The 129,837-nt window shown below is 38.0% G+C and overlaps 1 protein-coding gene and 1 long non-coding RNA gene across 5 annotated transcripts; one reads left to right on the forward strand and one right to left on the reverse strand.

Annotated features, from left to right (window-relative positions):
• Positions 1–61,280: 61,280 nt before the first annotated feature.
• LOC149919649 (uncharacterized) lies at positions 61,281–74,388 on the reverse strand. 4 transcript variants are annotated; one of them, XR_016468509.1, is made up of 5 exons: positions 73,009–74,388; positions 71,446–71,876; positions 70,135–70,411; positions 69,585–69,796; positions 61,281–61,890 (listed from the first exon to the last, which is right to left on the reverse strand). It is a non-coding gene; the product is annotated as an uncharacterized LOC149919649 (long non-coding RNA). The 4 variants fall into 4 exon arrangements; XR_016468511.1 differs by having other exon boundaries at positions 69,585–70,411; positions 71,446–71,815; XR_016468508.1 differs by having other exon boundaries at positions 69,585–70,411.
• On the forward strand, positions 74,125–116,222 carry PKP2 (plakophilin 2). The gene is made up of 13 exons (XM_031589816.2): positions 74,125–74,788; positions 81,946–82,058; positions 84,188–84,882; positions 88,951–89,089; positions 91,668–91,875; positions 97,502–97,679; positions 105,390–105,507; positions 107,082–107,243; positions 108,776–108,949; positions 109,539–109,692; positions 111,873–112,062; positions 113,005–113,092; positions 115,543–116,222. Exons 1-13 carry the CDS (start codon positions 74,125–74,127, stop codon positions 115,609–115,611), a joined length of 2,952 nt encoding a protein of 983 aa, XP_031445676.2. The 3' UTR covers positions 115,612–116,222.
• Positions 116,223–129,837: the final 13,615 nt, after the last annotated feature.

A 129,837-nucleotide genomic window follows, 5' to 3' on the forward strand; every position in this document is an offset into this window, starting at 1 on the left:
AGTTAAACAAAGTGAAAGTATTATAAAGGCTAAGAGAGAGTTGAAATGTATGTGATGCTTGTAGACAGATGAAAGAAGGGCAGAAGAAAAATAGAAAGTTAATCTGTAAGTAGGTAAACAAAGTTACATACATAGAAAAGAATTTGGAAAGTATTAGGTAGTGGGTTATACAAAATCTTATGGATGCATCAAGCTGTTTCTAGGAGAAAGTATTTTAAAATCATATCTGTACTGCTTCATGTGTACATGCACATTTTTAAAAATCTCATTTATCTAGCAAAAGAAGGGAGAAAAACTTTTTGGATGTAAATGGCTCCAACTGTAACAAAAATTAAAGTGGAAGTTTGAAAATTTTAAGTCTTGATACATTTAGATACACTGCAATTATTTAATTCATGCTAGATTCTTTTATGTTTTCAAACTCAAGTTAAGTGCAAGCATTTTCACCAGAATTCTTTCTGTGTTAAATGGAAGGAGAATTGGACTTTTGTTTTTTATTGTAATTAATGAATGTCAAATTGATGTGAGTTTTTCTTACTGTTTTATTCCTATACAACAGTCTGAAATAAACTGAAAGCATAAGATTTTGGAAAGTGAGGTATTCTCTGTTAAGATGACTAATTTTTTTTCCAAAAGTTTTTTTTCTCTTTACTCTTGTCAAAGAGGGAGGTGTTCCATCTGCTTTTTAAATAGCACTAGTCATATTCTATCCGATTTTCCCTTCAGCATTAGTACCTGTTACATGATATCTAATTTTATATTTCAGGCACATCCATCATGCCAAATTCTCCTGTAAAAAAATCCGGTACTATTATTTCAATGACGACTGGCAATCAGTCTGAAGATTGGTTTTAAAGTTTTTGCTCAAGTATTAACTGTAAAGGGATTCTTCATGTCACTTTAAAATAGGAAAGGAAATAGTCTGAACAAAAATTATACCAAAAGTTTCAGAGCTGCTCAGTGCGCCATTTCTGATAGGAAGATATGGACTGTCACTAATGTAAGGCAAATATAAAACAATCTCTAAATGGCCTTTGAGATGTCCTGATGCATGTAAATAATCTGTTAGAAATTACCTTAAGAAGAAGAAATACCTTGTATGTAACAAAGCATTTTTCCTTGACAGTATGGCTTCGTCTTAGCCCATGAGTGAGGGTTTCATCTTTCCTTTAGAGTCCTTTCTAGAACAGCTGGATACATCTCCAAGGAAGACTGGATCCATTTGGAGGTTTGAGTAATACAGAAAAAGCTGCACATGGGCTCCAAAATCCAAATATAAATGGACTCTGCACTAGTCCAAATTCTTAAAGATATTGTTTGAAATGATTTAATAGCCTTTAGCAAAAGGAATTCAGATCTGTAACTACTTCCTAAAACTTGTTTTGTGCACAGTCAACAGCAAATTCTTGCTAGAAATAGCTACTTAGGTAATGCTTAATTCTGCAAAATAGTGATACACAGGCTGCATTTTAATGGCTAGACTTAGTGAACGCAACAGAATCAAAGCAGATAAACAGTTCTCTCAGCCCTTGGCATAATCAGCCTGATCTTAAATTCTGAAATGAGGCAAAAGCAATAGAAAGGCTTAACATCTTGCTAGTAAATTCCAAACTGCTAGTGATATGTAATAAGGCAGCATGCCAAGACATGTTCAGCTGTTTAAAAAGTTCCTTATTTTGAAGTTAAACAAATCAAATATATGGATGATATTATACGGCTGTAGCGCTGTATTGATTTTAGTGTGTCTTTTGCTGTTTCTTTAGTAGATGAGGTTATAAAATTGCTTGAGGGAAATCTTACACATCAGATAGGTTTTAAATTTTGAATGATACTCGGCAATCTCAGGTAACTTTTCACGTCTAACAGACAGTGCCTCAAAGCTGGTTTAATGCAACTGCATGGCTCACCTGAAACCTTTCGATTACAGATCACGCAAGAACGGCATTGGAGGCCCATCATGAAAACTTACTTACCAGTTCATCTAAGACTTCTTCATCAAACAGGGTGAATATTTACATTCAGACCAATGTATCCCATATGTATGAATCTGCCATATTACAATCAGGAAAAAAAAAAAAACATGAGTTATATAAAGCTATATATAATGAATTCAGTCTTCTTAAATATTTGTACAAGTGTATTTAACCTGGTTGTTTGACATACTCTTCAAATCAGTCCTTAAATAAACATACACTTTGTCAAAATGACACCAGTAGTGGCCTTAACAGAGAATGGTCCTGAAAATTTTCTCACAGAAATGCAAATGGAGTTCTACAAACTGCTCTTTCTTCTTGAGGAGAGTCTTTAATAAGTGTGATTCAAGATTCTTATCATGAGTGTGGCCACACACAGATCACAGACCAAGTGATACAGCTAAGCTCACTGACTTATTCTTACTTGATTCTGAGAGAAAGAGAATATAGTCCTGGCAAGCTCTCAGCAAACACAGGAAACCTGAAGGCACTTCTATAGCACTGAGGATACTGCAGCCCTCTTGTCCCTTTGCTGTGAGTTACTTTCTATTTTCCTCACTTCCACTCTAGCATGTTGAAACTCTAGAAAAAAACAGTATGTGCAGAAATTGTTCCTATTATATGTTTTTATTATGGATGTACAAAGCAAAGTTGAGAAAGAAGGAAAAAAAGGAAAAGGCTTAAGTTCAACACAAAAATGAAAAAGAGGAAAATGCTGAAGAAGCACTCTTAAAGAGTTCGGCTAATCTGCTGCATGGTCACTTGTTCTTAGCAAGCTGAAGACAATTTTTCAAATCTAGCAATCAAAAGTTCCTATTTACTTTAGCAGAGGAACATATTTTCAGCTTGTGAGGTTTTTTTTTCACAGTTTCTGCAATGAGATTGTTTATATTAGCTTCTCTTGACCATATTTTTTATACAGAGTAATGTCCCATTTACAGAGAAACTATAAATAAAATTGATGCTTAAAGAGTTTGTGCTACATATTTTTGTGAAAACAGCAAATCTGAAAATTTTTTGTTTCTCTTTGTATTTTGTAGATTTCCAAATAAAAATAATAATAATAAAATATCCCTTCTCTATGTATACAATATCCATAAAGATGCAAACTCTAAAGGAGTCATTCATGACATATTTAATTCAATAAACAGATGTTCAATTAGATCATCTAATTTATTTAGTAAATAGATAAAGCCAGTTTAGAATGTTCATTTGAATATTTTTTCAGCAAATATAGGTCAAATGAGGCATGCCCTTTATCAACACATCATTTGCATTTTGCTATCAATCGTCATATATTTTGAAATTAACTTGCATTCATTTATCAGAATCATAAATGTTACAGTGAAGGTGACTTCAGATTTTTACAAATATGTATGTCTTCTGCATACAAAGCTGTCAGTCCTTGCACACATAAAGTATGTTTTTAATATTCCCCTAGAGTAAGACTAGCCAAAGATGAATGACTTTAATGGAAGAGTATCAGAGGGCACAGCAAAGTCCATTCTTTTGGCTGATGAGGGTAGTGTTTTTCATTCAACTGTCTGGCATCTCTTCGTGCCATGATAAATGTTGAATGTTGCAATTGAACCATCCTGAAATTTCAAAGTGATTTCAAGACATCAGCAGGCATATTTTTGTGATATTTTTGTGACAGTTGCAAACATTAAAGAGATAAATTGGAATGCAACACAGGGCAAAAGCAACTAGTTTTACTCTCCTTTCTATTTTTTGACCAATATAGAGTATCACAAACTTCTAGAATAAAACAAAACTACTGTTCATGCAGTTTGACATTACAGACATTCCAAATAACTTCATAAGTCCAGGGTCAGTAGTCAATGGTATGAAAAAAAGAAATTAAAATAGTTCTACATTCTGTGCTTATGGTATAGTAAATGTGCTACAGTTTCAACATCTGCTAATGACAAGTTCTCCACATAAATTCATGCTCATCTTAACTTATGCCACATTACTGATTATTTTATCACTTTTAGAAAGAATGTATCTATAAAATTAATACTGGATCATGCAAATGTTTAGCTTACATGCTAAGGTGCAGGCAGACCTCACATTAAAAAGTTAGCATCATTCTCCTCAAGTGCAGCTTGACTTCTGAATCTCATCGATATCTTCATAATAATCAAAGGCTCAATTTTTACAGTCTCTGAATTTCTAGGCAAGTGAGCAGCAAGTATTTTAGAAGAAAGTTGCTATGCTATAGATAGAGAGATGGACAGATAGGTAGGTAGATAAGTAGATAGATAAATGGTATGTTGGGTTACCTATCCGGGACAGCGAAGTCATTTGTCCTCCTTACCATTAATAGAAGAGCTACAAAAGATACGAGGCACAATGGCGTACAACAGTGATGTCTCTAAAGAGACCACTGTCATTCCACTGGAGAGGAGTCTTGTACAGGATAGAAATATCCCATCCCAGAATATACCTGGTACAGCATATGTATCATCCCTCAGCTGAGACAATCTAATTCAAAGGAGATGGACAGAGCAGCCAGTGGGATGAACAAAGAGCAGTGTGGATGCTTAAAACCCAGAAATCAGGTGATGGTGTACTGTATATCTGCATGGATATCTGTGTGGTCTATCATTTACTTATGCTTTGGATTCCATAGTGGATCACTTAGCATGGGACTATCCATGCCTGACCAATATGGAACAGAGATATGTGGTTGGATATCTGGAACAAATTTATGCATAGAATATATATATCTGGACAGCAGCCCATGCAGTCACTGGGGAATGATGAAGCTGACACTAGCTCATATAAGGTGACTGGAAGATTTTCCAACAGATAACATTGCCCAACGGCTACATAAGAAGTTGCAATATGCTGGACTGAAAACAATGTGAGCAGCAGTAAAAGTATGAGGGCTGCCTATTTTAATGTAAGATATCGTCCAGGAATATCAAGATTTCAAATGCATGCCAGGATGTGACCAAGACCTTTGTCAGAAATAACAGCACATCTTGCCATCTCTTGCTGAGATGGCAGATTGACTACATAGGCCCTCTCTCTTGATCTGAAGGGGTCAGGTGTGCCTTGACCTGTATCAACACAGCAAGTGGATTAATGGAGGCTTATCTAGTACCAAAAGCAAATCAAGTCTCTACCATTTAGACATTAACTAAATTAATGGCAGCATATGGACTCTCCAAGTCATCAAAACTGACCAGGGTACACATTTCACAGGAACAATGGTACAAAAGTGTGCTGAGGAAAATAGCATCAATTGGCAGTTCCATCTGCCATGTAATCGGATGGGAGAGGGCCTGATGGGGCAGTATAATGGCTTTCTAAAGGCCACTCTGAAGACTGATTCCCAGTCCTTGCAGGGGTGGACTAAAAGACTACACAGAATGCTGAAAGACCTGAATGAAAGACCCAGAGATGGCAGACACAGTGCTCAGCATATGTTAGAAATATCTTGGGCCTCCCCGCTTAGAATCCTAATCAAGGGAAGTGATATACGATTGAAATCCCAAGTTGGAACAATAAATAATCTTCTATTCTCCACCCCTGAGAATTTAGAATATGGAACCCGCAAGGGAAGATGGCCTCTGGAAGTGCAAGTGGGGCCAAAATGGTGTGGACCATTCACATCCTGAGGAAGATCATTAGAAGGGGAAGGGATGGTAAGACCACAAGTAATTGACACATGGCCATGACAAATTATAATACTTACCCAAATTTTCATTGTGAAGGGGACCCTAAATATATTTATATGGCAGATCAGAACCTCCCACTTTGTTACCTGGTATTATTATTCAACAGTCAATATCAGTCCAAAGGGTGTGGTATAGAAGGACCAGACATGCCCCTGTCCAAGCAGAAATTTTGACACAGGATAGGAATACCACACTTATTTTACCATGGAGGGCAGATCTGCCTCTCTTAGTGCCAATTAAACATCTATTGAGATCCAGGCCCACCAGGGTGACCAACAGAGGCAGAAGCAGCAATGTTCCAGTTTCACTGAAGAATTACCACAAGAATGGAGACATTTTCTTGTTACACTCTGAAACCAGAAGATTCGGTCTCAGACTGAAGGAGGTGATCATTATTGGAATCTAGTTTAAGACATCGTGGTAAATTTAAAAATTTTAATAATTTTTTCACATATGTAATATTGCTCTTGAAATTATACGACGCTAAATATCACAACAACCTGGCAAAACAACTCACAAATGGGCTATAAACTAGGAAATATTCTAGAACCTTTCTAAAGGGAGATTAGTGTTTTTAAATTGTGAGAGAAGTTCCATATAATTAACCAAACACAAACATTTCTGGCTCTCTGCTTGGTAATAAGTGAATATTATGGCTACTTAAATGTCAGCAGCTATGTGTTGTATTATTAACCGACAAAATTGTCAGATGTTAAATGCCCATTTCAGCAGTATAAATGAAGCACTAAACATTTGAGAACCAAATAGATATTGAGGGGAGATTTAGACTGGACATAAGAAAGAAGTTTTTTACAATGAGAGTGGTGAGACACTGGAGGAGGCTGTCCAGAGAGGTGGTGAATGCTCTGTCCCTGCAGACGCACAAGGTCAGGCTGGATGGGGCTCTGAGCAACCTGATCTACCTGCGGTGTCCCTGTTCAGTGCAGGGTGGTTGGACCAGATGGCCCTCAAGGGTCCCTTCCACCTCAAATGATGCTGTGATTCTATGATTTTAATATACAAGCAGAATTTTACTTATCTACTAGCAAGAAGTCTTTGTCACTGTCAGTTCAGCAACGTGCTTCACATAACATACTAAGTGTTCTCCAAATAGTATTTAGCAGACATATTAATCCAGTAAACTCTAGAAGACTTTCAACATACTCAAATTTTTTTCAGCAAAATAGAGGTTGATAGGTATTGTCTACATAGAAGGGACACTATTCAGTTTGGATTAAGTAATTATTATAACTTCATTATTTTACTGTCTATATAGACCAGTTATATCCCACCAAAATCCAGGTTATTGTTTTGCACCACGATGTCTTTCTTCTTAAGTCAAGTGTCCACCACTTTTGAGGATAATCCCACAAGTCCTGTTACCTAACCTTGAGCCTAATGGTCTGTGTGCTTTTCTGTTGTGCATGACAGAATGGGCATTGTCAGCCTATCAGATAAACCTCAGATTCTTGGAAATAATATGAATTCACAAATTCCCCTCACTCCTCTCTTCCTGTCCATGATGCTTCTCCATCTGACATTTTCTACATCACTCCCAGCCATTACACTACTCCATAGCTGTTGGATGTGAGCTGTAAACACAGCTTGCGATGAAGACCTAGTCCTGAGAGCTTCTGCTTTGCCAGCACTTTGCCAGTGCTGCACACAGTGGAAAGAAAAGCTGAACAAGGCAACAGTGTCATGACCCCTGATCAATTGGTCTGCAATCTGCTCCGTATCTGATACACTGTTTTGCAGCACTTTTTGTCTCACAAAAAGGGTACAAGCTGATATATCACACCCAAGACCTGAAATAACTTACTACAGCTATAAGAGCTTTCAATGCAAAAAATGTCCTTTAGACACTCTGTACAGACACCACCACATAGCTCAAATGAGGTGCAGAGACAGCATGCTATTTAAAGATTATTTAAATTAATAATATAACTTAATTTAAAGTTTATTTTTCATTAATCAAAAGCAGGTTACCACAATAAATTTATCATACACAGTTGTTACTGGTAAATAGCTAGCCAGCTTCAATGTGAACAGTCTGGGGATGCTGTAAAGACTAGACAGAAAGTTATCATCGATGTGGAGAGGAGTTTGTAGGTGTAGATTTATACACATCATTTTCTTGCGTTACTAAGGGAACTTATGAACTTAAAAGCCTTTTTTATTGCTATTTCTTCCAAGGCTCCAAGTACATATGTTGGTGGTGTGTAGTCTGACTGGGCTGTTTATCTTGAAGGATTCAAGGATCAGAACTAGTGAGCTTCATGACTGCTAATTATTGCAAAGAGATAGCCCTCTTCCTCAGCCATTACAGCAGACTTAAGCAGGCTTTAGCATCATATATATTCCTGCATGTCTGCAAATTTTGGATTTATCTTCTTTCCTTTCTTAACCAAGTCTTCCAAAGTACATCTGCAAGTTCATGCTGTACAATATTATGTTCAGAAAAGTATAATTTTCAGTGAAACACTAAAATTTTATCAGCTAAAGATGCCTCAGCAAAATGTTATGGAATGTATTTTACATAATACTATAATAAAATGTTGCAAAATACTTTACAGGGTCATGAAATCTCTAATTGCAGATTATATGACATTGATCAAACTTTGAAGAACACTGATTTTGACTCACCTGAGTTTTCTCATTACTCAGAGAACACAGCTACACCAAAATGTTTTCACTGGGGGAACTGTCAGTGCTGAAAGACAATGCAAAGAAAGAGCATGAGAAATGAGATTATAAGAATATGCTTGAAAAAAGAAGGGACTGGTCATGGAAGATGCATGTCACGAATATCTTATTTTTCGTTTTACATGTTCCCATAGTAAAGAGCCAGTGATATCAAAAGCCCCTTTACTTGAGCTTGCTATATCACTCAGAGAGTTTGGCATAAAATTCCTAACTTTTATTTCTAAATTGAATTTATATTCTTAATTTACATTTGTTTTCAGAGGAGAATTAACTAACCATCAAGCTATATTTCCTGAATAGTTACGCATTTCTAGTCTTTATCCCATGTCATCACTTCCGTTTTCAATTGTGTCCACATTTTTATGCATTGCTGAGATTCTCTTAGTTATTTTCTTACAATGCAGAGAGTTAGGAAGTCACTTGTGTTTACAGTCACCAATTGTCCACAAGATTATATTCAACTTTGACAGTACTTTTGTATTTTAGTCCATCAGTTTTACTGCATCAGTCTATTTTGTTGAGAATCTTGTCCATTTCTCTTCTGGTCTTTCCTCTTCAATAGCTGATATAAAATTTCTTGCTGACAAATCTGCCACCTTAAACTACAGACACATGCTAAATGATCTCATAATGCAGATGATGAATTGCTCAAGTTCACTTCAAAAATTTTCCCTAATTAACTTAAATAGGATTAACTTCTAAATCTCTCCAGTAGGAACAAGGTTTTCCATTGTACTGTGAACTTGGATTGTTTACAGTTGGGTCTCCAGAGAAATATTCTCATTATTCAAGTCAGAATAATACTGGGAAAAAAAACTGACATTTAAATTAATCTTCTTTTTAATCAAGGCTATAAAATGTTAATTTCACAAATTTATTTGTGCAAACTCTCACTGTGACCTTCATCTTCTGTACTATTGCTAAAACTGAAATTACAAGCTCAGCAATTATATTGAAATAATCAGATCATTAGAATATACTTCTCAACTTAATCATTGTTGACTTAGATATTGTCACAGAAATGATGTACTGGTTTACATGACTTGTGTGATCAACAAACAGCAAGAAATCAGATAGAGAGAGAATCATAGCAGACTAAGAATATAGATTTGCTTCATTCTTTTTACTGATTTCCTTTTTCCTTTATTAGAAAATAGAACAAAACAAAAACTCACCAAAATAAATAAATAAATAAAACTCATGTAAACTCCTAAGGGAAAAATAAAATTCATATACGTTCTTCAAAAATAGAAACAAGAGGTTTACAAGATGCTGCCAAAATCAGAAGCTGGTTCTTTACTAGGAACTGTCAAAAAGTGTGCTTGTAAAGACTACAGAAAAGAATCCAGAAATATAATTTTGAAAGTTTGACCCTGTGGAAATAAACTCACAAAAAAATAATCTCTCTGTTTTGCAGTAGATTTTCTTATTTTCTGCATTTTAGTTAGTCTGCTTTTCTTCTTTAAAAAAAAAAAATCTTAAACATGGCATGAACTTTTCAATGAAATTGTTTCTAACCTATGGAAAGAGATATGAATGTATTTATATTGCTATCCAAAGACAACTGTGTGTTTAGAAGTGCTATCTTTTTTTTTTTTCCTATTGCAAGAAAATCAAGCAAAAAAAGATGTATTCTTTAAACCTTGTACCTATTTGTTTCAATATACTATTGCTGAAGTTTGCACTTTCTGTTAGAAGAGTTGTATCCTAAAATTACTGAAATGAACATCCTAAATAAATTTTTGAACCAAAAAATGTATGAAATATTTAAATTAATTTTATTCTCATGTCAGTCATTAGAAAAAATATATTTGCCATGGCATTTGACTATACTTGCAATGGCATTTAGAAGCTATATGTCCAGTATGGATAAACCCTGGACAAAGGTCTAGACTGTAATTTATATTCACAGACCTAAGGGGATGTGGGGAAGAGGTGTGTAATTACCAGTAATTATTCCAAGACCAATAATTATCTACCAATAATTTTTCCTGCTTACGCCAAAACTAGAGACAGGAATTTTCATGGGAAAAAAAAATCTTTATAATGGATCAGAGTTTTCATCATTCCATGTCTAGCCAGATAAAACTACCCATGAATTATCCATGAAACCTATAAGCAAGGTCTATCTCAGGACACAATGCCTGCAGTCTAGTCCTGAAACTAGTGAAAAACTAGCTTTATTTTAGAAGATCTTTCCCAATTTAATCCAAGTTTTAGCTGTGTACAGCTGGATTAACTAAAACAAATCTGTGTGATTCTGAGCAAGACTTAAAATAGCTTGAAGAGAGAATAGACCCAGTCATTATAAATCAAAATTATGAAATGAACACAGAAATTTAATCATTCTTCTCACTGTTAGATTCTTGAGTCTGAGTTCCTTGGCTTTTTTCAGTAGTAAGTCCAACAGAAATAACCTTTGCTGAAGGCAGATGCTGGTCAACTACTCCAGCTGAAGTAAATTCAGTTTCATTCAGGGAATCTAAAAGATGTAAAACTAAAAGGAATTTTATATTCTTTTTCAGTATTATTAATGCTTCCTGTCTTCTTCTCCATTATGTTTGGAGCTTGAGACTCAGAATTTACAGGTGTCTTTGCTCTAATGAATGTATTCTTCATACCAGTATCCAATTTAAATGACAACCATGTCATTTACAAGTTTACAACCATAGATGTAGCCAGTAAAAGCTCTATAAACCATATATTAGGCCAAACTCAATGAAGGGACAATATTCTCTGATGCACTAACCAAGTCAGAGAACTATGATGATTCAGTCACAATACTAAGTACTCTCTCAAAATAAAACAAATGATAGAGAGACTAAGAATATTCAGTGTCAGTCAAAAACAGTCCATTTTCATCAAATAAAAGGTATTTAGGCCTAGCTGCAGAATTCTTTGGATCATAATTAATATTGTAAAGAATAATTTTGTCTCTCAAGCATTATTTTGAATTTTGACATCTGTCAATGATTTCCTCTGGTATTTGCTGGAATTTGGACTTCCCTCTTCTAAATCAGGATGCAGTCATAGTTCATACGTGGAATCAACAGTAACGTTAGAGTCTTCACGTACTAAGTTCGTGTGAAAAGGACTGATTTCTTTTGGCATTTCTTCCACTGCATAGGCTCTATCTCCTGTGCAGCCCTACATCTCAGGTAGTTCTAGGGCTTGTTCATTAGTGCTAAGAGCTCTTGAAGCCAAGGCTGAGTCTTGGCCAGTGTCAACTCTTCCCTTATTCAGTGATAAAGGAATGTGATGTGAGGCCACCTGAGACATCCCCTTTCTCACTGAGTTGGTATTGCAGAGGTCTCTATCATATCAGTGAGGTAGGCATGAATCATAGTATGTAACCAGTTCCATGGATCCTAAAGAGTATCCTAAAAGCAAAGAAATATCCAAATTACCTTTTCCTTTTTGTGTCTGCCCTTATTTTGTTCATTAACACAACTACCCAAAAGGAAGCAACTCTTCTAATGCTCTTAAAACTGAGCTGCTCTGTTAATCTCCTCATTGTCCAAACTGAACTACATGAAACATGGATGCATTTTCTAAAGCCATACCTAGTAATTATTGTCAACCATCTCTGTAACCTTTCCTCTAGCATTATTTCTCCCTTTGCTAACAATAACGTCAAATGGTTTTATGTTCCTTCCATTCAGCTGGCATGATTTCTTTCCCATGTATGTGGTACATTGTTCTTCAGGCTGAAACTAATAGTAAGACCTGAGACATTAAAGTATAAAATATTCAAAACTAGAAACAGGAAGAGCTAGGCAGATGTTCCAGCTTGCTAAAACGAACAGTAAAACATGGAATTTTTATTTGGGTTTCAAGTGAGATCTTCTCAGTTTCTTGGAACAAGTCATGTGGAAACAAACTGTATCAACAACTTTCACAAGTTCTACAAATGAAATTTCTCTTTCTGTAGCTAAAGAAAGAATGCAACCTTTTTTTTCTAATATTAATAATACCAATCATGTCTGTGCCATCAGCGAGAACAGTATGACAACAAAGATAATACTAATATTATTTTAATACATCTAATGAAGAATCTCAAGGACAATAGAGAGCAGGAAATACTCTGACATTCTCCGGAAAATTTTACATTTAGTCTGTGATAGATATCTTCTCCATAGCTATTTTATTTGAAAAAGCAGCCTAAAAATCCAAAGATCATGGCTTTTCAGATAACATGATAGCACTGAGCATTTTTAAAAATTTTATTACAATATTATTATCCATACTAGACAAATTGATTTAAATAAGTCTTTCATTATTTGAAAACACATCAGGGTGCTTGGATACAATCTGTTTTATGCCAAAAATACAAATATCAGACAAATAATTACAATGCAGAACTGATTCACTTTCCTGACATTCCCAATATCTCAGGTACCATAGGTGCATAGACATTTTCTTCATCTTCTGCCTTTGATTCTCATGTCAGTAGTGTCATCTAGAAATAATCAGTGCCAAGAAAACATCTGGAAATAGGTCTGGTTTTAACAGAAATGGATTTGAATCTCTGTTCTGTCCGTCATGAAGAACAAAACAGAAAGTGTTTGGATGCTGGGTTGTAATCTGTGTATTTCTGTGCTCCTCGTCCATTCTAAAGCAAAGGAAAAGGAAAATCTTCACACAAAGGACATTCACAGGAGGATTTTAGAAGAAGTAGAATGTATTTGCATCTAAAGATATATGAGGTAAATATTTATTTTGAAACATTTTCAGTTCCTTGCTGTTTGTGAAGAAAAAAAAGTAAAGGAAAAATTAACTTATAATGCAGCTAATAAACCCTTTGCCTCTTTATACCACAAATCCAGCTCTAGCAAAGCAAAATTTCATGTTTGATAATTATTTAACAACATGCATGAAGTGAGTTGAGCTGAGCTCAGATCCACAATGAATGTGATATTCACCTTACTTTAAAACAACACTTCATAAGTCTCATGAGTGAAAAAGAAAATAAGACAAACTTTGAAGAAATTAATTTGATGGATGATTTTCACTTCGATGAATAAACTCCCTTTTCACTGTTCTGGGGACCATTAATATTTCAACTGTATAAAGCACAGGCCTCAGCTTACTCTGGTTTTGGTTTGGGCACAACTTAGCTAACTAGGCATTGATAAGCACGCTTCCTGGATCAAGCACCTACAGGGAGAACAGCTCTGTTATGTGCCTGGATGGCACAGCTATGAGCTCTAGGGAGAGGGCTGCTGGTGTACTGAGGTATTTTAGGGAATAAGCACAAGTTGAACTGCATGTGCACGGAGAATTTTAACACAGTGTGTTGGTCACATCCAAGTTACAACTCATGTTTGAATTTTGAAATGCATTTCACAAAACAATTACTTGGTAACTCAATCAGAATTTCTTTATGTGCTGGATATGTTTTGAGTGCATTACTGTTTGCATTACTGTTTGCATTATTTCCTGTTTGAGGAAATATCTGAGTGGTTTGGAAATGAGAAATAAGGTCCTGGAAGTGAGAAATATGGGGAAAGAGCTAAAAACAAATATTTTCTCTGAGATTGGCAAATACAACAGGTGGCTTTAATGAGAAGTAAAATGAATTTGCCTCAAACTCCTTTTTCCTTTCTTCAGATGCCTTCATATTCAGAAAGAAAACTCCATATATTTTAGCCAGCATTTATTCATTTTGTGATTCATTATCATATTAGGACAGAACAGGTGATTTATTTCCATTCACTGAGATAAAAGTTGATAACAATTCTAAATGGCCTATTTAAAGTGATTTGCTGCTTTTCCCCAAGCCATATTGTCACTGTTCCATGATCTCTTCAGACTCCCAGCAGATGGGTTGTCTTTCCTCTACCCTAATTTTTAAGGCCAATCTCTCCAAACACTTGTGTTCTCATTTCCTGAGCTGTGCTGAGGATCATTGGAAGATACCTCTGAGTCTTTAGATATTTTTTAGAGAAACATGCTATGTGTATAGACACTGAAAATCTGTTCCAGAACGCTAGTTTAAAACTGGGATGCTGTACAGATGAAGATCTGTTTTTTTAACATAGTCAAAGCAGAAGAAAAAAGAAGATAAAATCAAATAACAATGTGTTGTTGGCATATTTTTAAAGAATTAAAATGGATAACATAGGTCCAAATATTTATATAGCCAAATGATAAGATCTTTAATCAGCCGACAAGCTATTTAGAGCATGTGGATTGAGCAACCCAATCTGTGTGCATATACTGCATCTTCAAATTTAATTCAAGGCTGTAAACTTCAGTATGAAAAGCAGACTTGCTTATGTACCCTATTTCCTGCCCAGAATTTCCCCAGTGTGTAATTGCCAACTGATCATTAGCCCATTGTAAAAGGCTCTTTTCTTCCTAGACAGACAATCTGACAGGCAGTCCACATTCAGACTATCACAAAATATATAACTTGACAATCAAAGATTATTCAATCACATAAATTGGATTACTTTAAGTTCATTACTACCTTTTGTTTGTGACCAGGCAAAATGGTAGCTGATGTTTTAGGGTTCTAATACAGCATAAATGTCCTTCCTTTTCTCCATCGCCTGGCCCTCCTGAACCTGAAATCTTACCTCTAGAAATAACAGAATCACAGAATCATATTCTGGAGATCATCTAGTCCAACACCCCTGCTAGAGAAGGTTACACAGGAAAATGCTCAGTAAGGTTTTGAATACTTTCAGAGAAGGAAACAGCAAGACCTCTCCGAAAGTTTGTTCGAGTGTTCTGTCACTCTCAAAGTAAAGAAATTTTTCCTTATCTTCATATGGAACGTCTGTTGTTCCAGTTTGTTCCCATTGCCCCTTGCTCTATCATGGGGCACCGAAAAAAAGCCTGGCCCTGTCTAACTGACTCCCAGTCCTTTGATATTTATAAGCATTGATAAGATCCCCCTCTCATTCTTCTTCTCTCTTGTCCAGTTCCAGATCTCTCAGATTTTCCTGATAAGGGAGACACTCTAAGCCCCTAATCAGGTAGCATATTAGGAAAAATGTTCTCAGAAAGACTAGTGAAGCTGCCCTGGGAAGCGGTAGAATCACCATCCCTAGAGTTCTTCAACAAAAGTGTAGATGTGGCACTGGGAGACATGGCTTAGTAGGCACAGTAGTTGATGATGGGACTAGATGATCATAGAGGATTTTTCCAACCATCATGATTCACTGATTCTATTCTGTTTTCCTCATTGTGATCCTTTTCTTTCTTGAACTGAGGAGCCCAGAACTGGGCACATTAGTCCAGATGAGGCCTCAGCAGGGCAGAGTAGAGGTGGAGGATAACCTCCCTCAACATGCTGACAATGCTTTTTTCAAAGAAAACCCAGGATACCGTTGACCTTTTTGGGACACAAGGGCACTCTGCTGGCTCATGGCGAATCTGTCGTCCACCAGGACACCCAGGTCCTTCTCTTCAGAGCTCCTCTCCAGCATATCAGCCCCTCACCTATACCCATGCACATTCTTCCAACTTCCAGAAAATTCAGACATCAGAATCTAGAGTTTGATACAGTTATAGAAGACTAAAATGGAAGGACATATGAGCTTGTTGATGAAGTATTTCAAATATTTTTGCCTAAAAAAGGACAGTTGTGTAACAGTTTTTACAGATTACAAGATTTAGGTGACAGGAAGTGGCAAGAACCAATAAGAATTTCTGAATGCTGCCATGTTCATATTAAAAATGTTGCTCTCCTACAAAAAGTGATGCTAGCCCACACTTCCAAATCTTATAACTTTACCCCCAGAGTGATTTTTTTTGCCTCTCCTCCACCATCAATTTCATCAAATAAATAACAATGAATCCTCACTGACTTCTTTATTTCTGACATTACGTAGTTGTTAGAAATAGATATACTCAAAGACTCCTCCAGAAATCATCTTATCTAACTTCCCCTACTAAAATAAGATCACGCAGACCTTGGCCATCCCTGATAGATCTGACTGTAGCCTTCTCTAAAAAATTTCTGGTGAAAGTGATTTCTCAGTCTTTCCATGTTATCCAATCTTCTACTCTGATATTCTACCCATATTACCTTCAAGACTTTTCACCCAAAAATTTTCTATGCAAAAAAACAGATTTATTTATTCTCTCCTTGGAAAAAATTATATAGTCACCAATATTCTAACTACCTTTAATCATGTCAACCTCAACCAACTCTCAGCAAGCCCAGTTCCTTCAAAGGTTATGTTTCCCAAGTTCGTCATCATTTATACTGTTGGATTCTCTCTCCTTTGAATTCATCTAAAAATACAGTATCAAAAAATGCCTCATTTGACTCCTTCCAAAAAAGGAGTGGACTTCTGGAGTTAAATGAGGAATGTAAATACACTTTTTCATGTAAAATGTTCTGTTTGATGAATCCAAAACAAGAGTGATTTGTTCATTGGCTTGGTTTTGGTAGACCATACAGGGTTTTGTCTGCTTTACTTTATTTTTCATGGTTAACTATCAATTATTTTCAATTATATGCATGCTATGTTTCTTCAACTTATGAGATTGTGATCTTGGAAAAATATCTACAACTTATGAAAGTCACTGTACTTCCAAATCTACTGATTTTCCTTTCTAAATTAGACTTCCACCCTTCTCAAATAAGATAATCAAATAAGTTTCATTCGATCTGTTCTTGACAATTGCTTATTGCCTGTTTTTACAACCTTTTTGTAGTTACATCCAATCACTTCAATAACCTGTTCTGGTTTGTTTCCAGGAACTGGAACGAGATTGTTTGATATATAACTCCTCTGTTCCTCTTAAAAAATAAATAAAATAAAATAAAATGTTTCTCTCTCGCTTGTCTTCTAGGATTTCTCCTATTGCAGTATCCCAAAGATACTACTTATTCAGAGATTACTTTGCTTATTTTCTTAGGGTGAATTTAATCAGGCTATGAGAACTTGAATGTACTGATTTTACATAAATATTCCCTGAACTGATCTCTTCTCTTCTCCAATCCAGTCTGCATACCAAACACCTTGTTAAAATTCATTTTTTAAAGTATCTAACACAATCTACCTTTTCCATGAAGATGAAAGCTAACAACTCCACTTTCTCTATAGAACCTCTTGTTCAATCTTTTTTCTCATTTTCCCTCTTGCTTCTAATGTATTCACTGGAAGTTCTGTGGTTTTTCATGTCCGTTGCTACTTGCAACTCATTTACTCTTTTTCTTATTTTATCTCGATACGCTTGTGTAATTTCTTTGTATTTGCCCTTATTTATGTATCAGACTGGTTTTATCAGTTTAACTAGCAGGCATTTCCTTGCCCAGTCTATTCACAGAGAAGCAGGCTCATAATGCTTATTTGAATGGCTCCCAGGACAAGGCTATGATTTCTGATGAAGAGGCAACAGAAAGCGGCTGGTAAAAAGTCAGTGTGTGAACTCTTACCTTAAGCAGCTATTTGCAGAAATCCAGGTTTGTTCATGTCCAGAGAGCCTCATGGAGCAGGGCAAGATGCAGGGGATGCTGACAGTATGATGGAAGTGGAAACTGAGGTCTCAGTGCATAGGTTTTATTTGTTTTCACATTTTAAGCTATTTACTTGGTCTCCACAAAGGTTTTCCCATGGCAGTGGCATTTTGGCTATAGCTGGAATGATCTAGTCCAGTGACCACAAAAATCAATGTGAGCATGTTCGTGATGACCTCATGAGCACTGCCTTATTCCTTTATTGAAAAGGGCAAAGGTCCTTGGGACAGCAGGGAAAGCAAGGCATGTTCCGCATACATGTCAGACACTATTATTCTTGCCATCTAGTTTTATTCCAGAATAGCAATAGCAGGATCTATAAAATGTAGAAATGCTGAGGTTAATTCAGATAAATAGCTTAAGGTTTGCTTTTTGGCGGGAGAAATTCACTCTCCTCTTTTTTTTTTTAGAGTATAATTCTTAAAATGAGCCTGCTTTCTCCATTTACTATAGCTGTAGGTATCTAATTTCACTTAGATATAAATACACAGAATGGATTTATACTGGAACACTTTTCCTCCAAACCACTTCTAAAAGTTATGAAAAGATTCACTTCAGACACTTGAAGTTTCCGGTGAAAGATGGCAGCAATCATTCAGAATGTATCATGTACACTCTGTCTTAACAGAGAAGAGAAATTTACTATTATACTCCGCATTTTTTAAAAGTAATATTGGCTCTTTAACTGATGTCTGTATAACCTTTTGCTAAAGACATATCTTGTTTTTTACTTTTCCTTCAACTTCTCTAATTAACTCACAAAGCAGCTGTAAAGATTGAAATTTTTTAAAAATGTATTTTAACTTTTAGAGTTGGGAAAAAATAAAATTTCTCTGTCAAAAATGCTCCTCGGGTGCTAAAGGTAAAATCAAGAAACGGTTTTCTTTTCAGTATTACATTTTGTTTGCCTTTTGCTTCAGGGTAGATTCCTACTGACAACACATCAAAAGTAAATTAGCTATAATTACCTATGCACAGTGAGTCTTATGGAGATGATAGTTAAAGTATTCCACTATGATGAAGGAAGTTGAGATCCAACTTTTATCTCTGCTAAAGGTCTGTTTTGCAAAGTTTATTAGAAATCACTTTCCCATTTTAACTTATAGTTTTTCCTTATAGTTAAAGGAGGGTGTGTGGGGAGGATGCTATCTGTGAACATGCATAGCAAGACCATCTATGATAATAGGATCCTGAAACCACCTGGAGCCTGCATGCATTTCTGCAGTATCACACAAGAAATAATCCGTGATAAATTTAACTTGCCCTCTCCAAAACCTTTGCTGAGACAGATTTCGTTATGTATTATAAATGCATTGCAGACTTCATCATTGCCTCTATCAGTAGTCCTTTTTTTATTCTTCTGGGCTTTGAATGTTATATTGAGCTGCCTAGATTCACTAGCATTGCTTTGTACAGCTGTTAGCTGAAAATACAGTTTCCTGGAGCTGGCTTAATCTAATCTGCCTTGATTATGTTCCAAAACAAGAGAGGGGAAATCATAACAAATGGTGGTCATATACTCATTCAAACCACTTAAGAAAACAGAGAATGATTTATATGGTCATATACATTCATCCCATCAAGGAGGAGCATTTTCACATCAATTTGATGGCCATCTAGCCAAGGAGAACAGGTTGTTCTCAATGCAGTGCTAATTCTGGCAAAAGCAATAAATTTTAAGAAGCATTTGTGGAAAAACAGTCTCATCAATAAAATGTATGCTCTAAGAAAGAAAGAAACAAACCTTTAAGTCCTGCAAAAATAAGTTTTAAAAGCTAAGAAAGGGGAAATATTTGTTTTCATAGTTATCATGGTTGTATATTACTTTTTTTTTAATTAGTATAAGAGAAATACATTCAAAGGAAAGGTTTCAGATGCACATATATACATGCCATAGTATTTAAAAAGAGAGAGAGAGAGAAGGAAAACAGGGAAAATGAAGAGTTAGAGAGCTTAAGGCACTACAAAAGCACAGTCCTATATCATGGGTTCTTCTTCGTAGGACAGACTCCTCTCTTGGACAACTATTCAGAAGGCATTTGTCCACTGAGGGAACTAAGAGGAGTGGTCCTGGTAGTTTTCTTCCTTCTTGTGGCTTTTACCTTGGAGATTAGGCAGACTAAGTGACATCAAAGTTATTCTGTTAAATGGAAGTGGATGAATTTGTATCTTGGTTCAAACTCATTCCAAGTATTCTGATCTCATTTATGGGGTATAAACTGGAAGAAACTTAATGATATAAATCATTCATGTTCTCTACTAGGGTAAAAGGGCATCTAGTCCAATGAGTTTGGCCTGTGCTCCTTTTCTTCCTTTTATCATTTTTGACATTAAGAGCTCTCACTTTTATACATGGTTACATTTATTCCCTTTTATATCTTATGGGGAATTGATTAAATACTTTTTTTCCAGGCAGCACTTGAAAAATGTAAATTGCTTTTCTTCTTCAGGAGTATTTAATGGGGACCTACAAAAGCTCTATCCCCTAGCAACAGCTCTCTGCAAGCTCCGCTTATAAATCAGTGCCAGATAGATGTAGCAATAGATATTAAATATGTTTTATTGGTCAAGTCTAATTTTTGTCCATGCAAAGTCCAACTTGATTTAATTCAGAAAAACAAAACAAAACAATTCCCATCCTCCTTTTTCTCTAATACTTACTGGTTGTCTACCAGTAACGTCAGAAGTTATGAACACTTTAGTAATAATGAAATGCTATACAATAAAATATTAGATGTTTATTTTGAAGACTTGGTGAGATCTGAGTGTTTCATTAACAACAATAATAGTGATAGATAATTGCAATAACAGATAATATTTATCATAAGAATTGATGTCTATATTATTTTCAGAAACTAATACTTTCCTGTCTAACTCATATATATTCTTAGTATCTGGAAGTATTTGAGCAAATAATGTTTCAACATGAATCCAAATGTAAGAATAGGTACACATATTCTGAAAATTCTTATTTAATTTAGATGTCACAGATTCAAATGTTATATTTGGGATGTGAGAATAATACACTTTTTCTGTGTCTTCCATAAAATCCTTTCTTAAGGGTAAAAGTTATTGTCATAAGGAAAAACAGGCACCATAAAAGGGAAATCTATTTTGTCTGTGTTCAAATGAAAAAATTAAAAGATTATACAAAAGGCTAAGCAAGGTCAAGCAATACATACAATGTGGCAATGTTATACCTCTGCAAATTTTTATTATCAACAACTTTGGGTGGATCTGCTTAGTGAGAATGAAAGATGCTGCTTAGCATGACCCTGTTAAATTTTACATTTCTGACCTTAACACTTGAAGCACCACTGCTGTTCAAAATAATTGGGGAAAAGCAACCTATTTTTTTCTACTCATTCTTCAAAGCAAACAAGTATTTTTTGATCGAACTCTCCAGAAAATCTCAAAGAAACAAGCCAAGAACAGAATGTTTCAACCTCAAGTGGTTAGAAAAAAAACTGATATAAATTCAAAGGTGACAGAAAGCATTGGGTAGTATGCCTCAGTGTAGCACTGGATGTAATTTAACTCAGAATTTATTTGGCCTCCCATAAGTCATTTACACTTTGGAAATGTGAAAGAACACAAAGATGGAAGAAGTCTGCCGTGAGAGAAGGCAAAGTCTTGTTTCAAAAAGTGGCAGAAAATTTTCTAGCACCATAAAGGGTCCCATTAACATCTTGGTAATTTGATCTTATACCCAATGCTGGCAGAAAGCTGATTACCCATTCTGCACTCCCTTCAGCTGTAAATATTTCAAACCTGACTGTTTTATGTCTCTTTCCCATAACAAAGTTACAATCTCTAAAATGTTTGTAACCTGTAGAGCTTGTTGTAAATGCTTAATATCCTTGGCCTGAGAAAGGAATTGAACTCAAGAAACCAGCTTTGTTCCATTTGGACAGATTAAATTCCAGAGAAATACAGTATTAGTATCTAAGCAATGCAGTCTCTCAAAAATAAAAGGAAGGTAAGAACTATTAGGGCTGGAGTAACAGATAATAAAAGCCAAGGGATCAACTGGAAAGTAGCAGTGTTTAATATGAGCAATTTAGAAGTGTATTTCTGAGCTAGGAAAAGCAAGTTTGAGATAGCCTTCATATTCAGGCAAAGTCAAATGGTCAATCTGATGCCCAATCTTATTCCAGGCAGCAGGTACAGAGTGTTTTGTTGTTGTTTTTTTTTTTGTTTGTTTGTTTGTTTTTCTCTGAGGTAAAGTAGAGCAACTTTCTCAAGTGTGTAAAGTAGAGCATTATCAAGTGTGGAAGTTCTGAGTAGCCCCAACATTACATCTCTGACAATTACAGATCTTCTAGCATTTTCACTGGCAACTTGTGCAAAGACACTAAGTACACAAAACATTCAGCTCCACACACAATTCCCTGGTTGCAATGTGTAATTATTCGCACAGATGAGGTGATTGAGACACTTCATTTTGTGGTGTGATAGCTGTGCATGGCCATCTGGAACAAGGCTTGTCTTTCACATCACTGTCACCATTGCTGAAATATACCATTCACTACCTCAGTGTGCCAACATCCACAATTTGATCTCCATAATTGTTCAACAAGAATTGAGGAATGTCAATGAGTGGTTTTTTTTCCTCACAGAGGAATTCACTGATACACCTCTGCTTCATATACTCTCATATACTCTTCTATGTCAGATGCCTGTTTGTCAGACAGCCCCTCTGCTACAACCTGCCACACGGCAACAAAATACATGAAATACTGTTGGGAAGGTTCAACCTTTTCTGCCACATCAAAAACATTCACCTCTGACATCATGGGTCAATAAAATAAAATAGGAGGCATTACATTCAGAACAGCCCTCACAGTTACAGCCTGTAAAATGATAGTCATTCCATTTGGAAAACATCTCAGGAGATCTTCAGCCCAGACTATTGATCAGAACACAGCCAACACTGAAATCTAACCGGAGGTTAGATTGCTCAGATGTTTCCTGAAAAACACCAAGGACAGAGATCTCACACTCCTTTAGCAACATTTTCCTGTGGCTAACTACCCTTATAGTGAAAAAAAGAACATACCTTACAACTAGATGGAATGTCCTTTGCTTTGTTTTAGGACTCTTGTCCTTATTTTCCCACCGTGCCCTGCTACAAAAGCTGGCTCTGTGTTGTAACACCTCATAGATACAAGGGAGTTGCTGAATCACATTTTGAAAGATTTCTCTTTGTGTTTGCTTTGTATTCAACTGGAGAACTGCTGAACTACTATGACAGTTCAGAGATAAGGCACTTTTCATTATACTTCCAAAGAAATTAATGGAATGTTATTTTATTGTCTGTGTTTATGGTAAGTGCCTACAGCCCTTTTCAGGCCTCCTAGGGTTATTAACGTAATACGTCAAAGCTGATTCTTGTCCTTTAAAGCCCAAAGTCTAAGAAGAAGAGGTGAAAAAAAATGGGACAGCAAACTGCTAAAGAAGCACAAAATTAACAGTGATCAGTTCAAACCACTGTGAAGGTCTCTTGTCCATTCTTATTTTGTCCATGGAATCATGGAATCATAGAGTCATAGAATCATAGAATCATAGAATCATAGAATCACAGAATCACAGAATTGCTCAGGTTGGAAAAGACCTTAAAGATCATCGAGTCCAACCACAGCCTAGCCAAACTACCCTACCTCTAACAACCCTCCACTAAATTGTGTTCCTGAGCACCACATCCAACCGGTTTTAAACACGTTCAGGGATGGTGACTCAACCATCTCCCTGGGGAGCCTATTCCAGAGGTTAACAACCCTTTCTCTAAAGAAGTTTTTCCTGATATCCAACCTAAACTTACCCTGGTGCAACTTAAGGCCATTTCCCCTCATCCTGTTACCTGTCACAATTGAGTATAAATATTCTACTACTGCTGGAGAAACAGTGCAGTTCCTTCTCATTTTTACTTCTCCAACAAGAAGTAAAAGTTGGAATTTCTGGTCAGTGGTTTTCCACATCCTTTTAGACACAGTTGTGACAAAAAACAATATAGACTCCTACATTTTCTAAAGCCATGTGCCTCAGTCCTTCCTTTTAAGTTATTTTTAACTATAAGGAAAGTGATCAGTTTCAAAAGCCAACCAGTCCCCGCCTTCTGTACAAAGAAAAAAGATCAATTTCATTTTATACTATTTTAAATGATATTCCCATGTTGTCTTATAGCCTGCAGTGAGATTTAAAGCATGGTACATCAATTTAGAGATGAAAGTTCAAATAAATCTCCACATGCAGAAATTTACCTTGGTCATTTACATTTGCCCGTAACTTTCTTGAAATGCTGACCTTAAGCAAATGGGCAGTATTTGACTCCAAGAGAAACTAACCAACTAGAGATTTTCTCCTCACCAGCCAACCTGACCTCAGGCAAGGTGCAGTCCTTTCTTGACAGTATGAGTTACAGCTGTTACTCAAGTAAAGATATCTACCACTCATTAATGCCACCAAGAATTACTATACACTTTGGGAAAACAACAGGCCACTAGGAATCCATCAGTGTGGCAAGAGCTGAGGGACATAACATGTAATTGAGGTACAGGTATGGCACTCCAGCCTGCCTTCTTGTAGTTGTAATTGCAGTGTAGCTGTGCGTGTTAGGTCACTTAGTTCCCTCAGTTGTCTAGGAAATCTCACATAGTAGAACACCTATACAGGATGCCTGATTGGTTTGAGGCAATGAACTACCTTAAATGTAGATGACTGACTGAACTCCTAATTACTTTCATTATTAAGTATTTGTTAGTTTGTTTGGTTGGTGTGCTTCTTGCCAGAGCCCTCTTGGTGGAATTTTCAGCAGTTCCAGTTATTCCTCCAGGCAGGTCCTGCTGTACAAGTTCAACATTATGCTTTCACAAATAATGAAGCTGAGAAGGAGCTTATAAACAAGGTGAAGATTGACTTTCATACAGTATGATTGTATGTAGGGGGAATTACTTAAAACTAAAAGAAGGGAGATTCACATTAGATACTAGGAAGAGGTTCTTTACCCAAAAGAACCTCTTAGTTCTTTTATTCTGTCCATGACACGTTGATCATGGAACATGTTGTTCAGAAAAGCTGTGAATGCCTCATCTCTGGATGCATTCAAGGCCAGGTTGAATGGAGCCTGGGCAGCCTGAGCTGGTGGGCGGCAGTCCTGCCCATGGCAAGGTGCTGGAATGGCTTTAAGGTCACTTTCAACCCAAAATTCTACGATTCTATGGTTCGGTGGTTGATTCTATGATAAAATTTTCAGCCAAGATAGTTTTCATAAAAAGAAGAAAGCATCAATACTTTCTGGAGCAAGAGGACAAGTGACTTTGCCCAGAGCACAGATGCTAGCAATAAGACAATACTATATACAGAAAAATGTTTTTAGCTCCTGTGAATTTTCAAACATTAGATCACAAATGGAGCATCTCATAAAATTGTTAAAATTTCTGCTAGGAAAAGAAGTAAACCTTAAGACTTCTATTTGCTAGCAACTGTCAAAACAAGAAGAATACATTAGCTCTGCAAAAGTAAAAATAGTATATTATCCTTCATACAGGACACTTTGACAGTGAATTAAATAGATCTATTTTCTGAAATTCACCTTCAGTTGAGATGATATATTTCAGTAAGACAAAACCTTTGTGCTTTTCTGATAATACACTAGCACCTGTTACAATCAAAAACAACAATAAAAAATCTTGCGTAAGAAGAGCCTTTCTTGTGTCTTCTGATGCTTCAAAGCATGAAAATTTCCAAATGTTATTCAAAATGTTCAAGATAAATTTTTTTAACTATATAGTTGAAAGTAAAAAATCCATTTTCTGCTTGATTACTTGTAATATGGGAGTTAATCTGCATCAAGGCTACCTGAAAATGAAAGAAGTACAGACGGTTGTAAAACCAACAAGCTGGCATCATTTGCAGTTCATAAGATAACTGCTAACTTTTAAAAGCACCCATTTGATTTAAAGCAAAAGGAAAATTAGTATTTTCTTCCCGTTGCAAATCTGATATGCCACATAAGGCAAAGTGAACTGTAGCTGAATTTACACTCTCTCTTGAAGTCTGTGTTTAAAAGTTTGCAATCATTTTTCATCATTTGACATCATAAGTTCAGAACTAGCAAAACTACTGTTTCCTGTCATATAGGGGCACATCCTGACCACAGTGCCTCCTTTTCTCTCTTCCCTGAAACTATAAATATTTTAAAGTGGTCTAGTTGCTAGCAGTTACTTATAGACTTAGGATGATGAATGCCTAACTACAATTTTTAGATTCTTTAAAAGATGGTTATGAAGAAGAAAAAAAAGACTATTTCAGTAACTGCTTTTCCACATGCTGATGTTTTTTGGATTTTCATCTTGTCTTTGTCTATATCATTGCAAACAACAGAGAATCCTGTTGTTCTACATAGTGTTTTTGCAGGACTCTGGTTTGCCTTTGTTGGGAATTAGTATAGGGCTTTCTTATAGCCTAAGTGACTTTGGGTTTACTGTCAGTTCAGTCAGCTCATTCAAATATTTTCTGCCTCAGATCAATCAGAAATTCTTTTTTGACTCCGCTTTCTTTTCTTTACTCTCTGTACATTACTTTGTAGTATACAATCCACAATTCCTTGAATACATGTATTAAAAACTGTTTACTGACCCAAGCTGACCGAAAGTCATTCATTAACGTGTTACCAGAAATAAAATTTCTTTCTGGTACCTAAAGCCTATAGATTGTTTGTCACATTTCTGGAGACTTTTACTTCCCCTCAAAAGCAAATTTGTTCCCACTGTGCTCTCAGGACCCTGCCTCAGTTTCTTTTTAGTTTTCTACCATGACATGTATAAGCTGAGATCACAGTGCATGAGTGCCTCATTAACCTCAGTGGTGCTTATTGGTCCCTCTTTGCACCAGCAAATAACAGTGACATCAGTTTCAACCTGAAGTGTCTTTCCCTTGGAAAACAGGTTCAGGAAATTACCTGAGCCACATAGAATGCCCACAAACTTAGGAATACTGTAACTGAGATTCCTCTCCAGAAATCATTTGTTGATTTTGTATGGAGATAGCGGTTTAATTCTGTACTCCTGCCTTTCCTAGACATATACACCCTTCCGCCAAGAGAGATTATATATATTCATAATATTTTCCTAAAGCAGATGAAAATTAGCTAACACTAGCAGCTTCATGTAGAGAATTCTGCTACTGCACCACCACCAGAGGAGTTCCCCTGGAGCCATTACTGTGCTTGCCCAGTATTGCCCAAATGGTTCAAAGGAGACCAAGCCCTCCTTGGGGTGAGCACCAATGACCCAGCTTCACCAGACACACTCTGTAAGACAGTATCATGGAAGGTGCACCTCAGCCCCTTATATCACCATCTAACAGCGCTGTATATGGTAAGCCCTTTTGGTATCTTGTCAGCAGAGCGCATCCAGCCTTCGAGTACTTGAAGGGAGCTTATAAACAGGAGTGGGAACAACAGTTTGCATGGGTTGATAGTGATGAGGTTTTAAACTAAGACAGCAGAGATTTGGGTTGGATATTGGGAGGAAGTTGCTCACTCAGAGAGTGATGACACACTGGAACAGGTTTCCCAGAGAGGCTGTAGGTGCCCCATCCCTAGGGGCATTCAAGGCCAGGCTGGATGTGGCTCTGGGCAGCCTGGTCTAATTGCTGGTGACTCTGCCCACAGCACAAGGGTTGAAACTAGGTGATCTTTGAGATCCTTTTCAACCCAGGCTATTCTATGATTCATTCTACGATTCTAGCATTCTAGGTTCTTGTCAAGCTGCCAGTAACTACCTATATCAAACAATATTATTGTGCTCTTTGTGTCTATTGTAGTTTCTATGAAAATTAACAGGAAGCATTACTTTTGGAGTGACCTATGTATATGATGATAAGCAAGAAGTTGCCTGAGCATCCTCTGCAACAAAGGATCTCCCCAGGTAGGAAGTTCCTCAGCATAGTGTCCTACCCATCAGGAACCATCAACCAAGCAGCAGGACTGCTGAGCAACTGGTGTCCTCAAAGCAGAATGCTCACAGTGCACTATGTGCCTTGACCGCCATGCAGTGAGCCCCTTCATGATCTCCAACAACCTGCGTGGGGCAGTCACCAGAAAAGGTTACAGTGACAGTATCAAACTTATATCTTGATTCAGAGCCATGACAAAGAGCAGATTCCCAGTTAACAAATTGCCAGCGTCTGGACAAGTGGCAGTAATGCTTTGCTGGCAGAGCCCTGATGGGTGGTCACTGCTGGAGGTCCCCAGGTGTGTGTTTGGGCTGTGGTTACAGCATGTTCAGCTGCATCCTGAAGTCTGACAAGGTGCTTCACCAGAGATGGAGCCTCATCTGCTCTGCCCATGCCACTATGCCGTGGCTGTTTCTGTCTAAACAATATTTCCCACCTGCTTCTCTTCCTACAGCAGAGAAACCTCACAGGAAAAGGTCAGAAAGAGAACTATGAAATAGACCCACAGGTTTATGACTATAGAAGAGATATATACCTGAGGTAGAACAGACTTTCAGAGGTAATAAAAGATGAAAAATTCAGCAATGCAGTAGAGAGATAAAGGACCTTGTGAAGATCATTTGCAGCAGCGACTCAGGAAGGTGCAGTTCGGATTGCAGAGTACTTGGTCTTTTCCAGAAGTACGGCAAATGCCACTTCTAATAGGAGCATGTTTGATGGATGGCTGGTTTAGGGTTTTTTGTTAGTTTTTTTGAAGTAATAATAAACAAACCAAATTAAATTCAGTCCTTAATTAAACTTGGATCCCATTAGCCTACCTACAGTAATAATGCTAAATTATTGATAAGACCTTTGAATCTCACACAGGCATAAATAAATGCTCGAGCTGCAGCTTCTGGAAGAAAGAGAAAGAATTATTTTTCTCTTTACCTTAAATAAACCCATCCCTTCACTTTCCTCAGCTGTAGATAGCAAAGAAGCGATTCCTGCGTTCAATAGTGCCCTCTGCTGTGAGGAAAGTCCAGGCACTTCGCAGCTCCTGATCCTGCAAGCGTCGGACAGAGCTCGGTTCCAAGCTAGGACTCATCCCAAGCTGCAGAACAGGCTCAGGGCTTATCTCTGTTCCCTGCTACATTTCAGGCACGGGCGTCAAGTCCAGAATGATACTGACACAAATCATAATAGGGAATTTTTTTGCTTTCTTGGTAGCTACATTTCATCCCATATCTAAATTATTAGAAAGACCTTTAAGATTATGAAGTCCAACCATCCACCTACCACTAATATTGCCCAATAATATGTCCCTCCATGCCACATCCTCATGTTTTTCTTGGACACCTCCAGGGATAATGACTCCACCACCTCCCTGGGCAGCCTGTTTCAATGCATCACCACTCCTTCTCAGAAGAAATTGTCACTAATATCCAACCACAACCTCTCCATAACACAAAGCCATTCCTTCTTGTTCTATTACTGTTACCTGGGAGAAGCAGTAAGATCTCCCCCGAGTTCCTCTTCTTGAGACTTAACAATACCAGTCCCCCTTAAGACCTGTGCTCCAGATCCTTCATAGCTTTGTTGCCCTTCTCTGGACACACTCCAGGGCCTCAATGTCTTTCATGTTGTGAGGCACCCAAAACTGAAAGCAGTACTCAAGGTGCAGCCCCACCAGTGCCCAGTACACAGGGCCCATCACCCCCCCACTCCTGCTGGCTGCGCTATTTCTGATACAAGTAAAACAAATGTCCTGTTTGGTTCAGTGTGTTTTGCAATCAGCTCCAGCTGGAACTAAAAGGGCTGCAAGCTTAGAATGGGCAAGACACGTACACAACTGTTGCAGGTTTTGCACTTTTAATTGTTCTTTTCCTCCTATGCTGGTAACTTCCATTGAAGCAGATTTACAGTTGATACATAATATAAATAATGAGATCTTGAAATGTCACAGAAACCTAGCGTAGGTTTCATTAAATGTGGCACAAGCTATAGAAGATATGTACTAGATATCACTGACTTCGTCTTTTGATCTGCTTTGTGCTTCATTTTTGGTGGTGTCATGGGAACTCAAGTATATATTACCCAGCATACTTCAGAAGTAGCTCCAGTCTGGAAGAGCTGGTGCTCCTCACACAAGCACAGAGGGACCTTCCTCTCATTCCACCTACAGGTGAATTGTTTGCAAGAAACTTTTCTCAGATTTTGAACAGTTTTCTCTAAATGGATAACAAAAAGCAAATGTTTCTGCTATCCTTTTTTATCTGGAGCCAGTATTACACTGACCTGAATGGCCAAAGAGCTGAAAAGTCACTGAAATTCAAAAGAGGAAAATGCATTAAAAATAAACATTTTCCATTTTGGCTTTTCTTATACTTTCTTAATTGCAACATACCATGTTAAAATAATTACTAAAGTAACTGTATTTTATTTCCATGATATTTCATCTGGAAAATATTGGAAGACTTCTTGAAGTTATCATGACTATTTTTCTCCAAAATGAAACAGATAAAGCTATAGAATTTCATGAAATGTTTAAATTTAGACTGAGCAAACTGTTCTATGTACTTTGTCTGCTAAGAATGTGGTTTCTAAGGATATTCTTTTTCAGATAATTCTAATGTTCATCACATCTCAAGGAATTGTAAGATTTTTTTTGAGGGGCCAATCTTAATTCTTCACTTAAATAAAGTAAGAAATTCAGACCTCCTTAGTAACATGCAACACTTTTGTACATCTTTGTGCAATGACATTATTCCCACTGAGACTGTACTGAAATAGTATATCCCAAGTGAGCAGATATAATGGAATCTGCTCAAAGGGAATGTTTCTTTTCAAAACCTGAACCAGAATAATGAAGTGATTAAAACACAAAGAAAGACTTTTTATAGGTATATTAACATCTTTCATTACCTTAACATGTGGTAACTTAATCAAAATCTTCATGTAGTGTTACTTCTATTCAACTAGTGTTCTGTGAGCAGCCTATAACCCAAGGTTATCACAGCTCAAGGGCTGCAGCAAAGCAGCTTTGATAGCAGAAATTAAAAAAAAAAAAAAAAAAAAAAAAAAGTTTAATCTATGGGATAGTAATCTCAAAATTGCAGGTGATTTGGGCAGAGTCAAATGCTTTTATAGAGCATGTAATTTTCATAAGATACAAATTAGACTAGTAGCATTTTACACAGAGGGGAACCAAGAAAAAGGCAGAGAAACAAAACAACGCACAGAAGCTCACCTAGCTGACCAACAGCAGAGGTGGATTATTTCTGAACAGAATAAAACCCTGATAGGCTGAATTCTACTTAGGTACTCCTTCTGTTTTGCCACAAGAGAACTTTTTTATCCTCAGAAATAAAACAGAAAATTTAAAACACGATCTGCTAGTACAATCCCTGCAGGTAGAACCCAGTGCCTCAGCAGAGACCCCCTTACAGCAATAAGTAAACTTGCTTGTGCATAGAGGAGGCCTGACTAAAAGAGCTCCAGTGTGCAATAAGCCCTGCAGTATTAGGGCTCAAATCAGAAGTCATAGTCCTAGACCAAGACATCTTAGCAACTTCATAATCTTGCTAATAGGTATAGGAAGAGGACATGCAATTTCCTCATCCACCAGGACAAGATAGCAAACTTCAAAATTCTTGAGATTTGCTTCTTTTGTAACTTCTTTTTTATCTTTTGTAACTACCACCACCAGCAGAGCACAATCTTCAGCTCAGTTGCCTGTCCCAGTTCAGTACTGCTAAATTTAGTCCAACTCTCAGAAGCGCAGTTCTCCAAGCTTGAGCAATGCGTAGTAATAAGGAGAAGACACATTCAGCTTAATTTTCACTGTTCCAGTATTTCCTTTGAGGATTCACAGCTCATTACAGAACATCGGAAGCATCTTAACTGCTTATTTCCTCAGTGCAAACATTTGTGGGCGAGGAAGAGTTTATAAATTATTTGCTCGAGGTATGTTGTTCTAATGAGAGGAATCTGTTCCAAATCAACCAAAAGCCACAGTGTAGAGGAAGAAAGGTTCATTAGGGTGAACAGTGCACTGAATGAAATGAAGAGTCTGACAAATACAGGACTTGTATTCCTTAATGCTCTAGTTATCGTTTCATGGTATGCTCATTCAGAATATCTTTTTCTTTTCTTGAAAGAACCTGACAGAAATATTCCTTGCGCTTGTGGATTTCTTCTGCCCACATTCCACCTGAGAATTTAAGCAAGGTAAATTCTGCCACCTTTGAGAAATTTTCCTGCAATTTCAGCTGTGCTTCTTTTGTGCGTGTTCTTCCTGACCTCCCACGTGATAAGACACACCTTTGCCTTAAGTTAAGACCAGGTCAGATTACTCTTCTGTTTAAATTTAGAGTGTGTGTGGGCAGGAAAAATAAAGTTGTTCTTATTTATCATCTATCTTTGGATCTACTACAGGAGAAGCAGAAGATACTGAGCTCTTAGGAAGGCCTGGAAAAGTAAAAGATCCTGTAACTTCCTGTACACACAGAGTTCAGGCCCAAAACTTCCACCCACCTATCTCTTCAGCAAATGGCAACAAAAGAGTAGATACTGCTGATGGATATCAACATCAATACAACCTTTCAGGCAAAGCTAGTTGAGTATCTTTTTACATTTAGTAATTTGTAATTTCTTTAAAAAAAAAAAATCATTTTAATTTTAAAATGGAGGATGTCTAAACATTTGTTATTGGTAAATATGGTGTGTCTGAAGCCACACTGATGCCACGTACTCTGAAACAGTCCTGGATCACCAAATTCTTGAATACCTTCTGCCTCCGCTTTCTCTGAGTTTAGCTTAAAAGGAACATGATGTGCCTACAGCACACTGCCTTCAAGAGGGTGAAGATGTTCAACTGTTTTCTGAGGATAAAATATTATCCACTAAGTTTCTGCTCCAAAGAACACTGTTTGTCCTGGTCACTTCCTTAAACATTTATCATTGTAAAACCTATTTGTTTTTGCTCTGTAATCTTTCTTTTCTCTGCTGTGTAGAAGGAAGAAAATTTTGTGTAATATTGTGAATGTAAACACATCAGTTGCCATGGGAGCAGATGCTGGAGCGATGATTACTGCCTGCAGCTGCCACTTTTGCTAGGTGCCCAATTACCTTACCTGGTTACTCTAATTGAAGGGAGAATGAACACAATGCACACTATTTAAGCAAAAGCTTCTTCACTGGCAAATGTATGACAAGTGGTCCAAAGGGTTTATGATCTATTGTTCACATATTTTTCATTATGGTATGTGTTACATAAGGAGCATTTCATTAACAGAGATAAGAGCAAAAGAAAAAATAAAACAAAGATGAAGAAATACGTTTATATAATATTTTATGGCATTACAGCTTCAAATAAACAACACAGAGAATGAGAAGTCATAAATGTAACAGTTAATCTTACTTCTGAGCTTTTTAGAAAGAAAGAAGGAAGGAGGGAAATGAAAAAGAGAGGAGAAAAGAAAGAAAGAAGGGAGGAAAGAGTTCTTTTTCCAGATTCAAGTATCTTTAGAGGTAGTTCAAAACATAGGACAAACAAGCAACCTAGGATGATCACAGGATTCTCACCCACACCCCTTCCTATTTCTTAGCCCTAATTAACTGGTGCAATAGCAGCCAAAATCCAAAATAGAGACTTATGTAGGCAATGTTTGAGGATAAAGATTTCCAAATATTTGTCTACCACTGCAAGAGCTACTGGAATTAGCAAAAGAGCAATAGAAAAATGAGGCTGCACTTGCAACAAGCAGAATTATGGAGGGGAAGTTTCTGGACCAAATTGCTGGCAAACCTTTGAAATTGGAAGAATGGAATGTTCTGTCTTTTTTTAATACACTAGGAAGCAGAACTCCATGTCTGTTCTTTGTCAAAAGAAAAAAAAAATAAAAAAAACATAACTGCATGCAATATCTAACTCCAATAAACATTCTCTCTTCCACACAAAATTAATCCCTCTAGACCACAACTTCTGGCTGGCAGCGGGTCTAAAGTGACAGCATTAATTAGTGTTAAATGGATTCATGTGTAAGGACTGAAAGCCTGGAATTTTTTCTTATTTATCTATGAAAAGCAAAGGATGAGTTTTGAAGTGCTACATTCTCTAGGTTTCATGCTATTGCTGATGACAGGACATCAGTCCCAAAAGTTTAGCTCTTTCCAACAGACCTTGTTCATGTAGAATGTATGCTGACTTTTTGCCATAAACACATAAGGGAGCATTACATGAGATGAAATGCAGAGTGGTTGCAAGTAGCCTGAGATCTTACAGTATCTCAAGAGCTGTCTTCAAGTCATCTTCTTGCTTCAGAAGTAGGTCCAGTATACTAGAAAAGCATCTGAGCTGCACAACTGGTAGAGAAGCCCATGAAGAGAAGACTTTTGGGGTATCCTTTGGGAGCACCTGAGGTGCTTCAGAAGACTTGCACCATTGCCTTCAACTGCCTCAGTCTCCCAAAACCTCCCACACAAGGCAGTCAGAATATTGCCCTTCACCAGACCTCCTGCATTGTCTCACCCACTTCAGAGGACTGCCACCCAGAACTCTGATTAGGAAAGTCAATATGCAGTGCCACAGTCGGAGTCAACGCCAGACCCCACTCTACTGGTGCCAAGCACTGTCACTGACATCATCCAGCCCCAATCCCCAGTGCTTCACTCACATGTTTTCTTGGGATCCCTAGGCTTTGCTCTTGCTCTCAGGCCTGACCCTTGTTCCTACGCAGCTGGCCAGATGCTATAGGTGCTCTGTGTGTTACTTGACTTTTCTTCACATTCGGTCCTCTGAGGAAAGACCACAGCGACTTTCCCCATCTTCAAATACAGACACAAAACCCTAGAATGGAATTAACCCCTTGCCAACCAGTACTGAGTGCTTTTGACCAGTATTTATTCCAGGCCTGACCTAGATATTTGTCTTCTAAGAAAGGACAGAGATGATAGACACTGCCAACAGGCCAAAGTCTGACAATATCCTTGGAGTAGAGACCATTTAGAACTATAGAATGGCTTGGATTGGAAGGGACATCAAAGATCACCTAGTTCCAACTCCCTGCCGTGGGTACTCCAGAGAAGTGGATAATGCCTATGGCTTATCTGGGGATAAGACAATCTCTAGGGAACAAGGTTGCCTAGATATACCTTCTCTTCTCCTCAAGTCTTTGTTATCTGTCTAAATACACAGTGCTCTACCTCAGGCAATGTTCCAGGCTGGATAATTTGTCTGAGTACTGCACACAGATTGGAGGGAAGATGTGCTAGAAGCACTTTGCATGTCACAAGGGCTAAATGACAAGGTTGGGGATGTGTCATTTGATGTAAATATACTTAAATCCCCCTAGCACATTTCAGTCATCCACTGATAAGGCCTATTTGTCCTGAGCACCTTTAAAGGGACGGCCCTGGGGAAAGATTTAGGAGAGTAGACATGCAGTCTAATAATTAAAAGTTGGTCTGGCTTTGATTCTTAATTCAGCAGAATATGCTATAAATTTACTTTGGAAAGCATAACCTTCTAAGCCAATGATGCTTGTACTTAGATCTCAAAGTGTACCCTGAAGGTTAAACATTTGCCAAGCAGTGTGTATGTACTTCAGAGATGCAAGCAGAAATATATGGATTAAGAAGTAAAGATGTGAATTACATTTTATGGATTTGTCCATTTTAAGATAGTTCACAAAATGAATGATTTCTTCCTATCCAATATTCTTTATTTATTGTTTGTAATAGCCTATAGCATACTAAACCAAATAGTGTCTATTTAATTTAAGCCCTAGATATACATTGCAAAAGGACTTAGAATTTCCAATACACTTAGTAATTTTTGTGTCACGAATGTTGTAAAGTTGGTATTAGGATTTCTAAAGAGTACACAGAAAAGTTAGGACAGTAAAATAATTGAGTACTTTTGTGAAACCATTGGCTGTAAATCCAATCCGAGATCCTAAGTATCTCTCAAATTAGGACCCCTTGATAAAAAGCAGTAAAACTTCCTAAGGCCAATATTTAAGGCATATTGGTGGTGTAAGTTGTGACACTGTGAAAGGAAATGAGATCTCATGTGAATAGCAGTAGAAATATTATTGATATTAGTACTTTGTTTTTTATGACCATGTCAGATAATTCAGCACATAAAATCTTTTTTTAAAGAAAACTTTTTTTTTAATCATTCTTAGCACAAAGGAATAGTTGCAATGCAACCAAAAATACATGTTGGAGGAAAAAGTAAGAAATTCTTTAGTATATTTATTTCTAATTTAATTAATTTACAAGGAGCAGTAGACAAATGATTATCATAGCAAGCAGCTACGATAATTTAATCTGAGGTAGAACTAACTCAATTTAAGTTTTCCCTAATTACTTTATCAGAGAGGAACAGGCATTAGTTTTAAAACAAATCTGAGAAAGTTCTTTGAATGCCAAGATGCGTCCAAAGATGCATGTAAGAGGTAAATTTGTGCAAACTACGTTGTACAGTATTTATAGTTTGGGGTCACTGTCCAAATAGAAGTTACTCAGTTAATGCTGGCATTCATTTTTTTGCTATGTTGTTGTTGTTTCCCCCCCCGCCACCAATTAAACATCCCAATATTTTAGAACTGAATTTTAACATATTAGACTTATACAGAGTAAGTATGCAATAAGATTGTGGTTTTCCATCACTGTTGTACAGAATACCTTATTTTCCTCTTTCTTTTTTTCCCTTATTCTTGTAGAATTTCACTAACCTAATGATATCAGCAGTGTTTTCTCTGGAATTCAGCTTGCATGCATCTTAAGTTAATTTTTATTTTCTATCTTTATATGTACTATAATTTTTGAAATTTTTTCAGAAAATACCGTTCAACACCCCATGCTGTGGCTGAGTGAAGGTTTCTCCCACAGGGAGAATGTTCTGTCAAGTCTAGACAGAGATCATGATGCTGCTGGGGTGACTTCTGGCAGTGCCAAAGCTGGTTACCTAAGAATTCAAGGTGCACACAGTGTCTGGGTGCTGAGGACCAGTTGGACAGTCCAAGTCTGCTGGGACAAACTAGTCAACCTCATGTTCACTATTCTGTTGCATGACACCTAGTGGCTATTTCTTCTTGTTTGCAGAGTTATGCAATCTAGAAGGTATAGCATTTTGATTTACCCTTCGAACTCAAACAGAAAACACAAGCAAGATCTTTCCTAATATGTTCTCAAATATACTTGCATTCCAGACATGAAACATGAAGCATTTCTATAGAAAATTCAACTGCATCTTCTCCTTCTCACCATCCAACAACAAATTTATATTGTACTGATTACATCCAAAGGAAAAATTGCCTCAAATTCTTTAATTAGAAGTACATATAGAGGGCATCCTCTTATTTTAAGTAATACTAATTATCACATTTAGCTCTGTTATCATAAGGCAAATTTTAAGTCATACTATATGCAGCAATCCAGCAATGGAAACAAACTGAACATTAACAAGACTATTGAAGGCTTTCTGTTACCAAGGTAATGCAAGCCTTCTTTGTCTGGAAAATTACATAATATTGTGATGCTTTGATCACCAAATAGCTCTAACATACTTCACCTCCAACAACAGCAAGGACTGCTTACAACAAGATTTTTAAAAATATGTCCAAAATACCTGGTTGTATCTGCACATGTGCACTGCAAATACTCACATGTTAAAGGAGATGAAGTTGTTAAAGCACCAGACTGCAATGCAAAGGAACTGAGAGGTGGTACTCTGGCTATCCCACATGTTCTTGGACATTTCACTGAGGACCACATTTATAACAGTGTCTGACATTTGAAGACGCAGGATGATTCCTAGTGAGACTTGGAGAAGTTCTCAAATCAACTGCATGGTATCCAATGGGCTTTTGAACCCAGCACACCTTGAAATCAATGGACAAAATCCTGCTGATCTCAGTGGTTTATAAGATTGTGCTTTTCTAGACTGTACAGAAAAAAAAAAAAAGAAGAAAAAAAAGAAAAGAAAAAATAAGAAAAAATAAGCCTTCCCTGGCCTGCTTTGCCTAGATTTTCTAAATGGCGAGACTTATGAGGCAGCTACCACTGGAGAGTGAAAGGAAGACAGAGGAAAAATTACCAAGTATCTAACTTCATATTTACCTTGTCCCACTGCAATATAACAAATTCAGCCATGATTCACATAAATGTATTACTTCAGTGATTGCAAAAAATTAATGGTAATTGCAAGGAGTCAGCAGGAGGGAATAGTACGTTATATTGCACTCTGTAATTCACAGTGAAGAGGGTAGGCCCCTGATATATCACGGCTGAAATTACACATACTTGGCCAGAAGCATTAATTAAAAATACTTGGGTACAAATATCAGCAATAAATGTACACTGGAAGTTACTTACTTAAGTGCATACAGCTCTGTCAGTTCCTTTTGACATTTCCACACTAATTAGATTCCTTTTAACTGTATGTGTTGAATTCTGAATTACACTTTGTTTGACCTGCATCAGACAGGGGAATTCCAAGTGGAAGGAGTACAATACTGGTAGAAAGGGTCAATCTGAAAAAGCATCTTAGAATCATAGAATGGCTTAAGTTGAAAGAAGTCTTTAAGTCCACTCCACCCCATTCAACTTGGCCTTGACCGCCGCCATGGATAGGGCATCCACAGCTTCTCTGGGCAACATGTTCCAGTGCTTTGCCATCTTCTGAGTAAAGAACTTCTTCCAAATATCTAATGTGAATCTCCCTTCTTTCAGTTTAAAGTCTTTCTTTTAAAGTCTTTCTCCTTGTCCTATCACTATCAGACCATGTAAAAAGTCAGTTCATTCCTGGTTGTAACTTCCACTCAAGTACTGGAAAGCCACAATGAGGTCACTCCAGAGCCTTCTCTTCTCCGGGCTGAACAAGCACAGCTGCCTCAAACTTTTTTTTGCATAGAAGAGGTGCTCCAGCCCTCTGAGCATCTTTGTGGCCCTCCTCTGGACCCAGTCCAAGAGCTCTTCATCCTTCCTGTGCAGGCCCCAGGCTTGGATGGGGCCCCAGTACTGCAGATGGAGGCTCACAATAGTAGAATAGAGAGGCACAGTCACCTCCCTCTCCCTGCTGGCCACCCTCTTTTGATGCAGCCCAGGATACTGGTCTTCTGGGTTTCAAGCAAACACTACTGGCTCACATCCAGTTTTTCATTCACTACGATTTTCAAGTCCTTCTCTGCAGGACTATTGTCAAGGAGTTCATCTCCCAGTCTTTTTGCATATCTGGGATTATTTTGACCCACATGCAACACTTTGCATTTGGCCTTTGTGAACCTGGCCCACTTTTCAAGCCCGTCCATTTCCCTCTGTATGACAACAGTTTGGTGTCATCAGAAAACTTGCTGACGGTACACTCAATCCCATGTCTACATCACTGATTAAGAATTTGAAGAGTGCTAGTCTCAAGACAAATCCCTGGAGTACACCACTCATCACTAGCCTCCACGTGGACATAGGACTGCTGACCACAGCCCTCTGGCTGCAACCATCCAACCAATTCCTTATCCACCAAATAGTCCTGCTATCAAATCCATATCTCTCCAACTTAGAGATAAGGATGTGGTGCAGAACTATATAAAAGGCCTTACACAAATCCATGTAGATTGTATCAGTTGGCCTTCCTTTGTCCACTGATGTCATCACTCCATTTTAGAAGACCAGGCAAGATCTATCCACAGTACAGCAATGGATATGTTTCCCAGAGTCTCAGGTAGTCATTACAGCTGCTCACTGAACAAATGAGTATTCCTGCATAAATGACTGTTGACTTTGGAAGCCTTCTGTTCCAGATCAGTTTCTTTTGGTTCAAACCATGACAGCCTAATAAAGCTGTGTACACTGGGGTGGCCAGCAAATCAAATTCTTCTCCCTGAATAAATTTGGATATAAGGAAATGTATCAGAATATACTATTCTTTAAAGCTTGCTTTATGTTCCTCCACATTTTCAATATTTATTTTTGTCTTTGCCTATTTTTGCCTTCACTATGTATAGAAGGAAGAAATAAGGATTCTCAGTCTCTTAGATATGTTACAAGCCCGGGTCTTCAATTAGGCACTTATATAGATTGTAGTTAACAGAAAACTGAGTTTCAGTAGTCTGGCCACTAAAAAGATGCAGGAGCAAGAAGCATACATAATAAAGTCCTTACTTCTTTCCTACAGTATGGTTTTCTCAGTGATCTGCTATGTTCTTGAGTCAAAATCCTATCTTTCCTATCCTCCACAGTCCACAATATGGTAGTTGGTAGTCTTCCTTCTAGCAGTCTCACACAGACTGCTTTACAAGAAACAAGAGATACATAATCTGCTGCTTTGTTTCCAACAGCGTACCCTAGCTGGTTGGAAAAGAAGGAAGTCCAATAAAGTTATATAGCTCCAGTTCTGCCTGATTTCCCTTGGCAATTAAATCATCTCATGGAAAGATGGTAGAAGGATGGTCAAAAGCACACTCAGAGAAGGTCTAAGTCTATATTCCACAGTCTATGTCATGTCCTTCATGCAAGACTCTAGAGCTTTCTGTGCCATTTCTGAATACATACTACAGCAGATCTCACAAGCTCTACCCTACATTGCAATTCATTGTTCGGGTTTATATAATTCCTTTATTATCAGAGGGCTTATTTCCTGCTAAGAAATTAAGGAAACAAGAATAACAGTGGAAGAGCACTGGTATTGAAACTGGTGACTTTTTGTTCTTCTAATAAAGTTTCACTAGTGTATTTTTAATTCTACAATTGAACCAAAATTGAATAAAACAATTTGTTAATCAAAATATCCTGTTTTTCATTTTTCAAAATTTTTACATTGAATTCACAACATATTTTGTTTGAGATTCTACATATCTCCCTCTTCCTATTACTGAGCAATCACATCTTTGTAGTACATTCCTAAGAAAACTAAAAGTATTCTGGAGGTTATTTAAGGACAGATTCTGGAAGATGACTCAGACACCTTCTTCTCCTCATCTGACATTTAGCAGCCTGCCTCCTTGTATTCTTTCCAGGTTTATCTATGCAAGACAAAATTTTCTTTCTTTCAACAGACGAAAAGCAGTTAACTGCTACTAAACAAGTTCATCTGAAAAATCTTAGAAAATCAGAAGGCCAGATTTTGGCTGCCATGCTTTTCAACACTGGTAGGAAATCTTACATGTAATTAAATTTGCTTTATATGATACTATCCAAAGAATCTAGGAAACTGAAGTACAATCTATATGATGTTTCCTGATATAATTAACATCTTTTCATTTTCAGATATCATTGTACCATTGAGAAATTCTTATGTTTCCAGGAATGGCCAATGTCTCTGTAAGCCAAACCACAGTAAAAGTCACCCAGTACAGTTGATACTGCTTCTGTCCTCTTCATTCAGACAAACTCATCTAAACAGAGACCTCCAAATGAACTCTACATTCATAATCAACCTTTGTGAATTACAGTTCCCTACAAACCTTGCTTTAGGAGAGTTGCATTTATCAGAAACACACTTTACCCCATACCAGACTCTGTGAAACTAACTGGTATCACCTTTGCCAGGCAAGCTCTGTAGGTCTGGAATAAAGATTATGTGTTTTTTCCTGTTTTCATCTCTCTTATCACTATTAGTCTTCTGTGAGAAACTTCTTTTAAAGACCTCCTGTTTAGTATTGTTTATCATTGTTTATAGCAGATGCACAGATCACAAAAAAAGAGCTATTTATAGAGATCATGTTTTTAATAATCTCTCTGGTTTGAAAGAAAAAAAAAAAAAAGTGGGGAAATAATTTGAAGGCCAGAAATGCACCTATTTGGATGGACAAAGCAAATCACAGGGAGAAAGGCATTGAATAGGAGCTTCCAATATCCAGCCTGTAAGAAACACTAGATTTAGAGGATAAAGTGAAATTTAGGGTGACTGTATACAGCCAATAATCTTCAGCAGCATAAAGTAATTCTTGGAAGGTAACTAAGCCCTAAATCACCAGTAATGTGTTCCCAGTGATCAGAGAGTAAAATTAAATGTTTCCAGTATATCAGAGCAATTCAGCTGATGACAGCTAAATAAATGCCATTTTAAATATAAACTAGAATTCAAAATCAAATCTACAAGCCTTGAAAGCCAAATTACCTGTACTGACATATCGCCTCAACGTACATCCAAAGCTCTGATAATGATTCATGGAACATTGTGACTTTGAATGCCTTACCTGCACAAAACCCATTAATCCAGATTCATTCAAACTGTTTCCAGCACTGCAGCCTCCAAGAAGCTTTTGGAAACTGCATCAAAACAGCCCAAATCTCCAAATATATATTCCATAACAAATGTTGGTTTCATTTTTTTGTACCCAAGGAAGATTTCTTAAGGCTGGAAAGATCTTTAGACTGATGTAAGGGAGAATGAGACAGTTATGCACTGGGACATGGAGCTCTCCAAGTCAGAACTGTTTTAAGACATTATCTGATGTGACTACACAAAGAATAGCTGCTCTGGGGAGATCCCAAATACCTCCAAAATATAACCCACTCTTTGTGGCATCTGTGCAGCTAAAGCCAAAAACAAAGATATCTTTACCTTGAAGTTGATTGATAGTTCTGTTGTAGGACATGCAAACACAAGAGGAATAATAAAATCACATTTTGGGATCCCCAGTATTGTATTTCTCACTGATAATCCATACAAAGATCGGTTAAATTATAACAGGATGCTGCCATACAATATCAACAGCAGTGACAGATTAGAAGCATAATCTTGAAAGGGCTAATAGAATATTCTTGTTACCTGACTGCTTAAGGTGGGCTTTTAAAGAGAAGAGTGAGTTGGAACAAAGAGAAATGAAGAACAGATCTGCTCCTGTGTGAGTTGGTTGCAGCAGGGAAAAGGTTCATTGGTTATTCTGTGGATTTTTTCTCTGGATGGTGAATACAAAAATAAGCTCCAGTAAAAAAGAACCTTTTAAATGAATGTTTGAATCTGGATTTTGTTTGGCAGCTGTTTAAGCTCGCACTATCATAATGTGTGTATTTTCATTTGCCTGGTAGTGACATGAGACTAAATTTTGCTTAGTAAATGCAGAAGGGACTGCAGGAATAGGGAAAATAAGGAAAGCTTCACTGCCCAACAACCGACCTGTCTGAGAGGCAGGTGAACTGCTGCAGGCTGTTGCTCAACCTTATGGTGTCAATGGGAAAACATTGATCCAGCACTGAAAGTAGTTTACAAGTGGATATTAAAGGCATGAACCAGAAGGAGTACTCCACCTTTACACTTTAATAAGTATTTTCATGGGTTTTTTAAAACAATTTCACATATATACCTGTTGACATGTACCATGAATAGAGCAATGCTTTTGTTTTATTTAGATTGTCCTTCCCTGGTTTTAATGGCGTTCACATTATTTTCCTAAAGAAAGCTCAGTTCAGCTCTGGTATGCTGTTTGCAACCTTCATTGCAGATATATTTTTATGGCACTGCTTCAGTGTTAATACTGATGGTAATACTAGGAGTGTCAACAAAATCAACATTATAATATACCTTTTCAGTTAGTGGAAAATTATCCCTCTTATAACAAATGTAATATTACAGAAAATAATATTTGAATGCAATAATATAGAAAGAAATCCACTCAGACTCCTATAGAACCTGTCATTTATCTTTCTGTCATCTTTCTCTTGTAAATATGTATGAAATATTCTTTATGCTCTGGTACTGTAGCAATCAATGGCAACCTGCCCACTGACTTTAGTAAGGTGGATGCACTTCCCTTTTTGATGGACAGTTAGCATAACGGTTACAGGACAGGAGTCAAAAGAGTCTCATCTATTTAACTACCTCCTTATGTTTCACTCACCTTTTCAGAGTATTTCTTCTATGAATATGTAACCACTTAAAAGTGGGTATGACAGTACCGTACTTTGACTGTGAGACACCCATGTTCTTCTACATTGTGACACAAAATTGTCACTTGACTTTTACAGAAGATTGGGATTTGTTTTTATTTTTTTTATTTTTTTTTCTGCTAAGTTTTTTTTTACTGGAAGGATGTAAACTAATTAGCTGTCTTTTTACAGGAATTCCATCATGGAAATACTTAATAGTGCAGCACTAAGTGCTTTGTTATTATTATTTTTTTTTAATTTAATTGTCTTTTGTACCCTTAGGACTCCATTACAAAGAGCAGAAATGCTATTAGCAGTGCAGTATGTAAAGTGGGAATTGCCTCTTGCCCTGCGGCCATGATTTAGCAAAGTACTTAAACCACTTATCTAACTTCATGCAAATCATCTTTAAGCGCGTTGGCCAATGCTGATGTCATTACTGCTAAATGTAACCTTCGGATCATTGCTGAAGAAGAATCTAATTATTCATCTGCTTAAAACTGAGAAGACCATGAGTTCTTTCAGTGTAGCAGGTCCTTCTCTTAGCCTTCATACACAGACATTTTATTTCTCTCTGTTAGAGCTTTCTAAGCAGCCATCTCCTATCCTGTAACAAGCCCAGTTCCTTAAATAGGGGCAGCTTGGGCCTTCAGGGGCTTTGAGTGTGACTCATTACATACCTGGATGCCTGCCATGCTTTCTTGGGAAATAGTCACCCAGTGTAGGATTCATCTGGTTAACTTCAGCCATCTAAAAGGCATATGCCTTCATTTTTAACAATATCCTTGACAGTCAGCAGAGAGAAACAGGAATGTCTAAACAATGACTCAGCTGCCTTGTTTTAGACATGTGCCTGAGAATGAGGTGAAGTCTCTATTTCTTTCCAATGATCATAAAATGAGTTCTGGGGACAGGTTCAGATTGCAATCAGAAAAGTTCCTGTCGTGACTGCTCTGGCCAAGGTAGCTGTCATATCAGGAGATACAAAAACAGAAATGCAGGCGCTCTGGAATGTCAAAGATGAGCAGACATCTAACCATTTGGGGAGTTTCTTGAAATGTCCACAAACTACCATTTCTTTAGCATGGATGTTGCCTCATAGACCCCCATCCCTCCATTTTGTTCCAGGTAAACAATTCCCTATAGCCACAAATCCAGAAGATTTCAGTATATTCTGCGTATGGGTCATTGCATGGATTGAACCTAAATGAGAAAGCAAGTTACAAAAATGTTAAACAGATTAAATCTGGTTTCAGCAGAGAGATTTGATTCATGCATGCAGTCACTGGATCCACAAACTGTGGTGCACAGGCCCCACATTGCTACCATTTTGAAGTAAAGGTGTTTAATGAATACATCCAGTTGACTTCTACAGCAGACGTAAATATCCAAAATAGGAAATAAAGCACAGCTATTAAAGCTTCCTTCCTCATAAATCAACACATTTCTAGCATACAGCTTATGTACGATTGGCACACACCCACATATGTTTTATTTCTATTTAAGCAGTGTTATAAATGAAACAACAGTCTGAGATCCAACAATGCTTTCTTCCACAGAAGACAGAGCCAAGAAGTATGGTTTTAGAAATCAGTTTTAGACCTCAAATCTCCATTCTGTTCAGATACCACTTACTAAAAATTCCCAGGTCCACTGTTAGCACTGCAAAATCTCTCTTTGCTGTTGGTACTTAGTGTAGCCAAACCAAAAAGAAAACCAAAATGCTTTGCATTGAACAGAACATCAGTGATATTCTATTAAAGGGTGCTGGCTAAGGGAATTGGGCATTGGGATGCCATTTTAGCCTTTATCACTTCTATGTTCTCTCAGTATAAGAACACGGGACTTGGTGTGACTACATTGCTTGAATGGACACAATTTATGACGTGGTTGATATTGCTTTGTACTGGAGAGTTATCTGCTCTACTTTTTAAAGACTCCATGGAATTTCTAATAGCCAAAGAATAAAGCAGTAACTTTATTAGTTTTCCTTCAAATGAATTCATTCCAAGGACTCACTGGGGCTGTCCATCAGAGAAAGTATCCCATTTACGATGACATTTTTGGGCTGTCACGATATGTGCTATTTTTTGTTTTGTTTTTGTATTTATGTTGTTTTTCTAACAACATCAAACAACCTGCAGAAGCCCTGTTTGAAGATACAGATGCAATTATTTATTTAAAATAAGTCATCTCGAAAGATACAAAGTTAATTGTGTTACATGGGATTGGTTATTCATAAATTCATACTGATCAACCTTAATTATACTAATTTTACATAAATTTGTCATGAGACCATTCCACTACTTTTCACTGACACAATACCAAATTGATTATAATGAACCATTTATCTCCTTTGCTACTCTTAGATTTTGGTTCAATTTGCAAACCCTTAGTTTGTATTTCAGAATTTTGCGGGATAAAAATATCTTGATTAAGTGACATCTTATTTATCCTGATTTAATATTATCAACTACTCCTGTTCTCCTATCTTTACTTCTTTGTATTTCAGTGTCATCAAATCAGTGCTCTCATTCAGCCCTCTTAACAATTTTAAGTGGAAGCCATATGTTTCTAGTAATTTAAAATAGCAAACTTAGTTGTGGTGGTTTTCTTTCTAAAAAATATTTTTTTTTAAATTAACAAAACCCACAAACCTTTTCAGCTGCAGGTTATGAGGTTTTTCCATTTCATTTGTTCTAAGTAATCTCCTGTGTAGGAAAGAATATTGAGTAACTCCAGATATTTAGAAAGAATATTGGGTGACTCCAGATGTTCAGCAATGTTCCTTCTACTACATGTTAATTAGCAAAAAGTTTGTACTGCAGAGCAGCAAGTTTATATTCCTTTGATAACTCTTGATTTATTTTCCTTCTATTTTTCGTCATTCCAAGTGTATTTAGTTTTTCTTCTCAAGGTTTGCTGACAATACACGAACTAAATTTTACTGTCTAGCTCTCTAGTACATGCAGAAAAGATGAAATTTCAGTTATTGTTACTATTACAAAACAGAGTATAAAATCATAACCTTTATGTGCTTGAGCCTCTGTTTTACAAGCAGCTATGTAAGAGAATATATTTTGTTCAGAAGTAAGACTGACAATTTTACATACTAATCGGTCTGATAAAATATGATTCCATTAAATTAAAAGAAATCTGGGGAAGCACTTCTGTTTCTCTTTTGTTATTATTTTGAAGCCTACTGTGTTGCAATTAAACTAATTTAGATGAGATATACAGTTATTAGCACATTTATGTGAAAAAAAAAAAACCAACATGGAAATGGAAGGCTTACCAGTGCTAGCTGGATTCATGGCATTGTTCTTTATACAGTTGCTAATAAATTTTGTTTCAGATCTCTAAATAACCATGTTCTCTTTTCTCATGTTGGCTATTCATATTTTCAAAAGCACCTATATATTATAGAAAAAGCTCATGTTGCAGATTCATCTGACTGATGGATGCAGCTAGTACATGGATCTCCTAATAACATAATTAATTTCAGTTGAAACCGAACATAATGAGATTGCTTCAGAAACTCATTTTCCTTCATTTTCAGAAGTATAATGCCTCAGTTTTTCCTAAAAAGGTGTTAAAAACTATACTAAATTTGTTTGGTTTTGAGGTGTAAATTGGATCCTTCAGCGTTTTTATTTCAAGCAGACTTTCTTTCTGTTTGCAATAAATCCCTTTCAGGAGCATGACTGGTTCTTTGCTTTATTCTTATAAATTCATTTAAAGGTCTCTCCTAAAGTTATCATAACATCACTAATGTTACAAAACAAACTAGGGGATTATATATGGCAAAAGACTGATAATAGCAGATATAATACTATGAAACACTGTCCCATTCAAATTTTCATTTTGCAACAACAACAACAAAAAGAGCTTAGACAACAACAGATGTATATGGAAAAGGATTACTTAGTCTATTATTTAGGAAGTGTGGAAGGTTATTTCACAGTGACACTAAAGAAGTAAAGATAGGAAAACAGAAGTAGTTGATAATATTAAATCAGGGTACAATAAAATGTCACTTAATCAAGATACTTTTACTCTGCAAAACTCTGACTTAGTTCTTCCCTGAAAGACAAACAGCTATTTTGTCATATATCTCACTACTACTTTCAGCCCAGCAAATTAGGAGAACTTGGCTAAACCAAGTTTCATCTCATTTTTTTAAGTATTTCTTTATATCTAAATATCAATAATTTCCAAATCTTTTAGGGAGACGGACTTTCAATTCTGTATCTTGGAAATTCATCAGAGAGGTTGCATGTGAAAATAAAGAGTAAATGAGGAGCAAATAGCTTGATCTGGAGGTTTGAAGGTTTACTTAAAGTTCTGCTTTGTAACATTTATTTCCTTCTCCCCTTTGCGTGTGTGTCAAACAAATTTTGCTTTAACTTTTATATGATTCTAATATTAAATTCATCATAGATTTAGAATAAAAATTTAGCTTTCCAAACTTCACTTCAACTTTCTGAAAGAACAGCTTCATGTTCAATATGAGAACCAGTTTGATCAGAGGTTTCAAAATGAACTTCCACATAAAGGTCTAACTATTTCTATAACAGTGGTCTTCCACACAAAGATCTAATTTTTCCAATAAGATTTTAGAGCTAGAAATCTCCTACAGAAATTGATTTAGGGATTTTAGGTGTTGGAATAGACTACTGGAGTCATAAGGTTCAGTACTTTAAATCACATCAGATGGCAAGATGTCTCCCTTTAGAAGAGCTGTGTGTTCACCAGTATTAGAAATGTATAGCAAATTTAGGACTTTTAGTACAAGACCTCAGCAGGGCAGAGCAGAGGGGTAGGACCACCTCCCTCAAACTATGGTCCACACTCTTTTTAATGCATCCCTGATCACAAAGCTAAATGCCGCATCTGAAAAATAAAATAAAGCAAATCTATTTTCATTAGTTTTTGAAGCTGCCTTCCTCATCCTTCATCCAGGTGATATTTCACAGCAGAGCTGGCAAATAACGATGTGTAATTACACCTCTGTTATTACAGCATAGGTTAAACACTTGCTTAAAGCACTGAAAAAAAAAAAAAAGAAAAAAAAAAAAGAGAGAGAGAGAGGATATAAATCTGACTCTGAATTAAAGCTTTTAAGAAATAAGCAACATTTCCATCTTTGCTGGAAAGGAACAGTATTCTTAAAGGTTAGAAACCCAGGAGAGTAGTTCACAGCTCATATCCTCCGAACAAGCGTAGTCCATCTGAGCTACTAAGAATAATAAAAGTTGATCCATCTTCTACTGACAACCAGCAGTCTGTCTGTGCTTCCATTGTTCAAATAAAGATCTGTGCCTGTTTTGCAAAATATTCCCTTTAATTCTAATCGCTATTTCTCCTTATCATTACTTTCTGTTAAAAGTATTCTAACTTTTGCTTTACAACATTTGTTTTGGGAAAATACTTTTATCCATAGCACTCATTTTCTTTATAAAGCATCCAGTTATTTCCTGACTTCTTTACATCTCAGTATTTTATGGCTGATGTTCCAGCACATTTCTTTATAATAAATCTTACAGATTGACATTTGGGTCAGAAGGTTAACCAGAGCTAAAAAGGGGACATAGATATCATTTAGTTCCCTTTAGACTCTCATGATCTGATGTTAATAGGATTAAGTACAGAAAAATCATGTTTAATTCTGAGTAAATTAAATAAAATTGAGATTCCACTGCAATAAGAGGGACAATACTGAGTAAAGTCAGAATAATTCTGAAGTGGAAAAGACCAAGTACAGCCAACTTCAAATCACTACTGTGGCTGTGATACCATGGCACCAAGAATAAATATCGTAATTTTCTCCTATTTCAAAAAAACAATGGAAAGATTCAAGGATTCTAAGTATTCTTCACTGAACCAGAGCATTTCCTATTTATTTTTTTTAACTTAGGCTACATGCCAACAACCTACCTTCACAAAATGGGACACTAAACTGTTTTTTTATGTAGTTTGCATAAAATAATATTTAACACAAAATACATATTTTTGTTCTTTAAAGAATGAAAAGGAAATAATAGGAAAAGTAACATGACTTACTGTGTTCTCAAATATTGTTGCCTAATGTATACATTCTAAAGCATATGCTGTTCAATTTCTGAGTGGGTTTAACATATGAAAATGTAAGAAATTAAATCTTTCTTCTACACACAGCCCTCCTGGGAAATTTCCCATGAGAAATAAATAGCATTCGATTGCTGCCTGCCTCCTATGTTATATTCTCTTCTCCGCATTATTAAATGGATCCTGAGTCTAAGACTGCCATAAAACAATTATTATGTCAGTGGCTCTTGGAAAAAAGAAGATGAAATAGCATTTTAACTTTTATTGTTGAAGCTGAAAAATATCTCATAAAATACGAATGTAGTAGCATCTGTTTTACTTTCAATATTTAGATGGCTTCTGAAAGATTATACTAAATCTTCAGAAGACTTGTGAGATAGTGGTTTAGGCTGAAATCACTTAAAGGAATGTGCGCTCTCGTCCACATTCCTTTAAGTTATCTGTTTCATCATCTCTGTCATGGCACTTAACCTCTTTGAACATTTTCTCCTCATCTGTGAGGCAAAGAAAAAAAAATATGTTAAATTCCAGAGGGGAAAGGATATCAAAGCTTTTTTCCAGATTGTTCTTTGTTGAGGTGAAGATTCTCTTCACTATTGGGGAAATCTGAGTGCTCTGGACACAAAAGCTATTTGTTATTCTGTAGAGAATGCAGGAAAGCAGCTTTGGGTTCCACAGCACCTCAAAGGTGCTTATACTACACTTCTTTGGTTCTAATCCACAGAACAGATTTTTCATAAAAAGAGCTAACCACATCAGAGGGAGACACAGGCTCTATGGTGCTCTTTTTCATTTGTTCCCATGATGTCCAGCCTATCCAAACTGGATGCTATCTCCTTGAGTCTATTAATACAGCACTGATGAGTCGATGGTCCTTAGCCAAAGAGTGTTGCTCAGTACTGGTGATTCTAAGTATCACTCCAATTTTTTCCCTGTGATGGTTTCACTCTTTTGTCACTGCTTCCATTTTGGGGTGTTGTGTACTGACACCAGATCAGGCTCTCCAAAATACATCTAGTCAAAACATTTGGAACAATTAAGATTATTTTGGATCTGATCTGTGTTTACTGGTTTATCTTAAATGATTTATGTATACCAAACCTTGCTGGGACCCAAAAAAATAAAGCAGGAGGAAAAAAAGAGAAAATTTGTGCCCACAAAAATAATGTGACATTTCTCTTATCATTTATCAGATATTAGGTTTTCTCCCTTAGGGATTTCTTCTGTCAAGCATTTTAAGTAATCCCTTTAAAGATACCCCTTGTTAGTGCATTTCAGCCAGGAAGGAGCTGTTATCCCATTAAAGTCTGAAGATATCTGTAAGATTTATAAAGTTTCCAGAGTATCATACTTCTATAAATGTATCTGTGTGCATAATTTAGACAATTTTAATCTGCAAAGTTAAAATTATGATGGAAATATCACTGAAAAATCATTCTTTCAAACTGTTCATAGACTTCTGAGAGACACTTCCTTTTCAATTTAGTTTTTAATGGCAAATATTCTTTCAAAGTAAGTATTAAATAAGTATTTTCCAGTCTTATTTTTGCTTTTGTTATTGTTGTCACCACAGTAGTACATGTTAGTATTCTTTCTTCACTGGAGCTAAGCCTACTTTCTGTGTCTGTCTGAGCCTATGATTCATGCCTGTTTCAGGTTAAAAAGCATGTGGTCTGAATGGATCCATTCCCTGATGGCCTTCAGAGTTTCAGAGTGACTCAGCAAGCTGTGATGATTCCAAATACATTTGAAGTACTAATATCAAGTCAATCCCTGAAGGTATACCATTTTGCAGTTAGCTCAGCATCACGCTACAGTACCACGACATGCTAGAAACAGAGTGTTCAGCTAGGTCACACAGTAATCCAGGATTATTCTGGTAAAAGATGAGTCAGGGAACATGAGGTATCTCCCAAAGTTTGGATCAGCCTAATGCCTCTGATGTTCCTGTCAGGTGGAGAAGAATGCTGTTTGTTGACCCTGTTCATACTGTTGCAGAAGATATGGGCTCATGATCTACTGTTTGTGAACCATTCACAGTCAGAGATCACTTGTTCTTTCATACATAGCTTCTTAGACCCATTCAGGTGAGAACCAGGAGAGGATACAAAACCTATTTATCATGCTGCATGGATGGTTGTGCTGAGATCACCTGCATGCAAATAGCAGGTCCTGGGATTTGCAATATCAAAAACAGAAAGGGAGAAACAGCCGGGGACAAGAGTTTTGACAATCTACTCTTAAACACCTATAATAAACCTGTCAGATTCCTGAAGCACCCACAAGGGGTAATCCAGAATACCTGTGTGCTGCATTTAAACCTCTCTAGAGGTGTGTTGGTGATGGACATGCAATACACAGAAGTGTATTTGAATAAATATCCCTGTACCAGAAATGAAATGCCAGGGTTGAGCTTCCAGAATGAGATATTTGAATTCCAATGTCATGTCCTGTGCCTGTTAGGGGAGCCACGGCTACCCATCCTAATTAAGATTTAATTTTACTTTGTTTACACACAAACACACATACACACACATCACACTTCTTGAAGTTTATTTTCTTACTTCAGAACAGTCTGCAGGACAGGAAGACCATTTAGGTTCATCCTTCCAAATGCAAATGAGGTTTTCAGGACTACTACAGTGTGCCAATATATAATAAACATATACTGTGTTCTTGCTTTTCACTTAGCTCAGATAGTACTATTTTAACCTTTACAGCTACAAATCTCCTCTTTCTGGCAAGGCTGGTTAATGTTGGAAAAAACTATTCTGTAATTGCTACACATGAAGAATTTCAAAGTCCCTTCCATTTTGCAGTTGTAGAAGAGCTTCTTGCTTCAGAACAAGTACATTTTAAACCTATTTCTTCATTATCAAATTATCAGTTTATCAAAGAAAAGTTCTCAGTACAAAATTGACGGGGAAAAATTTTTGATGTTCACTTTGAAAATTACTTCTGTATTCTGTTATAGACACTTCATTAGCTGAAGAATTTTAAATTCCAAAGATTTCTTTATCATTAAAAAGAAGGAAGGGGTGTTTTTGTTTGTTTATTATTTGTTTGTTTTATGTAAGTTACTTCAGTGGACTTTAGCTTTCTGTACAGGGCAGGTCTTTTGTAACAATTTCATAGGAGAAGATTCAGTACTGCAGTCTTTCTCCTCTGAGCTCAGTGGGAGAGAGGCTCCCCCCTGTGGAATGTGAGATGTCTGTAACTTTTCACAGACATATTAAGAAGCAAAAGCTGCAGACGGAAAATATCCCTTAATTAGTCACAAATTAGTAGTTTTTTTTTTTTTTTTTTTTTTTTTTTGAGGTAATCAGGAAAGTGGGATAGTTAGGTAAAAGGCCGTTATTTTCAATGTCTTTGAGATTAAAGAATCTGGACATTAAACTCCAGTGAAATCTCGGCAGAATAGGTTATTAAACTTATTTCTATACAACAGAATTTGTCCTTTTATTTGAAAGAAAAAAAAAAAAAATTGGTCCAGAAATCTTACTGAACATTTTGGTTTTCAAATTTTCTAAGAGAAAGTGAAATATATTTGAAGGCACTCGCAAAACAGCAATCTGAAACAGGCATTTCCAATTCAAAATATTTCCCTTTGAAGATGGTGCCATTCAACAACTGTGAAACCAGATAACTCAGAAAGAAAACGTCAGCAAGCTCCTCTGATAACATCTTGTCTTTGTTCTTCTTTCTTGTTTAAATAAATAAAAAAGTTTTGCACATCTCCACAGATGGGCAAAAAAAAAAGTTTTATATCATTAAAAAGAAATTAGTTGAATTTTTTCCTATTTTTCTCAGGGAAAAGGATGTGAATCATTTAGTTGAAAGTAGTAGTTCATAGGTATATAGCTAAAGCATTATATTCAATATTGTTTAAATTATTATCAAAATTCCATAGATCAAAAAGCAAATTTAACATACCACTGGGATTTTCTCCATTTATGTCCACATGCTTTAGAAATGCTTGAAGCACTCTTACTTAAGTAGGCTATTCATCAAAGAAAAGAAAATGATATTGATTTAATACCATTTAAAAAATGTTAAACAATTCTGTGTTTTTAATTACTTCTTGCTTCTAGGTCCTTTTTAATGAATGGTATACATGTAATATCACTGCTCCATTTCCAATGCTCCATTTCATGCTGTGCGTCACATTTTTAAGAGCCTGGTGTGTTCTGTTTGTATAAGATAATCAGAAAATTCAATCAAGGAGAAATATTTGTCTGAGTTTTTGATTAGTCTCTTGTTAGATTATTTTAACTGGCATTGCAACATTACCTAGAGATTAAAATATACAAATCCAAACAAATAAACAACATGTTGCATCCATTATATTGTTTCATTTTTTAATGACCTATTTCATCTTACATGAGCAAATTGCTGTGCAATTTACTCCTATATCCTAGAGATGTAGGAGCTACTGCAAGGATGAAAAGCAAAACAGTCCTTCATTTTTGCATGCATATTTATTAGACTTAAAGGAATATATTTTATAAATAATTATAGACAATGGGTATTTCAGTTGCAGAGCTCTCATAATGTATTAGTTTAGCAATTTGAAATTAATATACTATGCTGGATCTTGCTTTTGAAACTTGAATATTTGCTTCCATTCTCTGGCCAATTACAGTTACTGAATATGTTGGTTTTATTCAGATATCATTGGTTTATACAGCCAACACTATTGCAGATAACAAAGATCCATTTCTGGTGTCAGTGGCTTACGTCCCACTAATTTCATTGCTGGTGTACAGTAGTCAAAGGACAATTCGTTCTCTAAATTATTATATTATCTCTTAACTAAGTATTCATACTCTGCATTCTGCCTATTAACTGGAGTCAGTGGAAAATATACAAAGAGAGACTGGCAGCCTGAATTCTGCTCTTCCCCTGAGTGTTTCTGTGCTGTGAGACCCTGACAAATGCCCTATTTCTTAAATAAGCAGATATTTCTATGTGTATCCAGCATAAGCCAATGATGCATACATAAGTCTATACCATTTAATACTATTTGGATGAAGGACATCAACATGGGCTTTGTGTACACTTACAGGACAGCTAGCTTCTCAGCTTAAATTTCATCTTGCCATGATAAAGTGACAAATAATCTCTCTCCTCATCAAAATGGCTCTCAGAAGTCTCAGTAATTATACACAACACTAGGAATTTCATTTTTGAAACTATCTAAGAAGGAATATGAGCATTCACATATTAAAATGCAATATGACAAAATCAGATACAGCTATAAAATTAGAGCTCAAGTAAATATCTGTTAAGAGCAAATCTTATTGCAAGTATAATTACTCCTCTTGTAATTAATTTTAATTATGTAGGAAGCAAATAGGTAGATCAGTTTGGTAAACAAATGTTAATAAAGGTAATAAAGAATGGCATTGTTCCCTAATTATGTTAACACTTTCTTTTCTGCTATTAGGTACTTACTTTCATTTATTTTATCTTAAAATGCATATATTTAATTAAGTCTTGCAAGAATAAGAGTGTTTGTGACATATAATTTGTGCTGCAGACATAATTTTTTTCTTTTTTAATTACTATATGCATTTGTCCATGTCTTGAACAGGTGGGTCAGAAAATAAATTGCAGACAAATTAGATCTCAAGATTAGACAATATTACTTCAGCTACATTTTTCAGTTTGATTTAATCATTCGGATACCTGGTCTATCAGAATCACAGACTCAGAGAATTGCTCAGAGCAAGATCACCTATAGCAGGCTACTCAGGCCCATATCCTGTTGTGTTTTGCCTGTCTCCAAGGAGGGGAGATCAGCAACCATACTGAGCTATTTAGTCCAGTTCTGGGTCAACCTCAAAGCATTTCTTCACTAGATCTGACTAACAGCCCAGCTGTCTTCTTTACTCACTCCATCAAGTATTTACACTCATAGTCAAGATCACTTCTCCGAGCCTTCTTTTCTCTAAAATTAACAGTTCTACCTTTCTTAGGCTTCTCACATGCTTCAGATCTACAACCACCTTTGTAGTCTTTAGCTCCATTTTCCTGTGTCCTTCTTGTACCAGAGGATCCAAAACTGGATACAGTCACTGTCTCACCACTGCTGAACAGAGGTGAAGGACCATCTCCCTCAATTTGCTGGCAATGCTATTCCTACAGCATCCCAGAAGGCCATTGGCTTTTGCACCAAGAAGACATTGCTGCATCATGATCAACTTGTTCACCAGAGCCTCGAGGTCTTTTTCTGCAAATTTGTTTACCAGTAGCTCAGCCCCAGACTGGATTGGGGCATGGAGATTTTCCTCCCCAGGAGCAGGACTTTATATTTCCCTTTGTTGAACCTTGTCAGATGCCTGTTTGCCCATTTCTCCAGCATGTCAATGTTCATCTGAATGATAATACAACCATCTAGTATATCCGCAAGCGTACCAATTTTGAATCATCTGCAAATTTCCTGAGAATGCATTCTGCCTCATTAGATCTCTAGTTAGATTAGTTTAATCTCTAAAGACTGTGTCAAGCAGCTTTGGTCTCACTACTGGCAGATGGAATACACAACTTTGGACTGACTTCAAGATAGTTTCTGTTCTGATGATCAGCTCCTTTAGTTCAACAGCTCAACCAGTTTTGATTTTGCTTCCATGTCCACTTGTCTGGTCTGTGTTTCATCAGTTTGTCTATGAGCATGTTATGGAACAAAGTGTAGAAATTCTTGTTAAAGCCAAAATAAATAATAGCAAATGTGCTCTCCTTCTCCACCAGGTTTTATCATACAAGGATATTAGGTTGATCAGGCATCATTTTCCCTTCATAAACCATGCTGACTACCCTCTGTACAGCTTCTTGTCCTTCATATGGTTGGAAACTACTTCTAGGAGGATTTGCTCCGTCAAATTCCCAGCGACTGAGGTGAGGCTGACCATCTTGTAGTGCTCTCAATCCTCTTTCTTGTCCTTCATGAAGGGTGACATTTTCTTTCTATAGAGTCTCCTTTGATCACAATCATCTTTTGAAGACAATAGAGAGCAATATTGTGATTACATCAGTTATGTCTCCCAGCTGAGACATGGGTGCATACAAAGTTCCAGGGATTTACAAATTTTCAGTCTGTTTAAATGGTCATTAACTTGATCCTCCTCTAGTGAGCATACATCTTCCTTGCACCAACCCTTCCCTATAGTCTCTAGAACCTTCAGTACCTGAAGGTAAATACCCACAGTATTTTTCAGTGCATGTTTTGAAGCAAAATAGATAGAACAAAACATATGTGCTCAACACATAGTAGATGTCAAACTGGCATTTTCTACTCCTTGCTACCCAGCTGCAAAGGACATCAAAATTAAGTTCATTCTAGCTGCACTTGGCAAAATTCATGGTGCTAACGGATTCTGCCCATCGTGGTCACTTCCTGGTGCCACAGGATAGAGCTTAGATGATTTCAAGCTGTTACTTGAGCACAAAGACTTTTTTAACAGTGTGAAACACCTTGCTACGTTTCTGTTTCAGTTGAGCTCTAGTACTGATGTAAAACCTCCTGGGTTCTGGGCACACCTGCATGGTCACACATGCATGTGGCATGTCCCCTCCAATGCCTGTACTTAAAAACACCCATGAAAGTGGAAGTCTTCTAGCCTTATTACTCTGTGAGCATCTTTCATAGTAGGATGAACTCATCTGTGGGTTTTCTTTCTGTTGAGGATAGAAAAAGTTGTTTTATGCACATCGCAAACCAACAAATATGTGTATGGTAAGGACACCCTACTTTCAAAATTCCAAGCTGGAGGAGTGGTGCAATGGTGATCAACCTTGGAATCCTTTCTTCCTTACTCACTGCTTTATATTGGTCTGCATCTGTTTGAGGCAGTGGACTGTTACCAGTTCTCTAGCAGCTGGTCACTCTTGGATAATAAAGTCTGAAGTGAAATGAGAAATAATAAATAGTACAAAAATATGTCAAAAGTGTATGTTAATTATTACTTGACATTAAACAAAGTAAGATCTGATGAAATGAAGGTAAAAACATTTTATCTGTTCCTCATTTGCTTACAAAGTTGTGCTAGGCCACTTTGCAAGAAGTATTTTTCATCTCTAGGGAAGTATGTTTGTCTCTTTTCTTACTCAGTGTGTTGAATGAGGATGCCTACCTTTGGTAAAATGTATCACTTCTGGTCTGAGCTAATATTTTGAGGAATCACAAAGTTGGATTTATTTTATCACTGAAGTTTTATGTTTTGCAGTTTCCTAGCTACTCATCAAAGTGATACAATTAGTTGCTTTTAAGATCAGTACCCCTGTTTTATCGCAGAAATTGTGTCAGACAGAACTGAAGTTTGAGACATTCCAGCACTACAGTTTCATCATCTGCTTTGACCAAGCCTTAGAGAATTTTGGTTCCAAAGCAAAGAATATAAATAAAACTACAATGGTCCACTGCCTTTTTTTTTAATTTCTGTTGAGGCTGAAAATAAAGGTCATTTACAATGATTTGTGAAAATTACCCTGATCAGTTAAAAACTGGACTGATGGCCTCATCTTATCTCACACAGACAGCCTAATACAACAGAACAATAAATTTTTGTTTCTGTGAGGCCAGAACTGGGATTTGAACATGTATTATTATAAATTCCTTAAATTGGCAGCTCTAGACAGTTTTGATTTCCCTTTTCTCTTGCTCTTTGAAAATCACCACAGCTTAGAGGACACGTTAATGAACAGTTCTCCATTTCTCAGCATCTGTAAAAAACATGAAATGCCTTTCCTCAGCCTTGGCCATTACTTTGATTTGCCTGACATAAGATGCAGTTTCTGCAGTATCCTTTTCTGGGAGCCTATGATAGAGGAGTTGTGACTGACTTTTGAACATGAATACCTCTATCCTCTTTCACAACTATCTTTTCCCACCATACTTTGAAAAGTGCATGGAAATATTTAACAGAGGCCCCCAGACCTTTCTTCGAAAAAGAGAAGAATGAAAAATGGTTGTATAGAGGCATCACTACTCATGACCATATGTCACTTGTTCCAGAACATTTCTGTGCTGTTTTCATTATACACACCAGTACTCACCTGAGAAGCTTGGCTTTACTTTGAAGTGTTTTCTTTTTTCCTTCTATATGACACATGTTGAATTATGGTTTTGACAGACATTTGCGAGTTTAGTGGCATCAGTGTTCCACCTAGCAATTTTAGCAATCCATCATATCCCTCTCACAACAGGTTCCTCCAGGATCCTTCCTTGAGATCCATTTAATTTCCATTATTTACTTTTTAGCTATGATTTTGTTGATAATCATAGCAGTACAAGACAAAGTTACAGGCAATTGAGATTTTTCAGTAGCATGATTTTGGATTGCATGCTTCACTTTTTGTCCTTGATTATTAATGAAATAATTCTCAATGCAATTCAAAATTATAACTAGTCAATATATGAATTTATATAGCTTGTACATCCCACATAATACTTGTACAATGCCTTGCTATTTGATTTATGCTATTTATATTCAGATTTTTTTTTTGATCAGGCTAGGACTATACGAACACTGTGTATGTCTTAGCTCTGAGACTTTCTTGATTCAGAATCTTTGACTTTGTAACTTCGTTGTTCTTTTCACATACTCTTTTCAATTTAATCTATAAGCTCTGATTTACTTTCAGTGTCAATGGCGTTTATGCCCAATACTAATCCCTAACGTAAAGGACCTTTCAGTCACCTTAACAATCTCAGGTCCTCTTTTCTCTGAAGGAGAAGTCTTAAGGAAAGGAGGAGGGCTGAAATACAGTGAGCAGTGTCACCAGTTATGGCACTGTACACTCTTGCTACATTTCAGCAATTAGTCTTCATAAGGATTAGGAAAAAAAAAAAAACACCAGAAGCTGATAAGCATGTGTATTCACACAACCAAGCCATCTCGTCCTTCTGTCCCTCTGCAGTTCCATCCAGATCACCTCCTTCCTTTTCAGCAGAGCCATATATTTCAGCCATAGCACTTTTCTTGTGCCTTTTCCACTCACCATGACCAAACCTCTGTTACTCCTTTTCCTCCAGCAGATGACAAATGCACAGTTAATTAACTCTAACATATGTGCCCAACAAGCCATTCCTCACAGTCTCAGTCATTTTCCTGCTCCCATTGGAGTTGCAATTTCTGCCAGGCTTCCTCGAAAAAAATTGAAATCTCCAAAATCCCTGCATCCCAGCCTTGTGATTTAATACAGACCTGCAGATATAGAAGAGTCATCTGCACACTATAAAGATTCTTGTGATCCATATTGTACACATAAAGCAGATAATTAGATGCTGAACAACCTGCAAGAACTTGCTTTTATTCAATGCTTTTTGGGGAAATTCAGGGGAATACCATCCTGTGGTAGAGTCTGTCCAGACTGGAAAGGAATACAATCTGATATAGTCTAGCAAGCCAACCACTCCCAGAAAAATTCCATGCTTCATCAAAACCCAAAAGAGTGAGGAAAATCACCTTACACAGGCACAGTGAGGTGATACAGGAAGAACAGAGAGCAACAGATCAAAAGGCCCAAATCACAGTAGAAAGAACTGAGTGTACAACACAGTTAGTATAGATTTGAATCCTATGTGCAGTGGCTTAGTCTGATTCTCCTTAAATGTACTTGATAATAATGAAGCAGTTCCCCTGATTTCATGGGCTATGATTTCATTTTGACTTCAGTGACTCCTAATCTAAAGTGATTTAAAAAATGAATGAAGGCTGACCCTCTCAAGCACTCTCAAGCTTACTTTAGCCTCCCTTCAACATCTTATACAAGCAGTTACTTGATAATAATAATAATGTTGATGCATACCCTTGATCTTCTTTACTGTCTAGTGCTTGCAACCAATAGAATACTTTTTGTACAATTATTTGAATTGGGTTTTGCAGTATTTTGAATCAAAAAAGCTTTCCTCTTGGACAAAGTTAAAGTTCACACCTTCAGTGCATCACTTTATCATGCAAGAAATATCTTCATTTAAACTATTCCTTATCCCTGCTACTTTAAAGCAATAACAACAAAAACAAAAGAGATTACATTGCTGCTGAAAATCATGCAAAAATCTTCTCACATTCACTGATACCTAGGTCACACTACCCAGTTATTACCTAAAAGCCATCATTTTTTATCCTTGCTTCTCCTGAACAACTGTGCTTATGTAAAAAAACCCCTTCTAGATCTGTAAGCTCTCGAATCATAATAACTCAGTATAACTGTGGGAGTTTTTTTCATATCCATGTCATATTGATAGGATACTGCAATCTTCTTTTCAGGCCTCAACTCATAAGTGTATCAAGAAGCGAATCTTCAATTCCTAATGAAAATTGCGTCCATTTGAGTTGAGCCTCATCGTGACAGAAGACTCCACAGTGTAGCCTTCTGCTTCTGGAAAGATATCATATAGTGGATATGAAAGAGGAAACTGCATTAGTACTCCAATTGCCTCTCCAGTATATAGTGTGATAGCTTCAACCTACCCTTTATTCTTTCTTGCATAAAATAACTTTTTAAAAGTCTTACAGGCTTGTGTGACCAAGTGGAACATATCATTTTTCTTTATTATCTGTCTCACTTAAAAAAACGTAGAGATTGAAATATGACAATAAAATATCCCAAATTTTAATTAGACATTTTATGATACATCAACACATTTATGCTTTCAGAAGCTTATTTTAAATTTTCAGATTTATGTTTATTACAACAGTTTAGTATATTTGTAGTCTTATTAGTATGCTTATCGCAACATATAACTTGTCTATATTTGCAATTTTTTTTTCAACAAAGAGACACTAAAAATATGGAAACAATTCAAAGTATATTAAAGTTTGGAGCAGATTGACTCAACCACAAGTTCAAATATCTCATGAACTGTTCTTGCTATTTTTATATGGAAGGTAAAGTCTCCATTTTCAGTGTGATTGAAAGCTCACAGCCTCCTCCCATCTCTTTACGCTATTCTTTCTTCCACCTTCTTTCCTACATTCTTTCCTCTTGAAAAGAACAGAATACGTCACTCTTTCTCATCTATAAGCTAGAAACACTCCACCTTCCTCAGAATAAGCCATGGCTCCTCTTCTTACTTCTCAGTCTTTATTCCTGGCTAACAAACACTGACTGTTTGAAGGCAAGGAGCTGACACACTTATCAGCTTAAAAAAAAAAAAAAAAAAAAAAGACAACTGTTAAACTGTTCCCTTACAGAACACAATTGCAAAATGTCTTAAACATCAAACATCACTGACAGTGTTGATGCTACATTATTCCTTTTCTTCTCCCAAGACTACCTCAACAGGTATTGTTTTAGTTTTCAGTAGGTAACCCCTAAAATATCTCTAAATAAACATAGACTCTTTATTCCTATCTTTATTCCTATTTCTATGTTAATTTCCTCCAGCAATTTGAAAACTAACCCATGCACTCTGCCTATTCGTTTTACTCTGGTACTCCTGTAGCAGATCCCGCATTTACTTCAGTTGGACTTCTGTTGTCACAAAATGTACTCCTCAAAATTAATAATATTCTATAAACCTATCTTTTGTTGATGACTTTTAATCCTCAGCTGTGCTCTTCTCAGTCTCATGGTTTTCTATCTCATCAAGAGCATGACAGCTGCAGTCGATAAAAAGAATAGGCAATGCCAAAGACAACTTAGTTCTTCTCTTTCTGCCATATCTAATGATTGTTTCTGCTAGCGTCTTTACAGAAGGACTGTACTTCATATTCAGTGTAAATTTCACTAGATGTTTCTACTCACATTTTGCCACCATTTCTTCTGACAACAGTACTATAGCACTGAGCTCATTCTACATGAGCAGAGTTATGTAAGATTCAAGAGAACAATGACCTCTAATCTGCATATAAGAAAATATGATGAATTTTAAAGAGAATAGTCAGTCCCACAGAACTCAGTTGTAGTACTTTTGTGTGATTTTGAATTCAGCTATTATATAAACATATACATTACTCCATCAAAATTGTCACTAGCCATATTTGTCATCCTTTCCTTTTTATTTATTTATTTATTTATTTATTTTTAAGAGGAGAATAAACAATATTTAAAGCAACTGTAGTTTCAATCAGAAATTCAATTCAGAGAATACATCTGAGTTTTGTTAATTTAATTCTCAGTGGGCTACAGGGTTGTATCATTTCTGAAAAGGAATATAACTGTGTACAAAAAGTAGTTGACAGAAGCAATCACACTTTTCTGATGCATTCAGTAATAATTAAGAAATTATGTCAGCAATTATAAACCAGTTTTGGAGAAAGAATATATACAAGGCTTTGTTTGAAAACTGCAATTAAACTTAAGCAAAATGTTCTGTCTTTGATGCATAGTCTATTTCTTTTTGTTAATCACATTTATCTCACACTGAAACCTGTAGTAATATATATACTCATCCTTATAAATCAATAAATTAAAAAATTAATAGAAGATACTTATCTGAAGATATCTTAAGTATTTCTCTTCTATAAAAGCCCAAAATGAGAACAGAAGATTCTCTTTCCCAGCTGAACAACATGATTGCTACAAGATAAGATGACTAAAGAGGAATGGCTAAAAGAGGAAATTCAGATTTTCAATGAAAAAATTGTCTGCAGAAGTCCTGGACTCGAGCTCAGGATTCAAGTTCTGTGTGATTTCAGGCAAAGTAAGGTAGGAGATCTGGTGGACCATGGGAGGGAGGGTTATCTTCTCTGCATTCTACCTGGCAAGCTGGGAGTTGTCATACAACTGTCTTCTGACCTGTCTGCTGGGTGGACTTACTGTGGCTATTTCTGAACTGACAGAATATGGAGCGTTTCTAGGGTGGACACAGAGTGAGCTGTAGACAAATTCAGCCTATACAAGCTTTAACCCCACTTTTTTCCCTTCCCCTCCTCACACCTTGCCTTTCAGAGAAAGGAAATATGGCCCCACAAACATAAATGTGCAGCACTGTTATTCCGTGGTCAAATGATCAGGGCACCAGGAAGCAAACCAAGACATTTTCATCCCCTGCCCTCAGTGTAAATAGCAGTCTACTAGGAGGTATAACAATGAGCACAATACATCTCCAGTTATGGGAATATGTTAATAGTGAAGTATTAATGATAAATTATTAATTCCTTAGTCCTTTGTTCGTGTAAAATAACAACAGAATAAAAGTTTCATGTCCCTGGAACAAAAGTGTTTGCAGCCTTTTCTATAATTGAAGGTTTCTTCCTCCTCAGTGAACTCACCTTGGTGGAAGAATGAGATCATTAGTCTGTGCATGTCTGCATACCTGTGTGTGTGCTCACACATCAAAAAGAAGAGTCACACCACCAATTGCTAACACAGAGCAACAACTCGAAGCAGAACACAGCATAGCACTAAACACTAGTTCAAAAAGCTCAAAAAAGTTTGCACAATGGGTTAGGATGAAAAAAAAAAATCCTAGAAAGTTGCTACAGCACCACAGATCTACATAAACTTTACATAACATTCTTCATATGAAATACTGCCAAGATGTTGTTTCAGGCCAAAGAACAAAGTATAGATACTGTGAAGGCATTTTCTCGAACGTCTCCCTGTGATGGAGAGACAAGGGGCTAAATGACTCAGAGCAGGAGGGAATAAGCAAGTTGTTGGGGATAGATGCCAGTGGTGAGAGGAAAGCTAATAGAAAGTAACTCATGCATGTTTTCCAGTTGTCTGCAGCTTCCACGAGAATTTTCATTTTTTTATGCAACTTCATGTACATATTCTACATAAATGCAGGCCTGTATAATTATTTCACAAAACTACTTAATTTGCTTTCAGAAGTGTTCATTCTGCTATGTACAGCAGCTCACAAGAAAGAAAAATCTGCCCCTTCTAGGCTACTGCACTTGGGTATTACTGAACTCTTATAAGAGAAGGAGAAAATAAGAGTTTCCTTTTTCCTCAAAAGTCAGTGAAAATCTCAAGGGAACCATCTGGGTCACAGAGGCAAACAAGACAGAAAGCACTGAGAAAACAGCATGAAGCAGACTGACAAACTCCTAAGATAAGAAAAGAGCAACCTGCAAGAAGGAACAAACCAGCAGTTAAATTTCAGGGAACTGTTTCAAGTTGCTCCATCAGCTGCTGATGTCACAGAAAACCAACCCAGGAAAAGAAAACTATTATATTTCATCTGTTTAAACTACAAGAACATCTTAAATAACTGTCATGTCCTCATTTACTTTACATTCTAGAAAAGCCTTGGTTTAGCAACCAGAATACTTTGGTGTCTTTTCTATGTTAAAAAGCAGAGCAGAAGAAGAAATTTTAATTCCTGACTGCTGTTGATTCCAGGTCTAGGAAAGAAAACTTTCAGCAGAGATACTAGAGGGGCTGTCAGGAAGCCCATCAGTAAGAGAAAACACCCTCAGTCACCTCTCCAGTATAATTACTGGCCATTATATATCAAGGAACCAGCAGACACTGTTTAACTTCATGCAGTCCCTTCTTTGAGCTCTGATCCAGACTGTAAATGTCCTTGTCTGCTTAGCCTGCAGAGTAAATAGTTTAAATTGCCTGTTGAGATATGAGCTTCTTGCAGCAGCAGTAAATAATTGTCAGCAGTATTTCTGGGGATCAATTAAGATTAGTTGATATTAAAAAAAAAAAAAAACTACAGTTTGGGTAAGAATTCCCAGTCTCGATTCACATCATGGAGACTCTTTCATTTTAAACATTTTCATAAACTTTCCACCAAAACAAAATGCAACAGATTCAGTGGGCACCAAACCAATATTTATTCTTGTTGTATCTCCATTATTACCAGTGGCTTCACATCAGGGATATATTTGGATGGATTTCTTCAGCTTTCCAGGAAGCGCTTTACAAAGTTCCCAGATCCCATCTGTAATTACTGTCTAGTACTGACAAAGAGATATGAAATTCAGTGGTTGCTGGCACAGCATGTTCAGAGTTATCTAAATCGTATGAGAGAAATATATTCCTGTAGTTACAGTTTCATTAAACTGAAAATGAAACAGAATACTACAGAAAGCAAAAAGGGAGTAGATACACTTCTATAATTTATCTAAAATATTCCACAAACTGGCAAAGGAGGCAACAGCTTCCCAGTCTCCTGATTATATTGAAATAATACTGAACTGCAGAGACATAGCACATAGCAAGGAAGAGTCCACTGATATAAAGAATGTCCACTGTTTAGACCTAGCACCTGGATTAACAGATGGCAAATGCTGTGGTACTGATAAATACATGTGCATTTATTATCCAGTGAAGGAGCAAAGAGGAGGGAGGACATTAAAGTACTTTAGTATATTGATTAAGCCACAGCTAGAACAAGCTTACAGAAAAATACCCCCACATTTCATTTGGTTTTACAGATGACCTTAAGGAGGGAACTAGTTGCCAAATTATCTGGTTGTGGTGACATTGTCAAGTTTAGTTCATGAATGTTTGTAAAACATTTGGAACGATGGCAATGTAAGCAAACAATTTGACTATTGTTATTAGAAGGGAATGAAATGAGTTCTGATTTTCTAATAGATGTTTTCACCCCAAGATACTAAACTAATAAAATATATAGACTAGGTTTATGCTGAGGAAATTTTACATTATTAATATACACTAAGATAGAAATCGATAGAAGTTTGAAAACACTTGAGACTGACTGGTATGACTTGGATTTCTTCCAAAATTTGGTCTCAGCAAGTAAGGATTGTTCTTTCTCCTTTTGACCTATCGTTCTTTTTTACTAGTAGAAACTCCATGTTTGTGTGCATTTGCACACTTGGTCTTCCTAATTAAAGCTGATACAGCATCATGGACACTTTGTGAGCTCACCAGCTTGCCAACAGGAAAATACAATCACCTTTATGTAGTTTAAAATGTCACAGTAGAGTATTTTTATACAATGTGCATGGCTGTTTCATAGAGAAGTTTGTCAGGGAACACAAAGCAGAAACCAAGTTCGAACCATCAAAGTGTTGCATTTTGTTTTTTCCTTTGTCTTCTCTTGCAATGTTACCACGAAGGATTTAATCTGTAAGAGTAACTGAAATGTGCTGCACCCAACAACCTTGCAGAAAGCATAAAGGCCAGGCAAATAATGCAATAGTGTTTAACTTAAAAACAAGAGCTTAGGGACACAGCTGGTGAGGCAAGGAAAAAAAAAAAAAAAAAAGGAGAGGAGAGGAGAGGAGAGGAGAGGAGAGGAGAGGAGAGGAGAGGAGAGGAGAGGAGAGGAGAGGAGAGGAGAGGAGAGGAGAGGAGAGGAGAGGAGAGGAGAGGAGAGGAGAGGAGAGGAGGAGGAGAGGAGGAGGAGGAGAAACAAGAAAGCAGGATTTAATCAATGTAGCACTATAGAAACTCAAGGTGCCTTTGCATCTTAAATACTGTGTGCAGTTTTGCTGTCCCGCCTTAGAAATTAAAAAGCTGTAGTAGAAGAGGCTGATAAAGTCTGAAGTTATTTTCATGCAAAGAATGATGAAACGGTTGGTACTGGAAAACTAATTGCAGAGAAACAGAATAGAGAACTATTAACTTCTGTAGCATGGAGAGAGTGAATAACTTATTCCTTTCTTTTTTTTTTCATAATACCAAAAATAGATGACATCAAGTGAAATATAATCGAGGATACTCAAAAAACTCAAAAGGAAATATGTCTTCTCAGATCCTATAATTAAGCCATAAAATTCATTACAAAAGGGCAATAGTGATGCCAAAGTTGACACAGATGCAAAAAGATGTTACTCAAATTCATGGGGGGAAATCATTAAAGACAATAAAACACAAAGGTACTGCCTCTGACTAAATATATTCCTGAGCTGCTAGATTGCTATTGCCATTGCTAGAAGCTGCAGAAGTGTATAAAGTAAAGTGAAGCACTGGAACAGATTGCCCAGAGAGGTGGTGGATGCCCCATCCCTGGAGGCACTCAAAGTCAGGCTGGAGGGCTCAGAGCACCCTGATCTACCTGTGAGTGTCCTGTTCATTGCAGGAGGGGTTGGACTAGATGACCTTAAAAGGTGCCTTCCAACTCAAACGATTCTATGATTCTGTAATATTCTACATTTTTGTTTGTTATGTATGCAGCATCCACTGTTGGCCATTATGCAACACAGCAGGCTACCAAGATCTTTGGTCTCATCCAGAGCAGACACTTTTCTGTTCTCATGTCATTCCCTAAACTGCACTGGAAATTCCTAGAATACAAAATTTTCATTGTAAAATTCTGTCCATGTTAACAGTAAAACAGAAAGAGAAAGAGAGAAATTAATGGAAACTGAGAAAAAGAGGAAATAAGGCAGTCTCTGATTGCATTTATTTGAAGTGGGGACCAGTTTGGACTGTACTTCTCCTGACCTCTTTCAAACATGATAAATTACTACAAACCTTCATCCATAAAATGTCTGACTTCTTACAGATAAAAATAATAAGAGAGGAAGAGAGAGAAGAAAAGAAAGAGAGGAAGGAAGGAGAGAAGAATGAGAAAGAGACAGCAAAAGAAAGAAAGGAAAAAAAAGAAAAAGAAGGAAATGAAGAATGAAAGAAAGGAAGAAAGGATGAGAAAGAGGAAGAAAGAGAGGAAGAAAGGAAAAGAGTAAGAGAAGGAAGGAAGGAAGGAAGGAAGGAAGGAAGGAAGGAAGGAAGGAAGGAAGGAAGGGCGGAAGGAAGGAAGGAAGGAAGGAAGGAAGGAAGGAAGGAAGGAAGGAAGGAAGGAAGGAAGGAGGGAGGGAAGAATCCTTCAGGAAATTGTTGTTTTCACAGAGCAGCTCTTAACAGCATTTCTTGCTGGCCAGCTGGACCTGCTTATTTACACACAAATCAATTATAAACTATTCTGGCAGCTGGAGCCTATCTGAGACTTCCTTTTCCCAAAGAAACAGAATAGGAAGGTTTGTGACTGCTTTCTGCATGAAGCTACTGAGGAAGAGCTAAGGATCCTGCTAAAAATGAATATGCATGTGCACGTTGGTTTTCTTCCAACTTAATCTCCAGTATGTTTCAGTCCTTTCTGTTATGTTCTTACAGTAACTGATTTGGATGCAGCACTGTGGTATTATGCAGATGAGTGTCTAGTATAATAGATCTTTCACGTGTGCATCCTCAGGCTGTTGAAAAGCAGTATCACACAGAAATAGTATCCCGTTGTGCTTTAAAAACATTTTAAAAGCAGATTAGGTATTTGTTATGTCATATATGCAGTTAATCCTACTTTACAACAGGAGATAAGTAGATGTTCTTCTAACATCTTCTAAGTCACTTCATCCCTATTGATTACAATTTCACTATACTAGAAAAAGATATTTGAATAGTTTAATGAAACTAATAATTTGAACCAAAGAAATTTCACAAAATTTTAGTTTTAGCTCAATAGATGCTTTGATGGGGGAAATGTGATCAGTAAAAACCTTTGTAATGACATTAGGAAAAAATATTATTTTTAAATGCTGCTTTATCATGTACTGGATACCCAAATTTCAAGCAATTCTAAATCAGCGGCAGAACAATAAACAGTGTTTTTAAATGTCTGGTTTTCAGCATTTCTCAGGAATAGCATTTAACTCCTCAATTTCTGACATATAAAAAAGATGACACATTAGTCATTTGAATATATTGTTTACTTGTACTATAAAACGAAGACAAAAACCTTTCATTACATGCACAACCCAGCAAAAGGACCCTGATAAACTCAGAGTCTCTCAGTGACACTGCATGCGGTAAGAACTTCAGTAAACACTGTGGTGTGCTCCTGTGTCTACACCTTAAAAGTATATGCACATACAAATACTTTTACTGCAGTGACCAAAATGCTAATGTGTGGAAGAACAACTACCACTTGAGACAACTTTTACTCACAGTATTGACTGCACTTACTGAAATTAGCTCTGCTTCATTCCTTTCATTCCAAACGTTGCAAACAAGTCACATCATACTGCTGCTCCTTTTAGGGCAGCATCTGATAAGATCATTTGATTATGCCTTCCTGCATCTTTTCTGGCTGCTCCCCCAGTGCCCAGATCACTCAAGAACTGACAGATGCAGAGCACAGCTTTTATTCTGGTAAATGGTTATGTGTGGCTCTGTGCCTAGAATGAAAGTGAAAAAAAAAAAACCACACTTTTAAATTATTACATTTGATTACTTTAAGAAAGAAGACAAAGGAGAAGGAGAAGGAGAAGGAGAAGGAGAAGGAGAAGGAGAAGGAGAAGGAGAAGGAGAAGGAGAAGGAGAAGGAGAAGGAGAAGGAGAAGGAGAAGGAGAGGAGGAGGAGAGGTGGAGGAGAGATGGAGGAGAGGAGGAGGAGACTAGGAATTAAACAATGAAACTGAGAGAACAGAGTGACATATAACAAAAAGAAATGAGGAGCACAAATGCTGGGCACAGGCAGAAAACAGTCCCATGCAGGGATAGGTCGTATCCTTACTTTGTCAGTCTTCAATGCAATATTATCAGCACTGCCTGCTTCACTGGCAAGCTTCAAGCCAGCTCTGATGAATCACAGAAGAGAGCAATCAATGGAATGTTACACACTAGACATTCACAGGACAGGAAAAAATGGGCTTTACCACATTCCTTTAAAACTTGCTTCCTACTTACTCCAGGCCACAATGTGCAGATGATGTTGCCTCTAACCCTGGAATAACTCTACCTCCTCTCCTGCTCACTGAATGTCTCTCTCTTCCCAATGGAGAATAGGAGGCCTAGACACCACCAGTCACAGGAGAAAACGAACAAAAACAAAAGGCAGGAATGCTGAAATGAACATGGCTTTGCCTCCCAGGTCATAACTCAAGTTAGGCCCTGGTAAATTACCAAAAAGCCATATGCCCGAGGTGCCTCTGTTATCTAAAGTTCCAGGACCACCCCAAATTCTTGCCACCTTTGGTTCTCTTAAGACATAAAACAAAGTTCATGGCCATCTAGCAGTTCTATCTGACCTTTGAAATGTCAGGAAGATCAACCAGTTCTAGGCTGCGGGCTGTATTTCCAGCACCAGCACTTTCACATGCATCTCAACAAAGTGCAGAGCAAGGGAAAGTTGATGATGTGCCAGGAACTGCAGATCTTCATCATCTTGCATGTACATATATGGACATTTTCCTTCTTCAGGAAGACTTCCACTTCCCTGAATGCTGACAGTCAGAAAGAGTACCCATCAAAGCTTTATGCACCCCTTTCAACTTGGGATGTTCAGTAATTATGATTTAATGTTTTCAAGTTGCTCCACGGTAAGTTTAGGTTGGATATTAGGAAACACTTCTTTACAGAAAGGGTGGTTAAGCACTGGAATAGGCTCCCCAGGGAGGTGGTTGAGTCACCATCCTTGGATGTGTTTAAAATCCATTTGGATGTGGTGCTCAGGGACATGATTTAGAGGAGGGTTGTTAGTTAGGGTAGTATGGTTAAGTCACGATTGGATTCGATGATCTTTAATGTCTTTTCCAAGCTGAGTGATTCTACGATTCTATGATTCTGTGACAGCTCTCAGTGCTTTTATTGTAGTCTGTCAGGCAGAGAACTGCCATCACACTCATTTTAGTAATGCACAAATATCACTTCTCGCCTGTGTGTCTCAGGAAAAAAAAAAAAAAAAAGCAACAACAAAACAAAACAAAACAAAAAACCCTTAAATTACCTTGCAGGACAAAAAATATATGATATTCCATTCCTCTACTTCCAAAAGGAGATGCGAAGATTAAAGAAAGGGATATATTTCCATAAAAGTGTGGGTTACCTGGGTCTACTGCAGAAGATGATTGGATTTAACTTCAGCTTTAATCCTTCTGACAAATACAATTGCAATAAAACACCAATCGCAGGTCTCTAAGCACGGGCTCAACCCCCGGCCCGCTACAGACCTTCTTGGTAGGCTGTAACCCGCAGAGGAAAAGCAGCAGGGCGCAGGGTCGTGCTGTTCCAGGCAGGAAACGCGCGGTGGCAGTGCGGCCGCTCCATCTTCGCAGGGGTTTTGCTGACAGGCAGGAATGAGTTCGCTTTCTCTCGGCAGGGTAATTCAAACGAATAGGCCAGCTGTAGAAACAACGCAGCTATTCCTGACTAGCCTGCACTTGTGTACGACACCTCCAACCACGGTATCCAAAGCTCTGCATAAATAACAGAGGCAAAAAGGTGCTGGGAGAATGACATTTCATTCTCCAGGTGATCCTAGAGATTTACATAGGAATTTTGTTAGTCTTTAAAATTAAGACTGTGTTGTTCAGCGCTTTCAAAGCTAAACAGAACACATCAATATTCATACTTAAACCAGTTTCCTCCAAGCTTTCTGAATTAATCTGTTTTCAGTGTGCCCTCAAAACCAGTTTGCTGTGTCAGTCATATTGCAGGGAGAGAGAGGAAGGAAGAGAAAGAAGCGTGAAAGGGCCAACTACCACAGCTCTAATATAAATGTTCTTTCTGCATTACTTTTGTATGTGATACTTTCCCCTGTAGTCACTGTATGCATCATAATTAAATCTCTTTTTCAAAAAACTTAAGATCAAGCATCCATCACATATTGCCATCCATTCAACGACAACCCCAGCTACAGTGCTCTGATTCTACAAATGGCACTGATAAATTCTTCTGCTCTCAAAAAACATAAGTCAACTTCAAAGAATTGGTATTGGTGGAGCAGTTGGTTACATGGAATCTCATTATTTTCTTTGAGTAGAAAGTGCCTTAATTCATCTTTATTCCAGCTTTTGCCTAAGCATTTTTTCGAATGGCTAGGAAAGAAAATATAGTGCCCCCTCAAAAACAAACAAGCAAAAAACACACCACAAAAACTTTTCCACTTAGCATTTCAGAAGAAACCTGTCTCAGACATCTCACTGAATATTCAGCAGCATCTGAAGACACACTCTAGGGGATTGTTTTCTAAATCCTGAATCTATTTGAAGTGTATTTTATGTGTGAAACCAAATTAGTGTCAACTATAAAAACTGTGTTTGTCCTGAAACTCAGGAAATGAGAAGAGGGCAAGAAAAAAGAGGAGGAAAGGAAATGTTTCACATTTTTAAACCTGTTTTTTAATCTCCCCAGCAGTTCTCTCTCATCCGTGCCTGCCTGTTCTAGACAACCAACTAGAACATAGTATCTATTGTTTACTGGAGATGCCTTTGTGACTGTGGTGTAGTAATAGGGTCTAACAGTTCCTAGCATAGTTTACATTCCTTCTGAGCTGTGATGTGTCCTCCCCATTGTTTTTCCTGCCTTGTCCTTCCCATTCTTCCATTTTTTTATCCATCCAATTCTCTGTTACATTTTTAGACTTGCCCATCACAGTTCAGCCACATACCTTCAGCTTCTTCCTCTTCACAAATTCCTGTTTTCCTTTCCCAGCAGGTACCCCACAGCTTATCTCCAGCCTCTCTGCTCCCGTATGTTACCTTAACAAGGAATGTGTCACCACACCTCTCTTAACAAGTGAAACTATTTTTGTATATCCTGCAAAAATCCTGTGATACACTACATGAGAACAAAGGGGATGACATTAGCCAGACCAGTGACAGGCCAGTTCAGAGCCCCCTCCTCTTCTTCAAGAAAAATGGGAGAGAGACAAAAAGTGAATCAAAGGCAAAAGGATTTTGCTGCTGCAAGCGGAACTCCAATGCATGGGATCAGTCCTTCCCCCAGCCTGATTTTTCAGGAAGTGAACAGGAACAGTTCCTTGCATTATCATTAAACAGGGATCATTTCGATGTTAGTTTCCCCCAAGCCTCCCTGTCCCCTCGCCATTTTAAAGCCATGCTGATTCATCTGGAGTCTCAGTGGCTCTCTGAAACAGCAACAAGAGATGTTAAAAGCCATATTCATCTTTCATTTTCTTTTAGGAAAAACTAAAGCTTTTACATTTAGCTGGTTGGTGTTTTGGTTTGTTTTCGGTTTGTTTATTTGTTTTTAAATTAAACAACTCTGGCCCTTCTATCTCATTTTCTAACTGCAGTGTGACAGCCTGTGCTTTCCTATCCACAAGGCTTTGCCTCCTCCTTTCAGATCCATGCAGTCACAGAGCTTGTTAAGCCAGCAGCTCCACGTCATGTCCCAAGGTAGCAGAACAACTGAGGCCTCTGTGCTGCTCCTATTCCTCGAACCCTGTTTCTGCTGTACGAAGCCACTCAGGATGGTAAACACAGGCAGGTTTGCCTGTTGGGTTTTCTCCAGCCTTTGATTGTGGAATTCCCTCAGCACCCCTTTACAAAGAGACAGAGAGCAGAGTGCTTCCATTCAGCTGCCTGTGAAGTCTCAAGACAGCCTGGAGACCGCGGGCAGCAGAGAAACCTCCCTACACACACACTCACACAATCCCAGCCAAAAGATTTTGCCTCTCATCCGGAGACTGTGAAGCAGTTTCGCATCTTACGTGTCCAGATTGGAACAGACGCGTACGTAAAATGCGTGTTGTCCGTAAGCTATGTGTAAACCACAGAAGTACTTAAACGCTGGTTTAAGATGTATGAACATACACGCGTTTAGAACATGTTCCCGTTTGTCAGCTTCTCCTCGGCTGTACGGCCTCGGGGCCGCTGTCGGCTGCCAAATTCACGGCCGGATCCGTGGGCGGCTGGCTGACACCGCTCCGCGCTGCCTAAAGCTGGGCCGGGCCGCCACGCCGCGTCCCTCACCCCGGCGAGGGGAGGGAACGAGAGGAGCGGGGACCGTGCAGGAGGCAGGCGGGAGGCGGAGGGACGCGGCTGTGCCCGGCACCTGCGCGGCGGGCGGGGCAGGGCCTGGGGCCGCGCTGAGCGCGGGGCGCGTCCCGCTCCGGCCCCTCCCGTCCCTCAGCGGCAGTCCGAGCTCCGGCGGTGGAGCGGCGGCTCAACAGGTCTCCGTGAGGCGCGGCCCCGGCCCCGTGCCGCCACCGCGCGCACCCATGGCCGGCCGCGGCCCCGGCGGCGACCAGGGCTACATCCGCACCGTGCTGGGCCAGCAGATACTGGGCGAGCTGGACAGCTCCAGCCTGGCGCTGCCCTCCGAGGCCGGCCTCAAGCTGTCGGGCGGGGAGGAGAAAACGCTTCGGATCCACCGGCAGGTCCAGCAGACGCTGGCCAGGAAGAGCCGAGGCTCGCTGCACAACGGTGAGTGCCCGCCTGTGCCGTGCGTGGCTGTGGGCGTCCCGGGTCGCTGGGACAGCCCCGGTGTGAGCCCCGGCTGCAGGGTTGTAGCGGCGCTGCTCTCTCACAGTGCCCGTCTCCGTAGAGGGAAGTTTCTCCCTCCCAGCTGCTGCAACTTGTGAGACGTGGGGAGTTGCTCGGGATTTACTGAGAGATGGATGAAGCCAGAGTGCTCCTCTGGTTGCACTCTGTTCCAGCAGCCCCGCTCGCACACGCTGGCCTTGTTTGCAGAACGAGCTGGGGAGTAGAGTCGGAAATGGCTTTCTTGGTTTCACCTCTAAGTAAAAGCAAACGTGCAAAAAGGAGGTTTGGCAAAGTACCTTTAAGAAAGGCGTGGATGGCAAACATTGAGCCCCACGGCACTCTGCAGAACCGGGCCCAAAAATACCTGATGAAAACTTTTAGTCCTTTTAATCCTGTTTTCACTCGGATATTCCTGAGTTTAGCCTGGAAAAGAGGACGCTCAGGAGAGACATTATTGCTCTCTATATCTGAATGGAGGGGAGCCTCTTCTCCCAGGTAACAGCAACGGGACAGGAGTGCCTCAAGTAGCACCAAGAGAGGTTCAGGTTGGATATTAGGAAACATTTCTTCTCAGAAAGAGTGGTGCTGCAGTGGCACGGGCTGCCCAGGGAGGTGGTGGAGTCACTGTCCCTGGAGGTGTTCAGTAACTGTGTGGATGTGGCACTGAGGGACGTGGGCAGTGGGCAGGGTGCGGATGGGATGGTGGTTGGACTGGATGACCTTAGAGATAATTTCCAACCATAATGATTCTATAATTTTATGATATGATATGATGGATTTACAGGTTATATACACTGTTCCCATGTTTGTCATTATAGAACTCCTCACCTGTCACGTGCAAAAAGCTGTGAGCAGTGTCTTTAAATTAATAACCATACCTCGCTCGCCTGTCTTGTCAGGCAGACGAATGTTTCCTTATACTTCTGACTCCCATCTGAAAAAAGGCCTCATCACTAAAAGAATCCAATGCAGATGCAGATTTACTCTGACAAATGAGGCACACAAAGTCACATACACAGGTACCCACAGCTGTGCAGTGTGCAGCTATCTACACCTGCAAGACCCTAGCCTGGCAGCACTCCTTTCGGTAAGGTTTCTAAACAGTTTTTAGAGTAATTTCATTTCTTTTTCTCTCAATAGAGAGGAACAACGTGGAGAGGCCGTTTTAAAGCAATGAGTAACAAATGAGATGGTTTTGTGAATCTAACATCATATAGCTAAACTGTGATAAAACTATGAAGACAGAGTTCTCATCTTTCCAACTCAACTTCTCTGGAATATGTTAACAGACCTGAATGATTTAGGATAATTGTCTTTGTCTGCTTTGTTTTTATAAAGATCAAGTGTTTGAATACTTTGCATTTCTGAGGCTCCAAAACTTTAAGCTTCAAGGTCAGAAGTGGCAAATATCGTTTCATTAGATGGATTGTTTGTGCATGAAATGAACTTCTCTTCTGTCAAACATATTCTGGTGCCCAGCTCACCATGCAAATTTTGTTCCTATGCAAAGCTCAAAAAAAAAAAGGAATCAGAATGCATTTCATGTACTATATAAGAAATATTTAGAATGCATATCAAATGCCTATAATACATTTAAAATGTCTTTCCTGAAAAATATGTGTGTGTATGTCCCATTGTGCTTTTTTCGTAGACTTGCACAACATTTTACTATGCTTTGAAAAACATTTTTATATGGAAGCTATTTTTGAAAATATGCACTATTGAACATGCAAAAAAGTACCCGCTTCACTGAACAGTACAATTTTCAAGATATATTAAGTGTCTCATATTGTTTGGAGTTTCAAGGAAGATAATAGGTTTAAAAGCATCAGAAAAAGTTCTCTGTGATATAACTGTCCTATCTGTATTTCAGACTCAGTTCAGCAAGGTACTTACCACATACCTAACCAGAGCATTCACATACATGCCTAAAATTAGCCAGGGACAGAATAATGGGGTATGAAAAATCAGTGGCACTAAAGATCTTACCAAGTGTCATCCGTGTATGCTCATTTTCCACTTACTGTACTAGAAGCTTTGAAGCCTCAAGAAGTACACTGTCAGGCAACAATTTCTCCTTGAAGTTTCAGACTAAAGATTTGGCCTTCAACATTATCTTCAAGTGGAAAAACATATTTTTGCCTTCTACCTCCATATTGCTTGCTGCTTTATGCCCTTACGTGCATCCCCTATTAAGGACATCTATACATTTTTTTTATTTTATAATAGAAATTCAGATCATCACCAGATCTGAGAATTCCTCCTGCTGCCAAATGGTTAAAATTATGAACTATCTCAGCTCTTCTTAAAACATTGTCAAACATTGCTAGTGGCTTTTCAAGCAGTAGTTTAACAACAGCTGCAATTTTCCAGTTTGCTGCACCTTTGCAAATTAAAGATTATGTTGCACTGAAAAGCAGCCATGTGAAATTTCCTAATGTTTAAAAATGGAAATCTTACGGTAGAGAAATGGCCCTTTATGTTAATAACTGGTGTTTGTTATTGTAGTGATTATACCTTGTGTAATTCTGTTTATGATTCTACTTTCCTCTAATCTTGTTCAATTTGGATTTTGATTGGCTTTTTAAATTCATCAGTGGTATTTCTGTTTCTCTAGTGTAGTCTCTGGATCAAAGTCCTCCATCCTTTACATCCTTGCCAGTTTTGTAACAGGTGACCACAGAATTTAGTAGTATGCCACACAAGACTGAAGGGCTCAATGATATATGTAAAGATGCATTCTCTAACACGTGATTTTATAACTTATTTGAAAAGAGGATTTAAACTGATATGATTTCTAAACCAACAGTGCTAGATAATTACAATCAGAACCCTATTTTTTCCTTACATTTCTTCACTTCTTCTAAAATTCTTAATAGTAATTTTCTTTACTTTGCTTTAGGGATTTGTAGAAAAACTTCATAGTGATTTTCTTTTTGTATCTTCGTGGAAAAGGGAAACAGAGAAAAATTTCCCTGTTGGTGACTTATACTTCTTATTGCCTTTCTTAAATTCCTCACTGCTAATTGCTGATCCAGAAGGAAAAAAGTAAGTCTTACAGTTGAGCATTTGTGTGAATGTCATGACCAGTGCAGAATAAAAAATGTTGGAATGTCACTTGGGACCAGGCATGCGCTGGCATTATGATGAAAGGGAATAATCAAAAAGAATGTTCTTTCTTCTCTACGTGAGGTGATTCAGAGAAGTTTTTGATGTGCTTTTCCTAAATGCCACTAGCTCAGTCCATTGTGAGCTGTGAAGTATAAAAAAGGATTAAAAGATGACAAACCAGGAGCGCTAAAGTGTCTATCAAGGATATAATCTCCCTCCCACCCCGAGAATCGATGGACAAGAGATATTCAGCAGGTGGGCACTTAGGATGTGTGAAAATACCACAGTCCTCAATAGACTTGTGTGTACAGGATATGGCTTAGCTATTTCCTGCAGTAGAGGGTTTAAAGCCAAAATCTGGCTTTCACAGTAATCATTCAAGTACAAAAGTGCTGAAAAAGACTCGCAACTGAGAGGTAACAATGCATATGATTTGAAAGGAATCCTACACCTAATTCCTTAGCAGGTAATCATCTTTTTTTGAACATCATGTATCTTGGAGATGTATCTTGTTATTCTTTTCTAAGGCCAGGCACATAGGAGATTGATTTGTCTGCAGCTATGGCCAGCAATTAATGGGGAGGAACTTTCCAGGCCTTTAGAAATGTTGAACCAATCCACGTAAGGGGGCTTCAAAAGAGCCACCATGAAGATGAATAGGACTATTTTCTCAGTTAACTATTCAGTCTTCTTCCTGATAGTAATTATTTTTCTAGATCTCAAAATTTTATCATAGCTGTTGTGAAATTTAGGTCATTTCTATACAGTTTTCATTTTGTGTGTGGCTGAGAGTGAAGAGGTTTAGCGTTACTCCTCCACTGACCACATCCATAGGGCCACTGTTCTTGAGCTTCTTTAGTTCAGACTGGCTGAAGAAAGGGGAGACTGTCATAAAAGATTCCATTCAATTACCTACGCATGACTGCTCTTTGAGATGCCTGAGTTTTCTAATACATTCACGTTGGCTGACAGATGGAACACAGGGCCTGTAGGAAAGCCATCCGTTCCTTGACTGCTGCAAATCACATCCAGTCAAGCATCCTGATTTCATATTTTCTGAAGAGAGTGTTTCTGTGAGGCTTAAAGCACTGATTCCCATAGTTAGAAAATATAAATTCTATGAACCCATAATGTTAAAAAAAAAAAAAAGAAACATCCTTTGTGTCTTTTTCTTAGTCAGTTCAGTGAGTATAGAAGGACTCCCTAATGGCTTTTGAATATATGTAATACTGAGCAAATCTGAGAGGTGCAAAAAACATAAGGTTTTGTGGTGAAAACTTAACTGAAGGAACCCTCTCTGACAGAAGCAAGTTTTGACTAGATGCCCTATCCTGCATCTCATAACTAATGGAAAGGCACAGCATTTTAGTTTCCACTTTTTCCTTTAGCACACTTAGCTTTTGACACCAGTAGACAGCCTATCTCGCAATCTACATTTTATGTCTCCCTAATAAATCTTCAGGTAAAATGCTGACAGAATAGTATATTGGCATGGTAAGAGCAAACAAACAAGAGGTACAAAAATGCAAAGTGAAATTCCTCAAGTTAACATTTACTGTGTTTATCTCTGACTGAGAAAAATGTTTTGTTTGCTGACGGATGGTTTCACAGGGAGACTGAAGGTTAAAAACAGAGGGCTGCTTGAAGCCACTTAAAGCCAGAGATAACTGAGTGTTGCAATTCGTGGTTGAATGTGTTTTTGCTTTTACAAAGAGGGTAACTGTTTACCCTATGCTGGTTCATGGACAGATCTATTGTTTTTATTTTATCAAGATTATTTTGTTTGTTTAATAAAGACGGAGAATTCAGAGTTAACTAAAACATGCCAAAATGACTTATTCAAGGCATCTTTATGTTTGAAGAAGATAAATAACAATAATTGCTCATTAAGTAGACTAGACAAAAAATACTAGCTATAAAGAAACAGTCCTATGAGTATCTATTTAAAGACTGATTATATATGACAGTACTTTAGTAAGTAGCAATGAGTAAAGCTAATCTTTAAAAGGCAAACGTGGGCAGTATGGTAAGATGTGATCTTACCGGGCACCTGAAATTGTATGTTAATTATATCATAAAAATGAGGGATTTATGTGAATCGTCAGATTTTGTATGTCAGTGTAAATTGGCAGGAAATTTATGCATTTTGAAAACAACAATCTCCTGCTAACCGCTTTGTCATGTAGTTGGATAACCATTGGGCTGTGACAGCCTTGTATGTCATGAAGGAACTAGTACAGTCCAAATGATGAGTTTCACTGGGCTGCATCACTCCACTCTCGTTGATGCAAAGTTAGCATAAATGTGTCTTAACAAATCACCTAGTACATGTTCAAATCTGTTTTGTATAGCCAAAGTGCAAGAATTGGAAAGTATGATTAAATAGCTGGAAAATATGAATAAATAGGACCTCAAATGATTGCATTCAGCTTATATATTATACACAAATTTGGATTTATTCAGGTAGTTACATGCTAAAGAGAGTCATTCACAAGTTGTTCCTGCTACATGAGTGTCTTGTTTCTTTTCACCATTGCTTTTACTGACTGCATGCAGTAATGATGAAAGATACAGGAATACTGAGGTACCTAGGGATGCCTACATGCACCTAATTTATTTTGGCACAAACCAAAAGCCTCAGCAGTTTGACAGAGACACAAGTTGCTTTCAGAAATCCAGGCAGTCACTTGCCTGCTTGCTTTTGGTATCTGAATTTCTTTGTGCATATGGCTCCTAATATTTTTAGAAGCAGAAACTTCCATCAGTTTGGCTAAGTTAATGATTTTCTTCTGTAGGTTTATTTTCTGTAGTATCTCAGACAATATCTGCTATATTGAAAATTCATGGCCAGTTTCTTTATTAGTCATTGTTATCTTTTCAGCCTAAACTTCTGCAACCCACACTGACTCCATTTATGACAGATTTGAGGTATATCTTGCCTTTAGTGTCACCTCTTTAAACCTCTGTTTTTTATATTCCTGTACACAGATTCTCATAGTAACACTGCAATCTCATAAACAATTACTTCACCTGTATCTATTACAAAGCTTAAGGTAGTGAAGGAAATAGACACAGTGCACTGTTCCATCTTCAAAGCTAAGCTGTATAAAGAATCTATCGAAGCAGATATGCTGTGGGTCTTCTACATTATTTGTTGGATTACTGAACCTTACAGGTATAGTTTTAAAGCATCATTAAAACTCTAATGTTATCTATAATAAAACTCCCCTTCTTTTTCAGCACCGTACACCATATACATCCATAAGCCACAGAATGTGTTTATGGACTCTTCATGTTCTTTGGGTAAAACACTAAGATTAGTGGAGCTCTGCCTGTTTCAGTATATTATCATTAAACTAGTGCCTGAGGGAGAACAGACATCAGCAGACAGCTATGATGTAAATAGTCCATATTCAGTTATTGTACTTCTTTAGCAATTGTGAAAGTTGTGTCTCTAGGGCATTCAGGAACAAAGGTATACACATAAACCCAGTTTTCTCAGTTGTAATCTACAACTGCAATATTTTAGCTTCAGTCATGCGTGCTGTGTTTGTTAGAATGGGACTATCAGGTAGGACATACATATTTAAAGTGGTTACAATGAAAGAAACCTTCTCAGTAGCTGTGAGGTGATACTCTTTCTCAGTACTTAATAATTTGTCATTATCTGGGATATTAAAAATATCAGCTTGCTGTGTTAAAATGTCTTTCATGGAGTAGATGAATAACAGTAAGACTTTTAAAAGTTAAAAACATGTCTTAAGTAAAATAAAAGAGAAACTGAAAATATGAACCATGACCTCATAACTATGTTTTGATTGTGCTGCACTGAATGCAAACATCTTTCCATCTTATCCCTGTCTGATTTTCAGCTAATAAATATTATTGACAGCACAGAATGAGTCACTTCCCTAGTACTAGAAACAGTCCTTTATAGTAATTCTGGATGTTGCTAAAATCTTATTAATACTAGTCTTTGTTTGCAGGCAGTTTACACCGTGCTTCCAGTGTCCCAGAACGTGTCTATAACATGGGGATTGTTGAAAATGATTTTTCACCAAGATCTCAGTATGGTTTCTCATATTATCAGTCCAACCAGGTGAGGAAAACATAACAAACAGGAACAAATGTATTACCGTGCATAGTTTATTTATTTTATTAGCGCAAATAATAGCATGTAGATGTTATTTCAAGGTTTGCATGCTTGCTTCTTCATGTTTTAAAGCCTGATTTCTAGAAAAGGAGGTTTTTGTAACTGAGTTAATGGTTTTTTTTCTCTTCTTGTGACTTCTGAGCTCAGAAACTAAACTCAGCTCAGTATGATAAACAGGCGTTCTGCAACCATCTTGGTTTTATGAGAAACGGCATAAGATTAGGAAATAAATTCATATTAACACACCATTAAGACAAAGGTTGTTACAAGTCAGACCTTTATCTCTCCCACCAGGCTGCCAGTCAGTCAGCACATGCATAGCCCAAAGTGGCCAGAAGCCACAGTGCCATGCATCCAGCAAAGCAGTTAGAAGTTGCTGGAGGGAGTTTCATGGTCCTGCAGCATAAAGAGTGACATGAATAGGAGCTGGGAATGTGGTGAAATATGTTAGAGAATTAAGCATCCAAAACGACAGCAAAACATACGTAAGTTTCACAATGACACATAGCGTGTTCCTTATCATTTTAAGCAGTCCTGCTGTGACCTGTTTTAGTATTACACGAATTTCAGCAGTCCTCGTAATACAATAATGTTTCTAAGCTGTCTAATTACAGCTTCACTTCTTATTTTGACTTTCTTTGCTTGGGTTTGTGGCCTAAATGCTAAGGGAAGTAATTGATTTTCTTCAGGGTTTTTGACTCTGCTCATAACCAGTTATTATATGGCTGAGGGAGCACTTATTATGTGGTTGTTCCCACAACAGTTTTCATGGCAGAAAGGAGAAAAAAAAAGGAAATAGGACAATTTGTTCTGCCATGCAGCCATGCAAGCCAGAAAAATCCACAAGGTTAGTATTTCACTAAGCATTCATTTCCTTGCCTTAGTGAAGACATAAATATATACTTGCATAATTCCTGCAGAATAAACAGATGTATCCAACGATCCTAGCCTTGACCTATTAGATTCAGCAATCATTTGTCCTTCCGTCCTTCAATTGTCACCTTCAGTGACAACTCAACAGTGAAGGAAAGGGGTTTTAATCACTATCTGTTAAGCTCTGTCCCTTCGATTAATAACTTCTGTGTAACTTCACTTTTACCTTAAAAATACCTGTGATAATATAATACTTAAATACAACATGAAAATAAAATGTATGGGGCTTTGGTTTACAGCTGGATGCCATTACACTTACTGATTAAAACAAAATAAAAAATTAAAATATTGGCCATCACTCCTCTGTGTCAAGCAGATAGTCTACCAAGTTGATATAGTTCTGGAAAGTCTTGAATAGTCCAATTTAGACCATAACAGTTTAACAAAAAGATAGAAAAAATGGAGAGAACCCATGCATCATTTGAACAGTAAAGAGTTTGAAGACATGTCCTACAAAGAGCAGTTGAAGGAATTGAGTTTATTGAGTTAAGAGAAAACTGGAAAACGATGATAATTTATCATCCTCACCCACCAAAATTAAAATCATCATTTTTTGCTCCCTTGAAATGTTATGGGATCTCCTTCATTTTTAGGAAGAGGCTAGACAAACAGGGAAGGAAATATCTCTTTTTTTTTTTAGTAGGTGCTACCACAGAGTGAACAGAAGAGCTAAATAACCTCTCAGTTTCCTTTCTAGCTGTACACTGTAACGATATACAGGCATTTTAGTATATTGTTTTAGTATCTGACTGATAAATTGTCTTCTATCAGACAGCCTTGAATTTCATTTCAGTAGCTGATGTGAATGTTAATCCTCAAGGAGTTTCAAACTGAAACTAAAATCTCCATTAACAAACAGACTTTTCTCTACCAAGTAAAACTGAATCCTATTTTGAGTTAATGATGGCAGACTAGACTTGCCTCCTAATATTTACATCATACTTGTTCACCTATGTCTATAAGGTAAATACGAAGAAGTGTTGCAGAATCTCATTTAATATCCAGTTTTAGTAATGTTCAAATTTTGTTATTCTTACAGTAGACCTTAACATTTTTATCTTTTCTGGTTTGGTTTCTTTGCCATTAATCCTAAATGTGATGTTCTTACCGTGATTCCTTTTCTCTTCTGTACTCTTGGACAGGTTGCGTCACCATCCTCTTATACAAATGGCTGGGGAACAAGAATTGCTTACAAGGCAATGGAAGAAAGAGCTCAAAGACAACCTCTGAAGAGATTAGAGGTTTCACCCCAGCGAGGTCCCAAAAGATTGTCATATGTGTCCAATGATTTTCACTATGACAGAATGTTTTCAACTGGATTCTCCCCAAGGCATGGAAATTATAGGAGATCCAATGGGACTGTCCCACCAAGATATGCTCGTTCTGAGATTGCTGGTTACACAATTCGTGATACAGTGAGCAGGGGAAACTCTCTTAAAAGACACTCCCAGTTGGGGGCTATTAATGACACCATCCCTGATAGTGCCCCTCTTAGCCCCCCTGTACAAAGGTACCATCAAGCAGGCAACAGTCGCAGTATGACCAACCTTTTAGAGAAGGAAAACTACCTGACTTCAGGCAGTGCAATGGGACAAGTGAGATCACCAACTGCTTCCCATTTTGGATATCAGAACAGGCAATCTTTAAGGTCCAGCTGGCACCAAACTACTCTCAGAAGCGCACAGACCAGGAGGGAAGCTTCCCAGCCAGCTTCAGTAACCAGTGTTGCTGCAGAACCAGATGGTAAGAGGATGACACTGACAGCTGCTATGGCAGCAGCGGGGAGAAACAGTTTCCTGCAGAGTGAACAAGCCACCATCAATGGATCTCAGCTAGGGTAAGCCCAACAAAGAATTCTTACTTAAATGTCACAACTGAAAAGAACAGATTTGTTTGAGAAAGGAAAGTAAACTGACAGCTAACACGGTGTAAAAATCCACTTCTAGTGCAACATAGGAAAGGGGGGAAAAAAGTGTGCGTTTATATATACTATAGGGTCCACACTGCTTGCTCAGGTTTGGGACCACCTTTTGCTAAGAGTTAATCATACACCTATGGAGACACGGAGTAGATGCTGAGAAATTTACAACCTAAATAACAATACAGTGTAATGTATTAGCAAATATTGGGCTCCTCAGAAACCAGGTAACTTCATCACAGACAGCTATTTTGATATTCCATCTTTTGTACAAGCAGTTTTGGTTGTTCTTTTGTGGGTACAGACATTGGAATCTAGTTGTCTGCCTGCAGAAATGTCAGCCAAAATGTTTTTCATGCCTTCAGATGTAAGCATTTATCTTCAGTCATTGTGATTTGCTTGGGACCATGTTGAACTCCATGTGGTAGATTTGTGACCTAATGGAAATCTATTTGACAGTGTAATTGCTTAAGTGCCAATTTTTTAGTTTAACTTCTGCTGGAAGTTACAGATGAAAATGATTTGAAATGCTTTTGAAAGTTTCTGAAGTTCCTTTAGCAAATCTTTACATATCTCAGTACTAATATTTCATTTTCTTGTGTGTAATTTGTTTAATTTTCAAATAAGCTGGTTTTACTTTGGATTCAGAGCTAGTTTTTGCGGGGAATGTGGGGGCTATTTAGTCTACTCAGAGTTTAATAAAGCTTCTGTAAAATATAACAACAGCTTATCTTAGTGAGAGGATGATGAAAATTAGTGTGCAAGATAATTCCCCAGGAGAACTGGATCACTAGACTCTTACAAGGGAGAAAACTACAGTCATTTTAGCTGACTGAGGTCAGTATTTGTTATGTTTGCTTAGGCAATAATGTGTAATAATGTATGGGGATATCATACACTTTCCAGATGTCTAAAATATGTGTTTAATAGGACACCTTGCAATTTTCATCACTGCACAGGCTTAACACTGAAGTCTTGCATTGGTTATAGTACGTTTTAGTTCATCCACTTCCAGGCACTGCACAATTTAATGCAGAATTAAGTATTTAAAACACAGTAGACCAAATTTTGCTTTGGAGTATACGCTGCTGTCAAATTAGAGATATTTCACCTGAGTTCATAATTCCACCAGAAGTACAGTTCTTCCATCAAGACTTCTCAGTCTAAAACATTATTAATGACTTTCGCATTTCCTGTCATTTCCCATTGTTTTTTATTTTAAGGTTGCATTATGTGATGTATAGTTCTCTTATCTCTTGCTCCCTTAATAATGGAAGGGACAAGAAAAGATAAGCTCATTTTCAAAGCAATTTGACTTTTCCATAAATTTGTACTTTTTAATGCAAATCACAATGTAGGACTTTCCAAGGGTAAGGCTTAATAATTAAGAGGATGTAAAATAGTTTTGTAAGATTGAAAAGAAGCCTTAGACTAGCTCTATACAGAATTTAAAATTACATGTATAATATAGAAATGCATTTGCAGACTTTCCTTAGAAGAATAGCTCGTGCTGTGAAGTCAAAGTAGAAGAAACAGAATATAGAGATGCTATCTCTACATCTTCTGGTAGAGAGGAACAGTTAAAAACTTGCTAATATCCTCATAATTAAGATGGGGCACTTGTCAAATCATTGTTCTGTTTAAGAACCATTGCTTGAATGTCCTCCCGTTTGTCATCAGCTAATTAGCCATGTGGTTTTTAGGTTTGCCTGTAACTGTTTTGAGGATAGGATAGAATAATTTCATCAAATTCTATTTTGACAAAAGTTGGGGCGCTGCAATTCGTAGAATACCTTTAAGAGTGAAAGATTATATTATTGTCAGATAAAACTTCAGTGAACGCAAAGGTTATTTTCATCCAATGGAAAGCAGTCCTAGTCTGGCAGCATGCAACATGAGAGAGAGATTCTGGCTACTGCTTTTGGAGGAGCATTACCCTCTGTAGGAGTCAAAGGACTCTAAAGTTATTACAGTGACTAACACGCAGGTAAGCTTTCTTGCCTGTGCACAGCATATAATATGGTCATGAAAACCTTGTTAGTTTAAGAAGACTGGCTAAAACCCGTGCTTGAAAAGCCTGTTTTTTCTGTTCCTCTTAAAGAGGCTAAGAACAAGAAATATGATCTACCTTTTTTCCACTACTCATTGATGATGATTTTTAAGTAGGTTTCTGAACAATGCATCCAACTTGTAATGAGAAGTAATTTAATAGCTACTTTATTTTAAATCAGAGGTGAAGTGAGTGAAAATCTGGAAGATGTAAGCATTGCCAGAGTAGAGCCCGGAACACTAATTGCAGTCTGATTGAACCTCTCCATTGACATTGTCAATACGCTGTCCCCTTCATTTCATATTTGTCTTGCACAAGCATTTGTCAGCATCTGTATAGGCAGAATATTTGCTCAAAATGCCAACAGAGAGGAGGATGAAAATAACATGATTTATACTAAATGGAAATGTAAAGGCAAGTGGAAACCTCAGGGTACTGGAATACAATTTCATCTGGAACAGGTGTACCAGAATTGTTCTTCGTCTCTTTATTGTTCTTGCAGCCATATTAATTGTGTTCTGTCCTGTGATTTATAAGGTAGATGGAGGAAATAAAAATCAAACACAATTCTTTTTCTTTTTTTTTTTTTCCTTTTTTGTCTCACAGCTCATAATTTTGTCATAAATATCTTGGTCTGATTAAATGCATTTGTAGAAAGATTGTCTCTGAGAGTTCTTCCTGATTTCTGCCTACCTGATTTCTGCTTCCTTACATAACCCCTCCACCACTTGTTCTGGGCAAGCCTGTGCTTCCAGGTTTTCACTCCTGCTAGTCTGTCAATGAGATAGAGATGAACAGAGATGAAGAACCCAGTGATTCCTGGTGCAGTCCACAAACATATGATATAGGAGTGTTTCTTTTCTTCATGTTAAAACATTTCTAATCTGAGCATGATTTATTATTTAACATCTCCTCTTAGTCAAGTTGATTTTGTTTTCCAAATACTTGTTTTACCAAAGAAATTAATTGCATCACAGTTTCTAATTTTAGATGTACTTACTTAAATGATTATCATCAAATTTACTTCCTTCACCATGGTTCACGAAATGCCTAGTTGGCCCTGTCTGGACAGTCCCTGTTCTGGTTCTATAATTTTTTTGTTGTTGTTGTTAAAAAAAAATATATATATATATACATATATATACACTATATATATATATGTATATATATAGTTACTTTTCTGAGTGGGGAGTGTTTGAAACCAGAAGTAAATCTTGCCTATCCCAGGACTAATGCGCCTGATAGTGCCATGAATTGTTTTGTTTCCTTTACTAGGAAGGAAATGGGGGTGGTGACCTCTTTCCAATTTTGATATGGTTCTCTAACATAATAGTTACCGAAGCTAACACATTGACAATTAAGAAGAAAATGAACATGCATATTTTTAATCCTACCAGATGTGATATACTTACTTAATTTAATGAGTGATTTTATTTCCTTTTGCTTGAAAAAGTCTTTGGCCATCTGTTTTAAACTAAAGCAACTTCTGCACATTTGAAGAAAGTGAGGGACTGAGCTCTGAATTTATATAGACTGAGATGTGAAAATCTGAAGAAAGGCATGAAAACAAACAAAAAATTATAATCACATTGCTGAGAAGAACATCAAGATATCTTCATAAAAGTACAAGTCACACTGTAACTTGGTTTTGGCTCTCCTCGATTAATCCTTCCACCTGCTGATGTTTCCATATTGTCTTTATAATTTCAAGCATCACTTGTTTTGTCCAGAATGTCTCATTGCTGCAACAATTCAATTTATGATTTGCTTATTCCCCAGAGTATCAGTATCTCCTAAAACATTTATAATATTGGTAAGGAAATAGATTTCTAAGAAAAGCTAATTAAAAAGAATAAATAGCCTGCTGTTAAAGGTAGTTCACAGGCTAAAAGATTTTTCTAGTCTTTCACTGTATTTTCTCTAATTGTACTTTTAAGGAGCCCAGAAATGGAGATGACTCTAGAGCGTGCAGTGAGCATCTTGAAGAGTGAAAATACACAGTCAACACCTAGGATACTTGCTGCAGTGACTTTCATACAGCATGAATGCTTCCAGAAAGCAGAAGCCAGAAGAAAAGTAAGTGATTGTTTTTATGCAAGTTTTAGTCAGGTAGAACAAATAATGAGAAAGAGCATTCCAAGAAGTACTGCAGGATACTGATGTTGAATATTTTCCCTAACATATGCTGATGCTTTTTGCTGCAGGTTCTTTAGATCAGTAGAGTAGCACTGGTCTGTGTTAGCAAAAATTTGGTCTTCAGCATTTTGTGATAGGAAACATGGAAATATAGAGTTAGAAGAGACATCAATGATTCATCCAAATCATTTGCAATTGTAGGTGTTTATGATTAACTTTTTAAAAAAGGATACCACAAGTTCCCAAAGACAGAGGATTTACTGTATACATAACAGCTATTCATAAAGTGTAATTAAATCTTCCTTTACAAACTAAGTTCATTCATTTCTATCTTATCTTGATGGATATAGAGAAAATTTTCTATTCTTCTATCTCTTTTATAATGATTTTTTGTATGATTTAAGGCTGCTAAAGAGTCTGCTTTTTTCAGAGTAAAATGAAAATAATTCTTTCAGCCTTTGTTCTGCATCGTGTGATGGTTGTTTATTTTATTTATTTTAACAATTTTAATTTTAAAACATTTTTACAATTGCTTTGTTTCATAATGTGCCCAGTATTACTTATATGTAATCTCTGTCATTCATGTATATGCAGTCCAGTTCAGTGACAGCCAGACATCCCTCAGTCGTTTAGTAAATATAACTTGCTTCATAGTAGGTCAGACTGTTTTGGGGAAAAAAAAACACCTGTGTAATTAGCAGCTTTAAATTCAGTTTTAGGACAGAGCTTCAGAACTGGATGTTTGAAGGTGATTTATCATTCAGAACTCTCCAAAACAGCTTCCCTGAAAATCAACTGGATGAGTTTAAAAAGTTCAAACTGTATCAGTCAGCCTGAAGCCCTCTTTGGGTTTGCTGTCTGTCTCACATACTCTAGCTGAGCTTTGTATTTGGTGCCCATCAGACCATCAGACCTTTTCTTGTTCACTTTGTCATGTTTGCACATTCAGCTTGAGTTCTTCTTCTCCTAATGCTTTGTTTCCTGTTACCTGATAGTTTGTAACTCTATTGGGTCTAGTGGCTTTCTTTTTTTTTTTTTTTTTTTTTTTGCTTTTAAACATGTGGTCTTACCGTATTTTGGTGGACTTTGTTTACCAGAGAGTAAGGCAGGTGTCAATCAGTAACCTTTGTAAATTCTTCTCTGCACATGAGGTGCAAATAACTCCACTTACCAACAGAAAGTCTGCATAAATCTTTACAATAAAAAACAAACAAGCGAACAAAACCCTAAGGTATCTGTGTCAAACTGACCTACCTACTAAAATAAAATGGTTCAATGTGCCTTCAAAGTGTTTTATGCTCCATTTACCTTTAGATACAGATTTCTGTATTTATTTCCATTAGAACATAGATGATTGTTGGGTGAAAGCAAAATAGATTACGTCAACAATGCCATAGCAAGAAACTGTGCCTTTTGTACAACAGAATCGGGGGAAAGGTGGACATTCAGTGTAGTTTGTCAGGGAATGAAGAGCAAAAGGCTTTGTTGTAGTTCATTTCTTCCAGTTCCCAAAACCTGTTAGTCATACTAAATTCCTCTTATCATTAAGAGGACTGCTCAAAACAGTTGTATTAGGTTTCTGAGTCTTTCACATGCTGTCAGTTCTACACAAGTGTGTGTTTGTCCACAAAACCACATGGCATTTTTAGATGCTGAAGGAAGCAGTCCTTAATTTTACATGAAAGTAAGTTATTTTCTATAGTAAACTCATTCCTAAATGAGCCAAGGCTTGCTTATACCACATCACAGCTTGTTCTGAATCTATCATTTGCTACAACATGTAGAACTTGGAAACTTTTTGTTTCCTCCTTATAACTGCTGTAAAATAACATCTTAATTCTTCATTCATTTGGGGCCAAAACCCCATTTTCTAAAAATTAGACACTGAAGAGTAGTCTTTGTTACATGTGGGATTCAGTAGTTGACTAGCTTACAATGTTTAATTGTCTACATTTTGAAGTTAACTATTCTTTTCTCAGTATGCCACAAGTACTAAGTAAAATGCATTCTTACTTAATATATATTCACCACATGCACAGAAGTTGACAGGGAAAAATATTATTTTCCCACCAGTCTGGCTTCTGAGAAAGAAAAAAACAATTTGGCACATCAGGAATGCATTACATCCAGAAATCTCAAAGCAGTTTATGAATGTTCCAGAGCTAAATCTCAAATATCCATCTCACCAACATAGAAGCTAAAATACAGAGCAATTGAATGTCTTGTCAGAAAGTCAAATCTGTGACAGAGCTGGAAGTGATTTAGTTTCATTCTCTTGCATTAATTACTAAAATATGATGCCTCCCTTAGTTGTGGATTTAACTATGAGTCATACAAAAGCCCAGAGGTTAGTATCATGCCCAAGTGATTAATGCTCTGTGCTTTAAGTGTTTCAAATGAGAAAATGAAAAAAAAAAAGACCCTAAAACAATGCTTAAACTTTTGGCAAGGGAGAGATGGAATGGAATTTGTCATTATCATTATCTAACCATTCTCTGCTGTTTTCTTTTCTTCACAGGTTTTTTCACTTGGTGGTATCCCCAGACTTATACAGCTTCTTGATGCTCAGAATGAGGATATTCAGCGAGCAGTGTGTGGTGCTTTGAGAAACTTGGTGTTTGAAGACAATGACAACAAACTGGAAGTGTCAGAGCAGAAAGGGATCCCTATCTTGCTCCGTTTACTCCGATATACCAAGGATGTAGAAACTAAAAAGCAAATAACAGGTAGTGTTCTCTGTTCATTCAAGCATGAAGTGCTTTAAGTAGTACACAGGTGCCCAATTGCTTTCTTAGGCCAATGTTTGGTGACTAAGTAATCACTGTCACCTATTCTAAATTCTTCTCTTAAGGTAAGATTATTCATTACTCAAGACCAACAGCAAGAAAAGGCTAGGAACTGCAACTTTCCCTCTCAAAGCTTCTTCAGAAAAGATGTGTCTGTGTGTTTGTGGAATGAAATTTCTTAATGTTCTAGAAAAGAATAGCAAATTCAGTCAAACCATATTGATGAACATTACTCTGAGCAGTCCCGTAGATGCCTGGGACCATACTTTTTGCCCTCAACAGCAGCTCAGCCCTCTCTGTGGTTCTGGGAGTTCCCTTCTGAAGTCTGTGTTGGATCTGTCCCCCAGAATTGTCAAGCATTGGGTAAAGAATGCAGTTGCATTACTTCCTTATTTAAATTCACTCACTTGTAGCTTTTTATACCCCAGAATCTATCTTTTCAGAGAGTGACATGAAAACACTACCACAGGAACACCATGCTTCCTTTGTGTGCAAGAGAGAGAATTGCTTTACAACCATTTGATTGTAAAGATAATAGGACACAATCAGTGGAGTGACCTACATTTATAAATCAGTTTCTGTGAGGGTTATATCCTCATCCTTTTAGTTCCAGCTTTCATGAGGAACTGTTAAAAATGAGTATGGCCCATTGAGATTTTGGTGGAACAGCCCTTTGGAACAGAAACCCCATATTACATCTCTTGTATATCACTGTAGCATTAGGAATGCTGGGGGGAAATGGTTACCATTTCTCACAAGAAAATTGTGATTACTGCCCTGTTGGCTTTGTATTAGCTAGTTAAGAAATGCCCACTCCTTCATCCCTGCCCTTTTGTTTGGAGGAAATCAGCTATTTGTGACCCACATTCATTTTAGTTAGTATGCAAGGGAAGAGCTGGCTTATATAATATAACTGTAAGAAAATATTATGAATAAATGAATAGGGATATACTTTAAGTGTTCTTTAAAGGCAACAGGAACAGAAACTATTAAAATAACAGAGCTTAAAAAGATACAGAAGGTGTCAAGCAGCCCTGCCTTGTAGCAAAGGCATGTTGAGACCTTCTGTAATTCTGCATTCTTTTAAGTACTTGAACTGTGCTCCCTAAGCTGTAGAACAAAGTTTTGTATTGTTGGCTCTTTGGCACTGTTCTATTGCTATGCATCTTTCAAATGTCTTACAGTTTTTCACGTTCATAACATACAGAATTGGGTCATTAAGTAGTTTATTGCATAGTGCGTTGTCTCTTTGCACATTTACACACCAGAAAGGGGAGCAGTGAAAAAGATGACACAATGACCAGGAAACTTTGCTCATTTCTTGCTTGCCATTTCATCATTTCTTATAGGACCTCTGACTGTTCTTGCAGGAGGACTTGTATGGATATAGGCACTGTGAATGTTGCAGTCTTTCCCTTCATCCATGTGAAAGTGGATGGACATGTGCCTTTTTTTCTGCAGTTACGGCTGTCATTGAGCATGACCTTTATGTATGAAGCATTCAAGACACCAGCAAAATATTTAAACAGTATTGAGCAGGCTGTTTTGGCTATCATAAGGCAAAATATTCTGATGTAATTTCATGCCTATGAGGTGCAAAGCATGGCTTTAAAAATAAAAGATAAGAGAAACATTGTACTATGTTCAAGACCAAATATGCAGTCCGAAAGAAGTACAATGGGTCTCTTGGAGAAAATGGCACTACAGCAGATTTTCTATCATTACTTGAGAAATTCTTCAGGCTCCCTAGGAAGCTGCAAGGAGACCACAGATTGGAGGGCAGCCTTGTTGAATGATTTTCTCTGAGAATATCGATGTTGCTTCCAGCCGCATTTCTTTCCCACCTCTTGAAGACAGACAAGGAGCAGGCTGCAGACAGTCTTCTCTTGGGACTTGAAGAGTATCATAGCTATGCATGCAATTGCACAACAGTATTATAACAGTATGCTTCCAGGAAAATGTTGATGTAGATTCTTAGGAATTCACTCCTTCAACAAGAGAAGCCTACCTGTCTTCCCACGTCATAATTATTAGTTGCCTATACATTAGAGACTTCCAAAAATATGATATGATAACTAGCTGAATGTCTTCCCCAATAAGAGATCAGTAAAATGATCTTGGTACGTGATGATAACATGCTAAACTCTCGTGTGAGATTCCTGTCCAAGGATAGAAAGCATGCGATACTCATTAATAAAAAGTATTAATAAAGATGTCTAAGCTCAGCAGATGAAAGCTTTTTGTTTCCACCTCTGTGTAGGAAGCCTGGTACTAGGCCTTTAAAAAATAAGCAATATGATCTTATACTTCTGCACATAAGAAAAATACATCTCAGCCTTAGAAGCTTATCTTTAAGGTCAGTGCCTAATTAGTAGCAGCAGAGTTGATACCAGTGTACCTCTGCCCAATAGTAAGCTATATCATATATAGTATCCCTCAAAGAATATTTTAAAGACCTGTGTTTTCTTCTGTCTTGGCTTTTCTTCCTGCTCTCTTTTTCACTATAAAGAGAAGAACTAAGAAGCCCTAGGAATATCAGGAAAGTGTGATTTCTCAAGATCAAAAATCTGACTCCTTTGTGTTGACTCCACAAAGAAGCTGCAGCTTCTCTTCACTTTGTGTATGCTCCCATGTGAACATCAGAAATGCTGGTGAGAGCAAATTGAGGCTGAGGTAAACAGCCTGAGCATAATCATGTAGCGTGCCTTGTTTTGTGCTGTGAAAAGACTGAAAGCAATGAAAATATATACAGGTACATGCTGATGATAGCAAGTACTGTGTCTTGCCATAGTCTGTGCATCCCAGGAGAATGCACAAAAAGCACCAAACTAGTATACCCACCGAAGTGTCTGTGTGCTTATGATAGTCTGAACAGTGCCATGGACTAGCTTACGTAATGCCTATTTCCAGAAAAGCAATTTGCATGTTTCTCCATGCAAATTCTGTGCTTTACTCTTAGGGAAAACAAGGCTTCCACAAGGTTGAGTTGACTGGGTTTGCTAGTTTCTTATAAAGTCATTGATACAAACTAAAGTAAAGGAGCCATAGTCTTTGTCCTTTGTTTGACATACAAACTTCTTGCATATCTTTTACAAAAGGAATGAGGTTACTCCTGAGCAATGAGAGATGTCACTTTGAGACAGTGCAGGAGCCAAGAGAGGAATGCCATTTTTAAGTATTTAGTGAGCACACTGAGGATCAGAAAGGAAAATGGTTGAGGCATGAACAAAAAAAGATCAACTTTTGAAGGTAAGCCAGATGAGCCTCTAGGGAGTACCTAACCTCTTGATCTTGTTATCATGCAGCATAAATCTAAGAATTGAAAGAAAATTCTTTCTGCAGGGAAGATTACTGCACAAACAGATCTGTCATAAAAAGAAAAATAAATTTCAAAGTGTACCCCACCCATTTTCCCAAATAACCATCTAAAGGAAAAATATGCCACTATAAATACATTACAGCATATGGCTGCAAGAAAAGAGCCTACTTTTAAAGATATTTCTTTAAATGACCAATTTGTTCAAAACCAGAATGCCACTGAGAGAATCCTTCTGACCTCAGTGAGACAGTGCCTGCAGGCAAAGGCAGGATTTGTCAGAAAATTTACAATGTAAGCAATATTCAGATTCTGTTCTGAAAGTTTTGACCTCTATTCTAGCTATCCATCTATAATTCAGAATGCACTTGTTTCTTCTAGTATGATATTCTGTCCTTGTGCCTATGCATTTGTGCCGTTCTGTCTTAACATGCTTCCCTAACCAATGCCCTTTGGATTGCATGTCTGATTTCCTGTAAGCCTTACTTATCCCTCAGGAAAGTACATTCTTCTTTTTATCCCCTAATTCAGAGGTTGGAGAGCTGATCCCAGAAGAAGGAACGGCTGCTTCTGGCTGGGTTTTGTTTTGATTTTACTCTTGCTCACAATAGCTGTAATTAAATTCAAAGTGTAAGGAGAGACAAAAGAAACATTTTTTGTTGTGAGCTGATGAAAGGAACGTTCACTAATACCCTGCCAGTGTTTGGAGGAGGAGGTCTGTGAAACTTAGAGCAGCAAGTGGGGGAAACAATGAATGCCTTTGTAAGCAAAAAGCAGAAATACATGTCTAGGGGAAGACTACTTTAAAAAGATTTTTCATCTGTTGGAATAGAACAGAAGCAGAGCTAACCAATTTTACAGTATTATATTGGATACTTGTTTCAGTGTTTGTACACTGTAAGTAAACAAAGTGTGCAGTGTTATTTAATTTTTTGTTTAGTGACAAATATGTGGACAGTAACAGCCAACCAGTGATTAAGCTTAATTTTTCCCTTCTATGGGGAATTTTGTTAACAAGTGTTCGAGAAACGTGGTAATGGGCATCTCCCATCTTCCAGCAGATTCCCATAGACCTATAAACTCACTGTTTGTACCTCACATCTACGCCCCTTTTAAGTTTATTATCCAGCATTTTGATGGTACTTGAAAGTGCAGCCAGTCTGCCAGGCATCTAATAGGGATGAATTCCTCTCTGGAAATGTGTAAGTGATCATAGGCATTGGAGGTTCTTTCATTTGTGTTACTTTGGTGATTGAGATAGCTGCAAATTGGCAGTGGTGTGCAGAGCAGTGAAAGACCATTCTTTTCAGTCAGATATTATATAGAGAGTTCTGCCTCTAATACACATATGAGTACATCCTTTTTCAGTGCCACTTTCTCTTGGATCAAAGTCCTGTTACTCAGGAAAAGTTCACTCTCTGAGTTGCAGTACATTGCCGTGAATGTACATCCATGTTTTCCTGTGTCAGACAGCTATCTGCATCCTCCGTGAGGGGAGCTTTATGTTAGAAACTACTCTCTTTGTGAACCTCATACAGCTGTGGGACATGGTCAAAATTAATAAGTGATGCAATATTGAACCTTCAGAGGTATTTATTTTATTTATTTTATTTATTTTCAGTGTCAAGGTAAAACTTATGCTGCACTTTCCAGTCACGAAAGTATGTTACAGTATGTCCAAAAGCTCTGTCAGTTACCTGCTCAATGGAAGGACATAGGAAATCAAATTCCTTGTGCATTCACTAATTTTTTCCCATTTTTTCCATATCCCTAGAGAGAAGACGTATGAATCTATAGGCACCCATTTCACACTTCAGCAAAGTTAAATTTAAGTACTTCTTGAACAAAGAGACTCCACAGTGTAGTTCAGATTCTTTTTTTGACATTGTAGAGCCTCTTATAAGTACTTACTATGGCTAATTGCAGCAGCTCAGGGTAAAGAAGAGCACATTAATTTAGTCCACATATGACTGAATGCCAAAATACTTATCTCATGAGAGGAAATAAAAAAGCCTCCACATTCTCACTGGAGACTCTGAAGACTGAGCAGTGTGCAATCACATGTGGGAGGGTGTTGTGCAGTGTTGTGTCATGGTGGCTGGTGAACTCTAATCACATCCTTCTGCTCCTCTTGAGGATGTCAAGAGCCAGACAAGCTCTTTTACTGATTAACTTCAAGAAGTTTGAGATTAGGTCTTTCAAACTGTGGGGGAATCTTTTGCCACTCTGCTTTTATTTTGGATATTGCAGGTTTGTTGTGGAATTTGTCTTCCAATGACCAGCTGAAGCACCTGTTGGTTAAAGAAGCCCTACATACCCTGACAGAAGCTGTTCTCATCCCTTGCTCTGGCTGGCCAGATCGAGATTACCCCAAGTCAAGTGTGTTACCTGACCCTGATATCTTCTACAATGCCACAGGATGCCTGAGGTGAGCATTCAGTTCACAAGTACCTAAAATAAAGTGATGTTAAAACAGGCCTGCACACATGCATTTTCTTGCTTACTTTGAACTGTGATGGCACCAAGAGAAGAGTTTGCATACAGATTGGTAAGTAACTCAATTAGGAAAAAAGTCATTTTTGAATCAAAATTAGCCACATCCAACTTTTTGCACAAGTTCAAATCTATCAAGGCCAGGCTGCAGCCATGGTGTTGATGAACAGAATTACATTTGTGCATCTACTACTGCAGTCAGCCTCATGAACATAGTATGATTAGAACAGAGAAACATAGTACAAAAGACTACTAAGGTAGACCCACCCCTAAATGACAGAAGTATAAAAGTCACGTCTTTAAAATGGGATACACCTTTAAAAATAACAACCCCTTTGTGTCCCCTTTGTGTCTCTTGTGAGTTCAAAGTCATTGCACTTTAATAAAATGCAGTTACTGTGAGTATCAGAAATATGTGTCTTTTGTTTACATGAAAGAACATAGTCTGGAAAAAATAAGGAGTAATGGTATAAGTGACAAGGCATGGCCTAAGTTTTAAACTCTTTTTAGTAAAGCACGAGGAATTAAGTTCAAAATTCAGAGGCTTGGGAAACTGCCTGGTTCTGCCTTGTACATAACTGTTTTGCTGACATGTCCAGCAACAGAGTGATTGCATTGGTAAGCTATGAATTTGTACTGGGTAAATAGTCCTGTGTCTGACTCATGAGTGATTTCAGAGGACAAAGGATTGTTAGTAATACAAAATACACATCAGAAAGGTTCTGTCAGCCCACCAACTACCAAACAACTTCAGGTTTAAGTAATAATTAACTTTTATCTTTCTTTGATAGCTCAAAAACAAATACAGAGAAACATTAACTACCCATAATAAAATCACTTTGGCTAGTGGTGTTGTCTGTGAAATGAAGCAGATCATATTTTTTTCATATGAATTTGCTCAAGCTGTTTTGTACATAAACCAGCCTGGTTGGATATGCCACTTTATACCTGCTCCTGCTTTGGAGCAGAATTATTCGTAGTTTTAATGTGGTATTGCTCTTTCTGAGGTTGTTGTAGCAACTTGACACCACTTGGTATATGACAAATAATGAGTTACAGTAGCTGGGTTGTTTTAAATGAAAGAAAAGTAGATTCTGAATGTATCTAACTGTAAAGAAAGTGAGTAGGGCTGCTCTAAAGCTGCAGATAGTTCTACAGCCTTAATGAAAGTCTCTCAAACTGACCTTTGCCCAAAGATACATTGTCTATTTAAAAAAGTATGATGTCCATGTTCTAGTCCTTGTCATTTTAAAATGGTCAAACACTGTGAATTGTAACCGAGAGGTGAATAAGATCTTGAAAATTCACAGGTAAAGTTGATTTGTAGGATTGTCGACATACTTTCTTGCAGCAAATAGATTTTAATGAGACTTATATTTGCACAGACCAGAAATCCAAGATTTTTATATGAAATAATTTGCTTCTCTTTATTCCTAGAAGTATTACATAGAGGTATATACCAGAAGTATTCTTTACTTATTTACTATTTCAAAATAACATATTTGCACAAAATCTATAAGAACAGCATATTACAAAAACAAACAAAAAAAACAAGAAAGCAACTGTAAATGGAGGGAATGATGATACTTATAAAGATGTTTAAAGAGTAAGTTAATGTGCCAGAGTATAAATCTGTAATTAGTGTTCCCTTTTGTAATACTAACGTTTGTTGTGCATGTTGATAAAGTTTATAGCCTGCAGCTTCTATTACAGAGTAAAAATAGAACTTTGAAGTGCATGCATCATGCATAGTACAGTGCTTAGGTATAGAAGAATGCCAGAATTTCTTTTCAAAAAGTTGTGTGCAACCATTGCCTGACAGTCAGCCACAGTCCAAATCTAACACTGTCATCTGACAGGGTGCCACGTACTTACCAACTTATAAATTAAAGCTCTCTTGAACAGCGTTTCAGGACAGAAAGGGAATCCACATCTAGTAGATAATATTGCAGATGCTAGAATTGGAATGAATGAACAACCAGAACACTCCCTATTCTGCAAACCAGTAACTGCAAGACATATTGTGGAATCCCAAACTTCAGCTCCCTGGGTCTGTACATTCACTTACTGATAAGGAGCTGAACAGATTTGTTAATCCCATTCTCAAGATCTGCTTTTTGTCCTAAAGCTTTGCTTCTGACAGTTTCACAGAAACTGTAGGTCACAAAACTTTACAGATCAAAATGAAGCTGCGTACAATGCAAAATTTAGCATTGACAGTTAGAATAAATGATGGTATTGTTCAGTCCTGAAATATGATAAAAATCATTGTGCCCTGAGCATGTGGAGTAAAGCAAATCAAAAGACTTCTCTGGTTGTCTGACAAAAGCCAATTAAGTAAAACTGGTGTATTAAACTGCAGACTTTCACAGACAAGACAACTCTTGCTGTTTTTTTGCATAATAGTACTGTCTCCTGTTCCAATATGAATGGATTGGCTAAGTGGAGATATTTAGCTTCCTCCTCCATATTCTTCCTCCAAGTCTGAAAATGCAAGATGCCAAAAGCGTGCAGGATATATGAGTTTGAATATTATTATACAAAAGTTTGGGATGACTTTTCCTGTGAATTAAAAGGAAGGCTTAGTAGAAGGCTTTCTATTATACTTTGAATGCTGATAGTGATCTTGTGGTGTTTTTTCCTTGAAATACCTGTTCCAAAAGTTTTGCAGTGCAAAATATTTCCATTATTCAGGGACAGAACGTGATCTGCTGAAGCTGCTAATGGGAACATTATCCTGGGTGTTGCCTTGAAGGACTGAACTTTCTAGAATTGATGTTTACAGGTTGCTCCTCTTTTTGCAAAGTATTTTATTTTAGGTGCTGGAGCTAATGGTTACATTTGCTGAGTTTCCCTGGAGTCCTCCTTTAAAACTGCTCTGTAACTGGACTTTCCTGTAGCCCTATGTACCCTAATTCTTCAAAACTTCTCAGACAGCCATTTTCAGAAAAGTCAGCTAACCATTGCTCATGGTTCCCCAGGAAGTAAAATAGATACCACACTTCATTTTTCATCACTGTTGTTGTTCTATTGTCTGTCCCAGCTCTATTTTACCTGTGACAGTGACCCATAGAGACTGGAAAGCTGTAGTCTGAGAAAGTGCTATCATTGTACTTTAGACCAGGAAGCTGCATAACCATCTCATTTCATTTAATCATAGATAAGTAAGGCCAAAGCTCTTATTATTAGTTGAAAATGTAATGGCAGCTCAAGCTTGTAATGGAAGGTTCCATCTGAAGTTGTAGAACAAAGGACTAATGATAACAAGCTTTTGAAGCAAGGCCTTTTGCACAGCATTGCCACTCCTTTCGGTTTATTTCCATCCATTCTTATCTTCTTGTGTCTACTCATTAGTCTGTCTGCTCTCCCAGGCCCTGAAAGGAATTTTGCTATTTCCAGAAAGCAGCTTGCAGCCTGGTGCCTAGTGTTACTGTGTAAATCTATAGATTCCTTTCCTCCCCTGTTGCAATTTTAAATTGTGTAAGGTATGAAGGGAATACAGTTTCCTGAAGTAATTCAGGAACATCATGAAGCAATTCAGGAGATTGTTGTCACATAATTGAGTTAAATTCAAATAACCAGTTTTGGCAGAATGAGTCCCAAGAGCAAAAGCCACCTTCTTATCAGTAGTATGGATCATTCACAGCAATGCGAAAGCCTCCTCTGATGTCTGCGAGTGTGTGACTCAGTGCTGTCTTTAAGGGAAAATCCCTTTCATTTGGTTCAATTTGCAACGTAATTGAATATGTTGTCATTCTGTTTCTGTGAAAATCATGTTTGATTTTACTATGTTAAAATTCTTTGTACTTACCTCACCTGGATCATAAAATATTTCCCAGCAGGGTACTAGCTGATCCTCCATCAATGACACTGAAACATGGGAAGATGGCTGCGTCAGTCACAGTTACACCATGCATGGTGTGAGATGAATGAGGCCTGTAGATAGTTACATGCATCCACTTTAGCATGCAGTATAGTTTGGGCATGTCACCAGGATTAGCATATTTAAGCATGCCAGAAGTCAGAGTCATAATGGCTAAATTATATCAAAATTTAAGTTCTAAGTCTCTCAAAGGAGAGCATTCCTACAAGCAGCAGCTCCCTCTCTCGTGTTGCACATTCCTAACTATTCAGTACTGATGCGAGGCAGAGGTGTCAGGAGTTGTATAGCAGAAGAGGTTTTTTACAGCAATATGTTTGATCTTGACTGCAGTTCTTTTTTTCCACAGATGTATTTGTCTCAGTATACTCTGATGAAGTGCAAGGAAAACAAACTTGCATACGAAACTTTAAGATTTCTAGGTAGCCCTGGGATCTCGACATGAGCTTGCCAGGAGCTGCAGTTCTGAGCCAGGTCAGAATGACAATTGCCCATTTGCTCAAGTGATGGATATTTCAAGGCCTCCAGGAGCTCCACAGCAAGAGAGTTAAACTCCTGAGCTCAGAGGGAAGTGCTACATTTGTCAGGAGCCTCAAGTCTTGGGAAGGCAAGATGAAGTCAATTTTGAAGTTTTCTAAGAAAAATGTTGCCATTGTTTCAAAATGATATTCTTTTTTAATATGAATTTACTCCTATATGATGCTACCCAATCCTGAAAATCAAATCTGACCCCATTCAAAGTGGTTCCAACTGTAATTGGACAATCTGGAGAGTAGGAGCTCTTCCCAGTCCACGCTGTGGTAATAAGGAGAGAGAGGGAAGTGGAGCACAGCACAGCCATATATGTACGCAGACACACACAGTGGTATTTCTGTCTGGATAAAAAGTTGAGTGCCAGCAACTCAAGGAAAGTAGTTCAGTGATTCATTTCCTTTGCAGAACATGGCAGTGCCTCAGCTTCATGTTCTTCTCTGCTTCCTGTGCTATGAAGCTGTTTGCCACTCCATAGTCATGCTGGATGGCAAGTATAAGTGATGGTTTTTCCTTGCACAACCATTCAGAATGATGATAGTTGTCTAAAGTTCAGTGATTTTTGTGCTGTGACAAGATGAACTGCCCTATCAGCCTAAGGTCTTCAGTGGGGGAAATTCCACACTTATCTTTTAATGGTATTTTTAGTTTGTGCACCTCAGAAACTATTTGTGCTATGCACTAGAAGAGCTGTTAGCATGTACACGTCTGTCAGCATAGCCATAAACTGTTGAAAGGACAACATGACTCAAATGTGACTTACTAAGGTAAAATTGAATTCCAAAGTGTTGCCATATTGAGGAATCTGAATATTAATTCTGTGATATATAATTCCACAAGAACATGAATGAACTCATAAATAGGAACCTTACTAACAGTATGACCTAAAGCTGTAATTACAGTGCATTAATATTTAAACTAAATATGTGCTTCCCAGGAGGAGGGGATAAAACTGCATTGGCAGTATGTAGAAAATATCACGTGTATTTTATTATCATAAGCCACGGGAAAGTTTAAAGCTGTGCCTTTCTGGCTCTGTCATTAATAACATTTTAAACTGTTGTGTTTTCCAGAGGGTAAATAAGAGGGTAAAGTAAACTCCCTGAAATTATTTAAAGAACATGACCCTCTTTGTGATAGATACTAACACTGAGCTGGATTTAATGTTATTTCAGACAAAGCAGGAATGTGATATTGTATTCAGCCTTTTGGCCAATGGAGCAGCAGGAGGCCAGAATAATGAGGTCGAGATTTATAACTCCAGCATTCCATAATTCAGAGGCCATTCAGTTGTAAAAATAATTATACCTCAAAATGAAGTGTTGTTACTTCCCTGATAATCAGTAGCTTATTTTGAGCCAGACTTCAAGCAGGAAGCATGTCCTTAGCTTTTCAAGGGTTTTTAAATGGCTTTCATAATTCATTTTCAAGTTGCACTCAGGTTACCACAAAGCACAGAAATGTGAGCAGAAAGTAGAACATATAGTGTCTTCTTTTGAGTCTGGAGGAGGCAGACAGCATGTGCAGCAGTCCCTGAGCCACTGTTGTAGAATAGCAGAAGGCATCAGCAGAGAGCATCTGGCATTTCCCTCGCTTGGACTGAGCAGTTTCTAGTGGCTTCAGCTTTGTCTACCTAGGTGCCAGGAGCCAGAAGAATGCTCTCGGAAGCAGCAGAATCCAGTGTGTTTCTAACTCTTCTTTGTCCCTTCACATCTCCTCTGCTGAACACTGCAGGAGCAACGGGAGGCACATGGGTAGCAGAAGCACTGCACTGAGACTGTTTTTAGCTGGGTGGGGATACTATTTACTGCTAGGACAACCCAAGTATCTCTACAGAGGTGTATGAGAAAACATTTGATGGAGAATTAGAAAGATTTCATAGAACTCTTCAGAAGACATGCTCTTTTCCATCCTTTCTACATGTTTTTTTCTGCAGGTAAGGGAAAACAAATATCAGTAGTAATGGGTCTACTGTCCTCATGAGAATGTGAGACAGAATGGCAAAAGAGCAAACTGAGGAAAGGTGCTCAGCTGCTATGTGAACCCTCAGAGAAATGAAGGAAAGCAGAAAAGAGAAGCGCCTTTCCTGTGAAGAGAGGAATTCGTTCAGCCTGGGGAACCTCAGTGCGATCTTCCAGTACCTTAAAGGGAGCTTGTAAACAAGATGGGAGAATGACTTTATATGTGGACTGACAGTGATAGGACAAGGGGGAATGGTTTTAAACTAAAAGAGGTGAAATTTAGATATTAGGAAGAAATTCCTTCCTCAGAGGGCGATGAGGCCCTGCCACAGGCTGCCCAGACAGATTGTAGATGCCCCATCCATGGTGGTGTTCAAGGCCAGTCTGGATGGGTGGCAGCCCTGCTCCAGGCAGAGGGTTGGAGCTGCATGGGCTTTCAGGTCCCTTACAGCCCAAACCATTCTGTGACTCTGTGAGCTCCCCATTGGCAATAGAAGATTTGGGATTTGCACACTGCTCAGCTGGCAGTGACTCCAGTCACTGGACGCCTTGCAATGCATCACTTGTCTGCTCGCCTCGAGCTCAGTCTGCAGGCTCGGCTTTCTCTCCCTTCCTTCTAATAGCACATGGAGTGTTTGGTGAATTTGGTCCCATAGCTGAAATCAATCATCTTCAATTTGAGAAAGTTGGGTTTACTCTGCGGTTCATTTACAAGCACAAAAATGAACTTAGGCAATAAAGACACAGCTGTTTCCTGTTTTCCAGAACTTTTATAGCTTGTGTGTAGATGCTGCTAAAACTCTCAGAACTTATGTCTGTTGGTGGGTGATCAAGAATGACTTTGTTTAGGTAAATGTTAAAAGAAGACTTTTTTTTGAAAGGAAGTTTTCACAAGTACTTTTCCTCTGGTAGTTTGACATAGCCAATGTCACTGATATTAAAAGCACAGCTTAAAGTGGAATATTTGGGGGAAGAAAAAGTTCAGTTTGTTTGTTTAGAGAAGATTACATCGAGATGAAGACTGGAATCGGGGCATGCCTTATCCATCTAAACACAACAGCTTGTTTTAATTTGTTATTTATTATTGTCTGGGAATGCACTAAAATTGAAGTTTTATTTAACAGAGTCTCATATTATTGTACAGCCCTACAGAAAAGAAGCAGTCATCCTTAACTTTGCTATTTTAAGGTTTATCTGGAAAAGTTTGTCAGAGAGGCACAATAAAATATCTTCAAGTAAGTCTCTTCTTACCAGTGTATTTCTTCCTGCACAGAAACATGAGCTCTGCTGGCCCAGAAGGAAGGAAAAAGATGAGAGAGTGTGACGGTCTGATTGATTCTCTTGTGTATTATATTCAAGGAGCTATTGCAGACCACGAGCCTAATGACAAGGTATTCTTCAAGATGGAAGGTCTTTTCCTATGGGAAATCACTGAGAGCAAGTTTTTGTTTCAAAACCAATATTCAGAAAGAGTTGTGATGTAGCTGCCAAATTTATACTTATTTCCAATGCTTTTAGAACTGCTACCAAATATCAAAAAGAAGCTTTTAAAAAAAAGTTCAAAAAGAAGCTTTTAAAAGTGTTTTTTATCCTGCTGTCTAACATAATAACATACCTTGGCTTTAGGAAAACAGTCTTAAGGATCATCACAGAGAACTAGAAACTTTTAAAGATTCAGATATTACTTTTTTTGCTTGTTTAAGGAAGCTAGCTAGCTAGAAGTTTTGAAGAATTAATATCTGAGCACTTTCCTGAACAGGAAATGCTATATGTCCCTTCAGAAATGCAGAACCTAAATCTGCGTAGCAAAGTAATTAGAAGTTTATGTCATTTAGAATAGAATTCATTTTCCTACATTTTTTTGTAAGGTAAGCATTCAACCTAAGCCAGTAACTGCAAGGATGTGGACAATTCCAAAAGACAGGTTTTCTCCTTCCTCTTAACGCTGACTGCAGATGAACCCTGAACATTGCTTAGACTAGATGTTTGTCTTTTAGGTGGGTGAAGTTAGGTGAGAAGACCAGCAGCCACTTACGAGGTTAACCATAGCCTGTGAGGCACTTCTGATGTGCTTGCTATAACTTGTGCTGTGTAGTGGTAATTACTGTGTATTTGTAGTTCTTTCCTGGGATTAGTTACTTGATCTTCTCCATCTCCTTGCATTCAGAGCCAGTAGCTCCAGGGAGAATCCAGCACGTAACGCTTGTGTCAAGAGCTCCCTGCTGCATTTTGTCCTAAAACCACTCATCCCCTTTTTTACTTTCAAAAAGTGAAGAACTGGTAATGAAACTATTTGCCACTGAACTCATCATTCAGAAATCGTCAAGTCCTTAAGTCATGCTTAGAATCATAGAATCATAGAATGGCCTGCGTTGAAAAGGACCTCAAAGATCATCTAGTTTCAACCACCAAGCCATGCACAGGGTCGCCAACCGCTAGACCAGACTGCCCAAAGCCACATCCAGAAAGGCACATCTAATTTTATTTTTTTTTTTAATGGCATTCTACCGCACACAAAAAAAAATGTGCTGTATCCTTTGGAAAGATACAAAGCTTTCCTTTAGCTGACACTGACTAGATGTATATGTGTTCATTGCTGTTTTTAAGCTTCTGTGCATTCCTTGGCACACTTTTGGCCTGTACCAAACAGCACGTGCCCAAACAAATCCTAGATACATTCAGGAATTATAATGTCCCAGGATCATTTCCAACAGATATGCACCATGCTCTGAATGCAAGCCTTGTGTGCCAGTTGGCCTGATTGCTTAGGAACATCTCAGGACGTGTTTAATTTCTCAGAGTAAAAGCAGTCTTGTGGATCACTGGCATGAAAACTGGCTCTTCTTTAAACTATTATAAACTATGCAGTTAATTGTTTAAGATCCAAAAATGAAGTTCCTTGTCTATACATGTCCCTTCAACACATGCCGTTGCTTCCAAATTTTCTATTCTTTTGTTATTTTAGGCCACAGAAAACTGTGTGTGCATTCTTCACAATCTTTCCTACCAACTAGAGGTAGAACTTCCTGAAAGCTACACCCAGAGCATCTATGTACAAAGAAGAAATATTTCTACCAATGATAGAACACCAGGCTGTTTTGGAACAAGAAGCAGAAAAGTGAAAGAGGTAAAGTGCATGTTTTATTACATCTCATTTTCTTAATCAGTTGTAGCAACTTCTGGAGAATATAAGGCTGTGATCTAATTAGGTTGCTTCTCTTTTGGTGATGCATCTGATAATGTGACACTCATCCTCAAAATGTAAATTTATCAATAGCCTTCTAACATCCATTATCTTATTAGATGTCTGATGGAATAAATGACAAAACAATTTAGTTTCATTGGTTGAGAAATACTGCCTCTCAGCTTCATTACCTGATGGACCTAACTGGTGTCTGCACCATTTTCAGCAATTGTGCAAGTGTCCTACCAATGATTGGTTATTGCAGCAGTTTCACAAATGGAATTAGCACACATTGATTTGCCTCCTCTGCTTGCTAGCTTTCAGACTTCTTATTTTGATGCTGTGTGATACAGATCCAAATATTCTGGTAACTGGAATTGCTGGAGAGAAAAACAGGTACCAGGGAGGGGGAAAAGGAAATAAAACGATTTGTGATCCTCCCCCATCCATTATTTTTGCTGGAGTCTATTCCTTCTCCTGTTCCATCCAGAGTCTAGCTTTAGCATACTATTTCTCTCTCTCCTTCAGCTCATCCCCCAACGTCAATAGCTAGAGATGCAAAGCATCTTCCCCTTCGCCTATCTCCCATTTTCAGATGGAATGGTCAGTACAGTTAAATACTGGAATTTTACATGTTGCCATTACTGTTCTCAACTTGATACTTGCTGGAGCTTAAAATCTAAAGGAGTGTGAACATGGATCTTCTGGTCATCAGTAGCATAATTTCAATTCATGCAACAAAGTCAGACCTGTTCTTAGACTATGAATGCTAAGGAAAATGTAATTATTGCAAATTAAACATACTTTAATCAGTCACCAAACATATCCATATTCCTATGACAAGAAGACTATAGCAGTGAGTGCTCTTGGCTACGTGTTATCAAATACCAGGATCATCTCTCCTGGAGAATACATCTCTATTTCTCCACATCAGATTACTTCAGGTTCATTCCCTGAAATCATCAAAGATAACAAATGTTCTCACACATGAGCTGATTGATAGGTAAAAATTCTTGTTCCATCATGACTATCCAATTGCCATGTTTCAACTCGTGATTGATAATAGATCTTGGGATATTATATGAGTACTTTTTAACCAATATCCTAACATATGATAGTAAAAATGAAAGTATTCTTTACTTTCAATTGCAGTCCCTAATTTAGCTAACAAAAATGGTAATGAAAACAAGGAAATAAATATTTATCTTAGAAAAAGAACATGAATCATCTTTTAATTCATTTTTAGGCCCTCTGATTATTAAAATATCAGTGATAATACAACAATAAATGACTGTCTTAAAATAATGTTCGCTTTCATTCTCATGAAAATTCTCTGTAGTGAGCTCTGCAGAATCATCTGGTCACAATTGCTGAACATGGTGCAGACACCAGTTAGGTAATTGCTTGTTTAGATTGTGATGCATTATGTCATATAAGGTTACTGGTTCTAACAGCTGATCTGTTTACATGTTTAGAAGCAGCAGGACACCCCACTACCTGAGGAAAAGAGCAATCCCAGAGGTGTGGAATCACTCTGGCATTCCACACTGATTAGAATATATCTCTCCTTGATAGCAAAGAGTACCAGAAACTATACACAGGAAGCATCCCTGGGAGCTCTTCAGAACCTCACAGCTGGTACTGGACCAGTAAGTCAACTTTCTTCTTTTTCTTGTCACTTAGTTCTTGATGTAAATGCATAGACTTTAGGGCTGCAGTTGCAACATGCTCACAGCATGGAGCTCAGATAACTACAGGCAAATCACTGGCTTCCAGACACAGTGAAATCAAAGAACTTTGAAGAGAAAGTCATAACCAACACTGCAGATATTTCCTGCTTGACAAATAGGAGGATCACTGCTTTTTACTTTGTGTCCACATCTGGAATTTGCTAATTTGTTGCACAGAGAGGGATAAGTCAATGCTAAAAGAGTCAAAAAAAGTGGATTTGTGGAACAAAATCAGTCCCATGGAGAGAGGAATTCTTTGGCACAACTACACATCCCTTTCATGGTTTAGAAATTAATGACCTATATTATGTTTTTGATGAGGAACTGCCCAAGGAGCATGTGGGAAACAGTAGGCTTGAAGCTTCTTTTTTATCACCTTCCTCTTCTCTTTCAGCTCATACCTAGCTCCAGATCTAAACTGTCTTAAATACAGAGAACCTACTGCTGTTGTTTCTGAGGCTATACATTCATGGTAATGACACATTCTTGCCAAATGCCTTTATAACAGATGCCGTTTGCAGTGGCCCAGACTGTCGTTCGGAAGGCAAATGGCCTTCCAAGTATTCGAGCTATGCTGCATGTAAGCCACCCAGCAGTAAAGAAGACAGCAGTCTCACTGCTCAGGAACTTGTCTCGCAACAGCTCTCTGCAAAATGATATAGGTGAGCAGAGACTAATGCTGTCTCTTGGGCTTTCTTTCTCGTCTTTCCTTACTTTAACCTTTCCCTCTTTGAAAAAGAAATTTACAAAAAAACTGGTATGTGAATTTTAACAGTAATTTAGGTTGATTGCTTGATTCTTTATATGGGATTGAAAATAAAGGTTTTGTCTAAGAAGGACTCTAACCTCGAAGTTTTTCAACATTGTGTATTCCTCATTAGATACTTCCAGTGATGTTACATTCAAAGTAGTAAAATATACATAGATTTGAACAAAGGCTTTCTTCCACTTAAAATAGGGTAAAGGTAAGAAAATGCAGAGTTCTGTGCTGCCACAACTATGTAATAGAACATCTCTAGTTACTCTAGTAAAGATCTTCTTGTAGACATTCTTCTTTCTTCTTGTAGACATAAAACTTTGCAAGCTCACTGCTTCCATGGTTTCTCTGCATAACTTTTTTGAGAAGTTAGAAGATTTCTCTACAGAGAAAACCACCAGTTATTTCTGGAGGGTGTTATTTATGAAATGTTATAATTATTTTCACATCAGAAGCCATTTCTGTTCCAAGTATTTTCATTTCTATTTAATTTATATTTGAATATTTTTCCAGCTGATAGGATAAGGTGAATTCACATCATTCATTGTCCTTTTCTGTATTCCTACTGAAGGGAAAAGAGGAAACTACAGGCATAAAGCTGATTTATGGAATGAATTAGCACCCAGAATTCTGCAGAACAGTCTTCTGGTCACTGATTAATCCTTAGAGAGCATTCCCTATTAATGAAAATATAACAATATGTTGTTAGATTGCTTTCAAGAGGATAATGCATAGGATGTTAAAAATTACAAGTGTTGGATCCTCCAGAAACATAGGAATTAGCCTGAGAGGAAGAGGTCAGGTTTTTTCTTAGGGAAAAACAATCTATAAAAGAATGTAGAAAAGGCAGAATAGCATGAAGCTCTGGAGAAAGGTGCTTAAACTTCACTGTTGTTTATTGCTTTACCCACAGTAATGAAAATGAGGGGAATTTCAGATGAACCTTTCCTCAGTGAAAAAGAGTTATTTTTGACTGGCATGTGGATTCAAGTCAAACTCTCCTACCATTTTGGCCAAAGGAAAGGAAGGACATAATTTTCCTAGATAAAAGTGATTCTATTCAGCAAGTGAAATTAATGTTTGATTTCAAATTGAGATAAGTTTCATATAAAACATATCTGGAAATAAAATGATTTTCAGGCTTCCTGAAAACCTTCTTACTTGATTTACCAATAGAAAAAAAATGGACATAATTGCTTTGTCTGATATTTATCATAGCAGGTGGCTTATTCAGTTTTAAAGAAGTCCTTATCTGAACTGTATATAATTTAATCTCACTGTAAACAAACTTTGTCACAACCTAGAGTAAAGAACAGAAGAGTGAGCAAGACATTCTCAGTACAAGAGGTATGCTGAGTGTAGAGGGGCAATATGGCCTCACACTGGATAATTCCTTCCTCACATGCTTGCAGCTACTTCCCAGTGCTGCTTCTTACATCAGGAGCAGCTGGCTGCAGCCTGTTGCTGACTGCTGTAGTCTTTTCCATCAACTCTGAACATGGACCAGTCCATGTGGCATAGTCCTCCACATTGTCCCAGTCCTCATAATATACATACAACATACACAATACATATGGCTGGTAGAATCATATACAACGTGGTCAAAATAATGAAGTGTTCTTTGAGTAGAAGAAGACTTCCAAGAATGACATTCTTCTTAAATATAAGTAACTTAGGTTCAATGTGTGCATCCCCCTATAGCCTACAATTGTCAAATGCAACATTAAAATCTCAGTTTGTGGTGTACTACTAAATCCATGTTTACCTATAGACACACATTTCCTCAGGAAGTAGTAGCCTCTTGCTTTCACACAGCTAAGGACTTCATTGCAGTACACTAAGTATTAATGTATTGTGCATAAGAAGCAAAATATGCACTGTACAATTTCATGTGGATGCAACTACCTAACTGTGGGGATATAAAGCAGCTATGAAATCATTACTCTTTTCGGAGAGCACACAGCACTGTGATAGACAGTAATGGGAGGACTAGTGTCTCATAGGAATCCTAGGTAAGTATTAATGTAGTAGTAAGTAGTAAATGTAACCAGTTAGTAACGGAGTTTTCTGTCTTCCAACTTCTAGCTAGAGAAGTTTTGCCAGATTTGGTCTCGATACTTCCTGACTACGTCCCAGGGTCTGATATTGCTTGTGAAACCACAGCTTCTGTCTGCTACACTTTATACAATTTGACACAGAGCAGTTCTCACAATGCACGGCTTCTCCTAAATGCTGGTGGCCTGCCAAAGATCATTGCCATCAGCATGAACGACAGGTAAGATGGTTGAGAAGCCTTCCCCTCTCCTCCCTCCTTTCCTTCAGGAAAAAAAAAAAAAGAAAAAGAAAATGCAACCTTTTCCACTTGAGAGGAAAATACTGCATCTTAAGGTACAGGATAGATTGAAAGGGATGGCAATCTGAACAGAATTACATATATTAGAAAACAAAGAAAAATCTCTTGTAACATCTCTTCCATCCACAAAGGAATGTGCTGTGTTCCAGTTCTTTAAATATTACCTGCAAAGATGAAGGCACATTATCTATATTCTAATATACATAGTGGCAGGCTATCAGATTTTATCTGTCCCCAAAACAGTTTATTTCCTGTCCTTTGTAACACAGCTCTGATAACCTTTAAACATTAGCATGGGAGTACATTTGATAGAAAAGATAGAGCTGTACGTAAAAATTATGTATAGAGTTTCATTATAGGTATAAGTCCTGAATTTTCTTTAATAATTCTTTAATATTTAATCACATGTAACCAACATTTAATCAAAATAGAATACTGATTTATGAATAGGAGTAATTATTCTGTTTGCCTTCTTTCTGAAGAAATTCATCTCAGTAAAGGAGGACTAATTTTGGCTAAATAATGAGACATTTTAACTGCTTGGGAAGATCATTCAGAATTATTCTGAGGTGCAACTTCTCAACTGAATTTTAATACTATGACATGTGCTGCAAGATTAAGTCTATAGTGTACTTAATTTCTCTCTAATTTTGATGAATAAATGAAGTGGAGATGTATGTTTCATTTTCTTTAGTAGTCAGGACAGCATGAGATTGTTAGAATACCTAAAGAGCAAGAAAGAATCATTTGGAAGGACAGAGAAAGAAAAATATATGAGGTTATAATATCTTAAGTCTCTACATACACTGTGTTTAAGAAGTGGGAATTTAAATATATTTTATCATTCTTTTTACAAAATTTCAGTAACATGTTCAGCAAAGCTAGTAAGGCTGCTTCAGTCCTCCTCTACTTCTTGTGGGCACATACTGATCTCCACAATGCTTACAAAAAGGTAAGACTCGTCTTATAGCAAAGACATTTAATTTGTCATTTCAGTTGTAGATCCCTTTCATTTGTTCCCTGGGGCCCTTAGCACCTCTGCAGTGTTTCTTGGTAGGATTTCAGGGGGTTACTGAATTTGGCACTTCTCTTACTTGTGTGTAGCAGGGCCAGCAGGTCAAGGGAGATGATTCTCCCTTTCTGCTCTGCTTTGAAGGGACCCCACCTGCAATACTGCATTCAGTTCTGGGGCCCTCAGCATACAAAGGACCTGGACCCATTGAATCAGACCCAAAGATGAGCCACAAGGACGATGAGAGGCCTGGAGCACATCTCCTATGAATATATGCTGAGAGAGTTGGGGTTGTTCAGCTTGAGAAGAGATCACATTGCAGCCTTCCAGTACCTGAAAGAGTCCTACAGGGAATCTGGAAGAGACGCCGTTGGGAAGAGTAGTGACGGTACAAGGGACAACAGTTTTAATTAAAAGAGCATATATTTAGATTAGCTATTAGGGAAAAGTTCTTCACTCAGAGGGTGGTGAGGCACCAGAGTGTGTTGCCAGAGAACACGCCCATCTCTGGAGGTGTTCAAGACCAGGTTGGATGGGGCCGTGGGCAACCTAATCTAACGGTAGGTATCCCTTGTCTATGGCAGGGGTTGGGTGTTGGATGATCTTAAAGATCTCTTCCAACCCAAACCATTCTATGATTCTGTGATAATGCTGCACAAGCAATGAATGCTCTTCAATTTGCTTACCAGTGTTTGTATTCTCTCCCTTTCTGGTTTTGTACGCACTAGCAAACTTTATGAAGAATAGTGCTGCTTCCTGCTAGAGCAGTCAGATAGTGAGAAGTGATACTCAGTAGATAGCCACCCACCACTGACCAAACCAGTCTGACACAGAGGGCATAAGTTGCCAGAAAAATCAAAGGAAGGGCAAAACAACTTCTTATTTTAAACCCACAGTTTTATTCTCCTTGTTTTCTCTGCCGTCTGTAAGCCCACATGTCAGTTACATTCAAACAAAAAGGTACAGCCAGGGAAAGGTTTGGCAAACATATACTGTAATAGTCAAAATCAAACAAAAAATGACCAGCGTGAGTAAGCCAACCAACAAAACAGCTTGTTTCTTTCCTTTTGAGGCTCTGTACCTCCTTTTACCAAGCACAACTGGGTTGACTTCAGCTTGTCTCCAGCCTGCATTTCAAACTGTTTTCATTCCTTATTTACATGCAGCACAGGATATCTGTCACCTAGAATTCCCAGTAACCTAAAACTATGCTATTTTCAAGCTCTTGGTTTTAGCATGTGTATGTTAGCCAGTTTGCTTCTTAACAGAGGAACAATGAAACTGAAGTCTTCTAGATTTAAAAAACAAAACAAAAACAAAAACAAAAAACACAACAGTAAGAATTGTAGATTTTTTGTTTGAAATTTGCTTAAGAAATTTACTTAGCTTATTATCTCTTTACAGTCTTTCATCATACTCAGCAGTATGTTGCCTTAAAACAAGAAATCTGTATTCAAGAACAAGGGTGCTTGAACCATGCAGTAATTTGTGATGGCAGGAATTTTCTGAAGCCTTTGTTATTCTGGATGTAGATAAAAGACATGTTTATCCAACTTCATTTTTAAAAAATGCTGATTACTTGCTGTTTCCCTGTAAATCAGGTCCCAAGGAGATACCAAGTATAGCACTGAAAGCTGCAAGCCACCTAATGTCTAGACATTTTTGAAAAGTCAATCTAATAAGCAACAGAAATTACTTGACCAAATGAGATTGATACAATTATGAGGCATTATGGCATTGTCCTATACTCCTCATTTGTATAGGGTTAATCTCAACTGACATTAGTCATCTAAGAGTTATGAGTCTGTAGAGCTGGAGCTAGAGGAATAGGCTCACCATACATTCAGAAAAAGTTAAGAAACACCCGGCAGTGATTCATAGTATCATAGGGCTATTCCAGATTGGAGGAGACTTGAAAAGGTCACTGAGTCCAACTCCTGCCTCCACAGAGAACCACTCAAAATCCAAACCCTATGATGTCTGACAGTGTTGTCTAAATGCCTCCTGAACGCTGGCAGCTTGAGGCCTGATCACTGCCCTGGGCAGCCTATTCCATGCCCACTGACCTCTGGTGCAGAACCTGTTCCTAATCCCCAACCTGACCCTCCCCTGACACAGCTCCATGCCATTCCCTTGGCTCCTGCCACTTTCACCAGAAAGAAGAGATCAGTGTGTGCCCCTCCACTCCTCTCACAAGGAATCTGTGGAATACCCCCTTGCTCATCTTAGACTGAATTGAGTTACTCTTGGGAGATATCTCTTCAGTCTCTGTTGACTGCAGAGAGCTCTACCTAGACCCTTGCTATGGCTCAATACCTATCTTTTAGGCAGGTGAACCCTTACAGTGTCGACACCGAAGATAATGAATTATTCTTTCTTTTATTCCAAAGGCTGATTTTAAGAAGACAGATTTTGTCAATACCCGGACCACAAAAGCCTATAACTCACTAAGAGATTGAATCAGATCATAACATGACAGAAGACGTATATTGATTAGTGTAACTGTCTTCACGTGGCTGGTATTCCTGTGAATCGGGAAGTATCTCGGAAAAAAAGAGGCTGATTTATAGACTGGAATGACCAGTGATAGCTGTCCTGTGTTTTTAATTTTCACCACGTTGTTGTCACCATAGATCAGTATACAAATAACCAGAAATGGATTCTTCAGGACATTTGAGGTGACGTTTCATCTAAGTTTACCACTGCTTGGAGTTTCAGATGACTGCCTTTAGTCTAGCAGACATTTATACACAGAGGTTTAAAATGCTGATTGGCAGCAAATACTTTTCAGAATGTTTTATACAGATCGTTTTCTACAGAGGGTAAGCATCAATTGCACTGCTCAGGACATAGTAATTTTTCACCCTTTTGTCTCTTCACGTATGCTAAACAAGAACCTCCAGACTCTGTGAGTATGCACAAGAAGCTGTTTCACTACCTGCATTCTAAAAGCACTAAGGAAGTTAAAATGAGTATTTTTATATCACTTGTATTCATGTGCTCACTGGTTCTTAAGCCTCTTTCTTTCGAGATTTCATTAGCAACAGCAATAAAGTTGATTTTGCATAGATCTGGTTACGCCTGGCTCTCATCATGATCCTTCACGTGGCTGTTGGAATTGATAACTGTGTCCAGAAAGGGTTTTATCTAAATACAATATGTCAGACACTCAGCTGATCCATCATTCTTTGCTAATTACTGGTGATTCAGTGATTATTTCAAGAAAATCACATTTTCAAAACAGTTCTGTTGATTAAATATTGTAAAAGGAGTGGAGTCTTGTCTTTATTTTTGAAGAGAAAGATACATGAGATTAGGAACACTGCTGCTTAAGGAATGCATCTGATCCTGCTTCATATTCTCCTAGTTGAAATCATCATCCTCCCTACAGCAAATACCTGCAGCGTGATAACAGAAGGATTATGTCTGCACATGTGGGAATAGGTAACAGGAAATAAATTCCTAAGCACATGAAGACTGTTTCTATGATATGATCCTAGGAGAGGAAAAAGAAGCATTAAAACTTCCCATGTCAGGTGGGAGGCCTTTTCTATACAATAGTCATCTCAACAAACCAGCAGTTGGATTGTCCACTAAACTAATTGGAAATAAATACATAAATACATAAAGCTCTGTGGTTTGGATTCCGAGTTGACATGATCTGCCATTACTCTACAAACCAGAGGAGCTAAGCTATGTTGATAGCACCCACAACTGGCATACGCATTCGGAAGCCCTCCTACAAGAATGGAACCTGTGCTGTGCCCCCCATCATGAACTGCTGGCACAGGAACTTTTGCAGCTGTTCCAACCCAGAAGGGGATGTGCAGTCCTTTAGGACTTCACAGAGGAGAGGTCCACTCATTTCAACACTTCTGCTCAAAGGTTTAACCCCTACCAGAAACTTAGAACTAGCAGACTGTGACATTGCATTGTGTCCAAATGTATTTCTGGATATTGGAGCTAAATTATGCTTGGAGATGCACACAGTTCTTGCAGAGTTGCCAGGAAGTCACACGCATGTATTCAGAACAAAACAGCCTGGAAGTTAAACAACCAACCCTGTTTTTCCAGCAGAGGTCATTTTCACAGGTCTGTTGGTCCTTCACATTTGCTTTGAATAACTCAAATCAAATGTGTCCCTGTAGGAGGTTTTAAAAATACTATTATCTTTTAAGAGATCATTTCCAAAATACTCCAAAAGTCCAAAAACAACACAGGGGAAGGGAACTTACAGCACCTCGTGTTGGGGACGATGTTTTTATAAGTTTTTTAAATATGACAGAAAATGGGCAATTAAAGTCTAACTTTTTCGTCCAACTTGTTAACCCAAGTAATGCTGCATGTACCGTGAATGAATAAATACCTTGAAGACTGGACAAGTCTACTTTCACTGCCCCAAAAGTAGTGGTAGTGAAAACTGATACACAGAGAGCAAACATGAAGACAGAGTGGCACTGGAATGAAGAACTGCAGTCTAAAAATCAGGGAGGAGACTTTTAGAAATAATCAAGAACTGGTTTTGTTCTGTGAAAGTCACACACTTTTAATAATAAAACACCAATGCTGTGCAATTGTAGAAGTTCTGTTTAGACTTTCAGTGTGAGGTAATTAAGAACGAGGGTAATGACAAACTTCCGGGGCTGTTTCTGTTGATAGTGTTTCTTTAAAATCACAGCGGCATTCAGAAGTCACAAAGAGGAATGTCAGGCCTGGCAGCAGCTGAAAGCTGTAAACAGGGATGAGGAACAATGACACGCCTTATGGCAACTGATCTCCTGCTTGTAGACAATCAAAAACATCTCAGCAGGATGCCAGAGAAGGCAATGAATGTTAGAGAAATAATAAAATGTACTCTAACAAAAATATCTGTCATTGGTCTTCATTGTTACTAGTGAAACAAATTGCTGGCATGCAGCATCCTCTTACCTTTTTTCTGATGTCATAGTTCCTAAATATTAGTGCCTTCCCCCTCACTTGCCAAACAGAACTGGTCTATGTAAAATACTGTAGTACACTGTGCATGAACATAGCATTATGTTACTTGCTGGTTTTTGTGAGTTTTTTCTTTTGTGCAGGAGCATGCCACATATTAGGAAAGCTCTCTCCCTTCTGGGCCCATGCAGATGAGATGAACTAGCACCATTATGAGCCATGATAAAAGAATCCCAGGCTTTTATTAAAGCTGAGGAATTGTAACTCAGGTTTCCAGTTTGCTTGTTTGGGCTTCAGCTGGCCTTAAATTTTCCTGTCTTTAGTATTCAGGACCAAAACACCCGACATTATCACTCTGTAGCTCTCTTTGCAAGGATTCTTGAGATAAGTAAATGAGCAGACACCATGTGAATCACACAAAAGCTATGGAAGTTATTTCAACTCCAGCAGTTGTTCTTCCATTCTTTTTTTACTGTTAGTGCTGCTGATTAAGACCTTTGTTGTCATTCTTGACTCAACACCAGATGCAGCTCATGGGCAAGATATCAACCTTAAGGCCTGCTATAAGCAAAACATCTGGAAGTCGTGCCAGAAATCAGACTGGAGAAAAGGCAAGTTTGTACTCAGCATCACAGTGCATTAAGGACAAGTACTTGAAGAATCAGACATTGATATATAATCATGAGAGTCTGCACTGAGCATACAGTTTTAGATGATCTGCAGCATCTGACCACTGAAAACATAAAAGGGAGATTTGCCCCAAAATACCAAATACAAAAGGGGTTTTACAGCAGATAGTATATGTATACCAGGGGTGTGCCATTCTCTGCAATCATACTTTGGATATTTTAGCAGCTTTTCTTATGATAAGGAAATAAATCCATTTTATCTTAATTCACAAATTCTGAGCCAAATATATTTTATCATTCACAAGCAGAGGTATCGACAGCTCAGGATCAGAAGTCAGAGTTTGCTTACATCCTTTCTTCAGCTGCATGTTTGAGTGATGTGTCTGGTAACTGTAAACAGTTCATGTTTAGGAACTTAACATTTGTTAAAAAAATAACTATTCACCCTAAACTCACATTCCTCCATTCAATTATTTTTAATTATTCCCCTCTCTTCCAGACCAGTTTAAATATCCACATACATGAAAAAGAGAAAGCAAGCATTTGCTTTAAACATCCTTATCATCTGTTGTAAACAGCTGATACTGCAAATCCCCACAAGGTATCAGGCCTTCTAAACAAGCATGTGCTTTTGCTCACAGGGCAGGCAGCACTGTGACTGTGCAAGGGAATGGGGACATCAGTACCAGCTGCAAATATAGTGCTGTTCATTAGGTTGTGCTGACCATAAATTCTGAAATTGCATGAGGCTCTCTCTTTCGCCTCTATTTTTTGATCTGTAAACTGAGATGTAGGACTGTGGGTGGAACTGCCCACAACAAAACCTTGAAAGGTGTTGTCCTTAGAAGTCTCCAGGCTGCCCTTGCTTCTGGGGCTCTGAAGGAAACACTATGACCTTAAATGTAGCCAGACATTTGGGAGTGTCTGCAACTTAAATATGATTTCAGGCCTCCCTCCATCTTTCGTGAGATTTAAGTGCATCATGTGTGACCTTCAGAAATCCATTATTGTTTGTTTTGCCTGTGAAGCACATAGCTCAGAAAGGAGGAACCAAGAGTTCCTACTCCACCACTGGCAGCCCCAAAGGGAGTGCTTTACTCCTAGAGGTTTTCAGGGTGCTGCAAAGAAAAGATCACCTCAACAAGAGGCATGAGGTGGAAGAAAGCGAGCCTGGCAACACCCTGAACAGCCATCTGGTTCAGCTTCCTTTTGGGATGCAGATGACCAGGATCCAGCCAGTGAGACCAATGAACAGGTTCCCAGCATGAGTCAATACACTGAAGATTCTGATGCAGTATTCATGCAATAAGCATGAATCAAGGCCGGAGAGTGTCCTAGAATTGCTGGTGAACCCTCAAACAAGTAAACAGCTGGAGTACTTGATGGAGGAGAGGGATAGTGGCAGCACTACAGTGAGCTGAGAGCTGGCTACCTCTACGTTAAAACTGTAACTAGCATTTCCTATGTGACACTGCAAGTGAAAGGGTCATTTATGGATACTCCAAATAATGGAGAGAGCTTTGAATGAAAACGTGGTGCTCCTCTTGCTTTGCTCAGAAACAAGATCACAATCATCAACAGAAGAAACCAAAAGACTGCCATGGTGGTACCTTCAGTCCACGTGTTCACTACAAATACAAATAGCAGAGCTCAAGCCCCTGGCTGATCACAAAAAAAAAAAAAAAAAAAAAAAAAGAAGCAGCAGCATGAGAGGGGCTTTTTTTAGGGTAAGCGTAGCTGCTGGTTAAGACAGCAATATCTTTCAGAAAGTTCAAAAGCTTTCTGAAGCTCATGAAGGTCATAATATAATGGCCTCAGGCAAAATATCTGTGTTTGGCTTGGAGTAATAACAAAATAAGTCAGTACGGTTGTAAAACAAGTACTGGACTCTTCCTGGAAGAATGCTTCAATGTATGTGAGCAGACTTTAGTTTAACTCAAAACACTGGACACTAGGCTTGGCCCAATTAAAAATGCAGCAACAGCTTAAGCTCCATATGGCTTTTGAAGGCTAGAGAATCCTGAGTATGGTACGTAGGGTGAATGAGCTGTAGCTGAGATTAAAACAGATCCTGTTAGATAAAAGCTGACGACAGTAAAAAGGAAATAAAGAGGAAATACGCTTTTTCATCATAAAACTTTTCCTTTGCATTAGAAGCTTTGCTTGGCAGCATAGGGAGGGGAGGGGTTTTATGATGCATTTGTACTGCGGTTACCTTTGTATTTGCGTAGCAGTTATGACTAGGGAACACACAGCGTGCTGCAAGGAGAACAATGCAGGCTTTCAGAGATGACCTTTACCCTTGGGCAGTGACGGGGCAGCCATGTGAGCTGTCAGCTTACTCTGCGCTAGAATATAACACCAGGTGTGTTATCTGGGTCCTGCCCCCAGCCTAAAATGTAAGCTGGGATATTAGGAATTTTAGTCTGTCTTATTGGAAAATAAAACCAGGATCCTGAAGATGGTTCTCCTTTCAGAGTGTTAGGAAAAAATCTGCTCGAAACCTATGACTCTTACAGCCTTGAAATAACCAAGCTGTGTGGTGTGGGATGCCATCCAGAGAGACCAAGATAGGCTTGAGCAGCAGGCCCAGGAGAACGTCATGAGCTTCCACAAAATCAACCAAGGTCTGCACCTGGGTTGTGGCAACCCCCAATATCAGTACAGGCTGGGGGATGTAAGGATGAAGCACAATCCCGCTGAAAAAGATTTGGGGATATTGTGGATAGCAAACGGGGCATGAGCCAGCAATGTGCCCAGAAAGCCAACCATATCCTGGTCTGCATCAAAAGAAACATGGCCATCAGGTGAGGGAGGTCACCCTGCCCCTCTACCAGTGGTGAGACCTCACTGGAGTACTGCATCCAGATGTGGAGACCTCAGTAAGGAGAGATGTGGACCTGTTGGAGTGACTCCACCACCTGCCTGGGCAGCCTGTGCCAGTGCATCACCACTCTTTCTGAGAATAAATTTTTCCTAATTTCCAACCTGCTGGATGCAGCCAGGCCCACAGGCCAGCACCTGACCAGTTGTCAGGGTCTACTGAGTAACCAAAAGGTGCTGTCCCTCCACTGAGGTTTTCTCTCATTAGATCAGGCATTTACTGCTTTGAGGAAGAACACAGGCACATTCACCATCACCTGAGCTTATGGGTTTTGTGGAGGTAATTGTGGATAGTAAATAGGACATAGTTAATTTGGTAGCCTACAGATAACTCTATAAAAGAAAAAGTATTTAGTACACTCACAAAAGATGAGGATGTGTGCTTTGCTGCAGCTTTCTGTTCTTTGCATCTATTGCAGTGGCTACAGGTGTGATTTGTTGAAGTGACATAAGAAAAGGGGGAAAAGAAAGTGTAAGAACAAGAGGTGGTCTGATCTGAGGTGTTTATAGGCAGATTTAAAAGCGAGGCCCTACTGTTGCCATTTTGTGCATTTTTCCATGAAAAGGTGTTTTCATGTCCCCTGTTCTGACTGAGAGAGCAAAGAAGCAGCCCATCAGTCCCCAGGACTGATTCTCTACAGAGAAACACAGCTCATGGAAGCCACCCCAGCCCATCCATGCAAAGCATTAACTGCCTGCACATGATCACAAGCAGGCACCTGGTATTTCCCCACTGCCACAGCAGAAGCAATGCCTTCAGCTGAGCGTGTGGCTGGCTCCCCACCAGCATCCACTTTAATGGTGTGGGGCAGGGTGCCAGGTGGCAAGGAGACCCATGGGGCACTTCATGGAGTTGACACGTAGCCCATGGGATGGATGGATGCTTTGGCATGCAGAAGTAACAAATGGCTTTGTTACTTGAACAATATTTGAGGCAGGCACAGCATTACAACATGGAAGAGCTTTGGGCAGCACAGAGGCTGCTTTCTACTGGTATTGTGGGTGCTTATTCCTTGGGAAAAATGCACTTAGCAGCATCAGTAAAACACTTGTGTGACTGATGTTTGGCAAAATGCTTGGAAAAGGCTTATCCTCTCTGTTAAATTTAGCAAATAGCAGCTGGTTAATGCCCAATCAGGAGAGAAAGTGTGCTTACACCAGCCACCTACAGAAGATGCATGTGTTGCACTGTGACTGTTGCCTTTCATGCAGTCTGGTTGTAAGGCCGTGGCTAGAACTTTTCTCCTCAGGCATGCAGATCCAATACATTAAAAATCAGTGTAACAGCGCAAGCTAGAGAAACCTTCTAACAAAATTTTTGTTAAAACACTCCTGATTCACAGCTTGGGCTAAAACATTTTTCTGTTGGCTAAGGGTATCACCAGCAAGATTATTCCTATACTTCACCTGCAGGCAGTCCCCAGACTTGCTTGCAAGCAATGCCCCACTGCAACCTTCAATCTTCACAGGAGTGACAGCAAATAATCCATAGTTTCTTTCAGTTAACTGCAGCTTAATACTAAGAAATGTTTTCCAGTTGAAGGCATCCCATCCACTAGTGTAGGACTCAAGCTCCTTGTAGCCCTGCCTAGGTGGAAAAACCAAACCAGAGAAACATTTGTTCCAGCTACTGTTAGCATTAACTTCTTGGAATCAAATCCTGCTGTTGTAATCAAATCAATAGCTCTGCTTCCATGCTATTTCATATAATCCTCACCTTAGAGGAAAAGCAAATGCTGAGGGGGGAAAAAAAAACAACACAACAGTAATTCACAGATTTTCCTGAAGTAAACCACAAAATCATCACAACAAAAGAGCTTCTCCGTATTTGTTGTTAAAAACTACTGTACTTGTGCTCAAGCTTTGATTTTTCACAACACCAGCAGCTTCTTTTGCCATACTTTTATCATTTCCTTTCAGTAAAACTCTCACATTACAGCTATAAAAGCCATCATTAGTCAGACCAGGCCAGCTTGGGAAATTCCTTTAATCAACTCCGTAATCAAGAGCTTATACATGAGCCATGCATCAAGAAGAAGTTCGATCTCTTAAAGGACTTGGAGGCTTGCCTAGGTGCTGAAAGAGCAGTCAATTGTGAGAAAGGTCTCAGACAAGGAAGAAACCTAATCTTTTTTGTTAGCTGCCTTCACCTCCTATAGTCAATAGATGGCTTCCAGACTCAAATTTTGGGCCCTCAGTGTAAATATTTTTATAATGTGCCATTACTTTTTCTCAATAGTAACTGTAGATGCAAATTACCACATTTAATATGCAAAGGTATTAAAGATTATCATTAGTTATAGCACTAGGACTTGCAAGTATGGATTATTTTTTGTTTCTGGGTCATCATTCTGCTGATTGTTCTTAAGGAAAACAAACATGCTAAAATCCAGACTGCAACATTGGTATTGACCAAACTCAGTTACAGTTCTATATAAATATATGAACTAGTTGGCACTGTCTACTAATAGAGGAGCTTAGTCCTGACCATACCAAACAGGGGCATGCAAGAGCCTCTGAAGAGCCCAAGCACAGATTCCAAATACAAGGCAGTTGTGTGAGTGGATGTAATGGCTTAGGAACCAGCCAAGACCTCTCTACTTAGGAAAAGTGTACCCTGGAGTCTTCCTTCCAAGAGATTTGAGGAATTACAAAGCCTCTGAGCCATCAGAATCACATATAAAACTGGGATTTTTATTCCTCAAACACATAATCACTTTAATTAAAAAAATGCTGTCATGCCATATGGAGTTATGGAACTGTGCTGCAGCATTGCATAGCTAAACCTCAGCAGACACAGACAAGTAGAGGAAGCAACCAGAACACTGCTCAAAACTTATTATCTGTATAAACAGTACAGTTCAGAATGCGCGTCAGGAAAAGAACAACAGGTTTTACCTGTTCCTGAGGACTTCACTGGGTTCCCACATTGAAAGGTAATCTATTCATTACTGCTCACCTGTCAGATCAATGAAAGGCTCTTGGCATCAGTAAAACCTATTATGAACCCATTCAAAACAACCAGGCTGCGCTGGCATAGTCTGGAAGAGCAGCGGCTGAATTAACCTCACCTTTTGCATCTCAAACACTCCATTCTGCCCTAAAATATCCACCTCGGGTTGCTCTCCAGTGACAATCCATGCCAATTCCTCAGCAAAGTACAGAAATTGCAGTTTGTTGTTGATGCAGTTACATTTTAACACTCTGAAAAGTCTTACTCAAAAGACAATTTTGCCACCAGGTGGAATGTCTGCTGGGACTCCACACACGTAAGTAATGAATGTACAGAGCTGTATTCAATAAAAAATAAAAAGGCCTAAGATACTACCCAAACTACTCTTTAGGGCAATGGGAATATTTGTAGCAAGTCAATAGAGCAGTCTGAAAATTAGAAACAAAACAATCCCTACTCCTGGCAGTAGTTACCCCTGTGGAGCCAGAGGCAGTAACGCTATTGATCAAATCATTTCATTAAAAAGTTTACAGCTGTAGGATCCTATACTAACCTGAAAATCTGCTGTTGCTTTGTTTATTTACTTACTTCAAATAGTCTTGCCTGATTTCAGTATATCTATCACTTTGGAAAGGGGTTGTTCTTTGTTGAGGACTTCTAGCAGCAGTGGCCACTGAGGAGCCTAACGTGGTTTTGAGGCCGTGCATCACCTTCCCAGCCTTGCTGAAACAGACAAGAAATAGAAGGTCTGTGTATCTTATGGCTATAGGACAGGCAGGCATTAGCTAAGACAGAAATGTATTGTTCTAGTATTTTTTCAAATAAAAAGTTTCATGGCTACTATAAAAAAAAAATCAGAACATGTTTCAGAATGTGCAGATCATCAGTCCATGCTGCAGCTCACCAAGCCTGCACTCAGCTGAACAAACCAGTGTGGTACAAACAGTCCTGCAGCACAGATTCTAGCCTGCAGTGAGATTAGGAAAAAATCACACCATTGCATTTCAGCCATGGGACCAAAGAGCTGAGAAATCTTTTCCAGAGACCAGGAAGGATATAGGTGCACCTATCACTTACCTATCACTTTCTGTCAGTTTGGTGATTTTGACCATCAATCCATTCTGGCTTAGGACACCAAACACTTGATGGTACTTGCAGGTGAAGCTTAGCAGCGGTGTGCCATTTCTCAAAGGTGGCAGTGAACAGAAACACGGTTTATTTTTTTGTCCAGTTCATTTTTTGGAAATTTTGTACACTGAACTTAAAGCACGTGCTCCAGATGAAGAGCTTTCCTCTCCTCATTCAGGCAAATCAGTTCCAGTTGCTGTTAAACAGAGCCCCAAGTTGTGAACAACATAACCTGCATTCGTGAGCATGCTGACTGCTGCAAACACAGCCGGTTCAGGCATTGCTTCAAGGCCCAACAGCTCTCCACTATTTCCTTGTTGCTGAAATGCATTATTTCTGACAGGCAACTGTAGATTATACGTATTTAACAACTCCCACACGCATTGTAGTAGCTACCTCATGCAACACACTAGCTTAAGGGCACACTTTTGCCAAGAGAGCTTTCGTATCACCTGTGTTGTGTCTACAAACGCATGAAATCTCTTCAGGTGCAATTAATTCCAGTGTCTTCAATACATACACACATTTGTGTGTGTCTGTACAAATTTTTGCACATTGGTTATAAAAACACTGTCCTTGGGACTGAGGGAGAATGGTCAAACATTGAAGGCAGAGAGGAAGAGTTTAATCTTGTAATTAAATTACAATCGGAATGATAGTCTTATGTCTGTATCCACAACAATTCATGGTACTTTGCAAGTACACCAGCCTTGCATTAGCAGTTTTTGACCTTGCCTCAGTGCTCGCTGAAACTTCACATGATTGAAATGCATGGATGCCAGCTGTGTATTGGCAGCAGGTCAACTACTGTGCTTCATTTTCCTCAGCAACATTCAAAACCACTCCAGGTAATTATTACATTTCAACATATGCTGAAGTTGTAGCTTTTCCCACTGTACAGGCTCAGCCCATGCCAAGAGAGGGCCAGATGCATAGATAAATGTTTAAGAGGATGTTCTTTGGCAACCCATCCCCACAGTTCTGGAAAGAGGTGATTCAGTGCCAAATCTACATACAAGCTTTTGCTACAGTTTGAATCTTGCCATTAGACCATGTCTGCAAAGCATGTACAACCATAAACTGAGCTCCTATGCCAAAGTACACTATAGAAAAGTAAGAAAAGAGGCATTTTTATATTATCACTTCTAAATCCTTTCTGCAAAGATGAGAACTGCAGTGACTTACCTAACTAGCAGCTCTGCAAATTCACCGGGCACCTAAAAAAAAATTACAAATACAGCAAAACAAGAAGACCTTGTTTCTTGTTCTTCTTCTCTGGCAGTGCAAAGAAAAATCTAGGTGAGAGCTGAAAGGACAACACAGATGAACTACAACAGCTGGATTTCATAGCCTGGTTTGGGGCAAGGAAGTCCTTGTGAAAAGCAAATCCTTTGTGTTTCAGAATACCCTTCTGAGAAGGATAATCGTACATCAAAGTATGGCCTTCTGCAACATACGGGGGTGATCAGCCTCTTCTCCCAGGTAACAGCAATAGGATGAGAGGTGATGGCCTCAAGTTGCACCGGAGGAGGTTCAGGTTGGATATTAGGAAACATTTCTTCTCAGAAATGAGTGGTGACACATTGGAACAGGCTGCTCAGGGAGGTGTTGGAGTTACTGGAGATGTTCAAGAAAAGGGTAAACGTGACACTTAGTGACACGGTCTACAGAAGTCACAGGCATGGGCTGATGGTTGGACTAGATGTTCTTAGTGGTCTTTCCAACCATTTCGATTCTATGATTTTGCCTGGATCAGAAATGTGAGAGAATTGGCTTATTTAGCATTGTGAAATGTTGAAGCTATTGCACATTTAGGAAGACAGGCTGGGGGCCATCCCTGCAGTACCCATGTCAAACTGCACTATCCGCAAAGCCCGTCCGTGCTGCTGCCACATTCTGATCCGTGGTAGCACAAAGCCAGAGAAGACAGGATTTGACTGTTTTTAAGAACGATATGTAGATTCTAACCAAGCACTTCTCCCAGTTTATGCTCAGAGCATAAAAGGTTTTGTGCAAGTTTAATTCATCTGACAGCAATACTAAAAACATGCTCTAAGCATTTGAGAAAATTACTTCTCTTATGGCCCGAATGAAAGTAGATGGCTTAATTAAAATTACCAGATTTTCAGACACTGCGTAACATTTTGTATTTCAGCTCTGCAGCAAATATTTTGCAGAAGTTTAGATCTACCCAGATTTCTCATTAGGAAAGTAACTTTCTTTTCAATAAGAGTGTTCATCTTGGTGTTTACGCTAATAAAATCAGTTCTGATACTTGTATATCATCTTTTTATATTTTTCTTTTTCTCTTCTAAAAAAATAAGGATCAAGTGAAGAAAATTGAACTTACAGCAAGACCTGTAGGGTGCCCAGCTCTGTGGCCATCTAAAAAGCTTTACCTGTATTAAGTTATCTGTAGTCTAACTTCTTTCGTAATATTCTCAGTGCAGTATTAGAATCGGCCAAGTCAGATGCCTAAGCTTATTTTCAGTTTTTCAAGTAGATTAGACAGTGCTTTAAGAGGCCCACAGAGCTACATGCAATATCTTGCTAAGATTAACAAGGAAATAGAAGCATGGGCTGTTATAGGCCAAAACCAAGTTAACTGCTAGCCTAATAAAATACATGTTGTTGTTCTCAGGGTCCAGTATAACATATTCTTGAAATCCTTAGACTGAAATCATCTTTGAAGATAAGTAGTTATCTCCAGCACAAGTGGTGAGGTTCAAGAGGACCGCAGAATGGTAATATAACAATTATCCATAAAAGAGGCGAGCTGGGAATTTACAGAGCAATCCAACCAGCCTGATCTCTGGTAAGATAAACAAAGTTCTGTTCTGACAACGAATATGGACAGAGACTTGTTGCGCCCAAGGTGCTGCCTGCTACAGATTTCCTGGATGGTTTCACAACAGTTTCTGTCACTCAAATTTGAAAAATGCTTCTCCCATTGAAATTAAGCTGGAGCAATTGTAGGGAAATAGACTCCCTAATTTGCTATTACCAGTGTTTCTTCACACGAGCTCAAAGAAAAAAGACTGACATAAAGCAAAAAGGTGTTTTGTGATTTAAGGTGAGATATAATTGACTTTGAATTGAACCAAAAGAAAGAAAGAAAGAAAAAAAAATCCATGAAACTGAAGAGAGATTGCCTGAAGGTATTGTTAATTGTACCTGACTCCATGTAAAAGAATACCTCTTCAGTCTGATCTAGCTGCTGACTAGTTTTCAGCTAGTTGCACAGAGCATGTATTTGCAAAGCTTCCTTACTGAGGTTATTTGACTCACGATTCAGCACTTTCATGGAGCACTTAAAAGCCTGATGCCTTCAAAGAAATTTACTGTGGACAGCAAAGTAAAGGCAAAGAGCCACAATAGCATCAAATAGGACAGGGAAATCCTGTGTTTTGACCTGGATGCCACTGCTGGCTCTGAAAGCAGTTTTACAATAGTTCAAACCACCCAAAGTGGTTGCTGCTTCCTCCCAGGTGTGCCTGAGTACCACGCAGTGTGGCACTGGGGGAGGGTGGCCATGATCAAACCTTGGCTGTCATGGCTTGGATATGCACCACCTGATGGGCACCCTGCTCTTCAGAAGACTTGCTGAGACCTCAAGAGAAATCAAGACCATAATGAAAGTAACTCTCTTATCTATTCATTTATTGCTTTTTTATGCAGTTGAATTATATGTGCATTTCTGCGAGGTCCCAAGATCTGTCACAGATTTCCAGCCAGTCACACTGCTTCAGGTCAGGACTTACAAGAAATGATAGTGAGCTAGGTCCCATGAAGCACAGTGGAAGCTATTCAGAAGACAAGCACTCTAGGAAGAGATTACCTTAATGGTTGAAAGCATGCCCCATTTATACTGATGAAGCAGGAAAGTGGGTCATAACCTTGTACCTTAGAGTGAGAAAAGAGTTTCTTCTCTCTTCAAAGGACAAGAGGAGTCATCGTACTTGTTTCATGTCTCCTCTTGCTTAGAGTTAAATGATTCAATTGATCTGTTCTTCCTTAGGGAGATGAGAAAAACCAGAAGTCTTGTGGCTTGCAGTGTTTCAGGATCACGAATGACGTTAAATTCCCCCAAAGTAATTAATTTCAGGAAGCATCCTCTTAGACTGCCCGCTCAGTCAGAAGCACAACCACTAAACAAG

Source organism: Phasianus colchicus, chromosome 1 (genome assembly GCF_987193195.1).
Source record: "Phasianus colchicus chromosome 1, bPhaCol1.hap1.1, whole genome shotgun sequence".
In the NCBI taxonomy this organism is placed as follows: Eukaryota; Metazoa; Chordata; class Aves; order Galliformes; family Phasianidae; genus Phasianus; species Phasianus colchicus.

Excerpts from the sequence above, each read along its gene's own strand:
- PKP2 (XM_031589816.2), top strand. The coding sequence starts at position 74,125 with ATGTGTAAACCACAGAAGTACTTAAACGCTGGTTTAAGATGTATGAAC. Across the intron at positions 74,789-81,945 it reads CCGAGGCTCGCTGCACAACG|GCAGTTTACACCGTGCTTCC; the intron begins GTGAGTGCCCGC and ends CTTTGTTTGCAG. Across the intron at positions 112,063-113,004 it reads GCCATCAGCATGAACGACAG|TAACATGTTCAGCAAAGCTA; the intron begins GTAAGATGGTTG and ends ACAAAATTTCAG.